Source organism: Somniosus microcephalus, unplaced genomic scaffold (assembly GCF_052327205.1).
Source record: "Somniosus microcephalus isolate GS21.2 unplaced genomic scaffold, FLI_Smic_1.0 unresolved_chr1, whole genome shotgun sequence".
Taxonomy (NCBI): Eukaryota; Metazoa; Chordata; class Chondrichthyes; order Squaliformes; family Somniosidae; genus Somniosus; species Somniosus microcephalus.
The window spans coordinates 81,679,342-81,823,520 of NW_028225179.1; the positions used below are offsets into that span (position 1 = coordinate 81,679,342).

Sequence of the window (144,179 nt, forward strand, 5' to 3'; positions counted from 1 at the left end):
GCTGAGGGTTAGACTGACTGTCCAACACGTGTAACTGAGGGTCAGACTGTCCAACACGTGTCGCTAAGGATCAGAATGTCCAACACGTGTAGCTGAGGGTCAGACTGTCCAACATGTGTAGCTGAGGGTCAGACTGTCCAACACGTGTCACTGAGGGTCAGACTGTCCAACACGTGTAGCTGAGGGTCAGACTGTCCAACACGTGTAGCCGAGGGTCAGACTGTCCAACACATGTAGCTGAGGGTCAGACTGTCCAACACGTGTAGCTGAGGGTCAGACTGTCCAACACGTGTAGCTGAAGGTCAGACTGTCCAACACATGTAGCTGAGGGTCAGACTGTCCAACACATGTAGCTGAGGGTCAGACTGTCCAACCCGTGTAGCTGAAGGTCAGACTGTCTGTCCAGCACGTGTAGCTGAGGGTCAGACTGTCCAACGCGTGTAGCCGAAGGTGAGACTGTCCAACACGTGTAGCTGATGGTCAGACTGTCGAACACGTGTAGCTGAGGGTCAGACTGTCGAACACGTGTAGCTGAGGGTCAGACTGTCCAACGCGTGTAGCCGAGGGTGAGGCTGTCCAACACATGTAGCTGAGGGTCAGACTGTCGAACACGTGTAGCTGAGGGTCAGACTGTCCAACACGTGTAGCTGAAGGTCAGACTGTCTGTCCAGCATGTGTAGCTGAGGATCAGACTGTCCAACATGTGTAGCTGAAGGTCAGACTGTCCAACACGTGTAGCTGAGGGTCAGACTGTCCAACACGTGTAGCCGAGGGTCAGACTGTCCAACACGTGTAGCTGAGGGTCAGATTGTCCAACACGTGTAGCTGAAGGTCAGACCGTCCAACGCGTGTAGCCGAGGGTGAGACTGTCCAACACGTGTAGCTGAGGGTCAGACTGTCGAACACGTGTAGCTGAGGGTCAGACTGTCCAACAGGTGTAGCTGAAGGTCAGACTGTCTGTCCAGCACGTGTAGCTGAGGATCAGACTGTCCAACACGTGTAGCTGAGGGTCAGACTGTCCAACACGTGTAGCCGAGGGTGAGACTGTCCAACGCGTGTAGCCGAGGGTGAGACTGTCCAGCACGTGTAGCTGAGGATCAGACTGTCCAACACGTGTAGCTAAGGGTCAGACTGTCCAACACGTGTAGCCGAGGGTGAGACTGTCCAACACGTGTAGCTGAGGGTCGGATTGTCCAACACGTGTAGCTGAGGGTCAGAGTGTCCAACACGTGTAGCTGAGGGTCAGACTGTCCAACACGTGTAGCCGAGGGTCAAACTGTCCAACACGTGTAGCTGAAGGTCAGACAGTCTGTCCAGCACGTGTAGCTGAGGGTCAGACTGTCCAACACGTGTAGCTGAGAGTCAGACTGTCCAACACGTGTAGCCGAGGGTGAAACTGTCCAACACGTGTAGCTGAGGGTCAGATTGTCCAACACGTGTAGCTGAGGGGAAGTGGGACTAATTGGACAGCTTTCTGTGCTGCAGCATTCTATGATTCTAGTGCAGGATCCATCCGCTTGCACTGCTTGTAGCCGAGGGTCAGAGTGTCCAACACGTGTCGCTGAGGGTCAGACTGTCCAACACGTGTAGCTGAGGGTCAGACTGTCCAACACGTGTAGCTGAAGGTCAGACTGTCCAACACATGTAGCTGAGGGTCAGACTGTCCAACACATGTAGCTGAGGGTCAGACTGTCCAACACGTGTAGCTGAAGGTCAGACTGTCCAACACATGTAGCTGAGGGTCAGACTGTCCAACACATGTAGCTGAGGGTCAGACTGTCCAACACGTGTAGCTGAAGGTCAGACTTTCTCTCCAGCACGTGTAGCTGAGGATCAGACTGTCCAACATGTGTAGCTGAGGGTCAGACTGTCCAACATGTGTAGCTGAGGGTCAGACTGTCCAACACGTGTAGCTGAAGGTCAGACTGTCCAACACATGTAGCTGAGGGTCAGACTGTCCAACACATGTAGCTGAGGGTCAGACTGTCCAACACGTGTAGCTGAGGGTCAGACTGTCGAACACGTGTAGCTGAGGGTCAGACTGTCCAACACGTGTAGCTGAAGGTCAGACAGTCTGTCCAGCACGTGTAGCCGAGTGTCAGACTGTCCAACACGTGTAGCTGAGGGTCAGACTGTCCAACACGTGTAGCCGAGGGTGAAGCTGTCCAACACGTGTAGCTGAGGGTCAGATTGTCCAACACGTGTAGCTGAGGGGAAGTGGGACTAATTGGACAGCTTTCTGTGCTGCAGCGTTCTATGATTCTAGTGCAGGATCCACCCGCTTGCACTGCTTGCAGCCGAGGGTCAGAGTGTCCAACACGTGTCGCTGAGGGTCAGACTGTCCAACACGTGTAGCTGAGGGTCAGACTGTCCAACACGTGTAGCTGAAGGTCAGACTGTCCAACACATGTAGCTGAGGGTCAGACTGTCCAACACATGTAGCTGAGGGTCAGACTGTCCAACACGTGTAGCTGAAGGTCAGACTGTCCAACCCACGTAGCTGAGGATCAGACTGTCCAACACATGTAGCTGAGGGTCAGACTGTCTGTCCAACACATGTAGCTGAGGTCAGACTGTCCAACACGTGTAGCTGAAGGTCAGACTGTCTGTCCAACACGTGTAGCTGAAGGTCAGACTATCCAACACGTGTAGCTGAAGGTCAGACTGTCTGTCCAACACATGTAGCTGAGGTCAGACTGTCCAACACATGTAGCTGAAGGTCAGACTGTCTGTCCAACACGTGTAGCTGAAGGTCAGACTTTCTGTCCAGCACGTGTAGCTGAGGATCAGACTGTCCAACACGTGTAGCTGAGTGTCAGACTGTCCAACACGTGTAGCCGAGGGTGAAACTGTCAAACACGGGTAGCTGAGGGTCAGATTGTCCAACACGTGTAGCTGAGGGTCAGACTGTCCAACATGTGTAGCTGAGGGTCAGACTGTCCAACACGTGTAGCCGAGGGTCAAACTGTCCAACACGTGTAGCTGAAGGTCAGACTGTCTGTCCAGCACGTGTAGCTGAGGGTCAGACTGTCCAACACGTGTAGCTGAGGGTTAGACTGACTGTCCAACACGTGTAACTGAGGGTCAGACTGTCCAACACGTGTCGCTAAGGATCAGAATGTCCAACACGTGTAGCTGAGGGTCAGACTGTCCAACATGTGTAGCTGAGGGTCAGACTGTCCAACACGTGTCACTGAGGGTCAGACTGTCCAACACGTGTAGCTGAGGGTCAGACTGTCCAACACGTGTAGCCGAGGGTCAGACTGTCCAACACATGTAGCTGAGGGTCAGACTGTCCAACACGTGTAGCTGAGGGTCAGACTGTCCAACACGTGTAGCTGAAGGTCAGACTGTCCAACAGATGTAGCTGAGGGTCAGACTGTCCAACACATGTAGCTGAGGGTCAGACTGTCCAACCCGTGTAGCTGAAGGTCAGACTGTCTGTCCAGCACGTGTAGCTGAGGGTCAGACTGTCCAACACGTGTAGCTGAGGGTCAGACTGTCCAACGCGTGTAGCCGAGGGTGAGACAGTCCAACACGTGTAGCTGAGGGTCAGACTGTCGAACACGTGTAGCTGAGGGTCAGACTGTCGAACACGTGTAGCTGAGGGTCAGACTGTCCAACGCGTGTAGCCGAGGATGAGGCTGTCCAACACATGTAGCTGAGGGTCAGACTGTCGAACACGTGTAGCTGAGGGTCAGACTGTCCAACACGTGTAGCTGAAGGTCAGACTGTCTGTCCAGCATGTGTAGCTGAGGATCAGACTGTCCAACATGTGTAGCTGAAGGTCAGACTGTCCAACACGTGTAGCTGAGGGTCAGACTGTCCAACACGTGTAGCCGAGGGTCAGACTCTCCAACACGTGTAGCTGAGGGTCAGATTGTCCAACACGTGTAGCTGAAGGTCAGACCGTCCAACGCGTGTAGCCGAGGGTGAGACTGTCCAACACGTGTAGCTGAGGGTCAGACTGTCGAACACGTGTAGCTGAGGGTCAGACTGTCCAACAGGTGTAGCTGAAGGTCAGACTGTCTGTCCAGCACGTGTAGCTGAGGATCAGACTGTCCAACACGTGTAGCTGAGGGTCAGACTGTCCAACACGTGTAGCCGAGGGTGAGACTGTCCAACGCGTGTAGCCGAGGGTGAGACTGTCCAGCACGTGTAGCTGAGGATCAGACTGTCCAACACGTGTAGCTGAGGGTCAGACTGTCCAACACGTGTAGCCGAGGGTGAGACTGTCCAACACGTGTAGCTGAGGGTCAGATTGTCCAACACGTGTAGCTGAGGGTCAGAGTGTCCAACACGTGTAGCTGAGGGTCAGACTGTCCAACACGTGTAGCCGAGGGTCAAACTGTCCAACACGTGTAGCTGAAGGTCAGACTGTCTGACCAGCACGTGTAACTGAGGGTCAGACTGTCCAACACATGTCGCTGAGGGTCAGACTGTCCAACACGTGTCGCTGAGTGTCAGACTGTCCAACATGTGTAGCTGAGGGTCAGACTGTCCAACACGTGTCACTGAGGGTCAGACTGTCCAACACGTGTAGCTGAGGGTCAGACTGTGCAACACGTGTAGCTGAAGGTCAGACTGTCCAACACGTGTAGCTGAGGGTCAGACTGTCCAACACGTGTAGCTGAGGGTCAGACTGTCCAACACGTGTAGCCGAGAGTCAGACTGTCCAGCACGTGTAGCCGAGGGTCAGACTGTCCAACACATGTTGCTAAGGGTCAGACTGTCTAACACGTGTCGCTGAGGGTCAGACTGTCCAACACGTGTAGCTGAGAGTCAGAATATCCATCACATGTCGCTAAGAGTCAGACTGTCCAACACATGTAGCTGAGGGTCAGACTGTCCAACACGTGTAGCTGAAGGTCAGACTGTCTGTCCAACATGTGTAGCTGAGGGTCAGACTGTCCAACACGTGTAGCTGAGGGTCAGACTGTCCAACACGTGTAGCTGAACGTCAGACTGTCCAACACGTGTAGCCGAGGGTGAGACTGTCCAACACGTGTAGCAGAGGGTCAGACTGTCGAACACGTGTAGCTGAGGGTCAGACTGTCCAACACGTGTAGCTGAAGGTCAGACTGTCTGTCCAACATGTGTAGCTGAGGGTCAGACTGTCCAACACGTGTAGCTGAGGGTGAGGCTGTCCAACACGTGTAACTGAGGGTCAGACTGTCCAACACGTGTCGCTGAGGGTCAGACTGTCCAACACGTGTCGCTGAGGGTCAGACTGCCCAACACGTGTTGCTGAGGGTCAGACTGTCCAACACGTGTCGCTGAGGGTCAGACTGTCCAACACGTGTAGCTGAGGGTCAGACTGTCCAACACATGTAGCCGAGAGTCAGACTGTCCGTCCAACACGTGTCACCGAGGGTCAGACTGTCCGTCCAACACTTGAAGCAATTCAACAGCTCCGTGCCCAGAGTTGGAGTACGTGAATCGCTTGCTGCAGGTCCGCGGAGTGCGTGTGTACGTCCTAGTGGAGGCTGTTGGGTCTTGAATAGCTCCCTCCTCGTGTGGATTGCTGGTGTTTGGTGAGATGTTTAGACCGGTTAGAAACATAGAAAAATAGCAGCAGTAGGCGGCCATTCGGCCCTTCGAGCCTGCTGTGTCATTCAATATGATCATGGCTGATCTTCTATCTCAATGCCATATTCCCGCTCTCTCCCCATACCCCTTGATGACTTTTGTGTCTAGAAATCTATCTATCTCCTCCTTAAATATATTCAGTGACTTGGCCTCCACAGCCTCTGTGGTAGAGAATTCCACAGGTTCACCACCCTCTGAGTGAAGAAATTTCTCCTCATCCCAGTCCTAAATGTCCTACCCTGTATCCTGAGATTGTGACCCCTCGATCTAGACCCCCCGCCATCAGGAAACATCTTCCCTGCATCCAATCTGTCTAGCCCTGTCAGAATTTTATATGTTTCAATGAGATCCCCTCTCATTCTTCTAAACTCTAGTGAAAACAGGCCTCGTCAACCCAACCTCTCCTCATAAGACAGTCCTGCCATCCCAGGAATCAGTCTGGTGAACCTTCACTGCACTCTCATGGCAAGTATATCCTTTCTTAGGTAAGGAGACCAAAACTGCACACAGTACTCCAGGTGTTGTCTCACCAAGGCCCTGTATAACTGTAGTAAGACTTCCTTGCTCCTGTACTCAAATCCTCCTGCAATGAAGGCCAACATACCATTTGCCTTCCTAACTGCTTGCTGCACCTGCATGTTTGCTTTCAGTGACTGGTGTACAAGGACACCCAGGTCCCTTTGTACATCAACATTTCCCAATCTAGCACCATTTAAATAATACTCTGTTGAGATACCGCGGCAAACGTGGGAGTCGAGACCAGAGCTAGTAAACACAACTTCTTTTATTGCAACCTCATGGCAAACAGGAACTGGAAAAGCCCGCGCCACACTTAAATACTTCCCAGACAGGAAGTGCTCCCGGCAGCCTGTCCCTGCGGGAAACGAGTTGCTGGAGGAAAGGGCCCCTGGCTGGGGACGTCTGTTTAAACTGTCCGTGCCGCCGTGAGCGGATTATGTCCAGTGGTGGCGTGTCGCCACAGAGCTCCCCCCAGAATCCGCTTAGGAGGAGTGGACGAGTCGTGACGGTGGTCTGATGGTTCTGCCGCAGCGGCTCTGAGTGGTCGCCGGTCTAGTTGGCGGGGCCGGGCGGTTCGCCGCCGGCTGTGCTGGCTTGCTGGCGGGACGGCCTCTAGTTGGAGGCTGGGCCATGGGGACCTGTTCCCCTGGTTCTGTGTGTGCTGGTTTGAGCCGGTCGATGGAGACTGTGTCGACCCTGTCGCCGAGTCGCAGCTTGAAGACCTTGTCCCCGGTTTGTAGTACCTCGTACGGTCCGTCGTACGGGGGTCGCAGGGGCCCGCGGTGCGCGTCGTGTCGCACAAAGACGAATCGCGCCTGCTGTAAATTTGGCGGGACGTGAGGTGCGAGTTCGCCGTGTCGGTTGACCGGAAGTGGGGCGAACTGCTGAGCGGAAGAGAAAGAGTTGAGCCGCTGCTGTTCGGCCGACCAAGGCGTGGTAGCCTCCGGAAGGAATTCGCCTGGGACGCGCAGCGGTTGTCCGTAGACTAACTCCGCTGCCGAGGACTGGAGGTCTTCCTTGACCGCGGTGCGTAGGCCTAGTAGCACCCAAGGTAGGCGGTCAGTCCAGGTACTGTCCTGCAGGCCGGCGCGGAGTGAGGCCTTGAGTGACCTGTGGAAGCGTTCACAAAGCCCGTTGGCCTGCGGGTGGTACGCCGTGGTTTGGTGGAGCGTCACCCCGAGGTTGCGTGCTGTGGCCGTCCAGAGTTCGGAGGTGAACTGGGTGCCTCTGTCGGAGGTTATGTCGGCCGGTACGCCGAACCTCGCCACCAAGGTGTTAACGAACGCCCTGGCGATGTCGGCTGTGGTGGTGGAGGTCAGTGGCACTGCCTCAGGCCAGCGTGTGTAGCGGTCGACCATCGTGAGGAGATAAGTTTGGCCTTGCGATGGTGGCAGGGGACCGACGATGTCGACGTGTACGTGGTTGAAGCGGCGGCTGGGTACCTCGAAGTCTCCCAGGGGTGCTTTTGTGTGCAGTTGTACCTTAGCCCGTTGGCAGGCGAGGCAGGAGGTGGCCCAAGTCCGAACATCTCTGCTGAGGCCGCGCCAGACGAAGCGCTGGGAGAGGAGTTTGATGGACGCGCAGGAACCCGGGTGGGAGAGCCCGTGGAGCGCGTCGAAGACGCAGCGGCGCCAGGTTTCAGGGACGACCGTCCTGGGTTGGCCGAGTGAGACGTCGCAAGTGACTGCCGTGGCTTTGGGCCCGTGCGCGACCTTGGCTAGGCGTAGCCCTGGCAGGCTGGTAGCCGCCGAGAGGAGTTCTGGGTCCGTGAGCTGGGCCGCTGCTAGTTGCGCGTAGTCGACCGCGAGGTGATTCGCGCAGATGGCGGGACGGGAAAGGCAGTCGGCGACAACGTTGTCTCTACCGGAGACGTGCTGGATGTCCGTAGTAAACTCGGACACGGCCGCGAGCTGGCGTTGCTGCCTAGCGGACCAGGGTTCGGTGTGCTTGGCCATCGCGTATGTAAGTGGCTTGTGGTCCACGTACGCGGTGAAGGGGTGGCCTTCCAGGAGGAACCTGAAATGGCGGACCGACAGGTGGAGCGCGAGAAGCTCGCGGTCGAAAGTGGAGTATTTGACCTCCGGGGGGCGCAGTTGGCGGCTGTAGAAGGCAAGTGGCTGCCACGCGCCATTGACCCACTGCTCGAACACGGCCCCGACCGCGTGGTCAGAGGCGTCGGTGGTGAGCGCGACCTGGGCATCGGCCCTCGGGTGCGCGAGCAGTGTGGCGTCGGCGAGCGCGTTTTTGGTGGCGTCGAAGGCGGCTGACGTGTCAGTGGTCCAGGCTACGTCCATCTTGCCGGATTTACCTCGGAGGGAGTCGTATAGCGGCTTCATGAGGGCTGCAGCTCTGGGGATGAACCTGTTGTAGAAGTTCACCATCCCGAGGAACTCCTGGAGGCCCTTGATGGTTGTGGGGCGGGGGAATTGCTGGACGGCCTGCACCTTGTTGGGCAGGGGGACGGCCCCAGCAGGGGTGATGTGGTGACCGAGAAAATTGATCTCGGTTAGGCCGAATTGGCACTTCGCCGGGCTGAGGATGAGCCCGTGTTGGGCGAGGCACCCGAACAGGATGCGAAGGTGTTCGAGGTGTTCCTGTTTGGAGGAGCTGGCCACGAGAATGTCGCCTAGATAGACGAATAGGAAGTTCAGGTCCCGGAGGACTGAGTCCATAAGGCGCTGGAAAGCCTGGGCTGCATTCTTGAGGCCGAAGGGCATCCTCAGGAACTCGAACAGGCCGAATGGGGTGATGACGGCCGTTTTGGGGATGTCCGCGGCGTGTACGGGGACTTGGTGGTAACCGCGCACCAGGTCGACTTTGGAAAAGACGGTTCGTCCGGCCAGTCGGGCCAAGAAGTCCTGGATGTGTGGCACCGGGTATCGGTCGGGGGTGGTGGCGTCGTTGAGGCGGCGGTAGTCCCCGCAAGGGCGCCAGCCTCCGCCGGGCTTGGGGGCGATGTGGAGGGGCGAGGCCCAAGGGCTGCTGGAGCGGCGGATGATGCCGAGTTGTTCCATGGTGGTGAACTCGGCCCGCGCGATTTCCAGCTTGGCCGGGTTGAGTCTGCGGGCGTGGGCAGAAACTGGGGGGCCGGTGGTGGGGATATAGTGCTCCACACCGTGTTTGGCGGCTTTGGCCGAAAAAGTCGGGTTAGTGAGGGCGGGAAACTCGGCTAGGAGTGCCGAGTAGTCGTCCGTGGCTCTGGCGAGGCAGTAGGTCGTCAGGCCGGCCGAACGGGCCGGGGTAAAGGCGCCGGGGATGTGGGCCATGGTGTTGACGTCGACGAGGCGGTGCCTCGGAATGTCGACAAGGAGGCCGTGGGCGTGTAGGAAGTCAGCGCCGATGAGTGGGCAGAGGACCTTGGCTGTGAGGAACTCCCAGCGGTAGCGGCGGCCCGCGAGGTCGAGCGTGACCATGCGGGTGCCATATGTGCGGATGTCAGAGCCATTGGCTGCGGCCAGCGTGATACCTCGTGTGCCGCGTTGGATTTCGAGGGCGGAGGCGGGGGTGATGCTGTGCTGGGCCCCTGTGTCGCACAGAAATCGGCGGTTGGTTCTGTCGTCAGTGACGTACAGTAGAGGCCCCTTTTGCCCCATGGCCATCGCGGGGGCCGGTGCGGGGGGGGTTTTGAAGGTACACGGTGGTGTGCAGCGTTGGGCCCTAGTGCCAAAACGGGTGTGGTAGTAGCAGTGACCCGGAGTGGTGGGCCGGGAAGACCGCGTGGTCGTTGCCGTGAGGTCGGGCGCGACATCGCGAGCGGACTGTGCAGAGAGCAGCCGGTCGGCCTTTTCGGCTATGTCATTCAGGTCCGTGGAGCCAGACTCCACAATGAGCGGGCGAATGCTGGCGGGGAGCTGCCGAATGAAAAGCGTGCGAAAGAGGGCACCGGGGTTTTTGTCGTCCGAGAGGGACAGTATGTGGGAAAGCAGGTCTGATGGTGAAGCGTCACCAAGGCCGGGGAGGTCCAGGAGTTTGCAGTGGCGCTGGTAAGAGGACGTTTGAAATTTTTTAAGGAGCGCAGCCTTCAGATGTTCGTACTTGCCATCCTGTGATGGATCCTGCACTGCTGCCCAAACCTTGGGGACTGTAGCGTAAGTGAGCGAGGAGACGAGGTAGTCGTACTTTGTGGCGTCGACTGTAATGTGTTTCAGCCGGAATCTGGACTCAGCTTGAACGAACCAGGCTTCGGCCAGGTTTTCCCAAAAGTCCGGTAATTTAACCGTGGCTGCGTTTGTATCCGCCATGCTAGCTTAGGATTCGTCCTGAGCGTCGGGGTCACCAGTGTTGAGATACCGCGGCAAACGTGGGAGTCGAGACCAGAGCTAGTAAAACACAACTGCTTTATTCAACCTCATGGCAAAGAGGAACTGGAAAAGCCCGCGCATCCACTTAAATACTTCCCAGACAGGAAGTGCTCCCGGCAGCCTGTCCCTGCGGGAAACGAGTTGCTGGAGGAAAGGGCCCCCGGCTGGGGGCGTCTGTTTAAACTGTCCGTGCCGCCGTGAGCGGATTATGTCCAGTGGTGGCGTGTCGCCACAACTCTACCTCATCAGAAAAGTTACCGTTTCTCACTGTGTGGATGCACTTACAATGGGAGCGATTCCTGAAATCTGAAACAGATCCATAGCTGGTTTACACAGGGCTGCACTGGTGTATCAGAAGTGTTGGTGATGTACTGCCCACAGATGGACAACTTCTCTGTACGTCGGGAATGAGGTGGAATCTACAAAGTGTTTCTAGCTGGAGAGCTTGCTGATATTTGACATACAGATGGTTCACCGGAACATCTGCTGAATCTTAGACACCTGTCTGGAGCTCTGCGTGTAGATGGAGCACTTGACTTAGCTCCAAGCCCGTCCAGACATGCCAGTGTACAAGAGAGGGGAGGAGCCAGTGCATCAGTTCCGTTAGACGTCACTCTGGGAGGGTTTCTATCTGGTGTGGAGACGTTGGTGTATGGCCAGAGAGGAGGAGTAGGTGAAACAGTCCTGGCACAGGTCACTCTGGGAGGGTTTCTATCCGGTGTGGAGACGTTGGTGTATGGCCAGAGAGGAGGAGTAGGTGAAACAGTCCTGGCACAGGTCACTCTGGGAGGGTTTCTATCCGGTGTGGAGACGTTGGTGTATGGCCAGAGAGGAGGAGTAGGTGAAACAGTCCTGGCACAGGTCACTCTGGGAGGGTTTCTATCCGGTGTGGAGACGTTGGTGTATGGCCAGAGAGGAGGAGTAGGTGAAACAGTCCTGGCACAGGTCACACTGGAAGGGTTTGTCTCCTGTGTGGGTTCGTTGGTGTTCCAGGAGGTCGAACGGATGTGCAAAGGCTTCGTTACAAAACTCACACCGGAAGGGTTTCTCGGCCCTGTGAGTGCGCTGGTGGACCAGGAGGTTCGATGATTGTGTGAAGGATTTGCCGCACACCTCACACCTGAAGGGTCTCTCCCCTGTGTGTGTGCGCTGGTGTTGCAGGAGGCTCGATGACCGGAGGAAAGCTCTGTCGCAAAGCTCGCACCTGAAGGGTTTCTCACCCGTGTGGATCCTCTGGTGTTCCAGGAGGTGTGACGACTTCATGAAGGCTTTGTGGCACACCTCACACCTGAAGGGTTTCTCCCCTGTGTGGATCCGCTGGTGGACCAGGAGGTTTGACGATTTTGTGAAAGCTTTGTCGCAAACCTCACACTTGAACGGTTTCTCACTTCTGTGCATGTGCCAGTGTTGCAAGAGGTTGGACGACTGTGCGAAGGCCTTGTGACACACCTCACACTTGAAAGGCCTCTCACCCGTGTGTGTGCGCTGATGGTTCACAAGGCTCGATGGCCGAATGAAGACCTTGTCACACACCTCACACTTGAATGGTTTCTCTCCCATTGTCGGTGCCCCCCCGTGTCGTAGGAAGTACAACGACTCTCAAAGACTCTGTTACACTCTGTGCATCTGAGCTGCTTCTTGCCTGAGTATCAGGAGGCCCAATGACCATTTGAAAGGCTTCTGGTTCACCTCATCTTCAGCAACCCCTCACATGAGGGTTGACGAAAGATTCAAGCTCCTCTCGCACACCTCACTTTGAATGTCCTCTCACCTCAGTAGACATGCTGCTGTTTCAGGAACCTGAGGGACTTCTCCCCAGGCTGAACAATCTCCCACAGACAAAGGCAATGATGACTTTGAGGGAACGCTCAACACTGATGATCAGTTTCACTTCTGACGATGTATCAGAGATCTCTGGACCGGTCGGATTACTGGAGACAGTTTTGCTGTGGAGTTGTCCCTTGGCTGAAGATCTGTGGTGTCTATCCTCCGGCTTAATACACTGCGATCCGCCTGTAAAACAATAAAGTAATTTGTGATTTACCTCCAGTTCTCTCCCGTCTCTGAAGGTGCTGCTCCCTCACTGGGAGACTGGTCCACAGGGAGGGTCAGCAGGCTATTGAACTGTGGGAGCCTCAGAGACCAGCGCAGTGTTTTCTTCACCAGACACCCACATGGCTGCTCTTTCCAGCACAATCAATCGATAGTGATCAGGAGGTGACAGTGAGCAACAACAACTTCTTGCATTTATATAGCGCCTCCATATTAAACGGTCCCAAGGCGCTTCATGGCGTAATCAGACAAAAATTGACACCGAGCCACATCAGGAGATATTAGGACAGATGACCAAACGCTTGGTCAAAGTGGTTGGTTTTAAGGAGAGCGAGGTAGAGAGGCGGAGAGGTTTAGGGGGGCCCAGGCAGCTGAAGGCACAGTTGCCAATGATGGAGCGATTAAAACTGAGGATGCGCAAGAGGCCAGAATTAGAGGAGTGCAGAGATTTCGGAGGGTTGTATGTAGGGCCGGATGGGGTTACAGAGATAGGGAGTGGCGAGGCCATGGAGGGATTTGAAAACAAGGAGGAGAATTTTAAATCTAGCTGTTGGTAGACCAGGAGCCAGTGTAGGTCAGCGGGCACAGGGGTGATGGGTGAACGGGTTTTGGTGCGAGTTAGGACACGGGCAGCTGAGTTTCGGATGACCTCAAGTTTACGGTGCAAAATAGGAGGCCGGCCAGGAGAGCATTGGAATAGTCGAGTTGGGAGGTTACAGGGACATGGAGGAGGATTTCAGCAGCAGATGAGCTGAGGCAGGGGCGGAGACGGGAATGTCACGGAGGTGGACGTATGCGGTCTTAGTGATGGAGAGGGTATGAGATTGGAAGCTCAGCTCAGGGTCAAATAGTACACCAAGGTTACGAATGGTCTGTTTCAGTAGCCAGGGAGAGGGATGGAGCCAGTGACAGCTGAACGGAGTTTGTGGCAGGGACCAAAGACAATTACTTTGAACAGCTAGACCCCTCCCTTCGATAAACCTACAACATATCGCGTTAAACTGGAACATCCTTCTGGGACTGTAGCTTCTTTTTTTCAACCCTTAACTATTTGCCAGAATGAAAAAAAAACAAGCTAATTCTATGACAAAAATTCATTTTCCCAGGTCAGTCTTTTAAAAAAAAAACATAGTTATTAACAAAAAACTAGGCATCATTTGACTTCCTTGTACAACAGAACCGCTCAGGTAATGTCGTTCTCATTAGAAATGCAAGTTCATCACAGGCAGGAAATCTGTAAGAATCCTCAGACACTCTGCACCTCCCAGATAATCACACCTCACCTTCTCATTTTCAGCAATAATCCCTCAACAAAAACTCAGCCTGTAAATCAGGAGGGAAATGCTGTGTCCAAATCCCAGCTTCCAATAAACACATTCAATATCCAACACTCAGTCCCAGCCAAACAGTTCAGCACAAAGCACGGAGTAAACAGGCCTCTCAGCTGGAAACTCTCACACAACAACTTGCATTTATATAGCGCCATTAATGTAGTAAAACATCCAAAGGCGCTTCACAGGAACGTTATCAAACAGAATTTGACACCGAGCCACTTAAGGAGATATTAGGACAGGTGCTTGGTCAAAGAGGTAGGTTTTAAGGAGCGTCTTAAAGGAGGAGAGAGAGGAAGAGATGTGGAGAGGTTTAGGGAGGGAATTCCAGAGCCGAGGGCCTAGGCAACAGAAGGCCACAACCGCCAATGGTGGAGCGATGAAAATTGAGAATTCTCAGGAGGCCAGAATTGGGAGAGCACAGATATCTCGAAGGGTTGTGGGCAGTGTTCCCCCACGGCCAGGCACCAATCGGGAGGTCCCGCGCAGGCCAATCACCAGCTGCTGCCGCTGGAAGATACCGCCCACGCAACTGCGCAGCAAATTTAAAGGGACCGCACACTTAGACCGATAATTAGAGGGAACATTAGTTGTGGGGCTGAAGGAGTTTACAGAGATAGGAAGGGGTGAGGACATGGAGGGATTTAAAAACAAGGATCAGAATTTTGAAATCGAGGTGCTGCTTAACCGGGAGCCAATGTAGGTCAGCGAGCACAGGAGTGATGGGCGAACAGGACTTGGTGCGAGTTAGGACAGCTGAGTTTTGGATGCCCTCAAGTTTACGGATGAATGTCTCTCTACCTCTCTTTCCTCCTATAAGATGCTCCTTAAAACCTACCTCTTTGACCAAGCTTTTGGTCATCTGCCCTAATTTCTCCTATGTGGCTCGGTGTCAAATTGTGTTTTATAATACTCCTGTGAAGCGCCTTTGGACGTTTTACTATGTTAAAGGCGCTATATAAATACAAGTTGTTGTTTGTTGTTGTTGGTAGACCGTGGGAGGCCGGCCAGGAGTGTGTTGGAGTAGTCAAGTCTAGAGGTAACAAAGGTGTGGATGAGGGTTTCAGCAGCGGATGAGCTGAGGAAGGGGCGGAGTCAGGCGATGTTACGGAGGTGGAAGTAGGCGGTCTTATATGTGGTCGTCAGAACTCAGGTCATCGACCTGAAACATAAACTCTGTTTCTCTCTACACAGATGATGCCTGACCTGATGAGTATTTTCTGTTTTTATTTCAGATTTCCAGCATCCGCAGTATTTTGATTTTGTATTAGGGATCTGAGCCAGGTGGATTGGAATCACAGATTGGCAGGTAAAACAGTAAATGAGCAATGGGAGGCTCTTCAATGAGGAGATAAGTTTGGGTACAGTCTAGACACATTCCCACGAGGGGGAAAGGAAGGTTATCCAAAGCTAGAACTCCCTGGACTAAAGATGTAGGGGGAAAAATTCGGTTGCTTTGCGCCTCCCGTTAGCGCCCTAAGAGGGCGCGGCGATGTTTGCGCCGCTCGCGAAATTGACCATTTTGCAGCGGCACTAAACACTAGCACCACGATCTCCTGCGCCCGCAGATCGTGACGTCAGTCGAGCGTGCAACGCCCCGGACCAGATATTGAGTGGCGCCCCCTGCCTTTCCGCCTGCCGCTAGCAATGACAGGTTGAGGGGAGCATTTTGCAGTCAGGAAGGGACTGGGGGAGCACTATTTAAAGCCGACCGCTTCCTGCCTTTTTTTGTCGGTGACATTTTTGCACCACACATTCTGAGAGAGAGAGAGAGAGACTTCTGGAGAGATTCAACGCTGTGTGAAGGAGTTTTGGGTGACTGAGCAGCACTTTGCAGGTTCATTTTGATTTGACCTTGCATCGATTTAGAAGAGACTGTGGGGTCTGCACTCTGAGCTCTTTCCCTGGGCCTCTCCACTGTTCTTTCCAGCAGATTTGATGTACAGGTCTCTCCAGGCCGAGATTCAAGGCTGCAATGAGCAGGGTGTGGATGGAGAGGAAGATCGACCCTCCCATTTAAGAACAGGCCGGCGCCAGTGTGTCTGTGTTCCATTGCTGACTGACATCACATGAGCTTCGCCAGCGCTCTGAGGTAGCGCCTTGCTCCTCAGCGTTAGCGCCTTAAGAGAGGTGTGTAGCGCCTGATTTAGCACTCCTCCAGCGGCAATAGAAGCCAAATTTGCAGTCGGAGTGATAATTGTCGCCAGGCGCTAAACTTTGTGCCCGGCCGATAATTGCGCCCCAAATGGGGCGATACTGAATTTCTCCCCTGTAGAGAATAACATGAAACAGAAAAAGGAGGCTTATGTCAGATACATAATACAGTAGAGAACCAAGCAGAATACAGAAAGTGCAGAGGAGAACTGAAAAAGGGAATAAGAGGTAGTGAGAGAGTATGAGAATAGATTAGTCGGTAACATAAAAGGGAACACTAATCTTATAAACAAGTAAATAGTAAAAGGGTAGTCAAAGGACAGATGGGGCTGATTAGGGACCAAAAAGGAGATCTTCCTGTATAGACAGAGGGCATGGCTGAGGTACTAAGTGAGTACTTTGCATTTGTTTTTACTAGAGCGCTTAAGAGGAGCTACTTAAAAGGTTGGCAGTGCTCAAAGTAGAAAAGTCAGGCGGTCCAGATGGGATGCATCCTAGGTGTAAGGGTGGCAATAGAGGCGGCTCTGGCCACAATCTTCCAATCCTCCTTGGATATGGGAGTGGTGCCAGAGGACTGGAGGATTGCAAATGTTACATCCCGGTTCGAAAAAGGGGAGAGGGATAAACCCGCCAACTACAGCCTAATCAGTCTAATGTCGGTGGTGGGGAAACTTTGGGAGAAAATAATTGGAACAAAATTAATTATCACTTGGAAAGACATGGGCTAATAAGTGACAGCCAGCTTGGATTTGTTAAAGGCAAATCGTGTTTGAGTAACTTGATCGAGTTCTTTGATGAAGTAACAGAGAGGGCTGATGAGAGCAGTGCAGTTGCTGTTGTGTATCTTGACTTTCAAAAGGCGTTTGATAAAGTACCACATAATAGACTTGTTAGCAAAATTGAAGCCATGTGATTAAAGGGGTAATGGCTGCGTGGATGCAAAATTGGCTAAGAGACAGAAAGCAGAGAGTAGTGGTGAACGGTTGTTTGTCACACTGGAGGGAAGTATCGAGTGGTGTCCCCCAGGGGTCGGTATTAGGATCACTGCTATTTTTGATATATATTAATGACCTGAAGGTGGGTATGCAGGTCATAATTTCAAAGTTTGCAAAAGTAGTAAACCGTGAGGAGAATTGTAACAGACTTCAGGAGGACATAGACAGACTGGTGAAATGGGCAGACACATGGCAGTTGAATATTAATGCAGAGAATTGTGAAGTGATGCATTTTGGTAGGGAGAATGAGAGCCAGTATGAACTAAATGGGACAATTTTAAAGGGGGTGCAGGAACAGAGAGACCTGGGGGTTTATTTACATAAATATTTGCAGGTGGCAGGACAAGTTGATCAGGCTGTTTAAAAAAGCATACAAGATCCTTGGTTTTATAAACAGAGGCATCGGGTACAAAAGCATCAAAGTTATGCCAAACCTTTATAAAACACTGGTTAGGTCCCAGCTGGAGCATTGCGGCCAATTCTGGGCACCAGACTTTAGGAAGATGTCAAAGTCTTGAAGAGGGTGCAGAGAGTTACTAGAATGGTACGAGGGATGAGGGACTTCGGTCATGTGGAGAGACTGGGGAAACTGGGGTTGTTCTCTTTAGAGCAGAGAAGGTTAAGGGCAGATTTAATAGAGGTGTTCAAAATCATGAGGGTTTTTTTTTTATAGAGTAGATAGGGAGAAACTGTTTCCACTGGCAGGATGGTCGGTAACCAGAGGACACAGAAAGGTCATTGGCAACATAACCAGAAGGGAGAAATTATTTTTATGCAGCGAGTTGTTGTGATCTGGAATGCACTGCCTGAAAAGGGCAGTGGAAGCAGATTCAATAGAAACTTTCAAAAGGAATTGGATAAATACTTGAAAAGAAGAAATTTGCAGCTCTATGGGGAACAAAGGGAGTGGGACTAATTGGATAGCTCGTTCAAAGAGACGGCACAGGAACAATCGGCTGAATGGCCTCCGTCTGTGCTGTATGATTCTATGCTCCTTGATATTGCTGTAACGGTCATATATCCCCACAACAACAACTTGCATTGATCGAGCACCTTTAACATCATAAAATGTCCCAAGGTGTTTCACAGGAGCATTATCAAGCAAAATTTGACACCGAGCCACAAGGAGATATTAGGACAGATAAACAAAAGATTGGTTGTGGAGAGGTTTTAAGGGGCACCTTAAAGGAGAGTGAGGTAGAGAGGCGGACAGGTTTAGGGAGGGAATTCCAGCGCTTAGGACCCAGGCAGCTGAAGGCTCGGCTGCCAATGGTGGAGCGATTAAAATCGGGGATTTGGAATTGGAAAAGCGCAGAGATCTCGGATGGTTGCACAGATTGGGACGTGCGAGGCCGTGGAGGGATTTGAAAACAAGGATGAGAATTTTAAAATTGAGGCGTTGGCAGATCTGGAGCCAGTGGGACTTGGTGCGAGTCAAGATACGGACAGCAGAGTTTAGGATGAGCTCAAGTCTGTGTAGGGCGGAAGGATATTTAGACTCTCCTGAACATCAGTGTGGATATTATGGGATGCACTCTACACAAATACCTGCTCCCTCACTGACTGGATATTCAGAGCTGAACATCAGTGCGGATATTATGGGATGCACTCTGCACAAACCCTGCTCCCTCACTGACTGGATATTCAGAGCTGAACATCAGTGTGGGTATTATGGGATGCACTCTGAACAAACCCTGCTCCCTCACTGACTGGATATTCAGAGCTGAACATCAGTGTGGATATTATGGGATACACTCTGCACAAACCCTGCTCCCTCACTGACTGGATATTCAGAGCTGAACATCAGTGTGGATATTATGGGATGCACTCTGCACAAACCCTGCTCCTTCTCACTCACCGTCTCCTCACTTGGTTTTCAGACACTAGCAGGAAATGAACCAGCTGCGGAAGAGGAGGAGAGAATGGGCAGAGAGGGTGGGCTCCCTGACTGACGTCTCTCTCAGCCAATCAGGGGCTGCAATATATTGAAAGACCACCCACACTGAACATGTCATTGACTGCTCAGCCAATCCCAGAGGTGGGAGCAGGGCTTCCTCTTCCCACAGTGAACACTTTTAATGATCAGAACCAGCCACTGCGAAACCCTTAAAGCTGCAGCAGGGTAAATGCTGGCCAGGTGGGGCCCGATTCACTCTCCCATTGACTGTCTCCTGGCCCAGCCACACATTGAGGGGCATTTTAACCCCGCAAGAACGGGTGGGTTGGTAGCGGGTGGGGCTTAAGAATGATTTTCTTAAGAGTGAGAGGCAACCCGGCTCCAATTCCGAGTTTAATGGAGGCGCGCTGGGATGCCGGCGAGAAACTACTCGCCGAATTCAGGGATTTCCAAATTGGATGCAGGCAGGTGCTTATTGGTGCACTTAACGCCTTAGAATATGTTAATGAGGTATTTTTTAATTGCTTTTAACTTGGCTCCAGATTTTAATGAGCAGCAGGGGTTTCCCGGGGCTCGGGAAACTGTCCAGGGAATCAGAGCTGACTTTGACCCAGTTCAGGTGGGTATTTAAACTTGTCACTGTCCCACCTGAATAAAAGCTCACTACTTGCAGCTGGTGTCTCAGTTCCCACGGCAGAAACGATGTGCTGTGGTGGGTCAGCACGTGCACAGCAGCGAGAGGCACCTGCCCGGCCCGTCTCCCAGATCCATTCACCTCGCCCGGCCTCTCTCCCGGACTGTCCCGGGTCCATTCACCTGGCCCAGCTCCTCTCCCGGACTGTCCCGGGTCCATTCACCTCGCCCGGCCTCTCTCCCGGACTGTCCTGGCTCCATTCATCTGGCCCGGCCTCTCTCCCGGACTGTCCCGGCTCCATTCATCTCGCCTGGCCCCTCTCCCGGACTGTCCCGGTCCATTTACCTGGCCTGGCCCCTCTCCCGGACTGTCCCGGGTCCATTCACCTGGTCGGCCCCTCTCCCGGACTGTCCCGGTCCATTCACCTGGCCCGGCCCCTCTCCCGGACTGTCCCGGGTCCATTCACCTCGCCCGGCCTCTCTCCCGGACTGTCCCGGGTCCATTCACCTGGTCGGCCCCTCTCCCGGACTGTCCCGGTCCATTCACCTGGCCCGGCCCCTCTCCCGGACTGTCCCGGGTCCATTCACCTCGCCCGGCCCCTCTCCCGGACTGTCCCGGTCCATTCACCTGGCCCGGCCCCTCTCCCGGACTGTCCCGGGTCCATTCACCTCGCCCGGCCTCTCTCCCGGTCTGTCCCGGGTGCATTCACCTCGCCCGGCCTCTCTCCCGGGGTGTCCCGGTCCATTCACCTCGCCCGGACTCTCTCCCGGGGTGTCCCGGTCCATTCACCTCGCCCGGCCCCTCTCCTGGGATATCCCAGTACAAACCTTGCTGGAGAGGGCTATGGTGCAGGGTGCAGCACACTAGGATGATCCTGATCACTCTCTCTCTGGGGAATCCTGCGGTTCGCCCCCAGGTGTGACCAGCACCTGAAGTGGGTCTTCAACTCCTCAATGGCTTCTCTCCAGGAGCTGCCTGGTGGAGACATGGGCCTAATTAAATTTCACCTCCACCCCAGTGTGTGGTGCTCGAAATGGTGCCATGAGCCACGACAGCTGGGGGTAGGCCTTGCTCCCAACCAGCCAACCATGAGGCTGCTCACCTTTCTTGAATATGTGGGCTTTGTCTGAGGTTCTCACTATAAACACATCATGTGTGGTATTCACATGTAGTATTCTCAGACAGGCATTGCCCACTACCTGAACATTAGGGAGTGGAATCGCTTCCTGTTCAGGTAGCTACATTTGAGTCTTCATGGGTGACCTTCAATGCCACGTGAGTGCCATTGATCGCTCCCAGCACCGCTGGGAAGGAGCTATTCCATAAAACTCAAGTGACCATGGCCACTGCTCCTCGAGTGTTACATCAAATTTAATAAAGTCATTTACCCTGTGGAACAGGGTGTCTTGTCACCTGCCAGAATTGATCACGGGTTGATCCAGGATCAGGTCCCCCGTCATGCCTGGAACGAGTCACTCCATGGAAATTTCAAGCTGTTCTGACCTTCGCCTCTACAGTGATGGCTGTCGATCGAAGGCTCAGACCCTCCCTCAGTAAATTGCAGAGCCAGCCGATTGCTGCCTTGGTGAAACACAGAACCAGCTCCTGCGACATCTCCTCGTAACTCAAGCAAGGCCTGTACACTCGGGTGGAGTAACTGCGAGTAGGGTGAACTCTCCGCCTGTGCACTCATTGTGCCTCGAGTCTATGGGCTTCGTGCCTCCACAGCCATCTCTCCTCCTCCTCTCTCTCCTCCTCCTCCTCTCTCTCTCTCTCCTCCTCCTCCTCCTCTCTCCTGCTCCTCTCCTACTTCTCTCCACCTCCTCTCTGCCTCCTCTCCTCCTCTCTCTCCTGCTCCTCTCCACCTCCTCTCCTACTTCTCTCCTCCTCTCTCTGCCTCCTCTCCTCCTCCTCCTATCTCCTCTCCTCTTCTCTCTCTCTCCTGCTCCTCTCCTCCTCTCTCTCCTCCTCCTCTCTCTCCTGCTCCTCTCCACTTCTTCTCCTACTTCTCTCCACCGCCTCTCCTCCTCTCTCCTGCTCCTCTCTGCCTCTTCTCCTCCTCTCTCTCCTGCTCCTCAACCTCTGCTACTTCTCTCCTCCTCCTATCTCTCCTGCTCCTCCTCTCTCCTGTTCTCCACCTCCTCCCCTCCTCTCTCCTGCTCTCCACCTCCTCTCCTACTTCTCTCCTCCTCCTCGTCCTCGCTCTCTCCTGCTCCTCTCCACCTTCTCTCCTCTCTCTCCTCCTCTCTCTCCTCCTCCTCTCTCCTCCTCCTCTCTCTCTCTCCTCCTCCTCTCTCTCTCCTCCTCTCTCTCCTGCTCCTCTCCTGCTTCTCGCTCCTCCTCCTGCAGCATTAAAAAGGTGAGAGGGATAGCGAGAAAGTGTGCCATTTTAAACTCTTGATTATAAATTTAAAAAATAAACAAAGTGGGAACTCCTAGCAATAGAATGAGGTACTAATGTAAATATGTCTATATTAAACTAGTTTTCACTATTTCTCTGATTTATTTGACTCAATTTAAATAAACTATTATCTGTAGGCTTGCAGCTTTCTGAAATGATTGCTGCTCACTGCAGGTAGGCTGGAGTCACAACTATGAGTGCCTCTTGGTGCCTGTACGCTCCAAAAACCAAGCGTAATTTGTAGACCCTCCTCGAACAGGCACAATCGGCGGAAACGTGCCATGCTCATTACTTCCATCTGGGGGCATGGCCAGTTTTGTGGGCGGGGCCAGCTTCCAGCGCCATGGATTTTAAACCAGCGTTAAAGATCGCGGAAACTCGATTTACGCTCGATGTAACTTCCGTTTAAAATTTCCCTGATCCTTTGCGCTGGTTCGGCCGATTTCAGCCAGATTGCGCTGATTATACCAGCGCAAACTCTGGGCCACAGCCTGTGCGTTTTTGATTGTTGCATGTTTGGTAACCAGTTTTACTAAAGCCAACACAGCTTTAAAAAAAAATTGTGTGTGACAAAATATAGCAGTTTTATTTAAGCATGATTGGCTTTATGATCAATGCAGTGTGTAAACATTCTACAGGACAATTTCTTCATGCATTTTACTGCACAGGTTTGTGTTTCAATGGCTAGCGGGTGAGTTGTCCGGGGAGCCCAGAGCCTCAATAATTCTTAGTGCAGTCCTGCCAACAACCTGAATTCATGTGCGTGGAATAATACAGCTTCAAAGAGGAGCGTCATACTTCCTGTGAATTGGAATTTATAAACCTATTGATGGAGAAAGTAGACCAGCTCGCAGTGTCATTGACCATTTTATTGTGTACAGCACTCTTGCGGAGTGTTTCAGTGGTCCTGAAATTAGGATCGGGAGCCTGCCGCGCGTGCAAGCCCCCGATGTGCACTCATCTGAAGCCCGGGCCTGCTTGCATTTCCTGTCACTGGCCCGGTTCAGAGGTCGGCGCGATGTGCTTACCTGATCCAGCGACGTAGTTAGTGCGATGTGCCGGCTGGGATCAGGTGAGCACTGTGCAGACAATCAGGGGAGGGGAAACTCATTCATGAGTTTGAGAGTAAGAACTGTCAAACTCATGAAAAGTATGGGCTGCCAAAACACTACTTAAACTTTAAATAAAATTTTAAAAAACATCCCACTGATTATATTTAACTATAAATAAGTTTAAAAAAATGTTTTTAACAATCAATCAATTTTTTGAAAAAAATAATTTTTTTAAAAATAGGGTCTAAAACTAAACTTACCTTACTGTAAATTCTTTAAAAATAATAAACCTGTGGGAAAAAAATTCTACATTGTGCTAAAAGCCCACTTACCTGTAAAACTAAGTACTTACGTCCGGTTTTTCCACGCGTAAAAACCGGAGGCCTTTACACTCGGGCAACTCTGGAAAAAAAAAGGAATTTCACTGCGCACGCACTGCCTGTGCAGTCGCACGCGTTCTGCCTCTTAACCCCTTGGGTCAGAGGACAGGAAATGCCGGTTTTCAGCGCATGCGTTGTGCATGCTGAAAACCGGCAATTCCTCCGGTCACATGCGTGAGTACCCCGTCCGTACTCATGCGTTGTGACAGGAATTACTGAGCCATTGTGTACCGCACTCTTGCGGAGTGTTTCAGTGGCTGGGAACACACCATGATGACAGACCAGGTAGTTTGGGTTAAACAAAAAAACTAAATTTATTGCGAGGTGTAAATTTATACAGAAGATTGATAAATCAGCAGACAAACAGCAACACAATATTCTGCTTACACCAAAACTTTCAATAACAAAGCATTTGAAAATGACTGGAGACTTTTCCCAGCACACTAACTGGATGGAAGAGCGTATGGCGAACATCCCTCACTATTATTACATCGATGGACGACGGGTTGAGGGAACTCGGATCTGTAGGCCCACCCGCGCCCCCCCCACTCAAATTCAGGAGAGTAGTGCTTACTCACCCCCCAGACTCAGGAGTGTCGGGCTTCCCACGCACCGCACCCCCCGCCCCACCCCCAGATATAAACTACACTGTCATGGAGGTTACAGGCATTTTCTTTGGGGGACATTGTCCCTCTGACCCAGGCACCTATTGCAGGTCAGGGTGTTGATGCTGATAATGGTTAAACGGACAAACATTGCCCATGGTATTAGTCACACACCTGATGGGGACCTGTCTATAATCCACACCACCAACTAAAGCAGGGTCTGATTCTACCCCGTGCCCACCCCTGAGAGCTGGCTCAGTTTATTGACGCACAAACCCTCACATCAGGGGAAGCTCTCTCAGAATAAAGCTCTATTTAAAATCCCAGTGCTTTGGTCTGGCTCCAAATTCCAATGTTCAAAAACGACACAACTTTAATGGCACAGGATGGAGTTTGTATCCGTCATAAAAACCCACCAATGGTTACAATGGTCACATGGGTCCCATGGACCAATCAGTTTCCATTCCTGGAAGACACACTTCCCCACCGCCCCCCCCCAGGTGACTTCTATGGAACTTCCTAAATCCCAACTCTCCGGCCTTTGACCCTCCGTTCACCACAATACCTCTGCAACTGTCAATCTGATTTAACCACTCCCTCATGTTCACCTTCTATACCCTTGTCTCCTTGTTTACTATTTCCTTCCTGGTCAATCCCCCCTGGCATGCTCCCATCTTCAAGTCCAAGGGGCAAAGACTTGAGCATATCTGACGCAAAATTGGTTGAACCATCCATCGCCAGATCTGTCTGGGCCACATCAAGCACTATCGGACCCTGCTCTCCTCTGCCAAAGCTGCTCACTACTCCAGGACCATCCTAGAGAGCAAATATAACCCCTGGCTTCTCTTCTCCACAACCAACTGTCTCCTTATGGAAGTTATGTTACAACTGTACAAAGCTCTGGTTAGTCCACATCTGGAGCACTGTGTTCAGTACTGGGCACCGCACCTCAGGAAGGATATATTGGACTTGGGGGTGCAGCTCAGATTGACCAAAATGATACCGGGGCTAAAAGGGTTAAATGATAAAGACCGTCTACTTCCACCTCCGTAACATCGCCCATCCCTGCCACTGCCTCAGCCCATCTGCTGTTGAAATCCTCTTCCATGTTGTTGTTATCTTTAGACTCGACTTGACTATTCCACTACCCTCCTGGCCAGCTTCCCATTTCCCACCCTCCATAAACTTCAGGTCAGCTGAAACTCTGTGGCCCCTATCCTAACTCGCACACCTATCACTCCTGTAGCTCGCTGACCTACACTAGTTTCCGGTTCCCCAATGCCTCCAATTTAAAATTCTCATCGTGTTCAAATCGCTTCATGGCCTCGCCCCCTCCCTATTTCTGTAACCTCTAACCCTATCACCCTCCAAGATCTCTGCGCACCTCCAATTCTGGCCTTTTGTACATTCCCTCCCTCCCTTCACCCTTCCTAATCTCTCCGCCTCTCTACCTCTCCATCCTCAATTAAGATCCTTCTTAAATCCCACTTCTTTGACCAAGCTTTTGGTAACCCCTCCTAATATCTCCTTCTTTGTCTCAGTGTCCATTTTTGTCTGCTTACATCTGTGTGATGAGTCTTGGGATGTTTTATTATGTTAAAGGCGCGTATAAATGTGAGTTGTTGTTGAAGGGCAGGCACCCTCTTTCCCCTCTAACGTTCCCTCCGCTCCTGAAGGTGCTGACGTGGAGTACAGACTATGGGCACTGTTGGCCTCTACTGCTCTGCTGAAGTGACCATTCCGCGTGTGTAGACCCAGACAGCGAGTGTTGCGAGATTATGGAGACTGTCACTGGGCAGTGATGCGGAGCGGGATCCCTGGCTGATTCTCCCGCTCCATAGACCAGAGGTGCTAAGGCTAACTGAAGTACCTCCACTACTGCCCCAGGAATGGCCTCTCCCCGGTGTCCTGGTGGCTCAGAAGCTGAAGCCGTTCTAACTAGCGAGCATCTGATTGTCTTCTTGCCCAGAGGGAGAGTCAGTGAGTGTCTTGTACCTGACATTGCACTGAAAGAATGCCGAGCTTCTACAGGAGCATCTTTGCATATCGATGGCTTCTTGAGCTGCTGTTTGGCGATCTGGTCAAATCAGTCTTCTTGAAACTGTTGGACTGATGGTGGGAGAGGATGGAGACATTCCTGGGACAGAAACTGTTGAATTGGAACGGCAGCTCCCCTGTGCGAGCACTGGAGGGTAAGCAACATGGACAGCTCTTACGGCAACTGAAGCAGGTGACCTGGCTCCAAGCCGATGTGGAGACGTTGGTGTATGGCCAGAGAGGAGGAGTAGGTGAAACAGTCCTGGCACAGGTCACTCTGGGAGGGTTTCTATCCGGTGTGGAGACGTTGGTGTATGGCCAGAGAGGAGGAGTAGGTGAAACAGTCCTGGCACAGGTCACTCTGGGAGGGTTTCTATCCGGTGTGGAGACGTTGGTGTATGGCCAGAGAGGAGGAGTAGGTGAAACAGTCCTGGCACAGGTCACACTGGAAGGGTTTGTCTCCTGTGTGGGTTCGTTGGTGTTCCAGGAGGTCAGACAACTGCGGGAAGGCTTTGTTACAAAACTCACACCGGAAGGGTTTCTCGTCAGTGTGAGTGCGCTGGTGCACCAGGACGTACGCTGATTGTGTGAAGCCTTTGTCGCACACCTCACACCTGAAGGGTTTCTCACCAGTGGATGGTCTGGTGTTTCAGGAGATACGATGACTGGATGAAGGCTTTGTTACAAACATTGCACCGGAACGGTTTCTCCCCTGTGTGGATCCTCTGGTGGATCAGCAGATACGACGACTGGGTGAAAGCTTTGTTACACACCTCGCACTTGAACGGTTTTTCACCTGTGTGAATGCGCTGGTGTACTCGGAGGTACGATGACTGCGAGAATGATTTGTCGCACACCTCACACTTGAATGGTTTCTCGCCGGTGTGAATGCGCCGGTGATTCACCAGGCCCGATAATTGTGCAAAGCCCTTGTCACACACCTCACACTTGAACGGCTTCTCTCCCGTGTGGATGCGCCGGTGATTCACGAGTGTGGATGACTGTGCGAAGGTCCTGTCACACACCTCACACTTGAATGGTTTCTCTCCCATCTGGCTGCCCGTGTATTACAGGTGGTAGAACAAGTGCACCTTGTGTATTAAGAGGTCTTATGACCCTGTGAAACCCTCCTCACACACCTCACTTGAACAGCCTCTCACCTGTAAGAATGTGTCACACTCAAAGCCCTCCTCGCACTCAAAGCCCTCCTCGCACTCAAAGCCCTCCTCGCACTCAAAGCCCTCCTCGCACTCAAAGCTCTCTCACATCCGAAGCTCTCTCACACCCGAAGCTCTCTCACACCCGAAGCTCTCCTCACACCCGAAGCTCTCCTCAAACCCGAAGCTCTCTCACACCCGAAGTTCTCCTCACACTTCTTCCCAGTCTCACCCGTTACAGCTCCCTCCACCCGCTGGGCTGACCGATCTCCCACAGCCGAACCTCCGGAAAAGTTGTATCTGATGGAAGTCGCCACACCACTGACCAGTTTCAGTTCTGGTGATATGTCAAAGCTCCCCTGACCAGGTCGATTTCCAGAAGATGGTTTTACTGTCCAACCCTCTCTGTGTCGAGCAATGCTGCGAAGGGACTGAATGTCTTCCCACGGGTGACACCGTGGAGTTGTTCTTTGGGTGATGCTCAGGACCTATCTGTGGAGTCTATCCTCTGTATTCTCTGGTGTAGTATGATGCAATCCTTCTGTAAAACAGTAAAATAAATCATGATTTCCTCCAACTCCCTCTCCTCCTTTGCTGAAGGTGCTGACTCCTCAGTTAGAGGCTGTTCCACAGTGAGTGTCTGTCTGCTATTCCACTGTGGCGGCATCAGATCCAAGCCCCATGTTGTCCTCACTTGACTGCCCCACACTCTCTCTTTCCAGCAGGGGCACTGGATAGTGAGCAGGAGCAGGCACTGTGGCTACTTTCTTTACTCCACCCCCTCTCCATCTTCCCTGGCATACCTGGACAATTTTCCTTTTTGTCGGGTAGATGCCAGTGTTGTAGAAGAAAACCCACTGAGCAGAAAGTGCTAGAAGCTAAGGAAAATATTCCCTCAGTGTAGCCGACTGAAGGGTACTGATTTCTCCTGGGAAATTAGATACACTGCACTTGCTTGGACTGCACAACCCAAATTCAGCTTTCAGTCCCAGCACTGGGCAAAACTATCAAATCCAAGCCCAGGCCTCTGGGACAGGCTGAGGCCTTCAAGTAAAAACTTTAATTAAGGCATTAAAAGACATTTCAATAGATAAGTTTACAGGTATGGCAGCCTATAGAGCTGGAGTAACAACCCAGAGGATCGTGAGTTCAAATCCAACCACGAAAACTTGTGAAACTGATTTTAAAAAATCTGGTAATAATGAAAACTTTCAGATTGTTGTAAAAACAGAATAGTGTCCTTCATGGAAGGGAACTGTTGTATGAACGCATTAAAGCATAGAACCAGGCAGACAGGCTTCCAACTACAATGTTCTCTTTATTGGTAAAATGGCTGACTGCTGCTTTCCCGGGTAACTCCCATAATGCACTGCACATTACATTACCGTATTGACTGGTGTCAAACTCGCAATCAATACACGACAGGAACCTGCCATCCTTACCTGGTCTGGCCTACATGTGACTCCAGTCCTACACAATATGGTTGACTCTTATCTGCCCTCTGATGTGGCCTAGCAAACATTGATAAACAATCGCTACACAGTTCAATAATAATAATAAGAAAATCGGACAGATCTAGACAACCCAAGCATTGTGTCAGAATAAGACTAAGGTGATCTCAGCCCAATGACCTCATTAAAGTCCTTCTTACCAAGGTCTGAGGGCTAGTACCTGTGATGAAATAACTGTGTTCTGATATTTGTACTTGTACTGTAATGTCTGGAATGTTCCACCGGGGGGAACCACTAATGCTCCTCCCTGGCCCCACCCCTCTTCTGGTATGTTCTACCAAGGGCTCGGTCGATGATGTACTCTGTTAACTCTGCCATGATTCTTATTTAATAAAAGGCTTCTGCCTTAAGCTTTAACTTCACGGATTCGGGCAGTTATTTGGCACATCAATTTTATTAAATAACAACTTTTGGAAGATGGATCGATTTTTGAAACCAGAGCGTCTGGATATCGATCCCCATTTGGCAGATGCGTCGAAGAAATTTACGCATTGACTCCGATGTTTTGAACACTTCATCGCATCATCGACCGATCTGACGGTTAACAAGTTGGGTCTTCTAACCAACTTGGTAAGTCATCAAACTTACTCTATAATATATGAAGAGGCCCTCGCAGCTCTTAAAGCCCAGTACCTTAAGTCGGTTAACGAAGTATACACCAGGTATCTCCTGTCTGCTCGCAGGCAATTACCCAAGGAATCTCTGGACGATTTCCTGCAGGACCTTAAGGCTTTGGCTAAGGGTTGCAACTACAAGGCTGTCTCTGCCATAGTGTATCAGGAAGAAGCCATCCGCGATTCTTTCATATCTGGCCTCCGATCTAATTATATTAGACAGAGACTCCTCGAGAACGACTCGTTAGTTTTAAAAACGGTTGTCGCTGCTGCTCGATCGTTAGATGTAGCCCAGAAGAATTCAGAAGTGTATGCATCAGCCCATGCATCTCTCTCAGCCTCGTGTGTTCCGAGTATGGAGGCATCCATAACACCAATGGAGCCCCCACTTAATCCTATTGTTGCGGCTGTGCCCCATGGGTCTAAGTGTTATTTTTGTGGCCAATCTAAACACCCCAGGCAAAGTTGCCCAGCCAGAGAGGCTACCTGTTTTAAATGTAAGAAACGGGGACATTTTAGTAAAGTGTGTAAGGGTAATCCTGTACCCGATGTCTTCTCTGCTGCCGCCTATCGTTTTACTCTAGCCTCGGCTACAGTTGACCACACCATACCGTGTTCCTTGTCAAAATCTATGATGGACATTAAGATTAATGGTTGTCCTACTGGGTGTTTGATAGACTGTGGCAGTACTGAAAGTTTTATACACCACAACCTTGTTAACTCCTGTTCATTGAAGGTGTATCCTACTCGAAGTGAAATTGTGATGGCGTCCAAATCCCTTACTTTGGAGGTAACTGGATATTGTAAAGTCACATTGACCGTTAAGGATACGGAGTATAAGGACTTTATACTCCTCATATTACCTCAGTTGTGTGTGAACTTAATATTAGGCTTGGACTTCCAGTGTCAGCATGAGAGCGTTACCCTTAAGTATGGTGGATCTCAGCCTCCGCTCACAGTCTGCGGCCTTTCTACTTTAAACGTAAGTCTGCCTTCTTTGTTTGCGAACCTTGCTCCTAATTGTAGTCCTATAGCGACTAAGAGTCGACGGTATAGTTCAGAAGATAAAACATTTATAAAAGAGGAAGTGGAAAGGCTTCAACGGGAGGGAATCATCGAACACAGTGGTAGCCCGTGGCGTGCCCAGGTGGTGGTGGTTAAAACTAATGAGAAGAAAAGACTTGTGGTCGATTATAGCCAGACTATAAACTTGTATACCCAATTAGACGCCTATCCTTTGCCTCGTATTTCTGAGATGGTGAACCAGATAGCTCAGTATCGCGTGTTCTCCACCATTGATTTAAAGTCTGCCTACCATCAAAATAGAAGACCGACCTTATACGGCCTTCGAAGCTAATGGGCGCCTGTTCCAATTCCTTCGGGTGCCCTTTGGAGTGACGAATGGGGTATCCGTCTTCCAATGGGAGATGGATTGTATGGTGGATGAATACGCATTGGAAGCAACATTCCCGTACCTGGACAATGTTACCATCTGTGGGCGTGACCAATGGGAGCATGATCAAAATCTCGCGAAGTTCCTAGAGACTGCAAAGAGGTTAAACCTGACCGACAACGAAAACAAGTGTACCTTCAATACTACACGTTTGTGTATTCTTGGTTGCGTTGTGGAGAATGGGGTAATCGGGCCAGACCCTGAAAGATTACGCCCACTTAAGGAATTACCTTTACCTCACACTGTAAAAGCTTTAAGAAGGTGTCTGGGATTCTTCTCGTACTATGCCCAGTGGGTGGCTAGCTACTCAGATAAAGTCCGACCTCTTATTAAGTCGACGTCTTTTCCACTATCGGCGGAAGCTCAGGAGGCTTTCCTTAATATCAAACGGGACATTGAGAAGGCAGTGGTATGTGCCATGGATGAGAAGATCCCATTTCAAGTGGAAAGTGATGCATCTGATTTTGCATTGGCAGCAACTCTTAACCAAGCTGGTAGACCAGTAGCTTTCTTCTCTCGTACATTGCAAGGACCAGAAGTTCGACATTCTTCAGTGGAAAATGTGGTGTATGTAACCTGTTCCACCTTAAGAGAACTACTTTAAGAGATGTACTACTTTCTCTTGGCTGCTGTATACTGTAATACCGGTGGTGACCACACCGGTATATAAGTGTTGTGTAAGGATTTGCTGGGCAGTTCAGCCCTGACCTCCGAATAGTAAAGACCTGTTAAAAGTTATTCTTGTTGTCTGTGTCCAGTGATTGATCCTAAACATAATTGGGACACACAGACTCAACAGTGGCGACGAGTCCGATCTTACCCTGCGGCAGTTTTACATCCAAGGCAGCTTCGTCCTCAGAACGGGCGTCGAGAAGAGGCATCCGCCCTCATCATCCTGCTGAGCACCATCGCACGGGAGGCATCGAGAACCCGGGTTAAAAAGAAAAAGAATTCTGACCACGAAGCCCTCCATCAGTGACAGGCAGTGATCATCCCTTCTACCACGGTGGTGGGTAAGCCGATCAGCGACACGAGCAGAAAGTCGGCCGCGTTGGCTGTGGAGTAGGGGAGGGAAAACGGAGGAATAAGGGTGGAGAGCTCGACCACGGCCGGTAGAAAGGGCCGGGCTGCAAGCGGGGCTGCGAGGCAAAGCAGCGTCGGGGAGTTGAGAAGCTTAAGGCACGAGAGCCGCAGAGAATTCAAACGCAGCCGGTGTAAAGGACCGGGCTGCAAGGCAAAGCAGCGTCGGGGAGTGAGAACTGCTGGGGAGGCGAGAACAGCAGCAGCAAGGCAATCGCCATTGCAGCCAGCGGGGGAAGAAGGCAAACGCGGGAATCCGCCATTGTAGTCGGCGGGGGAAGAAGACGAGCGCGGGAAAGACCGCCAAGCACGGGAAGCCGCCATTTTAGTAGGCGGGGGAAGAAGACAAGCGCGGGAAGCCGCCATTTTGAGAAAAAGAAAAATTAAAAAAAAAAAATTTTTTTTAATTGCAGGGATGCCTAAACATGGGAGCATTAATACCTTTGATAGCGATATCGAAGATTGGACCACGTATGTAGAACGCATGGAAGTGTATTGTAAAGCAAATAAGGTACCAAATGATGAGAAAGCACTAACCTTATTAAGCTCAATGGGTGCGAAAACATACGGGCTATTGAAGCACCTTCAATCACCAAATAAACCGGTGGATCAGACTTTCACGAATATTGTTAATGTCCTGAAAGATCATTTAAACCCCACGCCGCTGATGATAGCGGAATGATTTAAATTTTACAGAAGAACGCAGCTGAAAGACGAAAGCAACGCTGAATTTTTAATTGAACTGCGTAAGCTAGCAAAGTACTGTCAGTTTGGAACAGGACTAGCAGATGCGCTGAGAGATAAATTTGTGTGTGGATTGTTAAAAGAAGGAACACAAAAGCGACTGCTTGAGGAGAATGAGCTTACGCTTGATAAAGCTGTCACTATTGCAGCATCGCACGAAGCCGCAGCGAGAGGCACTGTGGAAATGCAGCTACGGTCACCGGAACTCAGCACCAATCAAATGGTCTTGAGTACAGTAAAATGTTATCGTTGTGGAAAGACAACGCACGATCAGAACCAGTGCTGGTTCAAAAATCAGGAATGCAGAAAATGTGGCAGGCTTGGTGACATAGCTAAAGTATGCCGGTCAGGAAAGAAGACCAGCAACAAAAAGTCACCGCAGGAAAAGTACAGAAAGGTACACAAGGTGACAGAGAACAGTTCGAATGAACAGAAGTCAGATTCAGACTCCAGCAGTAATGAACTAGGTAGTCTAAGAGTACACAATGTTGGTAAGGAAGCAGACCTCCAAACAATTTGGGTCACACTTCAGATAGCAGGAGTCCAAGTGAAGATGGAATTGGACACTGGATCGGCATTGACGGTCATGAATAAGAAAGATTACAAAAGGTTATTCCCACATATTCCCCTACGGGATACGGACATTGTATTGAAAACATACACGGGGCAAAGAGTATACCCCATCGGGAAGATAGAGGTAAAGGTGGTCCACAAGGGCAAAGAAAGCCGAGGAATGGACTTATATGTGCTACCTGAGGGAGGTCCACCACTACTGGGATGGGAGTGGATTAGGAAAATAAATATGGACTGGCATTCCTTAAAAGCACTAACGGTAGATTCCGGTACAAAAGATGTCAAACCTAAACGATTGTCCAGAATATTGGACGATGCTAAAGAGGTGTTCCAACAGGGACTGGGAACACTGAGAGGAATTATGGCAAACATCAAGGTTGAAGAACATGCAAACCCGAAATTTTTCAAAGCCAGACCGGTACCTTATGCGATACGACCTGCTGTGGAAGCTGAGCTGGAAGGGCTAGAACGTTCAGGAGTACTGTCTAAGGTAGACTGGAGTGAGTGGGCCACGCCCATTGTCCCCGTCATGAAGCGTTCATCGAGCAATAAGCCGGGGGAACCGGGGAAGGTTCGCATCTGTGGAGATTTCAAGATCACTGTTAATCCGGTGCTTCACACGGTGCAGTATCCGCTTCCGCGGATTGAGGATTTCTTCGCTTCGTTGTCTGGCGGGAAACACTTCACCAAGATAGACCTGGCACAGGCATACTTACAGATGGAAGTTGAGGAAGAGTCACGCCAGTATCTCACGATCAACACGCATAGAGGCTTGTACCGGTATAATAGACTGGTTTTTGGAGTGGCATCGGCTCCAGCAATTTGGCAGAGGGCCATGGAGCAGGTGTTACAGGGAATTCCAGGCACACAATGTTACCTGGACAATATTCTGATTACAGAAGATGATGACGAGGAACACCTTGCAAACTTGGAACTGGTGCTCACCAGATTGAAAGAATATGGTCTTCGAGTTAATCGCCAGAAATGTGAATTCTTTCAGAAGCGGATCTCGTAGTGTGGTCATGTCATTGACCAGGAGGGGCTTCATAAGTCTCCTGACAAGATCGAAGCTGTTGTGAAGGCTCCCGCTCCGGATAATGTATCCCAATTGAGGTCGTTTCTAGGGTTGATTAACTATTACCATAAGTTTCTGCCAAATTTATCCACGGTGCTGCACCCGCTGAACGCTCTTTTGCAGAAGGGAGTACCATGGAAGTGGAGCGAGGACTGTAAGAGGGCCTTTCGCGAAAGCAAGGCATTGATCACCTCAGAGGAAGTGTTGGCTCACTTCAACCCAACGCTGCCTATTCGTTTGGCTTGTGATGCTTCTCCATATGGTATTGGGGCAGTACTCTCACACAAGTTGCCAAATGGCCAGGAGAGGCCAGTTGCATTCGCATCCAGATCATTGACCTCCGCTGAGCGCAACTATGCTCAGATAGATAGGGAGGCTCTCAGCCTTGTGTGGGGAGTAAAGAAGTTTAATCATTACCTGCAGGGCCAAAAGTTTACGCTTCTGACAGACCACCAGCCGTTGGTATCCATTTTTAACCCTAAGAAGGGTGTTTCGGTGATGACAGCACAGAGACTCCAGAGATGGTCCCTTTTCCTAGGGGCACATCAATATCAGATAGAATTCAAAGGTACAAAGCAGCATGGTAATGCTGATGGGCTGTCGCGCCTGCCACTACCTACAGAGGAGGAGGCACCGACGGTTGACCCTGTTGAGTTATTTCACTCGACCATCATCGAATGTTTACCAGTCACCAATGCAAGTATTGAAAGAGAAACCAGGAACGACCCGACACTGTCCAGGGTCTACGAAGTGACAGTGAAGGGATGGCCAGCACATGGTGATCCACTGTTACCGGCATTCTCAGCAAGACGAGAACAGCTGTCCGTCTGTCAAGGAACATTGATGTATGGAACAAGGGTGATTATTCCTCCTAAGTTAAGAGAGAGAGTTCTAAAGGAACTGCATGAAGGTCATCTGGGGGGAGTCAAGATGAAAAGCCTTGCTAGGGCTTATGTGTGGTGGCCGGGTATCGACCAACAGATAGAGGAGCTGACGAAAAGCTGCTCAGGGTGCCAAAAAGTGCAAAATGCACCTCCGATTGCACTGCTGCATCCATGGGAATGGCCTTCAACCCCATGGCAACGTGTACATATTGACTTTGCTGGTCCTTTCATGGACTCCATGTTTTTAATTGCGGTGGATGCACATTCTAAATGGCCAGAAGTGATTAAGATGACTACCACTACCTCGGAAAAGACGATCGCGGTGTTAAGAACGATATTTGCAAGAAATGGATTGCCAGAACAAATATGTTCAGACAACGGACCGCAGTTCATGTCAGAAGAATTCCAGAGATTCATGAAGAAGAATGGGGTGAAACATTATACCTCTGCCCCATATCATCCGGCTACAAACGGGTTGGCCGAGAGATTTGTACAAACGTTCAAAAAAGCAATAAAGGCCATGAGCGAAGATCAGATTCCACTACAACACAAGGTGAACAAATTCCTACTGGCATATCGAAACGCCACCCATGCAGTGACAAACCAAAGTCCTGCCATGATGTTCTATAACAGGAGGTTGCGGTCCAGGTTGGACTTGTTAAAACCAAATGTGCGGAGGGAAGTTGAAAACAAACAGTTCCAGCATATAAATAACAAGACCACTCGGAGTTTCGAAATAGGACAACCAGTGTTAGCCCGGGATTATAAAAACGAGAAATGGCAATCTGGAACAATTCGGGCCAGACAAGGACCCCTGATGTACACGGTAGATGTTGGTGAAAATGTAATACGGCGTCATGCTGACCAACTGGTAGAATCGAGAACAAGGGTCGAACCCATGGTTACGGCAGAGACAACCGTGGAAGAAGTTAGTGAACCTGAAGCATCTACCTCAGAAGTGAATGTACCTGATGATGATGTCCAATCCATAAGAGACCAACTAGATGAGTCACCCCAACAACGAGAATCAGAGACCCCTGAAAGGCGTTATCCAACTCGAATCAGGAGGCCTCCTCAGAGACTGAATCTTTGAACTGTTTTGCATGAAGTTGTATATATGTTATTATGTTATGTTAAATGGGGATATAACTGTTAAGCTAAAAAGGGAGGATTGTGGTGTATGTAACCTGTTCCACCTTAAGAGAACTACTTTAAGAGATGTACTACTTTCTCTTGGCTGCTGTATACTGTAATACCGGTGGTGACCACACCGGTATATAAGTGTTGTGCAAGGATTTGCTGGGCAGTTCAGCCCTGACCTCCGAATAGTAAAGACCTGTTAAAAGTTATTCTTGTTGTCTGTGTCCAGTGATTGATCCTAAACATAACTGGGACACACAGACTCTACAGAAAAGGAGGCACAGGCAATTATTGAAGCAGTCAGGTATTGGAGACATTATCTCGCTGGCCAACGTTTTACGCTCATTACTGACCAGCGATCTGTGGCCTTTATGTTCAACACTAAGCAGAGAGGCAAGATCAAAAATGATAAGATTTTAAGATGGCGAATAGAACTGTCAACATATGACTATGATATTCAGTACAGGCCTGGAGTATTTAATGAGCCATCGGATGCTTTGTCACTAGGAGTGTGCTAGTCTAGGTACAGATAAGCTTCAAAGTCTCCACGACGCACTTTGCCACCCTGGTGTTACCAGAATGAACCACTTCATTAAGTCCCACAATCTACCCTACTCTATTGAGGAGGTCCGGACAATGACCAGAACCTGTCGTGTTTGTGCTGAATGCAAACCCCGCTTCTATAAGCCGTCCGAGCCAGCTCATCTTATTAAAGCAACTCGACCATTTGAGCGTTTGAGTTTCGATTTTAAAGGTCCCCTTCCATCGAGCGACCGTAATGTCTATTTTCTTAATATTATAGACGAGTACTCTCGGTTCCCTTTTGTTATCCCCTGTCCGGATGTGACTAGTGATGTTGTAATTAAATGCCTCTGCCCACTGTTTTCCTTGTTCGGCATGCCTAACTATATACATAGTGATAGGGGTTCTTCCTTTATGAGCGAAGAATTACGACAGTTTTTGCTATCGAAGGGGATTGCAACGAGTAGAACTACCAGCTATAACCCTCGTGGTAATGGGCAGGTCGAGAAAGAAAATGCGACAGTGTGGAAGGCTATCGTACTGTCTCTGAAGTCGCGAGGCCTGCCGACCTCTCGCTGGCAGGATGTCCTGCATTCCATAAAGTCTCTTTTGTGTACAGCGACGAATGCCACTCCTCATGAAAGGATGTTTAGTTTTCCAAGAAAAGCTACTAATGGAGTATCGTTACCCACATGGTTGACGACCACGGGCCCTGTGTTGTTGCGCAGACATGTGAGAGGCCACAAGACTGATCCACTGGTGGAGGACGTACAACTCCTCCATGCTAATCCCCAGTATGCGTATATTCAATATCCGGATGGGCGAGAGGATACGGTCTCTATTAAAGATCTTGCACCTGCTGGAGCTCGAAAAGAGTTTGACTCTGAGAGTAGAGTTTTCAATCGTGGTATTGGACCTTCAGAGACACAAACCCTCAGTGTGGAAAATACTGATGATTCTGGGAATTCGAATGAACCGGAGTTAGTACTCCGGGAGGAGCCTCAGCAAGAGTTACGTCATTCCCAGAGGATTATCAGACCTCCTCACAGACTGAATCTATAGCAGGGGGTGAATGTGATGAAATAACTGTGTTCTGATATTTGTACTTGTACTGTAATGTCTGGAATGTTCCACCAGGGGGAACCACTAATGCTCCTCCCTGGCCCCGCCCCTCTTCTGGTATGTTCTACCAAGGGCTCGGTCGATGATGTACTCTGTTAACTCTGCCATGATTCTTATTTAATAAAAGGCTTCTGTCTTAAGCTTTAACTTCACGGATTCGGGCAGTTATTTGGCACATTAGTACCCAAGTGGGGAGAGCTGTCCCACAGACTGCTCAACTAGCAGTAATACTCACTGAATCATATCACAGAATCACAGAAACCCCACAGTGCAGATAGAGGCCATTTCGGCCCATCGAGCCTGCACCGACACATATCCCAACCGATCCCCGTAACCCCTACACCAACACATATCCCACCCTATCCCCATAACCCCACGTATTTAATCCCCCCCTAACACTAAGGGTCAATTTTTATCATATCCAATCATCCTAACCCGCACATCTTTGGCCTATCTATCAGCCAACATCCCAGACTCCTCCATCACCATCCCTGGGTATGTCCCATCCCACCGGCATATGGGGTAGTCCTCAACATTGATACTGGACCCCATGGAACCTCATGGCTTCAGGTCAAACAAGTTCAAGGAAACCTCTCGCTGATCCCCACCTCCCACCCCCTCCCAACTGATGAATCAGTACCCCTCTATGTTGGTCATCACTTGGGAATTAGATTAAGGACAGATCCCAAAACTGGGCAGCCATGAGGTGCAGTGGGCCATCAGCAGTAGGAATGTATTCCACCACAATCTCACAGCCCTCACCCCTTGATTACCATCAAACCAGGAGACAGGCATGCCAGGAACAGCACCAGGTATACCTTAGAGTCCAGGTATGAACCCACTGAAGATACTACACAAGGCTACCTGCAGGCTAAACATCAAGAGCAGCAGGTTATAGACAGAGCTAAACAGCCCCACAGCCAACAGATCAGAGCAAAGTCCTACCACATGCAGTCGAGAATGATGTACAACCAGGAAAGTAATAGGGGAAGGAGAGAGGAATAAACCCAGCAACTACAGACCAGTCAGCATAATGTCGATGATGGGGAAACCGTTAGAGAAAATAATCCGGGACAAAATTAATTGGCATTTGGAACAGTACGGGCTAATAAACGATAGTCAGCACAGATTTGTTAAAGGCGAATCATGTTTGACTAACGATCAATTTCTTTGCTGAAGTAATGGAGAGGGTTGATGAGAGTAGGGCAGTTGATGTGTATATGGACTTTCGAAAGGCAAATGACAAAGTACCACATAATAGACTTGTTGGCAAAATTAAAGCCCATCAGATTAAAGAGGCAGTGGCAGGGTATTAGGACCACTGCTCTTTTTGATATAGATTAATGATCTGGACTTGGGTATACAGGGCACAATTTCAAAGTTTGCAGATGACACGGAACTCGGAAATGTAGTAAACAATGAGGAGGATACCAACAGACATCAGGAGGACATAGACAGGCGGACACATGGCGGATGAAATTTAATGCAGAGAAGTGTGAAGTGATACATTTTGGTAGGAAGAGTGACGAGCGGCAATATAAACTAAATGGTACAATGTTAAAGCGGGTGCATGAACAGAGAGACCTCGGGGTATATTAGCACAAATCTTTGAAGGTGGCAGGGCAGATTGAGAAGGTTGTGAAAAAAACAAATAGGATCCTTGGCTTTATTAATAGAGGCATTGAGTACAAAAGTAAGGAGGTTATGCTAAACATTTATAAAATACTGGTTAGGCCTCAGCTGGAGTAATGTGTTCAATTCTGGGCACCACACTTTAGGAAGGATGTCAAGGCCTTTGAGGGTGCAGAAGAGATTTACTAGAATGGTTCCAGGGATGAGGGACTTCAGTTACGTGGAGAGACTGGAGAAGCTGGGGTTATTCTCCTTAGAGCAGAGAAGGTTCAGAGAAGATTTGATAGAGGTGTTCAAAATTATGAATTGTTTTGTTAGAGTAAATAAGGAGAAACTTTCCAGTGGCAGAAGGGTCTGTGATCAGAGGACACAGATTTAAGGTGATTGGCAAAAGAACAAGAGGCAACATGAGGGGTTGTTGTGATCTGGAATGCACTGCCTGAAAGGGAGGTGGAAGCAGATTCAAGAGTAACTTTCAAACGGAAATTGGATAAATACTTGAGGGGAAAAAATGTACAGGGCTATGGTGAACGAGCAGGGGAATGAGATTACTTGGATAGCTGTACCAAAGAGCCAGTACAGGCACGATGGGTCGAATGGAAACCTTCTGTGCTGTATCATTCTATGATTCTATAACCTGCTCACTGATGCTCAGTTTGGATTCCGCCAGAACCACTCGGCTCCGGACCTCATTACAGCCTTGGTCCAAACATGGACAAAAGAACTGAATTCCAGAGGTGAGGTGAGAGTGACTGCCCTTGACATCAAGACAGCATTTGACTGAGTGTGGCACCAAGGAGCACTAGTAAAACTGAAGTCAATGGGGATCAGGAGGAAAACTCTCCACTGGCTGGAGTGATACATAGCAAAAAGGAAGATGGCTGTTGGAGGCCAATTATCTCAGCCCCAGGACATCACTGTAGGAGTTCCTCAGGGCAGTGTCCTCGGCCCAACTATGTTCAGCTGCTTCATCAATGACCTTCCCTCATCATAAGGTCAGGAGTGGGGATGTTCGCTGCTGATTGCAGTGTTCAGTTCCATTCCCAATTCATCAGCTAATGAAGCAGTACACGCCTGCATGCAGCAAGACCTGGACAACATCCAAACCTGGGCTGATAAGCTGCAAGTAACATTTGTGCTGCATTCATGCCAGGTAATGACCATCACGAACAAAGAAAACCCAGACACCTCACCTTAGCCTTCAATGGCTCCATCATCACCAAGACATCTCCATCAACTTCTTATGGATCATCAGTGACCAGAAGCTGAACTGGACCAGGCATATCAATACCATAGCTACAAGAGCAGGAAGAGGCTGAGAGCATTCCCCTCCAGACCACTCAAATCCTCTCCACCATCGAGAAGGCACAAATTAGAAGTGTGATGGAACACTCTCAACTCGCCTGGATGGGTACACCTGAAACAACATTGAAGAAGCTCGACAGTACCCAGAACACACAGCAGCTCGCCTGATCAGAGCCACTACCATTAGACTCAATATCCACTCCCTCCACCAGCAGTGCACTGTGCCAGTGATACCCACATCACGAGAACAAACACTGCTCCCTCACTGACTGGATATTCAGAGCTGAACATCAGTGTGGATATTATGGGATGCACTCTGTACAAACCCTGCTCCCTCACTGACTGGATATTCAGAGCTGAACATCAGTGTGGGTATTATGGGATGCACTCTGTACAAACCCTGCTCCCTCACTGACTGGATATTCAGAGCTTAACATCAGTGTGGATATTATGGGATGCAATCTGCGCAAACCCTGCTCCCTCACTGACGGGATATTCAGAGCTGAACATCAGTGTGGATATTATGGGATGCAATCTGCACAAACCCTGCTCCCTCACTCACTGGCTATTAATGCTGAACATCAGTGTGGATAATATGGGATACACTCTGCACAAACCCTGCTCCCTCACTGACTGGATATTCAGAGCTGAACATCAGTGTGGATATTATGGGATGCACTCTGCACAAACCCTGCTCCCTCACTGACTGGATATTCAAAGCTGAACATCAGTGTGGGTATTATGGGATGCAATCTGCACAAACCCTGCTCCCTCACTGACTGGATATTCAGAGCTGAACATCAGTGTGGATATTATGGGGTGCACTCTGCACAAACCCTGCTCCCTCACTGACTGGATATTCAGAGCTGAACATCAGTGTGGGTATTATGGGATGCACTCTGTACAAACCCTGCTCCCTCACTCACTGGATATTCAGAGCTGAACATCAGTGTGGATATTATGGGATGCACTCTGCAAAAACCCTGCTCCCTCAGTGACTGGATATTCAGAGCTGAACATCAATGTGGATATTATGGGATGCACTCTGCACAAACCCTGCTCCTTCTCACTCACCGTCTCCTCACTTGGTTTTCAGACACTGGCAGGAAATGAACCAGCTGCGGAAGAGGAGGAGAGAATGGGCAGAGAGGGTGGGCTCCCTGACTGGCGTCTCTCACAGCCAAACAGAGAAGCAAACCATACACAGGCTGAGCACATTCTAAGCCAATGAGCCGAAGCGAAGAGCCAGCTCACTCCCCCCTCCCCCACTCCAGGGTGAAATACTGAGCAGACTTCTGCTGGTTAACCCTTGATGGGTCACTACACCACACAAACAAACAGACCCCGATATACACAGCAGGAGATGTGTGAGGAAAGCAGTTTGGTTATATTGAGAGAAAAATAGACTTGAGAAACGGAGTGGGCCCACTGATACTGGGATCGGGTAAGGGCATGACAACTGATAGCACACAGGCTGCAAACATGCTAAATATGTTATTATCCTCAATTTTTACCAGGGAGGGGGATTATTTGATGTGGAAAGTGAACTCGAGGGTGTTGCAAAGGTGACTTGAGAGAGTGCACACATTACAACCAGCATGGTTACCAAACAGCGGTGCAAATTTAAGGTCAATAATTCATAGAAACATAGAAGATAGGAGCAGGAGTAGGCCATTTGGCCCCTCGAGCCTGCTCCGCCAGTCAATGAGATCATGGCAGATCATCCAAATTCAGTACCCTGTTCCTGCCTTCTCTCTTGATCCCTGTAGCCTGAAGAAATATATCCAACTCCTTCTTGAATATATTTAATGAATTGGCCTCTACTGCCTTCTGTGGTAGAGAATTCCACAGGTTCACCACTCTCTGGGTGAAGAAATTCCTCCTCATCTCTGTCCTAAATGGCTTACCCCTTATCCTTAGATGGTGACCGCTGGTTCTGGACTCCCTGACCATCGGGAACATCCTTCCTGCATCCAGTCTGTCAAGTCCTGATCGAATTTTATTTTTCAATGAGATCCCCTCTCATTCTTCTAAACTCCAGTGAGTATAAGCCCAATTGACCCAATCTCTCCTCATACCTCATTCCTGCCATCCCAGGTATCAGCCTGGTGAATCTTCGCTGCATTCCCTCCATGGCAAGAACATCCTTCCTCAGATAAGGTGACCAAAACTGCACACAATACTCAAGATGTGGTCTCACCAAGGCCCTGTACAACTGCAGCAAGACATCCTTCTTCCTGTACTCAAACCCTCTTGCTACGCAACAGATCAGAGCAAAGTCCTACCACATGCAGTCGAGAATGATGGACAACCAGGAAAGTAATAGGGGAAGGGGAGAGGAATAAACCCAGCAACTACAGACCAGTCAGCATAATGTCGATGATGGGGAAACCTTTAGAGAAAATAATCCGGGACAAAATTAATTGGCATTTGGAACAGTACGGGCTAATAAACGAAAGTCAGCACAGATTTGTTAAAGGCGAATCATGTTTGACTAACGATCAATTTCTTTGCTGAAGTAATGGAGAGGGTTGATGAGAGTAGGACAGTTGATGTGTATATGGACTTTCAAAAGGCAAATGACAAAGTACCACATAATAGACTTGTTGGCAAAATTAAAGCCCATCAGATTAAAGAGGCAGTGGCAGGGTATTAGGACCACTGCTCTTTTTGATATAGATTAATGATCTGGACTTGGGTATACAGGGCACAATTTCAAAGTTTGCAGATGACACGAAACTCGGAAATGTAGTAAACGACGAGGAGGATACTAACAGACATCAGGAGGACATAGACAGGCGGACACATGGCGGATGAAATTCAATGCAGAGAAGTGTGAAGTGATACATTTTGGTAGGAAGAGTGACGAGCGGCAATATAAACTAAATGGTACAATGTTAAAGCGGGTGCGTGAACAGAGAGACCTCGGGGTATATTAGCACAAGTCTTTGAAGGTGGCAGGGCAGATTGAGAAGGTTGTGAAAAAACAAATAGGATCCTTGGCTTTATTAACAGAGGCATTGAGTACAAAAGTAAGGAGGTTATGCTAAACATTTATAAAATACTGGTTAGGCCTCAGCTGGAGTAATGTGTTCAATTCTGGGCACCACACTTTAGGAAGGATGTCAAGGCCTTTGAGGGTGCAGAGGAGATTTACTAGAATGGTTCCAGAGATGAGGGACTTCAGTTACGTGGGGAGACTGGAGAAGCTGGGGTTATTCTCCTTAGAGCAGAGAAGGTTCAGAGAAGATTTGATAGAGGTGTTCAAAATTATGAATTGTTTTGTTAGAGTATATAAGGAGAAACTTTCCAGTGGCAGAAGGGTCTGTGACCAGAGGACACAGATTTAAGGTGATTGGCAAAAGAACAAGAGGCAACATGAGGGGTTGTTGTGATCTGGAATGCACTGCCTGAAAGGGAGGTGGAAGCAGATTCAAGAGTAACTTTCAAACGGGAATTGGATAAATACTTGAGGGGAAAAAATGTACAGGGCTATGGTGAACGAGCAGGGGAATGAGATTACTTGGATAGCTGTACCAAAGAGCCAGTACAGGCACGATGGGTCGAATGGAAACCTTCTGTGCTGTATCATTCTATGATTCTATAACCTGCTCACTGATGCTCAGCTTGGATTCCGCCAGAACCACTCGGCTCAAGACCTCATTACAGCCTTGGTCCAAACATGGACAAAAGAACTGAATTCCAGAGGTGAGGTGCGAGTGACTGCCCTTGACATCAAGGCAGCATTTGACTGAGTGTGGCACCAAGGAGCACTAGTAAAACTGAAGTCAATGGGGATCAGGGGGAAAACTCTCCACTGGCTGGAGTCATACATAGCAAAAAGGAAGATGGCTGTTGGAGGCCAATCATCTCAGCCCCAGGACATCACTGTAGGAGTTCCTCAGGGCAGTGTCCTAGGCCCAACTATGTTCAGCTGCTTCATCAATGAGGTCAGGAGTGGGGATGTTCGCTGCTGATTGCAGTGTTCAGTTCCATTCCCAATTCATCAGCTAATGAAGCAGTACACGCCTGCATGCAGCAAGACCTGGACAACATCCAAACCTGGGCTGATAAGCTGCAAGTAACATTTGTGCTGCATTCATGCCAGTTAATGACCATCACGAACAAAGAAAACCCCGACACCTCCCCTTAACTTTCAATGGCTCCATCATCACCAAGACATCTCCATCAACTTCTTATGGATCATCAGTGACCAGAAGCTGAACTGGACCAGGCATATCAACACCATAGCTACAAGAGCAGGAAGAGACTGGGAGCATTCGCCTCCAGACCACTCAAATCCTCTCCACCATCGAGAAGGCACAAGTCAGAAGTGTGATGGAACACTCTCAACTCGCCTGGATGGGTACACCTGAAACAACATTGAAGAAACTCGACAGTACCCAGAACACGGCAGCTCCCCTGATCAGAGCCACTACCATTAGACACAATATCCACTCCCTCCACCAGCAGTGCACTGTGCGAGTGATACCCACATGACGAGAACAAACCCTGCTCCCTCAATCACTGGATATTCAGAGCTGAACATCAGTGTGGATATTATGGGATGCACTCTGCACAAACCCTGCTCCTTCTCACTGGATATTCAGAGCTGAACATCAGTGTGGATATTATGGGATGCACTCTGCACAAACCCGTTCCCTCACTGACTGGATATTCAGAGCTGAACATCAGTGTGGGTATTATGGGATGCCCTCTGCACAAACCCTGCTCCCTCACTGACTGGATATTCAGAGCTGAACATCAGTGTGGATATTATGGGATACACTCTGCACAAACACTGCTCCCTCACTGACTGGATATTCAGAGCTGAACATCAGTGTGGGTATTATGGGATGCACTCTGCACAAACCCTGCTCCCTCACTGACTGGATATTCAGAGCTGAACATCAGTGTGGATATTATGGGATGCACTCTGCACAAACCCTGCTCCTTCTCACTGGATATTCAGAGCTGAACATCAGTGTGGATATTATGGGATACACTCTGCACAAACCTTGCTCCCTCACTGACTGGATATTCAGAGCTGAACATTAGTGTGGATATTATGGGATGCACTCTGTACAAACCCTGCTCCCTCACTCACTGGATATTCAGAGCTGAACATCAGTGTGGATATTATGGGATACACTCTGCACAAACCCTGCTCCTTCTCACTGGATATTCAGAGCTGAACATCAGTGTGGATATTATGGGATGCACTCTGTACAAACCCTGCTCCCTCACTCACTGGATATTCAGAGCTGAACATCAGTGTGGATATTATGGGATGCACTCTGCACAAACCCTGCTCCTTCTCACTGGATATTCAGAGCTGAAGATCAGTGTGGATATTATGGGATACACTCTGCACAAACCCTGCTCCATCACTGACTGGATATTCAGAGCTGAACATCAGTGTGGATATTATGGGATGCACTCTGCACAAACTCTGCTCCCTCACTGACTGGATATTCAGAGCTGAACATCAGTGTGGATATTATGGGATGCACTCTGCACAAACCCTGCTCCCTCACTGACTGGATATTCAGAGCTGAACATCAGTGTGGATATTATGGGATGCACTCTGCACAAACCCTGCTACTTCTCACTCACCGTCTCCTCACTTGGTTTTCAGACACTAGCAGGAAATGAACCAGCTGCGGAAGAGGAGGAGAGAATGGGCAGAGAGGGTGGGCTCCCTGACTGACGTCTCTCACAGCCAAACAGAGAAGCAAACCATACACAGGCTGAGCACATTCTAAGCCAATGAGCCGAAGCAAAGAGCCAGCTCACTCCCCCCTCCCCCACTCCAGGGTGAAATACTGAGCAGACTTCTGCTGGTTAACCCTTGATGGGTCACTACACCACACAAACAAACAGACCCCGATATACACAGCAGGAGATGTGCGAGGAAAGCAGTTTGGTTATATTGAGAGAAAAATAGACTTGAGAAACGGAGTTGTCCCACTGAAACTGGGATCGGGTAAGGGCATGACAACTGATAGTACACAGGCTGCAAACATGCTAAATATGTTATTAGCCTCAGTTTTTACCAGGGAGGGGGCTTATTTGATGTGGAAAGTGAACTCGAGGGTGTTGCAAAGGTGACTTGAGAGAGTGCACAAATTACAAGCAGCATGGTTACCAAACAGCGATGCAAATTTAAAGTCAATAATTCATAGAAACATAGAAGATAGGAGCAGGAGTAGGCCATTCGGCCCCTCGAGCCTGCTCCGCCATTCAATGAGATCATGGCTGATCATCCAAATTCAGTACCCCGTTCCTGCCTTCTCTCTTGATCACTTTAGCCTGAAGAAATATACCCAACTCCTTCTTGAATATATTTAATGAATTGGCCTCTACTGCCTTCTGTGGTAGAGAATTCCACAGGTTCACCACTCACAGCCTCACAGCGCCAGGGACCCGGGTTCAAATCCGGCCTCGGGTGACTGTCTGTGTGGAGTTTGCACATTCTCCCCGTGTTTGCGTGGGTTTTCTCCGGGTGCTCCGGTTTCCTCCCACAGTCCAAAGATGTGCGGGCTATGTTGATTGGCCATGATAAAAAAATTGGCCCTTAGTGTTAGGGGGATTAAATACATGGGGTTACGGGGTTACTGGGATAGGGCTTGGGTGGGATGGCTGTCGGTGTAGGGACCGGGTGCCAGGGTTTGGATGATCAGCCATTATCTCGTTGAATGGCGGAGCAGGCTCGAAGGGCCGAATGGCCTACTCCTGCTCCTATCTTCTATGTTTCTATGTTTCTCTGGGTGAAGAAATTCCTCCTCATCTCTGTCCTAAATGGCTTACCCCTTATCCTTAGACTGTGACCCCTGGTTCTGGACTCCCTGACCATCGGGAACATCCTTCCTGCATCTAGTCTGTCTAGTCCTGATAGAATTTTATTTTTCAATGAGATCCCCTCTCATTCTTCTAAACTCCAGCGAGTATAAGCCCAATCGACACAATCTCTCCTCATACGTCATTCCTGCCATCCCAGGTATCAGCCTGGTGAATCTTCGCTGCATTCCCTCCATGGCAAGAACATCCTTCCTCAGATAAGGCGACCAAAACTGCACACAATACTCAAGATGTGGTCTCACCAAGGCCCTGTTCAACTGCAGCAAGACATCCTTGTTCCTGTACTCAAACCCTCTCGCTACAAAGGCCAACATACCATTTGCCTTCTTAACCGCCTGCTGCACCTGCATGCTTACCTTCAGCGACTGGTGCACAAGGACATCCAGGTCTCGTTGCACTTCCCCTTCTCCCAATCTATTGCCATTCAGATAATAATCTGCCTCCCTGTTTTTGACACCAAAGTGGATAACCTCGCATTTATCCACGTTATATTGCATCTGCCATGCTTCTGCCCAAACACCCAACCTGTCCAAATCATACTGGAGTTTCTCGGCATCCTCCTCACAACACACACGCCCACCCAGATTTGTGTCATCTGCAAACTTGGAGATATTACATCTATTTCCCTCGTCTAGATCATTAATATATATTGTGAATAGCTGGGGTCCAAGGACCGATCCCTGTGGTATCCCACTAGTCACTGCCTGCCACTCGGAAAAAGACCCGTTTATTCCAACACTTTGCTTCCTGTCTGCCAACCAGTTCTCTATCCAAGTCAATACCTTGCCCCCAATCCCATGTGCCTTAACTTTACACGCTAATCTCTTATGCGGGACCTTACCGAAAGCCTTTTGAAAGTCCAAATACACTGGTTCTCCCTTATATATTTTACCAGTTACATCCTCAAAAAGTTCCACAAATTCTGGCACAAATCTTCCAGAACGCACGGATTACTGGAGAACTGCTGGAGGAAAGGAGAAAGGCAGATGTTGCAAGTCCTTTAAAGCAGTAAAATTCACCCAGGAAACTCCGGACTAATCATCGCTGAGGGTACCAGGAACAGCTGTACACACCTGGTGACCTGTATCACTGAGGGTACCAGGAACATCTGTACACACCTGGTGACCAGTATCACTGAGGGTACCAGGAACACGTGTACACACCTGGTGACCATTATCACTGAGGGTACCAGGGACACCTGTACACACCTGGTGACCTGTATTACTGAGGGTACCAGGAACATCTATACACACCTGGTGACCAGTATCACTGAGGGTACCAGGAACATCTGTACACACCTGGTGACCATTATCTCCGTGGGTACCAGGGACACCAGTACACACCTGGTGACCAGTATCACTGAGGATACCAGACACACCTGTACACACCTGGTGACCAGTATCACTGAGGGTACCAGACTCCCCTGTACACACTTGGTGACCAGTATCACTGAGGGTACCAGGGACACCTGTACACACCTGGTGACCAGCTTCACTGAGGGGTACCAGGAACACCTGTACACATCTGGTGACCAGCAACACTGAGGGTACCAGGGACACCTGTACGCAGCTGGTGACCAGTATCACTGAGGGTACCAGGAACACCTGTACACACCTGGTAACCAGTATCACTGAGGGTACCAGACTCCCCTGTGCACACCTGGTGACCAGTATCACTGAGTGTACCAGACTCCCCTGTACACACCTGGTGACCAGTATCGCTGAGGGCACCAGGAACACCTGTACACACCTGGTGACCAGTGTCACTGAGGAGTACAAGGGACATTTGTACACACCTGGTGACCAGTATCACTGAGGTGTACTAGGGACACCTGTACACACCTGGTGACCAGTATCACTGAGGTGTACTAGGGACACCTGTACACACCTGGTGACTAGTATCACTGAGGGTGGCAGTCTCCATTGTACACAGCTGGTGACCAGTATCACTGAGAAGTACCAGGGACACATGTACACACCTGGTGACCAGTATCACCAAGGGTACCAGGGAAACTTGTACACACCTGGTGACCAGTACCACTGAGGGCACCAGGATTCCTTAGAGCAGAGAAGGCTGAGGGGCGAACTGATTGAGGTGTACAAAATTATGAGGGGTATAGATAGGGCAGATGGAAAGGAACTTTTCCCCTTCGTAGAGGGGTCAATAACCCGGGGGCATAGTTTCAAGGTAAGGGGCAGGAGGTTTAGAGGGGATTTGAGGAAAAACTTTTTCACCCAGAGGGTGGTTGGAATCTGGAACTCGCTTCCTGAAAGGGTGGTGGAGTCAGGAACCCTCATAACATTCAAGAAGTATTTAGATGAGCACTTAAAAGGCCATAGCATACAAGGCTACGGAGTAAGTGCTGTAAAATGGGATTAGTATAGACAGGGCTTGATGGCTGTCTTGGACACGATGGGCAGAAGGGCCTCTTTCTGAGCTGTACAATTCTATGACTCTATGACTCTATATCAATTGTACACACGTGGTGACCAGTATCACTGAGGTGTACCAGGGACACCTGTACACACCTGGTGACCAGTATCACTGAGGGGTACCAGGGACATCTGTACACACCTGGTGACCAGTATCACTGAGGTGTACCAGGGACACCTGTACACACCTGGTGACCAATATCACTGAGGTGTACCAGGGACACCTGTACACACCTGGTGACCAGTATCACTGAGGGGTACCAGGGACATCTGTACACACCTGGTGAACAGTATCACTCATGGTACCTGGAACACCGGTACACACCGGGTGACCATTATCACTGAGGGTACCAGGGACACCTGTACACACCTGGTGACCTGTATTACTGAGGGTACCAGGAACATCTATACACACCTGGTGACCAGTATCACTGAGGGTACCAGGAACATCTGTACACACCTGGTGACCATTATCTCCGTGGGTACCAGGGACACCAGTACACACCTGGTGACCAGTATCACTGAGGATACCAGACACACCTGTACACACCTGGTGACCAGTATCACTGAGGGTACCAGACTCCCCTGTACACACTTGGTGACCAGTATCACTGAGGGTACCAGGGACACCTGTACACACCTGGTGACCAGCTTCACTGAGGGGTACCAGGAACACCTGTACACATCTGGTGACCAGCAACACTGAGGGTACCAGGGACACCTGTACGCAGCTGGTGACCAGTATCACTGAGGGTACCAGGAACACCTGTACACACCTGGTAACCAGTATCACTGAGGGTACCAGACTCCCCTGTGCACACCTGGTGACCAGTATCACTGAGTGTACCAGACTCCCCTGTACACACCTGGTGACCAGTATCGCTGAGGGCACCAGGAACACCTGTACACACCTGGTGACCAGTGTCACTGAGGAGTACAAGGGACATTTGTACACACCTGGTGACCAGTATCACTGAGGTGTACTAGGGACACCTGTACACACCTGGTGACCAGTATCACTGAGGTGTACTAGGGACACCTGTACACACCTGGTGACTAGTATCACTGAGGGTGGCAGTCTCCATTGTACACAGCTGGTGACCAGTATCACTGAGAAGTACCAGGGACACATGTACACACCTGGTGACCAGTATCACCGAGGGTACCAGGGACACTTGTACACACCTGGTGACCAGTACCACTGAGGGCACCAGGATTCCTTAGAGCAGAGAAGGCTGAGGGGCGAACTGATTGAGGTGTACAAAATTATGAGGGGTATAGATAGGGCAGATGGAAAGGAACTTTTCCCCTTCGTAGAGGGGTCAATAACCCGGGGGCATAGTTTCAAGGTAAGGGGCAGGAGGTTTAGAGGGGATTTGAGGAAAAACTTTTTCACCCAGAGGGTGGTTGGAATCTGGAACTCGCTTCCTGAAAGGGTGGTGGAGTCAGGAACCCTCATAACATTCAAGAAGTATTTAGATGAGCACTTAAAAGGCCATAGCATACAAGGCTACGGAGTAAGTGCTGTAAAATGGGATTAGTATAGACAGGGCTTGATGGCTGTCTTGGACACGATGGGCAGAAGGGCCTCTTTCTGAGCTGTACAATTCTATGACTCTATGACTCTATATCAATTGTACACACGTGGTGACCAGTATCACTGAGGTGTACCAGGGACACCTGTACACACCTGGTGACCAGTATCACTGAGGGGTACCAGGGACATCTGTACACACCTGGTGACCAGTATCACTGAGGTGTACCAGGGACACCTGTACACACCTGGTGACCAATATCACTGAGGTGTACCAGGGACACCTGTACACACCTGGTGACCAGTATCACTGAGGGGTACCAGGGACATCTGTACACACCTGGTGAACAGTATCACTCATGGTACCTGGAACACCTGTACACAGCTGCTGACCAGAATCACTGAGGGTACCAGGAACACCTGTACACACCTGGTGACCAGTATCACTGAGGTGTGCCAGGAACACCGGTACACACCTGGTGACCATTATCACTGAGGGTACCAGGGACACCTGTACACACCTGGTGACCTGTATTACTGAGGGTACCAGGAACATCTATACACACCTGGTGACCAGTATCACTGAGGGTACCAGGAACATCTGTACACACCTGGTGACCATTATCTCCGTGGGTACCAGGGACACCAGTACACACCTGGTGACCAGTATCACTGAGGATACCAGACACACCTGTACACACCTGGTGACCAGTATCACTGAGGGTACCAGACTCCCCTGTACACACTTGGTGACCAGTATCACTGAGGGTACCAGGGACACCTGTACACACCTGGTGACCAGCTTCACTGAGGGGTACCAGGAACACCTGTACACATCTGGTGACCAGCAACACTGAGGGTACCAGGGACACCTGTACGCAGCTGGTGACCAGTATCACTGAGGGTACCAGGAACACCTGTACACACCTGGTAACCAGTATCACTGAGGGTACCAGACTCCCCTGTGCACACCTGGTGACCAGTATCACTGAGTGTACCAGACTCCCCTGTACACACCTGGTGACCAGTATCGCTGAGGGCACCAGGAACACCTGTACACACCTGGTGACCAGTGTCACTGAGGAGTACAAGGGACATTTGTACACACCTGGTGACCAGTATCACTGAGGTGTACTAGGGACACCTGTACACACCTGGTGACCAGTATCACTGAGGTGTACTAGGGACACCTGTACACACCTGGTGACTAGTATCACTGAGGGTGGCAGTCTCCATTGTACACAGCTGGTGACCAGTATCACTGAGAAGTACCAGGGACACATGTACACACCTGGTGACCAGTATCACCGAGGGTACCAGGGACACTTGTACACACCTGGTGACCAGTACCACTGAGGGCACCAGGATTCCTTAGAGCAGAGAAGGCTGAGGGGCGAACTGATTGAGGTGTACAAAATTATGAGGGGTATAGATAGGGCAGATGGAAAGGAACTTTTCCCCTTCGTAGAGGGGTCAATAACCCGGGGGCATAGTTTCAAGGTAAGGGGCAGGAGGTTTAGAGGGGATTTGAGGAAAAACTTTTTCACCCAGAGGGTGGTTGGAATCTGGAACTCGCTTCCTGAAAGGGTGGTGGAGTCAGGAACCCTCATAACATTCAAGAAGTATTTAGATGAGCACTTAAAAGGCCATAGCATACAAGGCTACGGAGTAAGTGCTGTAAAATGGGATTAGTATAGACAGGGCTTGATGGCTGTCTTGGACACGATGGGCAGAAGGGCCTCTTTCTGAGCTGTACAATTCTATGACTCTATGACTCTATATCAATTGTACACACGTGGTGACCAGTATCACTGAGGTGTACCAGGGACACCTGTACACACCTGGTGACCAGTATCACTGAGGGGTACCAGGGACATCTGTACACACCTGGTGACCAGTATCACTGAGGTGTACCAGGGACACCTGTACACACCTGGTGACCAATATCACTGAGGTGTACCAGGGACACCTGTACACACCTGGTGACCAGTATCACTGAGGGGTACCAGGGACATCTGTACACACCTGGTGAACAGTATCACTCATGGTACCTGGAACACCTGTACACAGCTGCTGACCAGAATCACTGAGGGTACCAGGAACACCTGTACACACCTGGTGACCAGTATCACTGAGGTGTGCCAGGAACACCGGTACACACCTGGTGACCAGTATCACTGAGGGTACCAGGAACACCGGTACACACCTGGTGACCAGTGTCACTGAGGGTACCAGGAACATCGGTACACACCTGCTGACCAGTATCACTGAGGGTACCAGGAACACCAGTACACACCTGGTGACCAGTATCACTGAGTGTACCAGGAACACCTGTACACACCTGGTGACCAGTATCACTGAGGGTACCAGGAGCACCTGAACATACCTGGTGACCAGTATCGCTGTGGTGTACCAGGGACATCTGTACACACCTGGTGACCAGTATCACTGAGGGTACCAGGAACACCTGTATACACTTGGTGACCAGTATCACTGAAGTGTTCCAGGAACACATGTACACACCTGGTGACCCGTATCACTGAGGGTACCAGGAACATCTGTGCACACCTGGTGACCAGTATCACTGAAGTGAACCAAGCACACCTGTACACACCTGGTGACCAGTATCACTGAGGGTACCAGCAACACTTGTACACACCTGAAGACCAGTATCACTGAGGTGTACTAGGGACACCTGTACACACCTGGTGACCAGTATCACTGAGGGTACCAGGAGCACTTGTATACACCTGGTGACCAGAATCACTGAGGGTACCAGGAACACTTGTACACACCTGGTGACCAGTATCACTGAGGGTACCAGGAACACTTGTACACACCTGGTGACCAGTATCACTGAGGGCACCAGGATTCCTTAGAGCAGAGAAGGCTGAGGGGGGACCTGATTGAGGTGTACAAAATTATGAGGGGTATAGATAGGGCGGATGGAAAGGAACTTTTCCCCTTAGTAGAGGGGTCAATAACCCGGGGTCATAGTTTCAAGGTAAGGGGCAGGAGGTTTAGAGGGGATTTGAGGAAAACTTTTTCACCCAGAGGGTGGTTGGAATCTGGAACTCACTGCCTGAAAAGGTGGTAGAGGCAGGAACCCTCAACATTCAAGAAGTATTTATATGAGCACTTGAAAGGCCATAGCATACAAGGGTACAGAGCAATTGCTGTAAAATGGGATTAGTATAGACAGGGCTTGATGGCTGGCTTGGACACGATGGGCCGAAGGGCCTCTTTCTGGGCTGTACAATTCTATGACTCTATAACAATTGTACACACCTGGTGACCAGTATCACTGAGGGGTACCAGGGACAGCTGTACACACCTGGTGAACGGTGTCACTGAGGGTACCAGGGACACCTGTATACACTTGGTGACCAATATCACTGAGGGTACCAGGAACACATGTACACATCTGGTGACCAGTATCACTGAGGGTACCAGGAACACCTGTACACACCTGGTGATCAGTATCACTGAGGGTACCAGGAACACATGTACACACCTGGTGACCCGTATCACTGAGGGTACCAGGAACATCTGTGCACACCCGGTGACCAGTATCACTGAGGGTACCAGGAACACCTGTATACACTTGGTGACCAGTATCACTGAGGGGTACCAGGGACATCTGTACACACCTGGTGAACGGTATCACGCAGGGTACCAGGAACACCTGTACACACCTGCTGACCAGTATCACTGAGGGTACCAGGAGCACCTGTACACGCCTGGTGACCAGTATCGCTGAGGGTACCAGGGACACCTGTACACACCCGGTGACCAGTATCACTGAGGGTACCAGGAACACCTGTATACACTTGGTGACCAGTATCACTGAGGTGTACCAGGAGCACCTGTACACACCTGGTGACCCGTATCACTGAGGGTACCAGGAACATCTGTGCACACCAGGTGACCAGTATCACTGACGTGAACCAAGCACACCAGTACACAGCTGGTGACCAGTATCACTGAGGGGTACCAGGGACACCTGTACACACCTGGTGACCAGTATCACTGAGCGTACCAGGAACAGCTGTACACACCTGGTGACCGGTATCACTGAAGGTACCAGACACACCTGTACACACCTGGAGACCAGTATCACTGAGGGAACCAGGAACACCGGTATACACCTGCTGACCAGTATCACTGAGGGTACCAGGAACACCTGTACACACCTGGTGACCAGTATCACTGAGAAGTACCAGGGACACTGTGTAAGATTCGAAATTTTCAGCAATAATCACGCCAGAAAATAGGGTTAATAAGCCAGTTTTATTGACCAAAAGAAGCTTGTACAGCAAAACCTTGATAAAAGGGGCATACAAAATGGCCGCCGGACCTCGTGATCAGTTTCTGGGACCATTTGATTTCTGTTACTGCAAGCCAGACAGGCTTGTGGATTGAGGACAGTAAGCCCGCGAAAGCCAGTATCGGGAAAACGAAACTCAGGGAACTGAGCATACATATTAATTGGATTCTAAGTACAGGACAGTCTTGGGTTACAGGATGAGGCCCATCAAGAAATGGGCGGACATTTGAATGAACACTTAAACCCATTTACTGTACAAAGGAAAACCGTTTGACAGCCATCAAGGGCAATCTCCAGACCGATCAATATATGAACCGAGTTACGGTGACAAAGTAAAAGACATTATCGGCCCAGGAAGGCCAGTTAAGCTATCACCGGCTCCCGTTACAAGACAAAGCGCCCCTGCAGAGATTTCTGCCCGCCAAAAATATTACAAAGACAGGACTATGATTTGGTGGGAGATAAGACTGTTCCAAAAGGGTATAACTATGGATTTGAAAAGTCCATCAGGGCGAATTACGACTACGATTACGCTTCGCTTCACCTCGACCGCTACGATTCATAATTCATTTCTTCAGTACGATTCGTAACTTCGGTGCGGAACGGAAGACGACAAGAAGACTTCGGCTCGGAAGCCAGCTCGGCCAGGCAAGGCCCGGCCACGACGGGAAGACGACGAGGGTGGCTCGGGTACTTTTGTCGGGAGATCATCGACGACCCAGGCCGAAGGAGAAGACACCCTCGGGAAAACGACGATCCAGGCCGGAGAAAAGGACACTCCGGGCCTAGCACTCCAGTGCCTCAACATCCCATTCGACCAGGAACCTCCCATGTGCAATTCTACAACATCATATCGGTAGCAGTCTCCAAGGTGCATCCAATTCCCCATCAGCCTTTCAGTAAAGGTAACACAGGTTTAACGGATTCATCCATGACGAGCGCTCATCAAGACTGTATCTGCTGCTCCATCGCATGAGAGAAAAACAAACTGCGCCAGAAGTTTCCAAATCCACGTGACGACGGAAAGCTGTGCCAAAAGGCTGCGAACCTTTTTTTTTGCGAATCTGAAAGTGGTGAGCATGATCCCGAGTTCCTCAAGTCGAAACTTAGTTTAGGTCTAGGGGAGGGGGTTAAGGGTAATCGTAATGTGTTTTCCCCTTTTACGATGTGCCATGTGTTCCCCATTTCCATAGAGTTAAGTTTATAGATATGTGCATGCTTGTAGTTATTTTAATCTGTGCTTATGACATGTATTTTACAATGCTGCAAACTGTTTTATAATAAAAGCCTCCATTTCGTGTTATTCAACCTGGTACAGTTCCCTGCACCTAAGTCCAAGGTCTAGAACCGTAGGGAAGAGTGGGTCGAACCACTCAAGGGTAATTATTGCATGAAGCCTGGTAGGAGACCAGAACGAGCAAGAGAAACCCCCTACAGAGATGGCGACCGCGGCAGGACCTTGGCAGCAGGAATGTAGTGTGTTAGATCAAGGTCTGAATAAACGAAATGTGATGGATGAGAGAATAGCGGATTATGTTTTTGGGAAGGTAAACCTTACAAAACAGTGGATATCTGACCTATTAAGAGATAGGCGCCCGCTAGACGCAGCCATCAAGTGGACAGAAAGTAAAGAGCATAAGAAGTCGGTAGAAAAGGCGGTCTGGCTGATGTGTTACAAGAAGCAAGTCCAGCTTTTGGACCAGGTCGTTGTAGCACAGACAGCCCAGATCAAAGGACTGCTTACAGAAGTAGAGGAAAAGGTTGCGGGAGGTCAGAAACTGATTCAATCGCTTAACGCGCTGAATCAGGAACGCCAATCCGCAACTCACTGCCATGAGACCCGGATAGAGTACTTGGAATGTCAGGTCATTGAGGCCAAGGCCAGTGAAGGTAGAATGAGAGACAGGGGTTTCCGCCTAGCTAAGCAGATAGCGGCACAGGAGGAAAGTATTCTGGGAGCTAGGGCAGCTTATAAGATGGCCATGGAGGATAGGTCTGAGAACACCGACCATAGCGCTTGCCACAGGCAGCTAGAGGACCTGAGAACGGCCCTAGCAAAGGCAAACGGATTGGTGTGTCTCATAAACCCACCAGCGAGCCAGCTACTGTTAGCCAAGGAATCCAAAAGACCGATTCCGCAAGAGGCAGTTGGGGTACCAACCCCCGAGCCCTCAGCACCTCCCGCCTATACTGAGTCTTGGACTCCGGGGAAGGAAACGGAGAAGTCAGACACAGAGGTTCTGGAGGTAGAGCAACACCAGGTAGTAGAGTCGGGACCGGCGCCGATGTGTCCCACGCGACACCAGAGGCTCGGTCCGGACGAGGACAATGGCGACCCCGGACCCCTCATGAATCAGATCATAATGCCCCATAGCGCACGACAGCTAAGGGAAATGATCAGTCACATCCCAAAACTCTCCGAGTCAGGAGATCCCTCCGTGCATTTTAGGGACGTGGAGCAAACCGCAGCCGTTAATGACTGCGACGGGGCTGAAATGTCTAAAATGCTTCTGTTCTCCCTGGACAGCTCGCTCCTCCAGTGTCTCCCTGACGAGAGCAAGAGAGGGCGCAGGACGTATGAGCAGGTGCGGGACGAGATCCTGGAGATTATAGGGGAGGGTGACGGAACTCCGTTCCTCCGATTGGAGCTAGAGGGAGAACCCCCACGGGTTTTCGCCGGAAGGTTGTGGCCAGTGTATCGGTGCAGCTGCCCGGGAGGACCGGACCGGAACGGGCTAAATGTTGACCAAAGGGCTCATTGGCTCCGGTGTCTGGTCGCCAATTGCTTGCCACAGGTGAGGGAGCAGGCCAAAGCATGGTTTGACCCCACTAACCCCCGCTCCACGGAGGACGTAGTACTTGATCAGCTCATGATAAGTTACAGGAACAACAAGAGTAGGGATGTGCCTTCCTCAAAGGGAAAGGTGCATGAGGCGAGGCCTGCAGCTCCTGCTAAAAGGGAATGGCATCAGGAGGGGAATCGCCCTCCCCAAGCCAAGAGCAGTTGTTACGGGTGTGGGAAGGAGGGTCACTGGCGCCGGGACTGTAAAAATCCCTGGAAGGATTTAAAGGGGAAAACTTCCCCAGCCCCAGCCCCAGCCCAAACGCCCATCCGGGAGAAAGGGGCCGAGGGGTCGATACATCCCGATGCGATCGAGTCAGTTTTAGAGGCAATGCGGTCTCTAATGACCTCGCAGGGGAAGGTAGCAGTCGCCAACAGCCCTGTCGCTCCCGAAACTCCAACTGCAGCGCCCAAATGACTGACGCCCGCGCAGCCCGTCTACTTGTGTCCGCTCCGCTATGACGCTTGGAGAAGACCTGTTGTGGAAATGGAGGTGGAAAAGGAAAAGGGTAGTTACCTGTTGGATACGGGAGCGTCATGTACCGTGATCCACACAGCTAAACCTTTTGCCTCACCTCTGTCTACCCAGGCTCCATTCTCAGTAGCGGGTTTCACAGGCAGAGAACAGGCTGGCGCGTACTCCATCCCACTCTCCATTCATCTGGGAGCACTCCACACCACATGGACGTGTATCCTATTGAAGTGGAATGAGGGGGGTGGGAAAGGCATCCTCGGGGCTGATTTCTTGGTGGAACACGGGATCCTCGTGGACCTTAGAAATCACTGTCTCTGGGGAGCCGAGAATGGGTTAGGTAAGGTAGTTGTAATCCCAGGGAGGGGAGAAAAGGGGACCCTATGCACCATGAAGCCGTCAGGAGGTTACGATCTCGAGCTTATGGTCGCGGACGTCCCAACGGACTTGCAGGCGTGTGTGTCGGACAATCTGACCGCGTTTGCCACCCACAAGCACGACTGTGGGAGAGTCACCGGGTTTGAGGTCAGCGTAGACGGGGACCCCATGATCCGACCCCAAAAGCAGTATAACTTCCCCAAGGAAGCAGAACCCGACATGGAGACAGCAATATCTTCATTGGTGCAGCAGGGCGTGTTGAGACCAATAGCCACTCACGTGAACTCCCCATTATGGCCGGTAAAGAAGCCAGACAATTCGTGGAGGGCCACGGTGGACTACAGAGTCCTCAACAGTAACATCCCAGCCTGCGCGCCCACGGTAGCAGCAGTTGCCGACCTAATAGGGAGTATTCCAGCATCCGCGACCACGTTCACGGTGCTGGATATCTCGAACGTTTTTTGGTCCATTCCGCTGCGGCGGGAGGATCAGTACAAGTTTGCCTTTACTTTTAAAGGGCAACAGTACACTTGGAACTGCTTGTCACAGGGTTTTCACAACAGCCCCAGCATCTTCCATCAATGCATGGCAGGAAGTTTGAAGGAGTTTAGCCAGCCCAATCAGATAGTGCAGTATGTGGACGACTTACTCCTGTTCACGGACTCAAGGGAGGAGCACGGCCCACTATTAGCCGAATTATTGGAGCTGTTAGAAAGGAAGGGTTTTAAAGTAAACCCAAAGAAAGCACAGATCGGCCAGCAGGAGGTGAAATTCCTGGGTCTGGCCATCCGCGCTGGAGAAAGAGCCATAGATAAGGCTAGACGGGAATCGGTGCAAGATCTGCCGATCCCTAACACAGTAACGGGTGTAAGGTCCTTTTTGGGATTGACCGGGTACTGCAGAGATTTCATCGAGGACTATGCAGCCACAGCAGCCCCGCTGCTCCGACTCTTACACAAGGGAGTCGAGTGGTCTTGGGATGAGGGTTGTCAGGCAGCATTCGAGAAGTTGAAAAGGGATCTGCAGACCGCACCAGCCCTAGGGGCCATAGATGGGGGGGAGGAATTTTTCCTGGAGGTAGCCGCTAGTGGGGACAGCCTGAGCGCCGTGCTGCTCCAGGAGCGACACGGCAAGCTGAGACCAGTGGTCTATTCCTCCAGGGTGCTTACGGATGTGGAGAGGAGTTTTTCCAATTGCGAACGGCATCTCCTGGCCACGCATTGGGCTGTGAACAGATCAGTGATCTTCACAGGAACCTCTCCCATCACTCTCCTCACCCATCACACCCCCACAAAGATGCTTCTGGATGGAAGGATTAAGGATGGGACTGTAAGCAGCGCTCGGATTGCGCGCTGGACCCTCCTCCTTTCCCAGATGGATCTCAAAGTTAAAGGTCTCTGCGAGCCAAAGCTCGCAGCCAACATGGTATATCCCGGAACAGCCCATCGGTGTTCCGTAGAAGGGGTATGGGAGGTCGACATAGGTTTACGGGCCGGGATACACCCCACAGGCCGCGAGCTCTACGTAGACGGTTCCAGCACGGTATCTGCTGGCGAACGACTCACAGGGTGTGGAGTTTATGACCCTACGGCAGACATTGCCCTGGCAATTAAGCTCCCCAGCACTATGAGCGCACAGCAGGCTGAACTGTCCGCGGTGGTGTACGTGGTTACTCACCCCGAGACCCTCCCAACCCCATACACGATTTGCTCGGACAGCATGTTCATGTGCAATTCGTGTACGGAGTACCTTGCCATCTGGTCCCGCCGCGGATATACCTCTGCGGACGGGCGGCCTTTAACAGTTAAGCCCTTGCTAGAAAAGATCCTGGCAGCTGTGGGGGAGGAAGGGGAGGTGTTCATCCACAAGGTGAAGGCTCATTCCACCACAGAACCCCGCAGCCAGGGCAACCAGCAGGCGGATGCGCTAGCCAGGGAGGGTGCCCGCAACGGCATTTTCTGGGACCCCTATGGACCCGGACCCGTGGCGGCGATCCAAGGCAGGGAGGGGACTCCAGGGAACACAGGGGTGACACCGCCCCTAGACCTAAAAACCGTCCAAACCCTGGATCCCGCCCTGAAAACAGTCCTCAATGCCATCACTGAGGGCAAGCAGGTAGAGGGTCCGTACAGTACGGCAGCCCTCTCTGTCAAGGAAGGCATGCTGTTCCGAGAGGAACAGTGGGTTGTGCCGCAGCAGCACCGAAGGGAATTCCTTCAACTGGCCCACGAGGGTCCAGGGGCAGGACACCCCGGGCCTGAGGTTACCTGGCAACGGGTAGAGCAGGCGGGATGGTGGCCGGGACTTCGGGACGATGTCCGCGAGTTCTGTGCGAGCTGTCTTGTGTGCGCTGCGAACAACCCAGACCCCCAGAAAAGGAAGGTGCCCATGGGGGTAGAGGGACCATGGCAATCGATTCAGGTCGACTACATAGGGCCCCTGCCCGCCGCCCAGGGAGGCTATAAGTACTGCCTTGTCCTAGTGGATGTGTTCACCAAGTGGGTAGAAGCTTTCCCGTGCAGAACAGCTACGGCGCTGGGTACTGCCAAGATCTTGATCCGGGAAGTGTTCTCACGGTGGGGACTCCCCCGTTTTGTTGAGTCCGACCAAGGGAGTCAGTTCACCGGTCAAGTGATGCAGAACACCCTCATGCTCTTGGGCATTGAAGGGAAGTGGCACGTAGCGTACAATCCCCAGTCATCCGGGATTGTTGAACGCATGAACCGGACCCTCAAGGAAAAGCTGAGGAAAGAGACAATGGGCTCGCCCCAGAAATGGGCGGAGGTCCTGCCTTTAGTCCTCATGGGGATCCAGGCCAGCCAGTCCAAAAGTACGGGGTACTCCCCGCACGAATTAATGGCTGGAAGGATAATGCGAACACCTACCCATGTACTAGCCCCGGTGCTCACTGAGGGCCAGCTCCAAGAGGTGAAGCGAGACAAGTTCGTTCAAACCCTTTTGGAGCGCCTGAAACAGATTTATGGGCAAGCGGCTGGGAACATGGGGAGACAGCATCAGGGCAATCGACTGTTACTGGAACCTCGTAAGCAACAAGAGTGGGAAGTTGGAGACCAGGTCATGGTTAGGAACTATGCCCGGGTAGGGAGTTTTGAACCACTGTACATGGGGCCTTACAGCATTGTAGACAAGGCCAGCCCCATGGTTTATGCAGTGAAGGTGCCCCGACGTACTAAATGGTTTCACATCAACCAGTGTAAACTGTTTAAGTCGGGGGCACAAGGGCCAACAACAGGGGCCAGGTCTGAGGACAAAAATCCTCAGCCTGCGACAGAGTCACAGACCACACAGGCTGGAACTGTAGCCTGCGTGAAGGGAGGAGCCATCCCATTGGAGTGGGAGGTCTCCCCTCTGATTTGGGATTCGGACGAGGAAGAGCCCGAACAGCTCGACCCCGCCCTTGACCCGATCACGGAGGAGGAAGAGTCAGAGGACGAAGATCCCGCCCTCGACTCAAGCTTAGGGGAGGTAGGGATTGGGGGCGGAGACTCACTACCTGTAGGGACAGGTGAGGTGGAGTCGGATGCCACAAATCCCGGCCCCGGGGGGGCGGAGCCTGAGGGAGGGGAGCCGGAGCTGGCAGCTGTGGTGGAACCACAGGCTGTGACGGTGAAAGCCCCAACCCCCGGTCCGTCAGCCCTGGGAGCCTCACCCAAGGCAGCCCCTCGTAGGTCGACTCGAACGCCCCAGCCCAGAAAGCATTGGCCAAATTCTCCCTATCTTCCCCAACCTCGGTCCAGAGCAGCCCAGGAAAGACACGATTCCCGTTCAGCAGCGACAGGCTGCGGGGGATCAAAGCCGAAGGTCAGTGCAGCCCCGCCACAGGGAGCGGCACGCTGCAGCCCTCACAGGAATTAAGTAGGCCGCCCGGAGGAGGGCGGCGCTGTACATAGGTGTTAGGTAATGATAAGTTAAGTTAGGTAATTATAATGATAGTTTAAGGTATGTAAAGTTCAAGATGATGGGGATGTTTTGAAAGGTAGTTTTCGAAGTCTGCCCAGTATGTGTGTTTGTTTGGAAGCGGGGTCAAGGGACCCGCGCGTCCGTTTAATTAGGCCAGCACCTATTGGGAGCCTGGCTACATCATCTTATCGATTACAGAAACCAGGGATATGATGGAAAGGATCCTCATCGCGCTCACGGCGATCGGGTGCGGGATGGCCTACCGGGGCCGCACCAAGGACGTCATCGTGTTCGGATGTTCCGGGGACACAGCCCCCATCGCGACGGATGGGACGGGAAAGCGAGAGGTTGAGGAAACCGCCACCTACTTCCACCAAGGGAGATGGCCAGGATGGCTGGGGACGAATTCTACGGAATACTCCAGCAATTTCGGTTTTGCCTACCAAGGGACTTCGTTATCGTGCCCTCGGGTGAGGATCCTTGCACCCAGAGTCAGCGTTACCGTGGGAAAGAGGATCTGTTTGGTGTGCAATGGGAACGTACCGCTAAGTAGATGGCGGTGGCTGCAAAAGCTGGGAAAGGACATGAAGAACTCTACTGTCGAGTGGGAGCGACTGGGTAACAATACCCATCGGACTATTACGGGGACTCACGGACAATTATGTGTGTGTTGGGACAAATAGTGGGAACCAGATGAAGGAATATATGTCTGTATGTGGGGTTCAAAACGCGTTTGCCCCAAGGGCGTATCCATCTTTTTCCAGAGGCAGTGGCAGGATGAAGGAAAGGGGATGAGATGGGATGTCAGCACTCGGGCGTGCGGAGCCCCATACTCCCCGATTCCGGTAAACGCCACTGAACTCATCACCCGCCCACGCAAGCCCCTGCCCACGATTCCGGTAGCGCTAGCCCAGAAGGAAGGGTGCCCCACCGCCACAAAGGGACCCGGGAACGGTTAAGTATTGGTACCCACCGGTCAGGTGCTGTACCAAGGGGTACACTACGCAGTGGCCTCTGTGATTTTAAACCTCACTGAGGTACGGTTGCCGGAGTGGTGTCCCAAGGAAACGGAACAATTGTCCCAGGTCCTGTTAACCCGAATGTTCAGACAATTTTACGAGTTTGACTTTGCCGACATCGACGAGGCCAAATTATACACCACACCACAGGAAGTTTTGGATCGGGTAGGGAGGCAAAGAAGGGGTACTGTAAATGACATTTTCACTGCTTTTAATACCGGGACGTCTGTTGTCAACGCTCTAGACAACGTGGAGCTGCAGACACAGATCAACGGTTTAAAAGCCCAGTTAAGGAACATACTGACAGACGAAAATAAGGTAGTGGGTTCTGAGCTACATGAGGACCAGGCCATGACACTACACTTAAAAGAAATAATTGCTGAGCTGGAGAAACACGCTAGAACGGTAAATGCACTCATTAAGGAGGATCGGAATGCATCCGATCAGGCTGCGCAGAACGAGGCCTGTGTGCTATATGGGGCGTGGTTACTGGGCGAGGGCCGCAGTAATCTGGAGGATTTAAAACAAGGTTTGGTCCCGTCCTGGATCAGCAACAAGCACTTGCAAGCACTCCACCCTTTTGAGAACGCATTAAGCCCGTGCCAGCTCAGACTAGCCGCAGAAGCATACCCAGTCCCAGTGGACTGCGGACACTCAAATCACACTATTATGGGAATAGTGGTAAGGATGCCGGTGTTGGGTCCCACAGCAAAGCCCGCCCCGGTATACAGGGTGGAGAACATTGGAGTCATTCAGGGGGGTGCGCACATTCGTTACGCAGTGGTCCCGCCTTATGTCATCAGATGGGAGCGTACGATGACAGGCACCGACCTCTCGGGGTGTCGAATCCGGGGAGCACACATCATCCTGTGTCCCCAGCACTTGAATGCCTTTTTGAAACCACAGTGCGGGTTCAGAGCCGCTAGCGCGAAGCCGATGAATTGCACCATGGAGGCAATGGCAAAGGACCATGTGCCCCCGCAGGTGGCACATATCGGAGGTGGGACATACTGTGTCACCACTGCAGCGCCTCACTACCGCCACGGACAGCACGAGTGGTGTCCGGTCAGTGACAGCAGTTTCTGTTTTAAACCCAGGGCTGAAGTTCAAGTGGCACAACAACGGATTGTCCCCATTCCTGCACCCTCCACCGTTCACCTCACTGTATAAGAGATTTTCACAGACTTGCAGCGATTCGTCACGCATTTTGGTTATGTCATTCCCACTCTCCCCGAACACCTCACCAAGATTCTAAAAGCCGTTATAGTTTCACAGAAACATTTTTACACACTGGAGCAGAAGACTTGAGAGATAGGAAAAGACATATTGGACATAGTCATCCCACCATGGTGGGACCTGTTCACTAACATAGAGATCCCGGCCTGGATTAGAATAGCATCCCACATCCTAGTAGTGTGTCAGGTTTTAATTGTAATATTTTTACTGTTCGTGCATTGCAAGAGAGGCAAACGCCTCCAGAGGCACGAGAACACAGGAGAATGGAGAGAACGCTATGTACGAGTGGGGGAAGAGGACACCCCAGTTTAAGCTGCTAAGTATTAGAAGTTAAAGCGTCCCTCCACTCTTGGTTTTAGCCACTGCATGATTTAAGTGTGTGGATACTGTTGTGTTATAGCCGTTGATAAGATTTTCTGTTTTTTGATTAATAAAAGGTGTATGCAGGTGGTGCAAGGGGTACTGGCCCCTTCACATCTGACAGATGAATGTGTTATAGTTTAAGAAAGTACTGCCTATGATTGTCCAACTGTGCACAAGGTAATTTTTTTCTGAAATGGGAACTGCATGTGTCGTGAGGGTCATAGATAGTTAATTACCAGGAATGTTTGGATGTGAGGAATCAGGGAAAATTTTGCTCACCAAGGATTATTGATACTTTAAGCAAGCTATCAGTATCACAGGGCGGACTGTAAGACTCGAAATTTTCAGCAATAATCACGCCAGAAAATAGGGTTAATAAGACAGTTTTATTGACCAAAAGAAGCTTGTACAGCAAAACCTTGATAAAAGGGGCATACAAAATGGCCGCCGGACCGCGTGATCAGTTTCTGGGACCATTTGATTTCTGTTACTGCAAGCCAGACAGGCTTGTGGATTGAGGACAGTAAGCTCGCGAAAGCCAGTATCGGGAAAACGAAACTCAGGGAACTGAGCATACATATTAATTGGATTCTAAGTACAGGACAGTCTTGGGTTACAGGATGAGGCCCATCAAGAAATGGGCGGACATTTGAATGAACACTTAAACCCATTTACTGTACAAAGGAAAACCGTTTGACAGCCATCAAGGGCAATCTCCAGACCGATCAATATACGAACCGAGTTACGGTGACAAAGTAAAAGACATTATCGGCCCAGGAAGGCCAGTTAAGCTATCACCGGCTCCCGTTACAAGACAAAGCGCCCCTGCAGAGATTTCTGCCCACCAAAAATATTACAAAGACAGGACTATGATTTGGTGGGAGATAAGACTGTTCCAAAAGGGTATAACTATGGATTTGAAAAGTCCATCAGGGCGAATTACGACTACGATTACGCTTCGCTTCACCTCGACCGCTACAATTCACAATTCATTTCTTCAGTACGATTCGTAACTTCGGTGCGGAACGGAAGACGACAAGAAGACTTCGGCTCGGAAGCCAGCTCGGCCAGGCAAGGCCCGGCCACGACGGGAAGACGACGAGGGTGGCTCGGGTACTTTTGTCGGGAGATCATCGACGACCCAGGCCGAAGGAGAAGACACCCTCGGGAAAACGACGATCCAGGCCGGAGAAAAGGACACTCCGGGCCTAGCACTCCAGTGCCTCAACATCCCATTCGACCAGGAACCTCCCATGTGCAATTCTACAACATCACATCGGTAGCAGAGTCTCCAAGGTGCATCCAATTCCCCATCAGCCTTTCAGTAAAGGTAACACAGGTTTAACGGATTCATCCATGACGAGCGCTCATCAAGACTGTATCTGCTGCTCCATCGCATGAGAGAAAAACAAACTGCGCCAGAAGTTTCCAAATCCACGTGACGACGGAAAGCTGTGCCAAAAGGCTGCGAACCTTTTTTTTTGCGAATCTGAAAGTGGTGAGCATGATCCCGAGTTCCTCAAGTCGAAACTTAGTTTAGGTCTAGGGGAGGGGGTTAAGGGTAATCGTAATGTGTTTTCCCCTTTTACGATGTGCCGTGTGTTCCCCATTTCCAAAGAGTTAAGTTTATAGATATGTGCATGCTTGTAGTTATTTTAATCTGTGCTTATGACATGTATTTTACAATGCTGCAAACTGTTTTATAATAAAAGCCTCCATTTCATGCTATTCAACCTGGTCTATTGAGTTTTTCTCTGCACTACAGTTCCCTGCACCTAATTCCAAGGTCTAGAACCATAGGGAAGAGTGGGTCGAACCACTCAAGGGTAATTATTGCACGAAGCCTGGTAGGAGACCAGAACGAGCAAGAGAAACCCCCTACAACTGGTACACACCTGGTGACCAGTATCACTGAGGGTACCAGGAACACCTGTACACACCTGGTGACCTGTATCACTGAGGGTACCAGGAACACCTGTACACACCTGGTGACCTGTATCATTGAGGGTACCAGGAACACCTGTACACACCTGGTGATCATTATCATTGAGGGTACCAGGAACACCTGGTGAACTGTATCACTGAGGGTGCCAGGGACACCTGTACACACCTGGTGAACGCTATCACTGAGGGTACCAGGAACACCTGTACACACCTGGTGACCAGTATCACTGAGGGCACCAGGAACACCTGTACACACCTGGTGACCAGTATCACTGAGGGTACCAGGGACACCTGTACACACCTGGTGACTGGTATCACTGAGGGTGCCAGACACACCTATACACACCTGGTGACCTATATCACTGAGGGTACCAGGAATTCCTGCACTCACCTGGTGACTTGTATCAATGAGGGTACCAGGGAAACCTGTACACACCTGGTGACCAGTATCACTGAGGGCACCAGGAACACCTGTACACACCTGGTGACCAGTATCAATGAGGGTACCAGGAACCGCTGGTGACCAGTATCACTGAGGGTACCAGGAACATCTGTACACACCTGGTGACCAGTATCACTGAGGGTACCAGGAACACCTGTACACACCTGGTGACCAGTATCACTGAGGGTACCAGAAGCACCTGTACACACCTGGTGACCAGTATCACTGAGGGTACCAGGAACACCTGTACACACCTGGTGACCAGTATCACTGAGGGTACCAGGAAAACCTGTACACACCTGGTGACCAGTGTCACTGAGAAGTACCAGCAACACTTGGGCACACCTGCTGACCAGTATCACTGAGGGGTACCAGGGACACCTGTACACACCTGGTGACCAGTATCACCGAGGGTACCAGGAACACTTGTACACACCTGGTGACCAGTATCACTGAGGGGTACCAGGGACACCTGTACACACCTGGTGACCAGTACCACTGAGGGCACCAGGATTCCTTAGAGCAGAGAAGGCTGAGGGGGGACCTGATTGAGGTGTACAAATTTATGAGGGGCATAGATAGGGCAGATGGAAAGGAACTTTTCCCCTTAGTAGAGGGGTCAGTAACCAGAGGGCATAGTTTCAAGGTAAGGGGCAGGAGGTTTACAGGGGATTTGAGGAAAATCTTTTTCACCCAGAGGGTGGTTCGAATCTGGAACTCACTGCCTGAAAGGGTGGTAGAGGCAGCAACCCTCATAACATTCAAGAAGTATTTAGATGAGCACTTGAAAGGCCATAGCATACAAGGCTACGGAGCAAGTGCTGTAAAATGGGATCAGTATAGACAGGGCTTGATGGCTGGCTTGGACGCGATGGGCCGAAGGGCCTCTTCCTGTGCTGTACAACTCTATGACTCTATGGCTCTATAACAATTGTACACACCTGGTGACCAGTATCACTGAGGGGTACCAGGGACACCTGTACACACCTGGTGACCAGTATTGCTGAGTTGTACCAGGAACACCTGTACACACCTGGTGACCTGTATCACTGAGGGTACCAGGAACACCTGTACACACCTGGTGACCAGTATCACTGAGAGTACCAGGAACACCTATACACACCTGTTGACCAGTATCACTGAGGTGTACCAGGAACACCTGTACACACCTGGTGACCGGTATCACTGAGGGGTACCAGGGACATCTGTACACACCTGGTGAACAGTATCACTGAGGGTACCAGAGACACCTGTACACAACTGGTGATCAGTTTCACTGAGGGTACTAGGGACACCTGTACACACCTGGTGACCGGTATCACTGAGGGTACCAGACACACCTGTACACACCTGGAGACCAGTATCACTGAGGGTACCAGGAACACCGGTATACACCTGCTGACCAGTATCACTGAGGGTACAAGGACACCTGTACACACCTGGTGACCAGTATCACTGAGGGTACCAGGACCACCTGTACACACCTGCTGACCTGTATCACTGAGGGTACCAGGACCACCTGTACACACCTGCTGATCCGTATCATTGAGGGCACCAGGAACACCTGTACACACCTGGTGACCAGTATCACTGAGGGGTACCAGGGACACATGTACACACCTGGTGACCAGTATCACTAAGGGTACCAGGAACACTTGTACACACCTGGTGACCAGTACCACTGAGGGCACCAGGATTCCTTAGAGCAGAGAAGGCTGAGGGGGGACCTGATTGAGGTGTAAATAATTATGAGGCGCATAGATATGGCAGATTGAAAGGAACCTTTCCCCTTAGTAGAGGGGTCAGTAACCAGAGGGCATAGATTCAAGGTAAGGGGCAGGAGGTTTACAGGGGATTTGAGGAAAAACTTTTTTACCCAGAGGGTGGTTGAAATCTGGAACTCACTGCCTGAAAGGGTGGTAGAGGCAGGAACCCTCATAACAATCAAGAAGTATTTAGATGAGCACTTGAAAGGCCATAGCATACAAGGCTACGGAGTAAGTGCTGTAAAATGGGATTAGTATAGACAGGGCTTGATGGCTGGCTTGGACATGATGGGCCGAAGGGCCACTTTCTGTGCTGTACAACTCTATGACTCTATAACAATTGTACAAACCTGGTGACCAGTATCACTGAGGGTACCAGGAACACCTGTACACACCTGGGGACCAGTATCACTGAGGGTACCAGGAACACCGGTACACACCTGGTGACCAGTATCACTGAGGGTACCAGGAATACTTCTACACACCTGGTGACCAGTATCGCTGAGGTGTACCAGGGACAGCTGTACACACCTGGTGACCAGTATCACTGAGGGTACCAGGGATACCTGGACACAACTGGTGACCAGTGTCACTGAGGGTACCAGGAACACCTGTACACACCTGGTGACCAGTATCACTGAGGGTACCAGGAACACCTGTATACACTTGCTGACCAGTATTACTGAGGTGTACCAGGAACACCTGTACACACCTGGTGACCAGTATCACTGAGGGTACCAGGAACACCTGTATACACTTGCTGACCAGTATTACTGAGGTGTACCAGGAACACCTGTACACACCTGGTGACCCGTATCACTGAGGGTACCAGGAACATCTGTGCACATGTTGTGACCAGTATCACTGAAGTGTACCAAGCACACCTGTACACACCTGGTGACCAGTATCACTGAGGGTACCAGGAACACCTGTACACACCTGCTGACCAGTATCACTGAGGTGTACCAGGAACGCCTGTACACACCTGGTGACCTGTGTCACTGAGGTTACCAGGAACACCTGTACACACCTGGTGAAGAGTATCACTGAGGTGTACGAGGAACACCTGTACACACCTGGTGACCTCTATCACTAATGGTACCAGGGACACCTGTGCACTCCTGGTGACCAGTATCACTGAGGGTACCAGGAACACCTGTACACACCTGGTGACCAGTATCAATGAGGGTACCAGGAACACCTGGTGACCAGTGTCACTGAGGGTACCAGGGACACCTGTACACACCTGGTGACCATTATCACTGAGGTGTACTAGGGACACCTGCACACACCTGGTGATCAGTATCACTGAGGTGTACTAGGGACACCTTTACACACCTGGTGAACGCTATCACTGAGGGTACCAGGAACACCTGTACACAGCTGGTGACCCGTATCACTGAGGGTACCAGGAACACCTGAACATACCTGGTGACCAGTATCACTGAGGGTACCAGGGACACCTGTACACACCTGATGACCAGCATAACTGAGTTGTACTAGCCACACCTGTACACACCTGGTGACCAGTATCACTGAGGGTACCAGGAATACTTCTACACACCTGGTGACCAGTATCGCTGAGGTGTACTAGGGACACCTGTACACACCTGGTGACCAGTGTCACTGAGGGTACCAGGAACACCTGTACACACCTGGTGACCAGTATCACTGAGGGGTACCAGGGACATCTGTACACACCTGGTGACCAGTATCACTGAGGTGTACCAGGAACACCTGTACACACCTGGTGACCCATATCACTTAGGGTACCAGGAACATCTATGCACACCTTGTGACCAGTATCACTGAAGTGTACCAAGCACGCCTGTACACACCTGGTCACCAGTATCACTGAGGGTACCAGGAACACCTGCACACACCTGGTGAACAGTATCACTGAGGTGTACCAGGAACACCTGTACACACCTGGTGACCAGTATCACTGAGGGTACCAGGGACACCTGTACACTCCTGGTGACCAGTATCACTGAGGCTACCAGGAACACCTGTACACACCTGGTGACCAGTATCAATGAGGGTACCAGGAACATCAGTACCCACCTGGTGACCAATATCACTGAGGGTACCAGGAGCACCTGTACACACCTGGTGACCAGTATCACTGAGGGTACCAGGAACACCTATACACACCTGGTAACCAGTATCACTGAGGGTACGAGGAACACCTATACACACCTGGTGACCAGTATCACTGAGGGTACCAGGAACACCTATACACACGTGGTGACCAGTATCACCGAGGGGACCAGGAAAACCTGTACTCACCCGGTGACCAGTATCACTGAGGGTACCAGGAACACCTGTATACACTTGCTGAATAGTATCACTGAGGTGTACCAGGAACACCTGTACACACCTGGTGACCAGTATCACTGAGGTGTACTAGGGACACCTGTACACACCTGGTGACCAGTATCACTGAGGTGTACTAGGGACACCTGTACACACCTGGTGACCAGTATCACTGAGGGTACCAGCAAAACTTGTACACACCTGCTGACCAGTATCACTGAGGGGTACCAGGGACACATGTACACACCTGGTGACCAGTATCACTGAGGGCACCAGGATTACTTAGAGCAGAGAAGGCTGAGGGGGGACCTGATTGAGGTGTAAAAAATTATGAGGGGCATAGATAGGGCAGATTGAAAGGAACCTTTCCCCTTAGTAGAGGGGTCAGTAACCAGAGGGCATAGTTTCAAGGTAAGGGGCAGGAGGTTTACAGGGGATTTGAGGAAAAACTTTTTCACCCAGAGGGTGGGTGGAATATGCAATTCACTGCCTGAAAGGGTGGTAGAATCAGGAACCCTCATAACATTCAAGAAGTATTTAGATGAGCACTTGAAAGGCCATAGCATACAAGGCTACGGAGTAAGTGCTGTAAAATGGGATTAGTATAGACAGGGCTTGATGGCTGGCTTGGACATGATGGGCCAAAGGGCCTCTTCCTGTGCTGTACAACTCTATGACTCTATGACTCTAGCACAACTGTGCACACCTGGTGACCAGTATCACTGAGGGGTACCAGGGACATCTGTACACACCTGGTGACCAGTATCACTCAGGGTACCAGGGACCCCTGTACACACCTGGTGACCAGTATCACTGAACGTACCAGGGACACCTGTACACACCTGGTGACCAGTATCACTGAGGGGTACCAGGAACACCTGTACACACCTAGTGACCAGTATCACTGAGGGGTACCAGGGACACCTGTACACACCTGGTGACCAGTATCACTGAGGGGTACCAGGAACACCTGTACACACCTGGTGACCAGTATCACTGAGGGCACCAGGAACACCTGTACACACCTAGTGACCAGTATCACTGAGGGTACCAGGAACATCTGTACACACCTGGTGACCAGTATCACTGAGGGCACCAGGAACACATGTACACACCTGGTGGCCAGTATCACTGAGGGCACCAGGAACACATGTACACACCTGGTGACCAGTATCACTGAGGGTAGCAGGAACATCTGTACACACCTGGTGACCAGTATCACTGAGGGTACCAGGGACACCTGTACACACCTTTGACCAGTATCACTGAAGTTACCAGGGACATCTGTACACACCTGGTGACCAGTATCACTGAGGGTACCAGGAACATCTGTATACACCTGCTGACCAGTATCACTGAGGGTACCAGGAGCACCTGCACACACCTGGTGACCAGTATCAATGAGGGTACCAGGAACGCCTCTACACACCTGGTGACCAGTATCACTGAGGGTACCAGGAAAACGTGTATACACACCTGGTGACCAGTATCACTGAGGGTACCAGGAAAACGTGTACACACCTGGTGACCAGTATCACTGAGGGTACCAGGTAAACCTGTACACACCTGGTGACCAGTATCACTGAGGGTACCAGGTAAACCTGTACACACCTGGTGACCAGTATCACTGAGGTGTACTAGGGACACCTTTACACACCTGGTGAACACTATCACTGAGGGTACCAGGAACACCTGCACACACCTGGTGACCAGTATCGCTGTGGGTATGGGGGAACCCTGTAAACACCTTGTGACCAGTATCACTGAGGGTACCAGGGACACCTGTATACACCTGGTGACCAGTATCACTGAGGGCACCAGGAACACCTGTACACACCTGGTGATCAGTCACTGAGGGTAACAGGAACACCTGTACACACCTGGTGACCAGTGTCACTGAGGGTAACAGGAACAGCTGTACACACCTGGTGACAAGTATCACTGAGGGTACCAGGAAACCTGTATACACTTGGTGACCAGTATCACTGAGGTGTACCAGGAACACCTGTACACAGCTGGTGACCTGTATCACTGAGGGTACCAGGAACACCTGTACACACCTGGTGACCTGTATCACTTAGGGTACCAGGAACATCTATGCACACCTTGTGACCAGTATCACTGAAGTGTACCAAGCACACCTGTACACACCTGGTCACCAGTATCACTGAGGATACCAGGAACACCTGTACACACCTGGTGACCAGTATCACTGAGGGGTACCAGGGACATCTGTACACACCTGGTGACCAGTATCACTCAGGGTACCAGGGAATCCTGTACACACCTGGTGACCAGTATCAGTGACCGTACCAGGAACAACTGTAGACACCTGGTGACCGGTACCACTGAGGGTACCAGACACACCTGGTGACCTGTATCAGTGAGGGTACCAGGAATACCTCTACACACCTGGTGACCAGTATCACTGAGGGTACCATCAACACCTGTACACACCTGGTGACCAGTATCACTGCGGTTACCAGGAACACCTGTACACACCTGGTGAACAGAATCACTGAGGTGTACCAGGAACACCTGTACACACCTGGTAACCAGTATCACTGAGGGTACCAGTACACATGTACACACCTGGTGACCAGAATCACTGAGGGTACCAGGAACACCTGGTGACCAGTATCACTGAGGGCACCAGGAACATCTGTGCACACCTGGAGACCAGCATCAATGAGGGTACCAGTAACACCTGGTGAACAGTATCACTGAGGGTACCAGGAACACCTGCACACACCTGGTGACCAGTATCGCTGTGGGTATGGGGGAACCCTGTAAACACCTTGTGACCAGTATCACTGAGGGTACCAGGGACACCTGTATACACCTGGTGACCAGTATCACTGAGGGCACCAGGAACACCTGTACACACCTGGTGATCAGTCACTGAGGGTAACAGGAACACCTGTACACACCTGGTGACCAGTGTCACTGAGGGTAACAGGAACAGCTGTACACACCTGGTGACAAGTATCACTGAGGGTACCAGGAAACCTGTATACACTTGGTGACCAGTATCACTGAGGTGTACCAGGAACACCTGTACACAGCTGGTGACCTGTATCACTGAGGGTACCAGGAACACCTGTACACACCTGGTGACCTGTATCACTTAGGGTACCAGGAACATCTATGCACACCTTGTGACCAGTATCACTGAAGTGTACCAAGCACACCTGTACACACCTGGTCACCAGTATCACTGAGGATACCAGGAACACCTGTACACACCTGGTGACCAGTATCACTGAGGGGTACCAGGGACATCTGTACACACCTGGTGACCAGTATCACTCAGGGTACCAGGGAATCCTGTACACACCTGGTGACCAGTATCAGTGACCGTACCAGGAACAACTGTAGACACCTGGTGACCGGTACCACTGAGGGTACCAGACACACCTGGTGACCTGTATCAGTGAGGGTACCAGGAATACCTCTACACACCTGGTGACCAGTATCACTGAGGGTACCATCAACACCTGTACACACCTGGTGACCAGTATCACTGCGGTTACCAGGAACACCTGTACACACCTGGTGAACAGAATCACTGAGGTGTACCAGGAACACCTGTACACACCTGGTAACCAGTATCACTGAGGGTACCAGTACACATGTACACACCTGGTGACCAGAATCACTGAGGGTACCAGGAACACCTGGTGACCAGTATCACTGAGGGCACCAGGAACATCTGTGCACACCTGGAGACCAGCATCAATGAGGGTACCAGTAACACCTGGTGAACAGTATCACTGAGGGTACCAGGAACACCTGTACACACCTGGTGACCAGTATCAGTGAGGGTACCAGGAACACCTGTCCACACCTGGTGACCAGCATCACTGAGGGTACCAGGAGCACCTGTACACACCTGGTGACCAGTGTCACTGAGGGTACCAGGAACACCTGTACACACTTTGTGACCACTATCACTGAGGGCACCAGGAAAACCTGTACACACCTGGTGACCAGTGTCACTGAGGGTAGCAGGAACACCTCTACACACCTGGTGACCAGTATCACTGAGGTTGACTCGGGACACCTGCACACACTTGGTGACCAGTATCACTGAGGTGTACTAGCGACACCTGTACACACCTGGTGACCAGTATCACGGAGGGTACCAGGAACACCTGTACACACCTGGTGACCAGTATCGCTGTGGGTATGAGGGACACCTGTTAGCACCTTGTGACCAGTATCACTGAGGGTACCAGGGACACCTGTACACACCTGGTGACCAGTATCACTGAGGTGTACTTGGGACAGTTGTACACACCTGGTGACCAATATCACTGAGGGCACCAGGAACACCTGCACATACCTGGTGACCAGTATCACTGAGGGTACCAGGGACACATGTACACACCTGGTGACCAGTATCACTGAGTGTACCCGGAACATCTGTAAACACCTGGTGACCAGTATCACTGAGGGTACCAGGAACAACTGCACATACCTGGTGACCACTATCACTGAGGGCACCAGGGACACCTGTACACACCTGGTGACCAGTATCACTGAGGGTACCAGGGACACCTGTACACACCTGGTGACCAGTATCACTGAGGGCACCAGGGACACCTGTACACACCTGGTGACCAGTATCACTGAGGGCACCAGGGACACCTGTACACACCTGGTGACCAGTATCACTGAGGGTACCAGGGACACCTGTACACACCTGGTGACCAGTATCACTGAGGGTACCAGGGACACCTGTACACACCTGGTGACCAGTATCACTGAGGGTACCAGGGACACCAGTACACAGGAACAATGGGCTGAATGGCCTCCGTCTGTGCTGTATGATTCTATGCTCCTTGATATTGCTGTAACGGTCATATACCCCCACAACAACTTGCATTGATCTAGCGCCTTTAACATCATAAAATGCCCCAAGGTGCTTCACAGGAGCATTGTCAAACAAAATTTGACACCGAGCCACAAGGAGATATTAGGACAGATAAACAAAAGACTGGTTGTGGAGAGGTTTTAAGGGGCACCTTAAAGGAGAGTGAGGTAGAGAGGCGGACAGGTTTAGGGAGGGAATTCCAGCGCTTAGGACCCAGGCAGCTGAAGGCTCGGCTGCCAATGGTGGAGCGATTAAAATCAGGGATTTGGAATTGGAAAAGCGCAGAGATCTCGGAGGGTTGCACAGATTGGGACGTGCGAGGCCGTGGAGGGATTTGAAAACAAGGATGAGAATTTTAAAATTGAGTCGTTGGCAGATCTGGAGCCAGTGGGACTTGGTGCGAGTTAGGATACGGACAGCAGAGTTTAGGATGAGCTCAAGTCTGTGTAGGGCGGAAGGATATTTAGACTCTCCTGAACATCAGTGTGGATAACATAGAAACATAGAAACATAGAAGATAGGAGCAGGAGTAGGCCATTCGGCCCTTCGAGCCTGCTCCGCCATTCAATGTGATCATGGCTGATCATCCAAATTCAGTACCCTGTCCCTGCCTTCTCCCCATATCCCTTGATCCCTTTAGCCTCAAGAAATATATCCAACTCTTTCTTGAGTATATTTAATGAACTGGCCTCCGCCGCCCTCTGTGGCAGAGAATTCCACAGGTTCACCACTCTCTGGGTGAAGAAATTCCTCCTCATTTCAGTCCTAAATGGTTTACCCCTTATCCTTAGACTATGACCCCTGGTTCTGGACTCCCCGGCCATCAGAAACATCCTTCCTGCATCTAGTCTGTCCAGACCTGACAGAATTTTATGGGATGCACTCTGCACAAATACCTGCTCCCTCACTCACTGGATATTCAGAGCTGAACATCAGTGTGGATATTATGGGATGCACTCAGTACAAACCCTGCTCCCTCACTCACTGGATATTCAGAGCTGAACATCAGTGTGGATATTATGGGATACACTCTGCACAAATACCTGCTCCCTCACTCACTGGATATTCATGGAGTTTTACAGCATAGAAAGAGGCCCTTCGGCCCATCGTGTCCACGCCAGCCATCAAGCCCTGTCTAATCTAATCCCATTTTCCAGCATTTGGTCCATAGCCTTGTATGCTATGGCATTTCAAGTGCTCATCCAAATGCTTCTTGAATGTTGTGAGGGTTCCTGCCTCTACCACCCTTTCAGGCAGTGAGTTCCAGATTCCAACCACCCTCTGGGTGAAAAAGTTCTTCCTCAAATCCCCTCTAAACCTCCTGCCCCTTACCTTGAATCTATGCCCCCTTGTTATTGACCCCTCTACTAAGGGGAAAAGTTCCCTTCTATCTACCCTACCTATGCCCCTCATAATTTTGTACACCTCAATCAGGTCCCCCCTCAGCCTTCTCTGCTCCTAGGAAAACAACCCCAGCCTGTCCAGTCTTTCTTCATAGCTGAAGCACTCCAGCCCAGGTAACATCCTGGTAAATCTCCTCTGCACCCTCTCCAAAACAATCACATCCTTCCTATAGTGTGGCGACCAGAATTGCACACAATACTCCAGCTGTGGCCTTACCAGCGTTTTGTACAGCTCCATCATAACCTCCCTGCTCTTATATTCTATGCCTCGGCTAATGAAGGCAAGTATCCCATATGCCTTTTTAACCACCTTATCCACCTGTTCTGCTGCCTTCAGGGATCTATGTACATGCACACCAAGGTCCCTCTGATCCTCTGTCTTTCCTAGGGTCTTACCATTCATTGTGTGTTCCCTTGCCTTGTTAGTCCGTCCAAAATGCATCACCTCACACTTTTCAGGGTTAAATTCCATTTGCCACTGCTCCGCCCATCTGACCAACCCATCTATATCGTCCTGTAGCCTGAAGCTTCCCTCCTCGCTATTTGCCACCCCACCAATTTTCATGTCATCTGCGAACTTACTGATCATACCTTTTACATTCACATCCAAATCATTAATGTAGACCACAAACAGCAAGGGACCCAGCACCAATCCCTGCGGTACCCCACTGGACACAGGCTTCCAGTCACAAAAACAACCTTCCACCACCACCCTCTGCCTTCTGCCACTAAGCCAGTTTTGGATCCAATGTGCCAAGGCACCCTGGATCCCATGGGCTCTTACCTTCCTGACCAGTCTCCTATGCGAGACTTTATCAAAAGCCTTACTGAAATCCATGTAAACCACATCCACACACGTAGTCACCCCTATTATGTCCATGTATAATTGAGACACGGACTGCAGGAGTTGGTTATAACAGGTCTTTACTGAATGGAGGCAACCTGGAACTACTATGCAAATGTTACTACACAGGCTTATATACAGGGGTGGTCACTACTGGTACTGCAGTATACGGGGGCTGCAGAATATAGTTCCTTCTGCAAAGTACATACACTACAACCCCCTCGAAAAATTCAATCAAATTGGTCAGACATGATCTTCCCTTGACAAAGCCATGCTGGCTATCCCTAATTAATCCTTGCCTCTCCAAGTGGAGACTAATTCTGTCCCTCAGAATTTTTTCCAATAATTTCCCTACCACTGATGTTAGGCTCACTGGCCTGTAATTCCCTGGTTTATCCCTGCTTCCCTTCTTGAATAATGGTACTACGTTAGCTGTTCTGTAGTCCTCTGGCACTACCCCTGTGGCCAGAGACGTTCTGAAAATTTGTGTCAGAGCTCCTGCAATCTCCTCCTTTGCCTCACATAGCAGCCTGGGATACATCTCGTCCGGTCCTGGGGATTTATCCACTTTTAAGCCTGCTAAAACCGCTAGTACTTCCTCCCTCTCGATGCTAATATGTTCAAGTATATCACAGTCCCCCTGCCCAATTTCTATGTCCACATCGTCCTTCTCCACAGTGAACACAGATGCAAAAAATTCATTTAAAACCCCACCCACATCATCTGGCTCTACACACAGCTTGCCACTCTGGTCCCTAATGGGCCCTACTCTTTCCCTAGTTATCCTCTTATCCTTAATATACTTATAAAACACCTTAGGATTTTCCTTTATTTTGCTCACCGGTGTTATTTCATGGCCCCTCCTCGCTCTCCTAATTTCTTTCTTAAGTATCTCCCGGCACTTTTTATACTCCTTTAGGGCTTCCTCTGTCTTTAGTCCTTTGTATCTGCCAAAAGCCCCCCTTATTTTCCGAATCCATTCTCGTATATCCCTTGACATCCAAGGTTCCCTGGGCTTGTTGGTCCCACCCTTGACCTTTACAGGAACATGTTGCCATTGTACTCTCTCAATTTCCTTTCTGAAAGACTCCCATTGCTCTGATGTGGATTTTCCTTCAAGTAGTTGATCCCAGTCCACATTGGCCAGATCCTGCCTTATCATATTAAAAGCGGCCTTCCCCCAATTTAGAACCTTTATTTCCGGTCCATCCTTGTCCTTTTCCATGGCTACCTTAAATCTCATTGAGTTATGGTCACTATCACCAAAGTGCTCACCTACTAACACTTCTACCACTTGCCCGGCCACATTCCCTAGAATTAGGTCCAGTACCGCCCCCTCTCTTGTAGGACTTTCTACATGCTGGCTCAAAAAGCTCTCCTGGATGCACTTTAAGAATTCTGCACCCTCTAAGCCTTTCACACTCTGACTGTCCCAGTTAATATTGGGGTAGTTGAAATCCCCCACTATTATTACCCTATTATTTGCACACTTCTCTGAGATTTGCCGACATATCTGTTCCTCTATCTCCCCCTGACTGTTTGGGGGCCTATAGTACACTCCCAGCAAAGTGCTAGCCCCCTTTTTGTTTTTAAGTTCAACCCATATGGCCTCATTAGAGGAACCTGTTATATATATCATCCCTCCTTACAGCAGTAATTGACTCCTTAATTAATATTGCGACACCCCCTCCTCTTTTATCCCCCCCGCCCCCCCCCGCTCTGTCTCGTCTGAAGATTCTATACCCGGAATATTGAGATGCCAGTCTTGCCCCTCCCTCAACCATGTCTCCGTGATAGCAACAATATCATACTCCCATGTGTTCATCAACAACTTCAGTTCATCCACCTTATTCGTAAGACTCTTTGCATTAAAATAAATGCCATTCAGCCTTGCCCTACTCCCTTGTGCCGTTACATATTTGCTCTGCCTTCCAGTCTGACTTGTTTTTTCCTCTATATTTGGCTGTACATCACCCCCTATTACAGCTCCACTCTGTATCCCATCCCCCTGCCAAGTTAGTTTAAACCCCCCCGAACAGTGCTAGCAAACCTCCCCACAAGGATATTTGTCCTGTTCTGGTTCAGGTGCAACCCGTCCGACTTGTACAAGTCCCACATTCCCCAGAAGCAGGCCCAGTGATCCAGGAAACTAAAGCCCTCCCTCCTGCACCAACTCTTTAGCCACGCATTCAGCTGCTCTATCTTCCTATTCCTATACTCACGAGCACGTGGCACCGGGAGTAATCCAGAGATTACAACCTTTGAGCTCCTGCTCTTAAATCTGTTACCTAGCTCCTTAAATTCTTGCTGCAGGACCTCATCCCTCTTCCTACCCATGTCATTGGTCCCAACGTGAACCACGACCTCTGACTGTTCACCCTCCCCTTTCAGAATGCCCTGCAGCCGCTCAGTGACATCCTTGACCCTGGCACCAGGGAGGCAACAAACCATCCTGCAGGAGCTACATCATTACATAAATTTAAAACAGAAATAGACAGTTTCCTAGAAGTAAAGGGAATTAAGGGTTACGGGGAGCGGGCAGGAATTTGGACATGAGTCTAGGTTCGGATCGGTCATGGCCCTGTGGGTAGCGGAGCGGGCCCAGGGGCAGTGTAGCCTGATCCTGCTCCTATTTCGTGTGTCTAATTCTGTTAGATTCAGGAGATGGTTCTGTGATAGTGGTTTGGCGGTTAGGATCAGATCAGCCATGATCTTATGGAATGGCGGAGCAGGCTCGAGGGGCCGATTGGCTTACTCCTGCTCCTATTTCTTATGTTCTTATGTTCTTATGTCACGTCTACAGCCACAGAAATGCCTATCTGTTCCCCTTACGATAGAATCCCCTACCACTATTGCTCTCCCACTCTTTTTCCTCCCTTCCTGAGCAGCAGAAGTACCCCTGGTGCCAGGAACTTGGCTGCTGCTGCCTTCCTCTGGTAAGTCATCCCCCTCAACAGTATTCAAATCGGTTTACCTGTTTGAGAGGGGGATGGCCACAGGGGTCCCCTGCACTACCTGCCTGCCTCTACTGCTCTGCATGATGGTCACCCATTTCCCTTCTGCCTGTGCAGCCCTTACCTGCGGTGTGACCAACTCAGTAAACGTGTTTTCCACGACCCTCTCAGCATCGTGAATGCTCCGAAACCCATTCATCCACAGCTCCAGCACCTCAATGCGGTCTGCTAGTAGCTGCAGCTGGATACATTTCTGGCACACATGGTCGTCAGGGACACAGGCAGCGTCCCTGAATTCCCACATTCAGAGCTGAACATTAGTCTGGATATTATGGGATGCACTCTGCACAAACCCTGCTCCTTCTCACTGGATATTCAGAGCTGAACATCAGTGTGGATATTATGGGATGCACTCTGCACAAACCCTGCTCCTTCTCACTCACTGGATATTCAGAGCTGAACATCAGTGTGGATATTATGGGATGCACTCTGCATAAACCCTGCTCCCTCACTGACTGGATATTCAGAGGTGAACATCAGGGTGGCTATTATGGGATGCACTCTGCACAAACCCTGCTCCCTCACTCACTGGATATTCAGAGCTGAACATCAATGTGGATATTATGGGATACACTCTGCACAAACCCTGCTCCCTCACTCACTGGATATTCAGAGCTGAACATCAGTGTGGATATTATGGGATACACTCTGCACAAACACTGCTCCCTCACTCATTGGATATTCAGAGCTGAACATCAGTGTGGATATTATGGGATACACTCGACACAAACCCTGCTCCCTCACTGGATATTCAGAGCTGAACATCAGTGTGGATATTATGGGATACACTCTGCACAAACCCTGCTCCCTCACTGACTGGATATTCAGAGCTGAACATCAGTGTGGGTATTATGGGATACACTCTGCACAAACCCTGCTCCCTCACTCACTGGATATTCAGAGCTGAACATCAGTGTGGATATTATGGGATACACTATGCAGAAACCCTGCTCCCTCACTCACTGGATATTCAGATCTGAACATCAGTGTGGATATTATGGGATACACTCGACACAAACCCTGCTCCCTCACTGGATATTCAGAGCTGAACATCAGTGTGGATATTATGGGATGCACTCTGCACAAACCCTGCTCCTTCTCACTCACTGGATATTCAGAGCTGAACATCAGTGTGGATATTATGGGATACACTCTGTACAAACCCTGCTCCCTCACTGACTGGATATTCAGAGCTGAACATCAGTGTGGATATTATGGGATACACTCTGTACAAACCCTGCTCCCTCACTGACTGGATATTCAGAGCTGAACATCAGTGTGGATATTATGGGATGCACTCTGCACAAACCCTGCTCCCTCACTCACTGGATATTCAGAGCTGAACATCAGTGTGGGTATTATGGGATACACTCTGCACAAACCCTGCTCCCTCACTGACTGGATATTCAGAGCTGAACTTCAGTGTGGATATTATGGGATACACTCTGTACAAACCCTGCTCCCTCACTGACTGGATATTCAGAGCTGAACATCAGTGTGGATATTATGGGATACACTCTGTACAAACCCTGCTCCCTCACTGACTGGATATTCAGAGCTGAACATCAGTGTGGATATTATGGGATACATTCTGCAGAAACCCTGCTCCCTCACTGACTTGATATTCAGAGCTGAACATCAGTGTGGATATTATGGGATGCACTCTGTACAAACCCTGCTCGCTCACTGACTGGATATTCAGAGCTGAACATCAGTGTGGATATTATGGGATGCTTTCTGCACAAACCCTGCTCCCTCACTGACTTGATATTCAGAGCTGAACATCAGTCTGGATATTATGGGATGCACTCTGCACAAACACTGCTCCCTCGCTCACTGGATATTCAGAGCTGAACATCAGTGTGGATATTATGGGATACACTCTACACAAACCCTGCTCCCTCACTGGATATTCAGAGCTGAACATCAGTGTGGATATTATGGGATACACTATGCAGAAACCCTGCTCCCTCACTCACTGGATATTCAGATCTGAACATCAGTGTGGATATTATGGGATACACTCTGTACAAACCCTGCTCCCTCACTGACTGGATATTCAGAGCTGAACATCAGTGTGGATATTATGGGATACATTCTGCAGAAACCCTGCTCCCTCACTGACTTGATATTCAGAGCTGAACATCAGTGTGGATATTATGGGATGCACTCTGTACAAACCCTGCTCCCTCACTGACTGGATATTCAGAGCTGAACATCAGTGTGGATATTATGGGATGCTTTCTGCACAAACCCTGCTCCCTCACTGACTTGATATTCAGAGCTGAACATCAGTCTGGATATTATGGGATGCACTCTGCACAAACACTGCTCCCTCGCTCACTGGATATTCAGAGCTGAACATCAGTGTGGATATTATGGGATACACTCTACACAAACCCTGCTCCCTCACTGGATATTCAGAGCTGAACATCAGTGTGGATATTATGGGATACACTCTGCACAAACCCTGCTCCCTCACTGGATATTCAGAGCTGAACATCAGTGTGGATATTATGGGATGCACTCTGCACAAACCCTGCTCCTTCTCACTCACTGGATATTCAGAGCTGAACATCAGTGTGGATATTATGGGATACACTCTGTACAAACCCTGCTCCCTCACTGACTGGATATTCAGAGCTGAACATCAGTGTGGATATTATGGGATACACTCTGTACAAACCCTGCTCCCTCACTGACTGGATATTCAGAGCTGAACATCAGTGTGGATATTATGGGATGCACTCTGCACAAACCCTGCTCCCTCACTCACTGGATATTCAGAGCTGAACATCAGTGTGGGTATTATGGGATACACTCTGCACAAACCCTGCTCCCTCACTGACTGGATATTCAGAGCTGAACTTCAGTGTGGATATTATGGGATACACTCTGGACAAACCCTGCTCCCTCACTGACTGGATATTCAGAGCTGAACATCAGTGTGGATATTATGGGATACACTCTGTACAAACCCTGCTCCCTCACTGACTGGATATTCAGAGCTGAACATCAGTGTGGATATTATGGGATACATTCTGCAGAAACCCTGCTCCCTCACTGACTTGATATTCAGAGCTGAACATCAGTGTGGATATTATGGGATGCACTCTGTACAAACCCTGCTCCCTCACTGACTGGATATTCAGAGCTGAACATCAGTGTGGATATTATGGGATGCTTTCTGCACAAACCCTGCTCCCTCACTGACTTGATATTCAGAGCTGAACATCAGTGTGGATATTATGGGATGCACTCTGCACAAACACTGCTCCCTCACTCACTGGATATTCAGAGCTGAACATCAGTGTGGATCTTATGGGATACACTATGCAGAAACCCTGCTCCCTCACTCACTGGATATTCAGATCTGAACATCAGTGTGGATATTATGGGATACACTCTACACAAACCCTGCTCCCTCACTGGATATTCAGAGCTGAACATCAGTGTGGATATTATGGGATGCACTCTGCACAAACCCTGCTCCTTCTCACTCACTGGATATTCAGAGCTGAACATCAATGTGGATATTATGGGATGCACTCTGCACAAACCCTGCTCCCTCACTGACTGGATATTCAGAGCTGAACATCAGTGTGGATATTATGGGATGCACTCTGCACAAACCCTGCTCCCTCACTGACTGGATATTCAGAGCTGAACATCAGTGTGGGTATTATGGGATGCAGTCTGCACAAACCCTGCTCCCTCACTCACTGGATATTCAGAGCTGAACATCAGTGTGGATATTATGGGATGCACTCTGCACAAACCCTGCTCCCTCACTGACTGGATATTCAGAGCTGAACATCAGTGTGGATATTATGGGATGCAGTCTGCACAAACCCTGCTCCCTCACTCACTGGATATTCAGAGCTGAACATCAGTGTGGATATTATGGGATGCACTCTGTACAAACCCTGCTCCCTCACTGACTGGATATTCAGAGCTGAACATCAGTGTGGATATTATGGGAAACAATTCACAATTCACAATTCAAATCGCTTTATTGGCATGATAAGTTACATCTTATGCTGCCAAAGCATCAAAATACATTTATGGTTTACCACATAAACGCAGTTCTATTCATACAGTGTATAAACAGGTATATCCCTGAGTGTATAAATATACATTCGCATTGTTTATATATATTCTTTTCTTAGTTTACTGCACTCTGTACAAACCCTGCTCCCTCACTGACTGGATATTCAGAGCTGAACATCAGTGTGGATATTATGGGATGCACTCTGCACAAACCCTGCTCCCTCACTGGCTGGATATTCAGTGCTGAACATCAGTGTGGATATTATGGGATGCATTCTGCACAAACCCTGCTCCCTCACTGACTGGATATTCAGAGCTGAACATCAGTGTGGATATTATGGGATGCACTCTGCACAAACTCTGCTCCCTCACTCACTGGATATTCAGAGCTGAACATCAGTGTGGATATTATGGGATACATTCTGCACAAACCCTGCTCCCTCACTGACTGGATATTCAGAGCTGAACATCAGTGTGGATATTATGGGATGCACTCTGCACAAACCCTGCTCCATCACTGACTGGATATTCAGAGCTGAACATCAGTGTGGATATTATGGGATGCACTCTGCACAAACCCTGCTCCCTCACTGGATATTCAGAGCTGAACATCAGTGTGGATATTATGGGGTGCACTCTGCACAAACCCTGCTCCTTCTCACTCACCGTCTCCTCACTTGGTTTTCAGACACTAGCAGGAAATGAACCAGCTGCGGAAGAGGAGGAGAGAATGGGCAGAGAGGGTGGGCTCCCTGACTGACGTCTCTCTCAGCCAATCAGGGGCTGCAATACATTGAATCCCCACCCACACTGAGCGTGTCATTGGCTGCTCAGCCAATCCCAGAGGTGGGAGCAGGGCTTCCTCTTCCCACAGTGAACACTTTTTTTGATCAGAACCAGCCACGGCGAAACCCTTAAAGCTGCAGCAGGGTAAATGCTGGCCAGGTGGGGCCCGATTCACTCTCCCATTGACTGTCTCCTGGCCCAGCCACACATTGAGGGGCATTTTAACCCCGCAAGAACGGGTGGGTTGGTAGCGGGTGGGGCTTAAGAATGATTTTTTTAAGAGCGAGAGGCAACCCGGCTCCAATTCCAAGTTTAATGGAGGCGCGCTGGGATGCCGGCGAGAAACTACTCGCCGAAGTCAGGGATTTCCGAATTGGATGCAGGCAGGTGCTTATTGGCGCACTTAACGCCTTAGGATACGTTAATGAGGTATTTTTAATTGCTTTTAAATTGGCTCCAGCTTTTAATGAGCAGCAGGGGTTTCCCGGGGCTCGGGAAACTGCCCAGGGAATCAGAGCTGACTTTGACCCAGTTCAGGTGGGTATTTAAACTTGTCACTGTCCCACCTGAATAAAAGCTCACTACTTGCAGCTGGTGTCTCAGTTCCCACGGCAGAAACGATGTGCTGTGGTGGGTCAGCAAGTGCACAGCAGCGAGAGGCACCTGGCCCGGCCCGTCTCCTAGATCCTTTCACCTGGCCCGGCCCCTCTCCCGGACTGTCCCGGGTCCATTCACCTGGCCCGGCCCCTCTCCCGGACTGTCCCGGGTCCATTCACCTGGCCCAGCCCCTCTCCCAGACTGTCCCGGGTCCATTCACCTCGCCCGGCCTCTCTCCCGGACTGTCCCGGTCCATTCACCTCGCCCGGCCTCTCTCCCGGACTGTCCCGGCCCATTCACCTGGCCCGGCCTCTCTCCCGGACTGTCCCAGTCCATTCACCTCGCCCGGCTCCTCTCCCGGACTGTCCCGGTCCATTCACCTCGCCCGGCCTCTCTCCCGGACTGTCCCGGGTCCATTCACCTCGCCCGGCCTCTCTCCCGGGGTGTCCCGGTCCATTCACCTCGCCCGGCCTCTCTCCCAGGGTGTTCCGGCCCATTCACCTCGCCCAGCCTCTCTCCCGGGGTGTCCCGGGTCCATTCACCTCGCCCGGCCTCTCTCCCGGACTGTCCCGGGTCCATTCACCTGGCCCGGCCTCTCTCCCGGGGTCATTCACCTCGCCCGGCCTCTCTCCCGGACTGTCCTGGGTCCATTCACCTGGCCCGGCCTCTCTCCCGGACTGTCCCGGGTCCATTCACCTGGTCGGCCCCTCTCCCGGGTTGTCCCAGTCCATTCACCTCGCCCGGCCCCTCTCCTGGGATATCCCAGTACAAACCTTGCTGGAGAGAGCTATTGTGCAGGGTGCAGCACACTAGGATGATCCTGATCACTCTCTCTCTGGGGAATCCTGCGGTTCGCCCCCAGGTGTGACCAGCACCTGAAGTGGGTCTTCAACACCTCAATGGCTTCTCTCCAGGAGCTGCCTGGTGGAGACATGGGCCTAATTAAATTTCACCTCCACCCCAGTGTGTGGTGCTCGAAATGGTGTCATGAGCCACGACAGCTGGGGGTAGGCCTTGTTCCCAATCAGCCAACCATGAGGCTGCTCACCTTTCTTGAATATGTCGGCTTTGTCTGAGGTTCTCACTATAAACACATCATGTGTGGTATTCACATGTAGTATTCTCAGACAGGCATTGCCCACTACCTGAACATTAGGGAGTGGAATCGCTTCCTGTTCAGGTAGCTACATTTGAGTCTTCATGGGTGACCTTCAATGCCACGTGAGTGCCATTGATCGCTCCCAGCACCGCTGGGAAGGAGCTATTCCATAAAACTCAAGTGACCATGGCCACTGCTCCTCGAGTGTTACATCAAATTTAATAAAGTCATTTACCCTGTGGAACAGGGTGTCTTGTCACCTGCCAGAATTGATCACGGGTTGATCCAGGATCAGGTCCCCCGTCATGCCTGGAACGAGTCACTCCATGGAAATTTCAAGCTGTTCTGACCTTCGCCTCTACAGTGATGGCTGTCGATCGAAGGCTCAGACCCTCCCTCAGTAAATTGCAGAGCCAGCCGATTGCTACCTTGGTGAAACACAGAACCAGCTCCTGCGACATCTCCTCGTAACTCAAGCAAGGTCTGTACACTCGGGTGGAGTAACTGCGAGTAGGGTGAACTCTCCGCCTGTGCACTCATTGTGCCTCGAGTCTATGGGCTTCGTGCCTCCACAGCCGTCTCTCCTCCACCTCTCTCTCTCCTCCTCCTCTCTCTCTCTCTCCTCCTCTCTCTCTCCTCCTCTCTCTCTCCCCTCCTCCTCCTCTCTCTCCTCTCTCCCTCTCCTCCTCCTCTCTCTCCTCCTCTCTCTGCCTCCTCTCTCTCTCCTCCTCCACTCTCTCTCTCTCCTCCTCCTGCTCCTCTTATCTCTCTCCTCCTCCTATCTCTCCTGCTCCTATCTCTCCTCCTCCTCTCTCTCTCCTCCACCTCTCTCTCTCCTCCTCCTGCTCCTCCTCCTCTCTACCTCCTCTCCTCCTCCTCTCTCCTGCTCCTCTCATCTCTTTCCTCCTCCTATCTCTCCTGCTCCTATCTCTCCTCCTCCTCTCTCTCTCCTCCACCTCTCTCTCTCCTCCTCCTGCTCCTCCTCCTCTCTACCTCCTCTCCTCCTCCTCTCTCCTGCTCCTCTTATCTCTCTCCTCCTCCTATCTCTCCTGCTCCTCCTCTCTCCTGCTCTCCACCTCTCCAGCTTCTCTCCTCCTCCTCCTGCTCCTCGCCTCCTCCTCTCTCTCCTGCTCCTCTCCACCTTCTCTCCTCCTCTCTCTCCTCCTCTCCTCCTCTCTCTTCTGCTCCTCTCCACCTTCTCTCCTCTCTCTCCTCCTCCTCTCTCCTCCTCCTCTCTCTCCTGCTCCTCTCTCTCCTGCTCCTCTCCACCTTCTCTCCTCTCTCCTCCTCTCTCTCTCTCCTCCTCCTCTCTCCTCCTCCTCTCTCTCCTGCTCCTCTCCACCTTCTCTCCTACTTCTCGCTCCTCCTCCTCCAGCATTAAAAAGACGAGAGGGATAGCGAGAAAGTGTGCCATTTTAAACTCTTGATTATAAATTTTAAAAATAAACAAAGTGGAAACTCCTAGCAATAGAATGAGGTACTAATGTAAATATGTCTATATTAAACTAGTTTTCACTATTTCTCTGATTTATTTGACTCAATTTAAATATAAACTATTATCTGTAGGCTTGCAGCTTTCTGAAATGATTGCTGCTCACTGCAGGTAGGCTGGAGTCACGACTATGAGTGCCTCTTGGTGCCTGTACGCTCCAAAAACCGAGCGTAATTTGTAGACCCTCCTCGAACGGGCACAATCGGCGGAAACGTGCCATGCTCATTACTTCCATCTGGGGGCATGGCCAGTTTTGTGGGCGGGGCCAGCTTCCAGCGCCATGGATTTTAAACCAGCGTTAAAGATTGCGGAAACTCGATTTACACTCGATGTAACTTCCGTTTAAAATTTCCCCGATCCTTTGCGCTGGTTCGGCCGATTTCAGCCAGATTGCACTGATTATACCAGCGCAAACTCTGGGCCACAGCTTGTGCGTTTGTGATTGTTGCATGTTTGGTAACCAGTTTTACTAAAGCCAACATAGCTTTAAAAAAAAATTGTGTGTGACAAAATATAGCAGTTTTATTTAAGTATGATTGGCTTTATGATCAATGCAGTGTGTAAACATTCTACAGGACAATTTCTTCATGCATTTTACTGCACAGGTTTGTGTTTCAATGGCTAGCGGGCGAGTTGTCCGGGGAGCCCCAGAGCCTCAATAATTCTTAGTGCAGTCCTGCCAACAACCTGAATTCATGTGCGTGGAATAATACAGCTTCAAAGAGGAGCGTCATACTTCCTGTGAACTGGAATTTATAAACCTATTGATGGAGAAAGTAGACCAGCTAGCAGTGTCATTGACCATTTTATTGTGTACAGCACTCTTGCGGAGTGTTTCAGTGGCTGGGAACACACCATGATGACAGACCAGGTAGTTTGGGTTAAACAAAAAAAACTAAATTTATTGCGAGGTGTAAATTTATACAGAAGATTGATAAATCAGCAAACAAACAGCAACAAAATATTCTGCTTACGCCAAAACTTTCAATAACAAAGCATTTGAAAATGACAAGAGACTTTTCCCAGCACACTAACTGGATGGAAGAGCTTACGGCGAACATCCCTCACCATTATTACATCGAGGGACGACGGGTTGAGGGAACTCGGATCTGTAGGCCCACCACCACCCCTCCACTCAAATTCAGGAGAGTAATGCTTACTCACCCCCCAGACTCAGGAGTGTCGGGCTTCCCACGCACCGCACCCACCGCCCCACCCCCAGATATAAACTACACTGTCATGGAGGTTACAGGCATTTTCTTTGGGGGACATTGTCCCTCTGACCCAGGCACCTATTGCAGGTCAGGGTGTTGATGCTGATAATGGTTAAACGGACAAACATTGCCCATGGTATTAGTCACACACCTGATGGGGACCTGTCTATAATCCACACCACCAACTAAAGCAGGGTCTGATTCTACCCCGTGCCCACCCCTGAGAGCTGGCTCAGTTTATTGACGCACAAATCCTCACATCAGGGGAAGCTCTCTCAGAATAAAGCTCTATTTAAAATCCCAGTGCTTTGGTCTGGCTCCAAATTCCAATGTTCAAAAACGACACAGAACTTTAATGGGACAGGATGGAGTTCGTATCCGTCATAAAAACCCACCAATGGTTAAAAAGGTCCCATGGGTCCCATGGACCAATCAGTTTCCATTCCTGGAAGACACTCTTCCCCACCCCCCCCCCCCAGGTGACTTCTATGAAACTTCCTAAATCCCAACTCTCCGGCCTTTGACCCTCCGTTCACCACAATACTTCTGCAACTGTCAATCTGATTTAACCACTTGCTCATGTTCACCTTCTATACCCTTGTCTCCTTGTTTACTATTTTCCTTCCTGGTCAATCCCCCCTGGCATGCTCCCATCTTCAAGTCCAAGGGGCAAAGACTTGAGCATATCTGGCACAAAATTGGTTGAACCATCCATCGCCAGATCTGTCTGGGCCACATCAAGCACAATCGGACCCTGCTCTCCTCTGCCAAAGCTGCTCACTACTCCAGGACCATCCTAGAGAGCAAATATAACCCCTGGCTTCTCTTCTCCACAACCAACTGTCTCCTTATGGAAGTTATGTTACAACTGTACAAAGCTCTGGTTAGTCCACATCTGGAGCACTGTGTTCAGTACTGGGCACCGCACCTCAGGAAGGATATATTGGACTTGGGGGTGCAGCTCAGATTGACCAGAATGATACCGGGGCTAAAAGGGTAAAATGATAAAGACCGTCTACTTCCACCTCCGTAACATCACCCATCTCTGCCCCTGCCTCAGCCCATCTGCTGTTGAAATCCTCTTCCATGTTGTTGTTATCTTTAGACTCGACTTGACTATTCCACTACCCTCCTGGCCAGCTTCCCATTTCCCACCCTCCATAAACTTCAGGTCAGCTGAAACTCTGTGGCCCCTATCCTAACTCACACACCTATCACTCCTGTAGCTCGCTGACCTACACTAGTTTCCGGTTCCCCAATGCCTCCAATTTAAAATTCTCATCCTCGTGTTCAAATCGCTTCATGGCCTCGCCCCCTCCCTATTTCTGTAACCTCTAACCCTATCACCCTCCAAGATCTCTGCGCACCTCCAATTCTGGCCTTTTGTACATTCCCTCCCTCCCTTCACCCTTCCTAATCTCTCCGCCTCTCTACCTCTCCATCCTCCAGTAAGATCCTTCTTAAATCCCACTTCTTTGACCAAGTTTTTGGTAACCCCTCCTAATATCTCCTTCTTTGTCTCAGTGTCCACTTTTGTCTGATTACATCTGTGTGATGAGCCTTGGGATGTTTTATTATGTTAAAGGCGCTGTATAAATGCGAGTTGTTGTTGAAGGGCAGGCACCCTCTTTCCCCTCTAACGTTCCCTCCGCTCCTGAAGGTGCTGACGTGGAGTACAGACTATGGGCACTGTTGGCCTCTACTGCTCTGCTGAAGTGACCATTCCGCGTGTGTAGACCCAGACAGCGAGTGTTGCGAGATTATGGAGACTGTCACTGGGCAGTGATGCGGAGCGGGATCCCTGGCTGATACTCCCGCTCCATAGACCAGAGGTGCTAAGGCTAACTGAAGTAACTCCACTACTGCCCCAGGAATGGCCTCTCCCCGGTGTCCTGGTGGCTCAGAAGCTGAAGCTGTTCTAACTAGCGAGCATCTGATTGTCTTCTTGCCCAGAGGGAGATTCAGTGAGTGTCTTGTACCTGACATTGCACTGAAAGAATGCCGAGCTTCTACAGGAGCCTCTTTGCATATTGATGGCTTCTTGAGCTGCTGTTTGGCGATCTGGTCAAATCGGTCTTCTTGAAACTGTTGGACTGATGGTGCGAGAGGATGGAGACATTCCTGAGACAGAAATTGTTGAATTGGAACGGCAGCTCCCCTGTGCGAGCACTGGAGGGTAAGCAACATGGACAGCTCTTACTGCAACTGAAGCAGGTGACCTGGCTCCAAGACGGTGTGGAGACGTTGGTGTATGGCCAGAGAGGAGGAGTAGGTGAAACAGTCCTGGCACAGGTCACTCTGGGAGGGTTTCTATCCAGTGTGGAGACGTTGGTTTATGGCCAGAGAGGAGGAGTAGGTGAAACAGTCCTGGCACAGGTCACTCTGGGAGGGTTTCTATCCGGTGTGGAGACGTTGGTGTATGGCCAGAGAGGAGGAGTAGGTGAAACAGTCCTGGCACAGGTCACACTGGAAGGGTTTGTCTCCTGTGTGGGTTCGTTGGTGTTCCAGGAGGGCGGACAACTGCGTGAAGGCTTTGTTACAAAACTCACACCGGTAGGGTTTTTCGTCAGTGTGAATGCGCCGGTGATTCACCAGGCCCGATAATTGTGCAAAGCCCTTGTTACACACCTCACATCTGAAGGGTCTCTCCCCTGTGTGTGTGCGCTGGTGTTGCAGGAGGCTCGATGCCCGGAAAAAAGCTCTGTCGCAAAGCTCGCACCTGAAAGGTTTGTCACCCGTGTGGATGCTCTGGTGTTTCAGGAGATACGATGACTGGATGAAGGCCTTGTTACAAACATCGCACCGGAACGGTTTCTCCCCTGTGTGGATCCTCTGGTGTTCCAGGAGGTTTGAAGGCTTCACGAAAGCTTTATCACACACCTCACACTTGAAGGGTTTCTCCCCTGTGTGGATCCTCTGGTGGACCAGCAGGTACGACGACTGGGTGAAGGCTTTGTCACACACCTCACACTTGAACGGCTTCTCTCCCGTGTGGATGCGCCGGTGATTCACGAGTGTGGATGACTGTGCGAAGGTCTTGTCACACACCTCACACTTGAATGGTTTCTCTCCCATCTGGCTGCCCGTGTATTACAGGTGGTAGAACAAGTGCACCTTGTGTATTAAGAGGTCTTATGACCCTGTGAAACCCTCCTCACACACCTCACACTTGAACAGCCTCTCACCTGTAAGAGTGTGTCACACTCAAAGCCCTCCTCGCACTCAAAGCCCTCCTCGCACTCAAAGCCCTCCTCGCACTCAAAGCCCTCCTCGCACTCAAAGCCCTCCTCGCACTCTAATCCCTCCTCGCACTCTAATCCCTCCTCACATTCAAAGCCCTCCTCGCACTCAAAGCTCTCCTCACACTCAAAGCCCTCTCACACCCGAATCCCACCTCACACCCAAGGCGCTCATGCCCGAAGCGCTCACGCCCGAAGCGCTCTCACACCCGAATCCCTCCTCACACCCGAAGCTCTCTCACACCCGAATCCCTCCTCACCCCCGAAGCTCTCTCACGCCCGAAGCGCTCTCACGCTTGAAGCTCTCTTACACCCGAAACCCTCCTCACCCCCGAAGCTCTCTCACGCCCAAAGCGCTCTCACGCTTGAAGCTCTCCTCACACCCGAAGCTCTCCTCACACCCGAAGCTCTCTCACACCCGAAGCTCTCTCACACCCGAAGCTCTCACACCCGAAGGACTCTCACGCCCGAAGCTCTCTCACGCCCGAAGCTCTCTCACACCCGAAGCTCTCACACCCGAAGTTCTCCTCACACCCGAAGCTCTCCTCACACCCGAAGTTCTCCTCACACTTCTTCCCAGTCTCACCCGTTACAGCTCCCTCCACCCGCTGGGCTGACCGATCTCCCACAGCCGAACCTCCGGAAAAGTTGTATCTGATGGAAGTCGCCACACCACTGACCAGTTTCAGTTCTGGTGATATGTCAAAGCTCCCCTGACCAGGTCGATTTCCAGAAGATGGTTTTACTGCCCAACCCTCTCTGTGTCGAGCAATGCTGCGAAGGGACTGAATGTCTTCCCACGGGTGACACCGTGGAGTTGTTCTTTGGGTGATGCTCAGGACCTATCTGTGGCGTCTATCCTCTCTGCATTCTCTGGTGTAGTATGATGCAATCCTTCTGTAAAACAGTAAAATAAATCATGATTTCCTCCAACTCCCTCTCCTCCTTTGCTGAAGGTGTTGACTCCTCAGTTAGAGGCTGTTCCACAGTGAGTGTCTGTCTGCTATTCCACTGTGGCGGCATCAGATCCAAGCCCCATGTTGTCCTCACTTGACTGCCCCACACTCTCTCTTTCTAGCAGGGGCACTGGATAGTGAGCAGGAGCAGGCACTGTGGCTACTTTCTTTACTCCACCCCCTCTCCATCTTCCCTGGCATACCTGGACAATTTTCCTTTTTGTCGGGTAGATGCCAGTGTTGTAGAAGAAAACCCACTGAGCAGAAAGTGCTAGAAGCTAAGGAAAATATTCCCTCAGTGTAGCCGACTGAAGGGTACTGATTTCTCCTGGGAAATGAGATACACTGCACTTGCTTGGACTGCACAACCCAAATTCAGCTATCAGTCCCAGCACTGGGCAAAACTATCAAATCCAAGCCCAGGCCTCTGGGAGAGGCTGAGGCCTTCAAGTAAAAACTTTAATTAAGGCATTAAAAGACATTTCAATAGATAAGTTTACAGGTATGGCAGCCTATAGAGCTGGAGTAACAACCCAGAGGATCGTGAGTTCAAATCCAATCACGAAAACTTGTGAAACTGATTTTTAAAAATCTGGTAATAATGGAAACTTTCAGATTGTCGTAAAAACAAAATAGTGTCCTTCATGGAAGGGAACTGCTGTATGAATGCATTAAAGCATAGAACCAGGCAGACAGGCTTCCAACTACGATGTTCTCTTTATTGGTAAAATGGCTGACTGCTGCTTTCCCGGGTAATTCCCATAATGCACTGCACATTACATTACCGTATTGACTGGTGTCAAACTCGCACATTACATTACCGTATTGACTGGTGTCAAACTCGCAATCAATACACGACAGGAACCTGCCATCCTTACCTGGTCTGGCCTACATGTGACTCCAGTCCTACACTATATGGTTGACTCTTATCTGCCCTCTGAAGTGGCCTAGCAAACATTGATAAACAATCGCTACACAGTTCAATAATAATAATAAGAAAATCGGACAGATCTAGACAACCCAAGCATTGTGTCAGAATAAGACTAAGGTGATCTCAGCCCAATGACCTCATTAAAGTGCTTCTTACCAAGGTCTGAGGGCTAGTACCCAAGTGGGGAGAGCTGTCCCACAGACTGCTCAACTAGCAGTCATACTCACTGAATCATATCTATCAGCCAACATCCCAGACTCCTCCATCACCATCCCTGGGTATGTCCCATCCCACCGGCATGTGGGGTAGTCCTCAACATTGATACTGGACCCCATGGAACCTCATGGCTTCAGGTCAAACAAGTTCAAGGAAACCTCTCGCTGATCACCACCTCCCACCCCCTCCCAACTGATGAATCAGTACCCCTGTATGTTGGTCATCACTTGGGAATTAGATTAAGGACAGATCCCAAAACTGGGCAGCCATGAGGTGCAGTGGGCCATCAGCAGTAGGAATGTATTCCACCACAATCTCACAGCCCTCACCCCTTGATTACCATCAAACCAGGAGACAGGCATGCCAGGAACAGCACCAGGTATACCTTAGAGTCCAGGTATGAACCCACTGAAGATACTACACAAGGCTACCTGCAGGCTAAACATCAAGAGCAGCAGGTTATAGACAGAGCTAAACGGCCCCACAGCCAACAGATCAGAGCAAAGTCCTACCACATGCAGTCGAGAATGATGGACAACCAGGAAAGTAATAGGGGAAGGGGAGAGGAATAAACCCAGCAACTACAGACCAGTCAGCATAATGTCAATGATGGGGAAACCTTTCGAGAAAATAATCCGGGACAAAATTAATTGGCATTTGGAACAGTATGGGCTAATAAACGAAAGTCAGCACAGATTTGTTAAAGGCGAATCATGTTTGACTAACGATCAATTTCTTTGCTGAAGTAATGGAGAGGGTTGATGAGAGTAGGGCAGTTGATGCGTATATGGACATTCGAAAGGCAAATGACAAAGTACCACATAATAGACTTGTTGGCAAAATTAAAGCCCATCAGATTAAAGAGGCAGTGGCAGGGTATTAGGACCACTGCTCTTTTTGATATAGATTAATGATCTGGACTTGGGTATACAGGGCACAATTTCAAAGTTTGCAGATGACACGAAACTCGGAAATGTAGTAAACAATGAGGAGGATACTAACAGACATCAGGAGGACATAGACAGGTGGACACATGGCGGATGAAATTTAATGCAGAGAAGTGTGAAGTGATACATTTTGGTAGGAAGAGTGATGAGCGGCAATATACACTAAATGGTACAATGTTAAAGCGGGTGCATGAACAGAGAGACCTCGGGGTATATTAGCACAAATCTTTGAAGGTGGCAGGGCAGATTGAGAAGGTTGTGAAAAAAACAAATAGGATCCTTGGCTTTATTAATAGAGGCATTGAGTACAAAAGTAAGGAGGTTATGCTAAACGTTTATAAAATACTGGGTAGGCGTCAGCTGGAGTAATGTGTTCAATTCTGGGCACCACACTTTAGGAAGGACGTCAAGGCCTTTGAGGGTGCAAAAGAGATTTACTAGAATGGTTCCAGGGATGAGGGACTTCAGTTACATGGGGAGACTGGAGAAGCTGGGGTTGTTCTCCTTAGAGCAGAGAAGGTTCAGAGAAGATTTGATAGAGGTGTTCAAAATTATGAATTGTTTTGTTAGAGTAAATAAGGAGAAACTTTCCAGTGGCAGAAGGGTCTGTGATCAGAGGACACAGATTTAAGGTGATTGGCAAAAGAACAAGAGGCAACATGAGGGGTTGCTGTGATCTGGAATGCACTGCCTGAAAGGGAGGTGGAAGCAGATTCAAGAGTAACTTTCAAACGGAAATTGGATAAATACTTGAGGGGAAAAAATGTACAGGGCTATGGTGAACGAGCAGGGGAATGAGATTACTTGGATAGCTGTACCAAAGAGCCAGTACAGGCACGATGGGTCGAATGGAAACCTTCTGTGCTGTATCATTGTATGATTCTATAACCTGCTCACTGATGCTCAGTTTGGATCCCGCAGAACCACTTGTCTCCAGACCTCATTACAGCCTTGGTCCAAACATGGACAAAAGAACTGAATTCCAGAGGTGAGGTGAGAGTGACTGCCCTTGACATCAAGGCAGCATTTGACCAACTGTGGCACCAAGGAGCACTAGTAAAACTGAAGTCAATGGGGATCAGGGGGAAAACTCTCCACTGGCTGGAGTCATACATAGCAAAAAGGAAGATGGCTGTTGGAGGCCAATCATCTCAGCCCTAGGACATCACTGTAGGAGTTCCTCAGGGCAGTGTCCTAGGCCCAACTATGTTCAGCTGCTTCATCAATGACCTACCCTCATCAATAAGGTCAGGAGTGGGGATGTTCGCTGCTGATTGCAGTGTTCAGTTCCATTCCCAATTCATCAGCTAATGAAGCAGTACACGCCTGCATGCAGCAAGACCTGCACAACATCCAAACCTGGGCTGATAAGCTGCAAGTAACATTTGTGCTGCATTCATGCCAGTTAATGACCTTCACGAACAAAGAAAACCCAGACACCTCCCCTTAGCCTTCAATGGCTCCATCATCACCAAGACATCTCCATCAACTTCTTCTGGATCATCAGTGACCAGAAGCTGAACTGGACCAGGCATATCAATACCATAGCTACAAGAGCAGGAAGAGGCTGGGAGCATTCCCCTCCAGACCACTCAAATCCTCTCCACCATCGAGAAGGCACAAGTCAGAAGTGTGATGGAACACTCTCAACTCGCCTGGATGGGTACACCTGAAACAACATTGAAGAAGCTCGACAGTACCCAGAACACACAGCAGCTCCCCTGATCAGAGCCACTACCATTAGACTCAATATCCACTCCCTCCACCAGCAGTGCACTGTGCCAGTGATACCCACATCACGAGACCAAACACTGCTCCCTCACTGACTGGATATTCAGAGCTGAACATCAGTGTGGATATTATGGGATACACTCTGTACAAACCCTGCTCCTTCTCACTGGATATTCAGAGCTGAACATCAGTGTGGATATTATGGGATACACTCTGCACAAACACTGCTCCCTCACTGACTGGATATTCAGAGCTGAACATCAGTGTGGATATTATGGGATGCACTCTGCACAAACCCTGCTCCCTCACTCACTGGATATTCAGAGCTGAAGATCAGTGTGGATATTATGGGATGCACTCTGCACAAACCCTGCTCCCTCACTGACTGGATATTCAGAGCTGAACATCAGTGTGGGTATTATGGGATGCAGTCTGCACAAACCCTGCTCCCTCACTGACTGGATATTCAGAGCTGAACATCAGTGTGGATATTATGGGATGCACTCTGCACAAACCCTGCTCCCTCACTGACTGGATATTCAGAGCTGAACATCAGTGTGGATATTATGGGATGCACTCTGCACAAACCCTGCTCCTTCTCACTCACCGTCTCCTCGCTTGGTTTTCAGACACTGGCAGGAAATGAACCAGCTGCGGAAGAGGAGGAGAGAATGGGCAGAGAGGGTGGGCTCCCTGACTGACGTCTCTCACAGCCAAACAGAGAAGCAAACCATACACAGGCTGAGCACATTCTAAGCCAATGAGCCGAAGTGAAGAGCCAGCTCACTCCCCCCTCCCCCACTCCAGGGTGAAATACTGAGCAGACTTCTGCTGGTTAACCCTTGATGGGTCACTACACCACACAAAAAAACAGACCCCGATATGCACAGCAGGAGATGTGTGAGGAAAGCAGTTTGGTTATATTGAGAGAAAAATAGACTTGAGAAACGGAGTGGGCCCACTGAAACTGGGATCGGGTAAGGGCATGACAACTGATAGCACACAGGCTGCAAACATGCTAAATATGTTATTATCCTCAGTTTTTACCAGGGAGGGGGCTTATTTGATGTGGAAAGTGAACTCGAGGGTGTTGCAAAGGTGACTTGAGAGAGTGCATACATTACAACCAGCATGGTTACCAAACAGCGATGCAAATTTAAGGTCAATAATTCATAGAAACATAGAAGATAGGAGCAGGAGTAGGCCATTCGGCCCCTCGAGCCTGCTCCGCCATTCAATGAGATCATGGCTGATCATCCAAATTCAGTACCCCGTTCCTGCCTTCTCTCTTGATCCCTTTAGCCTTTAGAAATATATCCAACTCCTTCTTGAATATATTTAATGAATTGGCCTCTAGGTGAAGAAATTCCTCCTCATCTCTGTCCTAAATGTCTTACCCCTTATCCTTAGATTGTGACCCCTGGTTCTGGACTCCCCGACCATCGGGAACATCCTTCCTGCGTCTGGTCTGTCTAGTCCTGATAGAATTTTATTTTTCAATGAGATCCCCTCTCATTCTTCTAAACTCCAGCGAGTATAAGCCCAATCGACCCAATCTCACCTCATACGTCATTCCTGCCATCCCAGGTATCAGCTTGGTGAATCTTCGCTGCATTCCCTCCATGGCAAGAACATCCTTCCTCAGATAAGGCGACCAAAACTGCACACAATACTCAAGATGTGGTCTCACCAAGGCCCTGTACAACTGCCGCAAGACATCCTTGCTCCTGTACTCAAACCCTCTCGCTACGAAGGCCAACATACCATTTGCCTTTTTAACCGCCTGCTGCACCTGCATGCTTACCTTCAGCGACTGGTGCACAAGGACACCCAGGTCTCGTTGCACTTCCCCTTCTCCCAATCTATTGCCATTCAGATAATAATCTGCCTTCCTGTTTTTGACACCAAAGTGGATAACCTCGCATTTATCCACGTTATATTGCATCTGCCATGCTTCTGCCCAATCACCCAACCTGTCCAAATCATACTGGAGATTCTCGGCATCCTCCTCACAACACACATGCCCACCCAGCTTTGTGTCATCTAGAAACTTGGAGATATTACATCGAGTTCCCTCATCTAGATCATTAATATATATTGTGAATAGCTGGGGTCCAAGGACTGATCCCTGCGGTACCCCACCAGTCACTGCCTGCCACTCGGAAAAAGACCTGTTTATTCCAACTCTTTGCTTCCTGTCTGCGAACCAGTTCTCTATCCAAGTCAATACCTTGCCCCCAATCCCATGTGCCTTAACCTTACACGCTAATATCTTATGCGGGACCTTATCGAAAGCGTTTTAGAAAGTCCAAATACACTGGTTCTCCCTTATCTAATTTACCAGTTACATCCTCAAAAAATTCCACAAATTCTGGCACAAATCATCCAGAACGCACGGATTACTGGAGAACTGCTGGAGGAAAGGAGAAAGGCAGATGTTGCAAGACCTTTAAAGCAGCAAAATTCACCCAGGAAACTCCGGACTAATCAACACTGAGGGTACCAGGAACAGCTGTACACACCTGGTGACCTGTATCACAGGGTACCAGGGACACCTGTACACACCTGGTGACCAGTATCACTGAGGGTACCAGGAACATCTGTACACACCTGGTGACAAGTATCTCCGAGGGTACCAGGGACACCTGTACACACCTGGTGACCAGTATCACTGAGGGTACCAGGGACACCTGTACACACCTGGTGACCAGTATCACTGAGGGGTACCAGGAACAGCTGTACACACCTGGTGACCCTTATCACTGAGGGTACCAGGAACATCTATACACTCCTGGTGACCAGTATCACTGAGGGTACCAGGAACACCTGTACACATCTGGTGACCAGTATCACTGAGGGTAGCAGTATCACTGAGTGGTACCAGGGACACCTGTACACACCTGGTGACCAGTATCACTGAGGGGTACCAGGGACACCTGAACACACCTGGTGACCAGTATCACTGAGGGGTACCAGGGACACCTGAACACACCTGGTGACCAGTATCACTGAGGGTGCCAGAAACACCTGCACACAGCTACTGACCAGTATCACTGAGGGCACCAGGAACACCTGTACACAGCTGGTGACCAGTATCACTGAGGTGTACCAGGAACACCTGTACACAACTGGTGACCATTATCACTGAGTTGTACTAGGGAAACATGTACACAGCAGGTGACCAGTATCACTAAGGTGTACCAGGAACACCTGTACACACCTGGTGACCATTATCACTGAGTTGTACGAGGGAAACCTGTACACACCTTCGACCAATATCACTGAGGGTACCAGGAGCATCTGTACACACCTGGTGACCAGTATCGCTGAGGGTACCAGGAACACCTGGACACACCTGGTGACCAGTATCGCTGTGGGTATGAGGGACACCTGTACACACCTTGTGACCAGTATCACTGGGGGTACCAGGGACAGCTGTACACACCTGGTGAGCAGTACCACTGAGGGTACCAGGAACACCTGTACGCACCTGGTGACCAGTATCACTGAGTACCAGTGACAACTGTACACACCTGGTGACCAGTATCACTGATGTGTACTAGGGACAGCTGTACACATCTGGTGACCTGTATCACTGAGGGCACCAGGAACACCTGTACACACATGATGACCCTTATCACTGAGGGAACCAAGGACACCTGTAAACATCTGCTGACCTGTATCACTGAGTGGTACCAGGAACACCTGTACACACCTGGTGACCAGTATCACTGAATGGTACCAGGGACACCTGTACACACCTGGTGACCAGTATCACTGAGGGTACCAGGAACACCTCTACACACCTGTTGACCAGTATCACTGAAGGGTACCAGGGACACCTGTACACACCTGGTGACCAGTATCACTGAGGGCACCAGGAACCCTTGTACAAAGCTGGTGACAAGTAACACTGAGTGCACGAGGAACACTTGTACATACCTGGTGACAAGTATCACTGAGGGGTACCAGGGACACCTGAACACACCTGGTGACCAGTATCACTGAGGGTACCAGGGACACCTGTACACAGCTGGTGACCAGTATCACTGAGGTGTACCAGGAACACCTGTACACACATGGTGACCATTGTCACTGTGTTGTACTAGGGACACCTGTACACAGCTGGTGACCAGTATCACTGAGGTGTACCAGGAACACCTGTACACACCTGGTGACCATTATCACTGAGTTGTACTAGGGACACCTGTACACACCTGGTGACCAATATCACTGACGGTACCAGGAACATCTGTACACACCTGGTGACCAGTATCACTGAGGGTACCATGAACATCTGTACACACCTGGTGACCAGTATCACTGAGGGTACCAGGAACACCTGTACACACCTGGTGACCAGTATCACAGAGGTACCAGGGACACCTGTACACACCTGGTGACCCGTAACACTGATGGTACCAGGAACATCTGTAAACACCTGGTAACCAGTATCACTGAGGTGTACCAAGCACAGCTGTACACACCTGGTGACCAGTATCACTGAGGGTACAAGGAACACCTGTACACACCTGGTGACCAGTACCACTGAGGGTACAAGGAACACCTGTACACACCTGGTGACCAGTATCACTGAGGGTACAAGGAACACCTGTACACACCTGGTGACCAGTATCACTGAGGTTACCAGGAACACCTGTACACACCTGGTGACCAGTATCACTGAGTTGTACCAGGAACATCTGTACACGCCCGGTGACCAGTATCACTGAGGGTACCAGGAACATCTGTACACACCTGGTGACCAGTATCACTGAGGGTACCAGAAACATCTACACATCTGGTGACCAGTATCACTGAGGGTACAAGTATCACTGAGGGGTACCAGGGACACCTGTAAACACCTGGTGACCAGTATAACTGAGGGGTACCAGGGACACATGTACACACCTGGTGACCAGTATCTCTGAGGGTATCAGGAACACTTGTACACACCTGGTGACCAGTATCACTGAAGGGTACCAGGGACACCTGTACACACCTGGTGACCAGTACCACTGAATGGTACCAGGGACACCTGTACACACCTGGTGACCAGTATCACTGAGGGTACCAGGAACACCTCTACACACCTGTTGACCAGTATCACTGAAGGGTACCAGGGACACCTGTACACACCTGGTGACCAGTATCACTGAGGGCACCAGGAACCCTTGTACAAAGCTGGTGACAAGTAACACTGAGTGCACGAGGAACACTTGTACATACCTGGTGACAAGTATCACTGAGGGGTACCAGGGACACCTGAACACACCTGGTGACCAGTATCACTGAGGGTACCAGGGACACCTGTACACAGCTGGTGACCAGTATCACTGAGGTGTACCAGGAACACCTGTACACACATGGTGACCATTGTCACTGTGTTGTACTAGGGACACCTGTACACAGCTGGTGACCAGTATCACTGAGGTGTACCAGGAACACCTGTACACACCTGGTGACCATTATCACTGAGTTGTACTAGGGACACCTGTACACACCTGGTGACCAATATCACTGACGGTACCAGGAACATCTGTACACACCTGGTGACCAGTATCACTGAGGGTACCATGAACATCTGTACACACCTGGTGACCAGTATCACTGAGGGTACCAGGAACACCTGTACACACCTGGTGACCAGTATCACAGAGGTACCAGGGACACCTGTACACACCTGGTGACCCGTAACACTGATGGTACCAGGAACATCTGTAAACACCTGGTAACCAGTATCACTGAGGTGTACCAAGCACAGCTGTACACACCTGGTGACCAGTATCACTGAGGGTACAAGGAACACCTGTACACACCTGGTGACCAGTACCACTGAGGGTACAAGGAACACCTGTACACACCTGGTGACCAGTATCACTGAGGGTACAAGGAACACCTGTACACACCTGGTGACCAGTATCACTGAGGTTACCAGGAACACCTGTACACACCTGGTGACCAGTATCACTGAGTTGTACCAGGAACATCTGTACACGCCCGGTGACCAGTATCACTGAGGGTACCAGGAACATCTGTACACACCTGGTGACCAGTATCACTGAGGGTACCAGAAACATCTACACATCTGGTGACCAGTATCACTGAGGGTACAAGTATCACTGAGGGGTACCAGGGACACCTGTAAACACCTGGTGACCAGTATAACTGAGGGGTACCAGGGACACATGTACACACCTGGTGACCAGTATCTCTGAGGGTATCAGGAACACTTGTACACACCTGGTGACCAGTATCACTGAAGGGTACCAGGGACACCTGTACACACCTGGTGACCAGTATCACTGAGGGCACCAGGTACCCTTGTACACAGCTGGTGACAAGTACCACTGAGGACAGGAAGAACACTTGTACATACCTGGTGACCAGTATCACTGAGGGGTACCAGGGACACCTGAACACACCTGGTGACCAGTATCACTGAGGGTGCCAGAAACACCTGTGCACAGCTGCTGACCAGTATCACTGAGGGCACCAGGAACACCTGTACACACCTGGTGACCAGTATCACTGAGGGTACCAGGGACACCTGTACACACCTGGTGACCAGTATCACTGAGGGTACCAGGAACACCTGTACACACCTGGTGACCAGTATCACTGAGGTACCAGGGACACCTGTACACACCTGGTGACCCGTAACACTGATGGTACCAGGAACATCTGTAAACACCTGGTAACCAGTATCACTGAGGTGTACCAAGCACAGCTGTACACACCTGGTGACCAGTATCACTGAGGGTACAAGGAACACCTGTACACACCTGGTGACCAGTACCACTGAGGGTACAAGGAACACCTGTACACACCTGGTGACCAGTATCACTGAGGGTACAAGGAACACCTGTACACACCTGGTGACCAGTATCACTGAGGTTACCAGGAACACCTGTACACACCTGGTGACCAGTATCACTGAGTTGTACCAGGAACATCTGTACACGCCCGGTGACCAGTATCACTGAGGGTACCAGGAACACCTGTACACACCTGGTGACCAGTATCACTGAGGGTACCAGAAACATCTACACATCTGGTGACCAGTATCACTGAGGGTACCAGTATCACTGAGGGGTACCAGGGACACCTGTAAACACCTGGTGACTAGTATAACTGAGGGGTACCAGGGACACATGTACACACCTGGTGACCAGTATCTCTGAGGGTATCAGGAACACTTGTACACACCTGGTGACCAGTATCACTGAAGGGTACCAGGGACACCTGTACACACCTGGTGACCAGTATCACTGAGGGCACCAGGTACCCTTGTACACAGCTGGTGACAAGTACCACTGAGGACACGAAGAACACTTGTACATACCTGGTGACCAGTATCACTGAGGGGTACCAGGGACACCTGAACACACCTGGTGACCAGTATCACTGAGGGTGCCAGAAACACCTGTGCACAGCTGCTGACCAGTATCACTGAGGGCACCAGGAACACCTGTACACACCTGGTGACCAGTATCACTGAGGGTACCAGGGACACCTGTACACAGCTGGTGACCAGTATCACAGAGGTGTACCAGGAACACCTGTACACAACTGGTGACCATTATCACTGAGTTGTACTAGGGACAACTGTACACAGCAGGTGACCAGTATCACTGAGGTGTACCAGGAACACCTGTACACACCTGGTGACCATTATCACTGAGTTGTACTAGGGACACCTGCACACACCTTCGACCAATATCACTGAGGTTACCAGGAGCATCTGTACACACCTGGTAACCAGTATCGCTGAGGGTACCAGGAACACCTGTACACACCTGGTGACCAGTATCACTGTGGGTATGAGGAACGCCTGTACGCACCTGGTGACCAGTATCACTGAGTACCAGGGACACCTGTACACACCCGGTGACCAGTATCACTGAGGTGTACTAGGGACAGCTGTACACATCTGGTGACCAGTATCACTGAGGGCACAAGGAACACCTGTACACACCTGCTGAGCAGTATCACTGAGGGTACCAGGAACACATCTACACACCTGGTGACCAGTATCACTGAGGGTACCAGGAACACCTGCACACACTGTGACCAGTATCACTGAGGGTACCAGGAACACCTGCACACACCTTGTGACCAGTATCACTGAGGGTACCAGGAACACCTGTACACAGCTGATGACCAGTATCACTGAGGTGTACCAGGAAAACCTGCACACATCTGGTGACCCATATCACTGAGGTGTACCAGGGACACCTGTACTCACCTGGTGACCAGTATCACTGAGGGTACCAGGTAACCTGTACACACTTGGTGACCAGTATCATTGAGGGTACCAGGAATACCTGTACACACCTGGTGACCTGTATCACTGAGGGTACCAGGGACACCTGTACACACCTGGTGAGCAGTATCACTGAGGGTACCAGGGGCACCTGTACACACCTGGTGACCAGTATCACTGAGGGTACCAGGGACACCTGTACACACCTGGTGACCCGTATCACTGATGGTACCAGGAACATCTGTAAACACCAGGTGAACAGTATCACTGAGGTGTAACAAGCACACCTGTACACACCTGGTGACCAGTATCACTGAGGGTACAAGGAACACCTGTACACACCTGGTGACCAGTATCACTGAGGGTACCAGGGACACCTGTAAACACCTGGTGACCAGTATCACTGAGGTTACCAGGAACATCTGTACACACCTGGTGACCAGTATCACTGAGGGTACCAGGAACACCTGTACACATCTGGTGACCAGTATCACTGAGGGTACCAGTATCACTGAGGGTTACCAGGGACACCTGTACACACCTGGTGACCAGTATCACTGAGGGCACCAGGAACCCTTGTACACAGCTGGTGACAAGTACCACTGAGGGCACGAGGATCACTTGTACATACCTGGTGACCAGTATCACTGAGTGGTACCAGGGACACCTGAACACACCTGGTGACCAGTAACACCTGTACACAGCTGCTGACCAGTAACACTGAGGGCACCAGGAACACCTGTATACACCTGGTGACCAGTATCACTGAGGGTACCAGGGACACCTGTACACAGCTGGTGACCAGTATCATTGAGGGTACCAGGGACACCTGTATACACCTGGTGACCAGTATCATTGAGGGTACCAGGGACAGCTGTACACACCTGGTGACCAGTATCACTGAGGGTACCAGGAACACCTGTATACACCTGGTGACCAGTATCACTGAGGGTACCAGGAACACCTGTATACACCTGGTGACCAGTATCATTGAGGGTACCAGGGACAGCTGTACACACCTGGTGAGCAGTACCACTGAGGGTACCAGGAACACCTGTATGCACCTGGTGACCAGTATCACTGAGCACCAGGGACACCTGTACACACCTGGTGACCAGTATCACTGAGATGTACTAGGGACAGCTGTACACATCTGGTGACCATTATCACTGAGGGTACCATGAACACCTGTACACATCTGGTGACCAGTATCACTGAGGTGTACTAGGGACACATGTACACACCAGGTGATCAGTATCACTGAGGGTACCAGGAAAACATGTACACACCTAGTGACCAGTATCACTGAGGTGTACCAGGAACACCTGCACACACCTTGTGACCAGTATCACTGAGGGTACCAAGAACACCTGTACACAGCTGATGACCAGTATCACTGAGGTGTACCAGGAAAACCTTTACACATCTGGTGACCCATATCACTGAGGTGTACCAGGGACACCTGTACACACCTGGTGACCAGTATCACTGAGGGTACCAGGAGCAACTGTACACACCTGGTGACCAGTATCACTGAGGGTACCAGGGACACCTGTACACACCTGGTGACCATTATCACTGAGGGTACCAGGAACATCTGTACACACCTGGTGACCAGTATCACTGAGGGTACCAGGAACACCTGTACACACCTGGTGACCAGTATCACTGAGGGTACCAGGAACACCTGTACACATCTGGTGACCAGTATCACTGAGGGTACCAGTATCACTGCGGGGTACCAGGGACACCTGTAAACACCTGGTGACCAGTATAACTGAGGGGTACCAGGGACACATGTACACACCTGGTGACCAGTATCTCTGAGGGTATCAGGAACACTTGTACACACCTGGTGACCAGTATCACTGAAGGGTACCAGGGACACCTGTACACACCTGGTGACCAGTATCACTGAGGGCACCAGGTACCCTTGTACACAGCTGGTGACAAGTACCACTGAGGACACGAAGAACACTTGTACATACCTGGTGACCAGTATCACTGAGGTGTACTAGGGACACATGTACACACCAGGTGATCAGTATCACTGAGGGTACCAGGAAAACATGTACACACCTAGTGACCAGTATCACTGAGGTGTACCAGGAACACCTGCACACACCTTGTGACCAGTATCACTGAGGGTACCAAGAACACCTGTACACAGCTGATGACCAGTATCACTGAGGTGTACCAGGAAAACCTTTACACATCTGGTGACCCATATCACTGAGGTGTACCAGGGACACCTGTACACACCTGGTGACCAGTATCACTGAGGGTACCAGGAGCAACTGTACACACCTGGTGACCAGTATCACTGAGGGTACCAGGGACACCTGTACACACCTGGTGACCATTATCACTGAGGGTACCAGGAACATCTGTACACACCTGGTGACCAGTATCACTGAGGGTACCAGGAACACCTGTACACACCTGGTGACCAGTATCACTGAGGGTACCAGGAACACCTGTACACATCTGGTGACCAGTATCACTGAGGGTACCAGTATCACTGCGGAGTACCAGGGACACCTGTAATCACCTGGTGACCAGTATAACTGAGGAGTACCAGGGACACATGTACACACCTGGTGACCAGTATCTCTGAGGGTATCAGGAACACTTGTACACACCTGGTGACCATTATCACTGAAGGGTACCAGGGACACCTGTACACACCTGGTGACCAGTATCACTGAGTGCGCCAGGTACCCTTGTACACAGCTGGTGACAAGTACCACTGAGGACACGAAGAACACTTGTACATACCTGGTGACCAGTATCACTGAGGGGTACCAGGGACACCTGAACACACCTGGTGACCAGTATCACTGAGGGTGCCAGAAACACCTGTGCACAGCTGCTGACCAGTATCACTGAGGGCACCAGGAACACCTGTACACACCTGGTGACCAGTATCACTGAGGGTACCAGGGACACCTGTACACAGCTGGTGACCAGTATCACTGAGGTGTACCAGGAACACCTGTACACAACTGGTGACCATTATCACTGAGTTGTACTAGGGACACCTGTACACAGCAGGTGACCAGTATCACTGAGGTGTACCAGGAACACCTGTACACACCTGGTGACCATTATCACTGCGTTGTACTAGGGACACCTGCACACACCTTCGACCAATATCACTGAGGGTACCAGGAGCATCTGTACACACCTGGTAACCAGTATCGCTGAGGGTACCAGGAACACCTGTACACACCTGGTGCCCAGTATCACTGTGGATATGAGGAACACCTGTACGCACCTGGTGACCAGTATCACTGAGTACCAGGGACACCTGTACACACCCGGTGACCAGTATCACTGAGGTGTACTAGGGACAGCTGTGCACATCTGGTGACCAGTATCACTGAGGGCACAAGGAACACCTGTACACACCTGCTGAGCAGTATCACTGAGGGTACCAGGAACACATCTACACACCTGGTGACCAGTATCACTGAGGGTACCAGGAACACCTGCACACACTGTGACCAGTATCACTGAGGGTACCAGGAACACCTGCACACACCTTGTGACCAGTATCACTGAGGGTACCAGGAACACCTGTACACAGCTGATGACCAGTATCACTGAGGTGTACCAGGAAAACCTGCACACATCTGGTGACCCATATCACTGAGGTGTACCAGGGACACCTGTACTCACCTGGTGACCAGTATCCCTGAGGGTACCAGGAACACCTGTACACAGCTGATGACCAGTATCACTGAGGTGTACCAGGAAAACCTGCACACATCTGGTGACCAGTATCACTGAGGGTACCAGGGACACCTGTACACAGCTGGTGACCAGTCTCATTGAGGGTACCAGGGACAGCTGTACACACCTGGTGAGCAGTACCACTGAGGGTACCAGGAACACCTGTATGCACCTGGTGACCAGTATCACTGAGCACCAGGGACACCTGTACACACCTGGTGACCAGTATCACTGAGATGTACTAGGGACAGCTGTACACATCTGGTGACCATTATCACTGAGGGTACCATGAACACCTGTACACATCTGGTGACCAGTATCACTGAGGTGTACTAGGGACACATGTACACACCAGGTGATCAGTATCACTGAGGGTACCAGGAAAACATGTACACACCTAGTGACCAGTATCACTGAGGTGTACCAGGAACACCTGCACACACCTTGTGACCAGTATCACTGAGGGTACCAAGAACACCTGTACACAGCTGATGACCAGTATCACTGAGGTGTACCAGGAAAACCTTTACACATCTGGTGACCCATATCACTGAGGTGTACCAGGGACACCTGTACACACCTGGTGACCAGTATCACTGAGGGTACCAGGAGCAACTGTACACACCTGGTGACCAGTATCACTGAGGGTACCAGGGACACCTGTACACACCTGGTGACCATTATCACTGAGGGTACCAGGAACATCTGTACACACCTGGTGACCAGTATCACTGAGGGTACCAGGAACACCTGTACACACCTGGTGACCAGTATCACTGAGGGTACCAGGAACACCTGTACACATCTGGTGACCAGTATCACTGAGGGTACCAGTATCACTGCGGGGTACCAGGGACACCTGTAAACACCTGGTGACCAGTATAACTGAGGGGTACCAGGGACACATGTACACACCTGGTGACCAGTATCTCTGAGGGTATCAGGAACACTTGTACACACCTGGTGACCAGTATCACTGAAGGGTACCAGGGACACCTGTACACACCTGGTGACCAGTATCACTGAGGGCACCAGGTACCCTTGTACACAGCTGGTGACAAGTACCACTGAGGACACGAAGAACACTTGTACATACCTGGTGACCAGTATCACTGAGGTGTACTAGGGACACATGTACACACCAGGTGATCAGTATCACTGAGGGTACCAGGAAAACATGTACACACCTAGTGACCAGTATCACTGAGGTGTACCAGGAACACCTGCACACACCTTGTGACCAGTATCACTGAGGGTACCAAGAACACCTGTACACAGCTGATGACCAGTATCACTGAGGTGTACCAGGAAAACCTTTACACATCTGGTGACCCATATCACTGAGGTGTACCAGGGACACCTGTACACACCTGGTGACCAGTATCACTGAGGGTACCAGGAGCAACTGTACACACCTGGTGACCAGTATCACTGAGGGTACCAGGGACACCTGTACACACCTGGTGACCATTATCACTGAGGGTACCAGGAACATCTGTACACACCTGGTGACCAGTATCACTGAGGGTACCAGGAACACCTGTACACACCTGGTGACCAGTATCACTGAGGGTACCAGGAACACCTGTACACATCTGGTGACCAGTATCACTGAGGGTACCAGTATCACTGCGGGGTACCAGGGACACCTGTAATCACCTGGTGACCAGTATAACTGAGGAGTACCAGGGACACATGTACACACCTGGTGACCAGTATCTCTGAGGGTATCAGGAACACTTGTACACACCTGGTGACCATTATCACTGAAGGGTACCAGGGACAGCTGTACACACCTGGTGACCAGTATCACTGAGGGCACCAGGTACCCTTGTACACAGCTGGTGACAAGTACCACTGAGGACACGAAGAACACTTGTACATACCTGGTGACCAGTATCACTGAGGGGTACCAGGGACACCTGAACACACCTGGTGACCAGTATCACTGAGGGTGCCAGAAACACCTGTGCACAGCTGCTGACCAGTATCACTGAGGGCACCAGGAACACCTGTACACACCTGGTGACCAGTATCACTGAGGGTACCAGGGACACCTGTAAACAGCTGGTGACCAGTATCACTGAGGTGTACCAGGAACACCTGTACACAACTGGTGACCATTATCACTGAGTTGTACTAGGGACACCTGTACACAGCAGGTGACCAGTATCACTGAGGTGTACCAGGAACACCTGTACACACCTGGTGACCATTATCACTGAGTTGTACTAGGGACACCTGCACACACCTTCGACCAATATCACTGAGGGTACCAGGAGCATCTGTACACACCTGGTAACCAGTATCGCTGAGGGTACCAGGAACACCTGTACACACCTGGTGACCAGTATCACTGTGGGTATGAGGAACACCTGTACGCACCTGGTGACCAGTATCACTGAGTACCAGGGACACCTGTACACACCCGGTGACCAGTATCACTGAGGTGTACTAGGGACAGCTGTGCACATCTGGTGACCAGTATCACTGAGGGCACAAGGAACACCTGTACACACCTGCTGAGCAGTACCACTGAGGGTACCAGGAACACATCTACACACCTGGTGACCAGTATCACTGAGGGTACCAGGAACACCTGCACACACTGTGACCAGTATCACTGAGGGTACCAGGAACACCTGCACAAACCTTGTGACCAGTATCACTGAGGGTACCAGGAACACCTGTACACAGCTGATGACCAGTATCACTGAGGTGTACCAGGAAAACCTGCACACATCTGGTGACCCATATCACTGAGGTGTACCAGGGACACCTGTACTCACCTGGTGACCAGTATCACTGAGGGTACCAGGAACACCTGTACACAGCTGATGACCAGTATCACTGAGGTGTACCAGGAAAACCTGCACACATCTGGTGAGCAGTATCACTGAGGGTACCAGGGGCACCTGTACACACCTGGTGACCAGTATCACTGAGGGTACCAGGGACACCTGTACACACCTGGTGACCCGTATCACTGATGGTACCAGGAACATCTGTAAACACCTGGTGAACAGTATCACTGAGGTGTAACAAGCACACCTGTACACACCTGGTGACCAGTATCACTGAGGGTACAAGGAACACCTGTACACACCTGGTGACCAGTATCACTGAGAGTACCAGGGACACCTGTAAACACCTGGTGACCAGTATCACTGAGGTTACCAGGAACATCTGTACACACCTGGTGACCAGTATCACTGAGGGTACCAGGAACACCTGTACACATCTGGTGACCAGTATCACTGAGGGTACCAGTATCACTGAGGGGTACCAGGGACACCTGTACACACCTGGTGACCAGTATCACTGAGGGCACCAGGAACCCTTGTACACAGCTGGTGACAAGTACCACTGAGGGCACGAGGATCACTTGTACATACCTGGTGACCAGTATCACTGAGTGGTACCAGGGACACCTGAACACACCTAGTGACCAGTAACACCTGTACACAGCTGCTGACCAGTAACACTGAGGGCACCAGGAACACCTGTATACACCTGGTGACCAGTATCACTGAGGGTACCAGGGACACCTGTACACAGCTGGTGACCAGTATCATTGAGGGTACCAGGGACAGCTGTACACACCTGGTGAGCAGTACCACTGAGGGTACCAGGAACACCTGTATGCACCTGGTGACCAGTATCACTGAGCACCAGGGACACCTGTACACACCTGGTGACCAGTATCACTGAGATGTACTAGGGACAGCTGTACACATCTGGTGACCATTATCACTGAGGGTACCATGAACACCTGTACACATCTGGTGACCAGTATCACTGAGGTGTACTAGGGACACATGTACACACCAGGTGATCAGTATCACTGAGGGTACCAGGAAAACATGTACACACCTAGTGACCAGTATCACTGAGGTGTACCAGGAACACCTGCACACACCTTGTGACCAGTATCACTGAGGGTACCAAGAACACCTGTACACAGCTGATGACCAGTATCACTGAGGTGTACCAGGAAAACCTTTACACATCTGGTGACCCATATCACTGAGGTGTACCAGGGACACCTGTACACACCTGGTGACCAGTATCACTGAGGGTACCAGGAGCAACTGTACACACCTGGTGACCAGTATCACTGAGGGTACCAGGGACACCTGTACACACCTGGTGACCATTATCACTGAGGGTACCAGGAACATCTGTACGCACCTGGTGACCAGTATCACTGAGGGTACCAGGAACACCTGTACACACCTGGTGACCAGTATCACTGAGGGTACCAGGAACACCTGTACACATCTGGTGACCAGTATCACTGAGGGTACCAGTATCACTGCGGGGTACCAGGGACACCTGTAAACACCTGGTGACCAGTATAACTGAGGGGTACCAGGGACACATGTACACACCTGGTGACCAGTATCTCTGAGGGTATCAGGAACACTTGTACACACCTGGTGACCAGTATCACTGAAGGGTACCAGGGACACCTGTACACACCTGGTGACCAGTATCACTGAGGGCACCAGGTACCCTTGTACACAGCTGGTGACAAGTACCACTGAGGACACGAAGAACACTTGTACATACCTGGTGACCAGTATCACTGAGGGGTACCAGGGACACCTGAAAACACCTGGTGACCAGTATCACTGAGGGTGCCAGAAACACCTGTGCACAGCTGCTGACCAGTATCACTGAGGGCACCAGGAACACCTGTACACACCTGGTGACCAGTATCACTGAGGGTACCAGGGACACATGTACACAGCTGGTGACCAGTATCACTGAGGTGTACCAGGAACACCTGTACACAACTGGTGACCATTATCACTGAGTTGTACTAGGGACACCTGTACACAGCAGGTGACCAGTATCACTGAGGTGTACCAGGAACACCTGTACACAACTGGTGACCATTATCACTGAGTTGTACTAGGGACACCTGTACACAGCAGGTGACCAGTATCACTGAGGTGTACCAGGAGCATCTGTACACACCTGGTAACCAGTATCGCTGAGGGTACCAGGAACACCTGTACACACCTGGTGACCAGTATCACTGTGGGTATGAGGAACACCTGTACGCACCTGGTGACCAGTATCACTGAGTACCAGGGACACCTGTACACACCCGGTGACCAGTATCACTGAGGTGTACTAGGGACAGCTGTACACATCTGGTGACCAGTATCACTGAGGGCACAAGGAACACCTGTACACACCTGCTGAGCAGTATCACTGAGGGTACCAGGAACACATCTACACACCTGGTGACCAGTATCACTGAGGGTACCAGGAACACCTGCACACACTGTGACCAGTATCACTGAGGGTACCAGGAACACCTGCACACACCTTGTGACCAGTATCACTGAGGGTACCAGGAACACCTGTACACAGCTGATGACCAGTATCACTGAGGTGTACCAGGAAAACCTGCACACATCTGGGGACCCATATCACTGAGGTGTACCAGGGACACCTGTACTCACCTGGTGACCAGTATCACTGAGGGTACCAGAAACAGCTACACATCTGGTGACCAGTAACACTGAGGGTACAAGTATCACTGAGGGGTACCAGGGACACCTGTAAACACCTGGTGACCAGTATCACTGAGTGTACCAGGGACACCTGTACACACCTGGTGACCCGTATCACTGATGGTACCAGGAACATCTGTAAACACCTGGTGACCAGTATCACTGAGGTTACCAGGAACACCTGTACACACCTGGTGACCAGTATCACTGAGTTGTACCAGGAACATCTGTACACGCCCGGTGACCAGTATCACTGAGGGTACCAGGAACATCTGTACACACCTGGTGACCAGTACCACTGAGGGTACCAGAAACAGCTACACATCTGGTGACCAGTATCACTGAGGTTACAAGTATCACTGAGGGGTACCAGGGACACCTGTAAACACCTGGTGACCAGTATAACTGAGGGGTACCAGGGACACATGTACACACCTGGTCACCAGTATCTCTGAGGGTATCAGGAACACTTGTACACACCTGGTGACCAGTATCACTGAAGGGTACCAGGGACACCTGTACACACCTGGTGACCAGTATCACTGAGGGCACCAGGTACCCTTGTACACAGCTGGTGACAAGTACCACTGAGGACACGAAGAACACTTGTACATACCTGGTGACCAGTATCACTGAGGGGTACCAGGGACACCTGAACACACCTGGTGACCAGTATCACTGAGGGTGCCAGAAACACCTGTGCACAGCTGCTGACCAGTATCACTGAGGGCACCAGGAACACCTGTACACACCTGGTGACCAGTATCACTGAGGGTACCAGGGACACCTGTACACACCTGGTGACCAGTATCACTGAGGGTACCAGGAACACCTGTACACACCTGGTGACCAGTATCACAGAGGTACCAAGAGCACCTGCACACACCTGGTGACCAGTATCACTGAGGTACTAGGGACACCTGTACACACCTGGTGACCCATAACACTGATGGTACCAGGAACATCTGTAAACACCTGGTAACCAGTATCACTGAGGTGTACCAAGCACAGCTGTACACACCTGGTGACCAGTATCACTGAGGGTACAAGGAACACCTGTACACACCTGGTGACCAGTACCACTGAGGGTACAAGGAACACCTGTACACACCTGGTGACCAGTATCACTGAGGGTACAAGGAACACCTGTACATACCTGGTGACCAGTATCACTGAGGTTACCAGGAACACCTGTACACACCTGGTGACCAGTATCACTGAGTTGTACCAGGAACATCTGTACACGCCCGGTGACCAGTATCACTGAGGGTACCAGGAACATCTGTACACACCTGGTGACCAGTATCACTGAGGGTACCAGAAACATCTACACATCTGGTGACCAGTATCACTGAGGGTACCAGTATCACTGAGGGGTACCAGGGACACCTGTAAACACCTGGTGACCAGTATAACTGAGGGGTACCAGGGACACATGTACACACCTGGTGACCAGTATCTCTGAGGGTATCAGGAACACTTGTACACACCTGGTGACCAGTATCACTGAAGGGTACCAGGGACACCTGTACAAACCTGGTGACCAGTATCACTGAGGGTGCCAGAAACACCTGTACACAGCTGGTGACAAGTACCACTGAGGACACGAAGAACACTTGTACATACCCGGTGACCAGTATCACTGAGGGGTACCAGGGACACCTGAACACACCTGGTGACCAGTATCACTGAGGGTGCCAGAAACACCTGTGCACAGCTGCTGACCAGTATCACTGAGGGCACCAGGAACACCTGTACACACCTGGTGACCAGTATCACTGAGGGTACAAGTATCACTGAGGGGTACCAGGGACACCTGTAAACACCTGGTGACCAGTATAACTGAGGGGTACCAGGGACACATGTACACACCTGGTGACCAGTATCTCTGAGGGTATCAGGAACACTTGTACACACCTGGTGACCAGTATCACTGAAGGGTACCAGGGACACCTGTACACACCTGGTGACCAGTATCACTGAGGGCACCAGGTACCCTTGTACACAGCTGGTGACAAGTACCACTGAGGACACGAAGAACATTTGTACTTACCTGGTGACCAGTATCACTGAGGGGTACCAGGGACACCTGAACACACCTGGTGACCAGTATCACTGAGGGTGCCAGAAACACCTGTGCACAGCTGCTGACCAGTATCACTGAGGGCACCAGGAACACCTGTACACACCTGGTGACCAGTATCACTGAGGGTACCAGGGACACCTGTACACACCTGGTGACCAGTATCACTGAGGGTACCAGGAACACCTGTACACACCTGGTGACCAGTATCACAGAGGTACCAAGAGCACCTGCACACACCTGGTGACCAGTATCACTGAGGTACCAGGGACACCTGTACACACCTGGTGACCCATAACACTGATGGTACCAGGAACATCTGTAAACACCTGGTAACCAGTATCACTGAGGTGTACCAAGCACAGCTGTACACACCTGGTGACCAGTATCACTGAGGGTACAAGGAACACCTGTACACACCTGGTGACCAGTACCACTGAGGGTACAAGGAACACCTGTACACACCTGGTGACCAGTATCACTGAGGGTACAAGGAACACCTGTACATACCTGGTGACCAGTATCACTGAGGTTACCAGGAACACCTGTACACACCTGGTGACCAGTATCACTGAGTTGTACCAGGAACATCTGTACACACCTGGTGACCAGTATCACTGAGGGTACCAGAAACATCTACACATCTGGTGACCAGTATCACTGAGGGTACCAGTATCACTGAGGGGTACCAGGGACACCTGTAAACACCTGGTGACCAGTATAACTGAGGGGTACCAGGGACACATGTACACACCTGGTGACCAGTATCTCTGAGGGTATCAGGAACACTTGTACACACCTGGTGACCAGTATCACTGAAGGGTACCAGGGACACCTGTACAAACCTGGTGACCAGTATCACTGAGGGTGCCAGAAACACCTGTACACAGCTGGTGACAAGTACCACTGAGGACGCGAAGAACACTTGTACATACCTGTGACCAGTATCACTGAGGGGTACCAGGGACACCTGAACACACCTGGTGACCAGTATCACTGAGGGTGCCAGAAACACCTGTGCACAGCTGCTGACCAGTATCACTGAGGGCACCAGGAACACCTGTACACACCTGGTGACCAGTATCACTGAGGGTACCAGGGACACCTGTACACAGCTGGTGACCAGTATCACTGAGGTGTACCAGGAACACCTGTACACAACTGGTGACCATTATCACTGAGTTGTACTGGGGACACCTGTACACAGCAGGTGGCCAGTATCACTGAGGTGTACCAGGAACACCTCTACACACCTGGTGACCATTATCACTGAGTTGTACTAGGGACACCTGCACACACCTTCGACCAATATCACTGAGGGTACCAGGAGCATCTGTACACACCTGGTAACCAGTATCGCTGAGGGTACCAGGAACACCTGTACACACCTGGTGACCAGTATCACTGTGGGTATGAGGAACACCTGTACGCACCTGGTGACCAGTATCACTGAGTACCAGGGACACCTGTACACACCCGGTGACCAGTATCACTGAGGTGTACTAGGGACAGCTGTACACATCTGGTGACCAGTATCACTGAGGGCACAAGGAACACCTGTACACACCTGCTGAGCAGTATCACTGAGGGTACCAGGAACACATCTACACACCTGGTGACCAGTATCACTGAGGGTACCAGGAACACCTGCACACACTGTGACCAGTATCACTGAGGGTACCAGGAACACCTGCACACACCTTGTGACCAGTATCACTGAGGGTACCAGGAACACCTGTACACAGCTGATGACCAGTATCACTGAGGTGTACCAGGAAAACCTGTACACATCTGGTGACCCATATCACTGAGGTGTACCAGGGACACCTGTACTCACCTGGTGACCAGTATCACTGAGGGTACCAGGTAACCTGTACACACCTGGTGACCAGTATCATTGAGGGTACCAGGAATACCTGTACACACCTGGTGACCTGTATCACTGAGGGTACCAGGGACACCTGTACACACCTGGTGATCAGTATCACTGAGGGTACCAGGGGCACCTGTACACACCTGGTGACCAGTATCACTGAGGGTACCAGGGACACCTGTACACACCTGGTGACCCGTATCACTGATGGTACCAGGAACATCTGTAAACACCTGGTGAACAGTATGACTGAGGTGTAACAAGCACACCTGTACACACCTGGTGACCAGTATCACTGAGGGTACAAGGAACACCTGTACACACCTGGTGACCAGTATCACTGAGGGTACCAGGGACACCTGTAAACACCTGGTGACCAGTATCACTGAGGTTACCAGGAACATCTGTACACACCTGGTGACCAGTATCACTGAGGGTACCAGGAACACCTGTACACATCTGGTGACCAGTATCACTGAGGGTACCAGTATCACTGAGGGGTACCAGGGACACCTGTACACACCTGGTGACCAGTATCACTGAGGGCACCAGGAACCCTTGTACACAGCTGGTGACAAGTACCACTGAGGACACGAGGATCACTTGTACATACCTGGTGACCAGAATCACTGAGTGGTACCAGGGACACCTGAACACACCTGGTGACCAGTAACACCTGTACACAGCTGCTGACCAGTAACACTGAGGGCACCAGGAACACCTGTATACACCTGGTGACCAGTATCACTGAGGGTACCAGGGACACCTGTACACAGCTGGTGACCAGTATCATTGAGGGTACCAGGGACAGCTGTACACACCTGGTGAGCAGTACCACTGAGGGTACCAGGAACACCTGTATGCACCTGGTGACCAGTATCACTGAGCACCAGGGACACCTGTACACACCTGGTGACCAGTATCACTGAGGTGTACTAGGGACAGCTGTACACGTCTGGTGACCATTATCACTGAGGGTACCATGAACACCTGTACACATCTGGTGACCAGTATCACTGAGGTGTACGAGGGACACATGTACACACCAGGTGATCAGTATCACTGAGGGTACCAGGAAAACCTGTACACACCTAGTGGCCAGTATCACTGAGGTGTACCAGGAACACCTGCACACACATTGTGACCAGTATCACTGAGGGTATCAAGAACACCTGTACACAGCTGATGACCAGTATCACTGAGGTGTACCAGGAAAACCTTTACACATCTGGTGACCCATATCACTGAGGTGTACCAGGGACACCTGTACACACCTGGTGACCAGTATCACTGAGGGTACCAGGAGCAACTGTACACACCTGGTGACCAGTATCACTGAGGGTACCAGGGACACCTGTACACACCTGGTGACCATTATCACTGAGGGTACCAGGAACATCTGTACACACCTGGTGACCAGTATCACTGAGGGTACCAGGAACACCTGTACACACCTGGTGACCAGTATCACTGAGGGTACCAGGAACACCTGTACACATCTGGTGACCAGTATCACTGAGGGTACCAGTATCACTGCGGGGTACCAGGGACACCTGTACACACCTGGTGATCAGTATCACTGAGGGTACCAGGAACACTTGTACACACCTGGTGACCAGCATCACTGAAGGGTACCAGGGAAACCTGTACACACCTGGTGACCAGTATCACTGCGGGCACCAGGAACCCTTATACACAGCTGGTGACAAGTACCAGTGAGGGCACGAGGAACACTTGTACATACCTGGTGACCAGGATCACTGAGGGCTACCAGGGACACCTGTACACACCTGGTGACCATTATCACTGAGTTGTACTAGGGACGCCTGTACACACCTGGTGACCAATATCACTGAGGGTACCAGGAACATCTGTACACACCTGGTGACCAGTATCACTGAGGGTACCAGGAACACCTGTACACACCTGGTGACCAGCATCGTTGAGGGTATGATGGACACCTGTACACACCTTGTGACCAGTATCACTGAGAGTACCAGGGACAGCTGTACACACCTGGTGAGCAGTACCACTGAGGGTACCAGGAACACCTGTACGCACCTGGTGACCAGTATCACTGAGTACCAGGGACACCTGTACACACCTGCTGACCAGTATCACTGAGGGCACCAGAAACCCTTGTACACAGCTGGTGACAAGTGCCACTGAGGGCACCAGGAACACCTGTACACACCTGCTGACCAGTATCACTGAAGGTACCAGTAACACATCTACACAGCTGGTGACCAGTATCACTGAGGTGTACCAGGAACACCTGTACACACCTGGTGACCATTATCACTGAGTTGTACTAGGGACACCTGTACACACCTGGTGACCAGTATCACTGAGGGTACCAGGAGCACCTGTACACACCTGGTGACCAGTATCACTGAGGGTACAAGGGACACCTGTACACATCTGGTGACCAGTACCACTGAGGGTACCAGGAACATCTGTACACACCTGGTGACCAGCATCACTGAGGGTACCAGGAGCACCTGTACACACCTGGTGACCAGTATCACTGAGGGAACCAGGGACTCCTGTACACACCTGGTGACCCGTATCACTGATGGTACCAGGAACATCTGTAAAGACCTGGTGAACAGTATCACTGAGGTGTACCAAGCACACCTGTACACACCTGGTGACCAGTGTCACTGAGGGTACAAGGAACACCTGTACACACCTGGTGGCCAGTATCACTGAGGGTGCCAGGAACATCTGTACACACCTGGTGACCAGTATCACTGAGGGTACCAGGAACACCTGTACACATCTGGTGACCAGTATCACTGAGGGTACCAGTATCACTGAGGGGTACCAGGAACACCTGTACACAACTGGTGACCATTCGCACTGAGTTGTACTAGGGACACCTGTACACAGCAGGTGACCAGTATCACTGAGGTGTACCAGGAACACCTGTACACAGCTGGTGACCATTATCACTGAGTTGTACTAGGGAAACCTGTACACACCTTCGACCTATATCACTGAGGGTACCAGGAGCATCTGTACACACCTGGTGACCAGTATCGCTGAGGGTACCAGGAACACCTGGACACACCTGGTGACCAGTATCGCTGTGGGTATGAGGGACACCTGTACACACCATGTGACCAGTATCACTGAGGGTACCAGGGACAGCTGTACACACCTGGTGAGCAGTACCACTGAGGGTGCCAGGAACATCTGTACGCACCTGGTGACCAGTATCACTGAGTACCAGGGACACCTGTACACACCTGGTGACCAGTATCACTGATGTGTACAAGGGACAGCTGTACACATCTGGTGACCAGTATCACTGAGGGCACCAGGAACACCTGTACACACCTGATGACCCTTATCACTGAGGGTACCAGGAACACCTGTACACATCTGGTGACCAGTATCACTGAGGGCACCAGGAACACCTGTAAACACCTGATGACCAGTATCACTGAGGGTACCAGGAACACCTGTACACATCTGGTGACCAGTATCACTGAGGGTACCAGTATCACTGAGTGGTACCAGGGACACGTGTACATACCTGGTGACCAGTATCACTGAGGGTACCAGGGACACCTGTACACACCTGGTGACCAGTATCACTGAGGGCACCAGGAACCCTTGTACAAAGCTGGTGACAAGTACCACTGAGTGCACGAGGAACACTTGTACATACCTGGTGACCAGTATCACTGAGGGGTACCAGGGACACCTGAAGACACCTGGTGACCAGCATCACTGAGGGTACCAGAAACACCTGTACACAGCTGATGACCAGTATCACTGAGGGCACCAGGAAAACCTGTACACACCTGGTAACCAGTATCACTGAGGGTACCAGGGACACCTGTACACAGCTGATGACCAGTATCACTGAGGTGTACCAGGAACACCTGTACACACATGGTGACCATTGTCACTGAGTTGTACTAGGGACACCTGTACACAGCTGGTGACCAGTATCACTGAGGTGGACCAGGAACACCTGTACACACCTGGTGACCATTATCACTGAGTTGTACTAGGGACACCTGTACACACCTGGTGACCAATATCACTGAGTTGTACTAGGGACACCTGTACACACCTGGTGACCAATATCACTGACGATACCAGGAACTTCTGTACACACCTGGTGACCAGTATCACTGAGGGTACCAGGAACATCTGTACACACCTGGTGACCAATATCACTGAGGGTACCAGGAATACCTGTACACACCTGGTGACCAGTATCACAGAGGTACCAGGAGCACCTGCACACACCTGGTGACCAGTATCACTGAGGTACCAGGGACACCTGTACACACCTGGTGACCCGTAACACTGATGGTACCAGGAACATCTGTAAACACCTGGTGACCAGTATCACTGAGGTGTACCAAGCACAGCTGTACACACCTGGTGACCAGTATCACTGAGGGTACAAGGAACACCTGTACACACCTGGTGACCAGTATCACTGAGTGTACAAGGAACACCTGTACACACCTGGTGACCAGTATCACTGAGGGTACCAGGAACACCTGTACACACCTGGTGACCAGTATCACTGAGTTGTACCAGGAACATCTTTACACACCTGGTGACCAGTATCACTGAGGGTACCAGGAACATCTGTACACACCTGGTGACCAGTATCACTGAGGGTACCAGAAACATCTACACATCTGGTGACCAGTATCACTGAGGCTACCAGTATCACTGAGGGGTACCAGGGACACCTGTAAACACCTGGTGACCAGTATAACTGAGGGGTAGCAGGGACACCTGTACACACTTGGTGACCAGTATCTCTGAGGGTATCAGGAAAACTTGTACACACCTGGTGACCAGTATCACTGAAGGGTACCAGGGACACCTGTACACACCTGGTCACCAGTATCACTGAGGGCACCAGGTACCCTTGTACACAGCTGGTGACAAGTACCACTGAGGACACGAGGAACACTTGTACATACCTGGTGACCAGTATCACTGAGGGGTACCAGGGACACCTGAACACACCTGGTGACCAGTATCACTGAGGGTGCCAGAAACACCTGTGCACAGCTGCTGACCAGTATCACTGAGGGCACCAGGAACACCTGTACACACCTGGTGACCAGTATCACTGAGGGTACCAGGGACACCTGTACACAGCTGGTGACCAGTATCACAGAGGTGTACCAGGAACACCTGTACACAACTGGTGACCATTATCACTGAGTTGTACTAGGGACACCTGTACACAGCAGGTGACCAGTATCACTGAGGTGTACCAGGAACACCTGTGCACACCTGGTAACCAATATCGCTGAGGGTACCAGGAACACCTGTACACATCTGGTGACCAGTATCACTGTGGGTATGAGGGACACCTGTACACACCTTGTGACCAGTATCACTGAGGGTACCAGGAACACTTGTACACACCTGGTGAGCAGTACCACTGAGGGTACCAGGAACACCTGTACGCACCTGGTGACCAGTATCACTGAATACCAGGGACACCTGTACACGCCTGGTGACCAGTATCACTGAGGTGTACTCGAGACAGCTGTACACATCTGGTGACCAGTATCACTGAGGGCACAAGGAACACCTGCACACACCTGCTGAGCAGTATCACTGAGGGTACCAGGAACACATCTACACACCTGGTGACCAGTATCACTGAGGGTACCAGGAACACCTGCACACACTGTGACCAGTATCACTGAGGGTACCGGGAACACCTGCACACACCTTGTGACCAGTATCACTGAGGGTACCAGGAACACCTGTACACAGCTGATGACCAGTATCACTGAGGTGTACCAGGAAAACCTGTACACATCTGGTGACCCATATCACTGAGGTGTACCAGGGACACTTGTACTCACCTGGTGACCAGTATCATTGAGGGTACCAGGAATACCTGTACACACCTGGTGACCAGTATCACTGAGGGTAAAAGGAGCACCTGTACACACCTGGTGACCAGTATCACTGAGGGTACCAGGGACACCTGTACACACCTGGTGACCCGTATCACTGATGGTACCAGGAACATCTGTAAACACCTGGTGAACAGTATCACTGAGGTGTAACAAGCACACCTGTACACACCTGGTGACCAGTATCACTGAGGGTACAAGGAACACCTGTACACACCTGGTGACCAGTATTACTGAGGGTACCAAGGACACCTGTAAACACCTGGTGACCATTATCACTGAGGGTAGCAGGAACATCTGTACACACCTGGTGACCAGTATCACTGAGGGTACCAGGAACATCTGTACACGCCCGGTGACCAGTATCACTGAGGGTACCAGGAACATCTGTACACACCTGGTGACCAGTATCACTGAGGGTACCAGAAACATCTACACATCTGGTGACCAGTATCACTGAGGGTACCAGTATCACTGAGGGGTACCAGGGACACCTGTAAACACCTGGTGACCAGTATAACTGAGGGGTACCAGGGACACATGTACACACCTGGTGACCAGTATCTCTGAGGGTATCAGGAACACTTGTACACACCTGGTGACCAGTATCACTGAAGGGTACCAGGGACACCTGTACACACCTGGTGACCAGTATCACTGAGGGCACCAGGTACCCTTGTACACAGCTGGTGACAAGTACCACTGAGTACACGAGGAACACTAGTACATACCTGGTGACCAGTATCACTGAGGGGTACCAGGGACACCTGAACACACCTGGTGACCAGTATCACTGAGGGTGCCAGAAACACCTGTGCACAGCTGCTGACCAGTATCACTGAGGGCACCAGGAACACCTGTACACACCTGGTGACCAGTATCACTGAGGGTACCAGGAACACCTGTACACAGCTGGTGACCAGTATCACTGAGGTGTACCAGGAACACCTGTACACAACTGGTGACCATTATCACTGAGTTGTACTCGGGACACCTGTACACAGCAGGTGACCAGTATCACTGAGGTGTACCAGGAACACCTGTACACACCTGGTGACCATTATCACTGAGTTGTACAAGGGACACCTGCACACACCTTCGACCAAGATCACTGAGGTTACCAGGAGCATCTGTACACACCTGGTAACCAGTATCGCTGAGGGTACCAGGAACACCTGTACACACCTGGTGACCAGTATCACTGTGGGTATGAGGAACACCTGTACGCACCTGGTGACCAGTATCACTGAGTACCAGGGGCATCTGTACACACCCGGTGACCAGTATCACTGAGGTGTACTAGGGACAGCTGTACATATCTGGTGACCAGTATCACTGAGGGCACAAGGAACACCTGTACACACCTGCTGAGCAGTATCACTGAGGGTACCAGGAACACATCTACACACCTGGTGACCAGTATCACTGAGGGTACCAGGAACACCTGCACACACTGTGACCAGTATCACTGAGGGTACCAGGAACACCTGCACACACCTTGTGACCAGTATCACTGAGGGTACCAGGAACACCTGTACACAGCTGATGACCAGTATCACTGAGGTGTACCAGGAAAACCTGTACACATCTGGTGACCCATATCACTGAGGTGTACCAGGGACACCTGTACTCACCTGGTGACCAGTATCACTGAGGGCACCAGGGACACCTGTAAACACCTGGTGACCAGTATCACTGAGGTTACCAGGAACATCTGCACACACCTGGTGACCAGTATCACTGAGGGTACCAGGAACACCTGTACACATCTGGTGACCGGTATCACTGAGGGTACCAGGAATACCTGTACACACCTGGTGACCAGTATCACTGAGGGTACCAGGGGCACCTGTACACACCTGGTGACCAGTATCACTGAGGCTACCAGGGCACCTGTACACACCTGGTGACCCGTATCACTGATGGTACCAGGAACATCTGTAAACACCTGGTGAACAGTATCACTGAGGTGTAACAAGCACACCTGTACACACCTGGTGACCAGTATCACTGAGGGTACAAGGAACACCTGCACACACCTGGTGACCAGTATCACTGAGGGCACCAGGGACACCTGTAAACACCTGGTGACCAGTATCACTGAGGGTACAGGGAACACCTGTACACATCTGGTGACCAGTATCACTGAGGGTACCAGTATCACTGAGGGGTACCAGGGACACCTGTACACACCTGGTGACCAGTATCACTGAGGGCACCAGGAACCCTTGTACACAGCTGGTGACAAGTACCACTGAGGGCACGAGGATCACTTGTACATACCTGGTGACCAGGATCACTGAGTGGTACCAGGGACACCTGAACACACCTGGTGACCAGTAACACCTGTACACAGCTGCTGACCAGTATCACTGAGGGCACCAGGAACACCTGTATACACCTGGTGACCAGTATCACTGAGGGTACCAGGGACACCTGTACACAGCTGGTGACCAGTATCACTGAGGGTACCAGGGACAGCTGTACACACCTGGTGAGCAGTACCACTGAGGGTACCAGGAACACCTGTATGCACCTGGTGACCAGTATCACTGAGCACCAGGGACACCTCTACACACCTGGTGACCAGTATCACTGAGGTGTACTAGGGACAGCTGTACACATCTGGTGACCATTATCACTGAGGGTACCATGAACACCTGTACACATCTGGTGACCAGTATCACTGAGGTGTACTAGGGACACATGTACACACCAGGTGATCAGTATCACTGAGGGTACCAGGAAAACCTGTACACACCTAGTGACCAGTATCACTGAGGTGTACCAGGAACACCTGCACACACCTTGTGACCAGTATCACTGAGGGTACCAAGAACACCTGTACACAGCTGATGACCAGTATCACTGAGGTGTACCAGGAAAACCTTTACACATCTGGTGACCCATATCACTGAGGTGTACCAGGGACACCTGTACACACCTGGTGACCAGTATCACTGAGGGTACCAGGAGCAACTGTACACACCTGGTGACCAGTATCACTGAGGGTACCAGGGACACCTGTACACACCTGGTGACCATTATCACTGAGGGTACCAGGAACATCTGTAAACACCTGGTGACCAGTATCACTGAGGGTACCAGGAACACCTGTACACACCTGGTGACCAGTATCACTGAGGGTACCAGGAACACCTGTACACATCTGGTGACCAGTATCACTGAGGGTACCAGTATCACTGCGGGGTACCAGGGACACCTGTACACACCTGGTGATCAGTATCACTGAGGGTACCAGGAACACTTGTACACACCTGGTGACCAGCATCACTGAAGGGTACCAGGGACACCTGTACACACCTGGTGACCAGTATCACTGAGGGCACCAGGAACCCTTATACACAGCTGGTGACAAGTACCACTGAAGGCACGAGGAACACTTGTACATACCTGGTGACCAGGATCACTGAGGGCTACCAGGGACACCTGTACACACCTGGTGACCATTATCACTGAGTTGTACTAGGGCACCTGTACACACCTGGTGACCAATATCACTGAGGGTACCAGGAACATCTGTACACCCCTGGTGACCAGTATCACTGAGGGTACCAGGAACACCTGTACACGCCTGGTGACCAGTATCGCTGTGGGTATGATGGACACCTGCACACACCTTGTGACCAGTATCACTGAGAGTACCAGGGACAGCTGTACACACCTGGTGAGCAGTACCACTGAGGGTACCAGGAACACCTGTACGCACCTGGTGACCAGTATCACTGAGTACCAGGGACACCTGTACACACCTGGTGACCAGTATCACTGAGGTGTACTAGGGACAGCTGTACACATCTGGTGACCAGTATTACTGAGGGCACCAGGAACACCTGTACACACCTGCTGACCAGTATCACTGAAGGTACCAGTAACACATCTACACACCTGGTGACCAGTATCACTGAGGGTACCAGGGACACCTGTACACACCTGGTGACCAGTATCACTGAGGGTACCAGGGACACCTGTACTCACCTGGTGACCAGTATCACTGAGGGCTCCAGGAACCCTTGTACACAGCTGGTGACAAGTACCACTGAGGGCACCAGGAACACCTGTACACACCTGCTGACCAGTATCACTGAGGGTACCAGGGACACCTGTACACATCTGGTGACCAGTATTACTGAGGGCACCAGAACACCTGTACACACCTGCTGACCAGTATCACTGAAGGTACCAGTAACACATCTACACACCTGGTGACCAGTATCACTGAGGGGTACCAGGGACACCTGTACACACCTGGTGACAAAGTATTACTGAGGGTACCAGGGACACCTGTACACAGCTGGTGACCAGTATCACTGAGGTGTACCAGGAACACCTGTACACAGCTGGTGACCAGTATCACTGAGGTGTACCAGGAACACCTGTACACACCTGGTGACCATTATCACTGAGTTGTACTAGGGACACCTGTACACACCTGGTGACCAGTATCACTGAGGGTACCAGGTAACCTGTACACACCTGGTGACCAGTATCATTGAGGGTACTAGGAATACCTGTACACACCTGGTGACCAGTATCACTGAGGGTACCAGGGACACCTGTACACAGCTGGTGACCAGTATCACTGAGGGCACCAGGAACACCTGTATACACCTGGTGACCAGTATCACTGAGGGTACCAGGGACACCTGTAAACAGCTGGTGACCAGTATCACTGAGGGTACCAGGGACAGCTGTACACACCTGGTGAGCAGTACCACTGAGGGTACCAGGAACACCTGTATGCACCTGGTGACCAGTATCACTGAGCACCAGGGACACCTGTACACACCTGGTGACCAGTATCACTGAGGTGTACTCGGGACAGCTGTACACATCTGGTGACCATTATCACTGAGGGTACCATGAACACCTGTACACATCTGGTGACCAGTATCACTGAGGTGTACTAGGGACACATGTACACACCAGGTGATCAGTATCACTGAGGGTACCAGGAAAACCTGTACACACCTGGTGACCAGTATCACTGAGGTGTACTCGGGACAGCTGTACACATCTAGTGACCAGTATCACTGAGGTGTACCAGGAACACCTGCACACACCTTGTGACCAGTATCACTGAGGTGTACCAGGAAAACCTTTACACATCTGGTGACCCATATCACTGAGGTGTACCAGGGACACCTGTACACACCTGGTGACCAGTATCACTGAGGGTACCAGGAGCAACTGTACACACCTGGCGACCAGTATCACTGAGGGTACCAGGGACACCTGTACACACCTGGTGACCATTAACACTGAGGGTACCAGGAACATCTGTAAACACCTGGTGACCAGTATCACTGAGGGTACCAGGAACACCTGTACGCACCTGGTGACCAGTATCACTGATGGTACCAGGAACACCTGTACACATCTGGTGACCAGTATCACTGAGGGTACCAGTATCACTGCGGGGTACCAGGGACACCTGTACACACCTGGTGATCAGTATCACCGAGGGTACCAGGAACACTTGTACACACCTGGTGACCAGCATCACTGAAGGGTACCAGGGACACTTGTACACACCTGGTGACCAGTATCACTGAGGGCACCAGGAACCCTTATACACAGCTGGTGACAAGTACCACTGAGGGCACGAGGAACACTTGTACATACCTGGTGACCAGGATCACTGAGGGCTACCAGGGACACCTGTACACACCTGGTGACCATTATCACTGAGTTGTACTAGGGCACCTGTACACACCTGGTGACCAATATCACTGAGGGTACCAGGAACATATGTACACACCTGGTGACCAGTATCACTGAGGGTACCAGGAACACCTGTACACACCTGGTGACCAGTATCGCTGTGGGTATGATGGACACCTGCACACACCTTGTGACCAGTATCACTGAGAGTACCAGGGACAGCTGTACACACCTGGTGAGCAGTACCACTGAGGGTACCAGGAACACCTGTACGCCCCTGGTGACCAGTATCACTGAGTACCAGGGACACCTGTACACACCTGGTGACCAGTATCACTGAGGTGTACTAGGGACAGCTGTACACATCTGGTGACCAGTATTACTGAGGGCACCAGGAACACCTGTACACACCTGCTGACCAGTATCACTGAAGGTACCAGTAACACATCTACACACCTGGTGACCAGTATCACTGAGGGTACCAGGGACACCTGTACACACCTGGTGACCAGTATCACTGAGGGCTCCAAGAACCCTTGTACATAGCTGGTGACAAGTACCACTGAGGGCACCAGGAACACCTGTACACACCTGCTGACCAGTATCACTGAAGGTACCAGTAACACATCTACACACCCGGTGACCAGTATCACTGAGGGTACCAGAAACACCTGTACACAGCTGATGACCAGTATCACTGAGGGCACCAGGAACACCTGTACACACCTGGTGACAAAGTATTACTGAGGGTACCAGGGACACCTGTACACAGCTGGTGACCAGTATCACTGAGGTGTACCAGGAACACCTGTACACACCTGGTGACCATTATCACTGAGTTGTACTAGGGACACCTGTACACACCTGGTGACCAGTATCACTGAGGGTACCAGGTAAACTGTACACACCTGGTGACCAGTATCATTGAGGGTACTAGGAATACCTGTACACACCTGGTGACCAGTATCACTGAGGGTACCAGGGACACCTGTACACAGCTGGTGACCAGTATCACTGAGGGTACCAGGGACAGCTGTACACACCTGGTGAGCAGTACCACTGAGGGTACCAGGAACACCTGTATGCACCTGGTGACCAGTATCACTGAGGGTACCAGGTAACCTGTACACACCTGGTGACCAGTATCATTGAGGGTACTAGGAATACCTGTACACACCTGGTGACCAGTATCACTGAGGGTACCAGGGACACCTGTACACAGCTGGTGACCAGTATCACTGAGGGCACCAGGAACACCTGTATACACCTGGTGACCAGTATCACTGAAGGTACCAGGGACACCTGTAAACAGCTGGTGACCAGTATCACTGAGGGTACCAGGGACAGCTGTACACACCTGGTGAGCAGTACCACTGAGGGTACCAGGAACACCTGTATGCACCTGGTGACCAGTATCACTGAGCACCAGGGACACCTGTACACACCTGGTGACCAGTATCACTGAGGTGTACTCGGGACAGCTGTACACATCTGGTGACCATTATCACTGAGGGTACCATGAACACCTGTACACATCTGGTGACCAGTATCACTGAGGTGTACTAGGGACACATGTACACACCAGGTGATCAGTATCACTGAGGGTACCAGGAAAACCTGTACACACCTAGTGACCAGTATCACTGAGGTGTACCAGGAACACCTGCACACACCTTGTGACCAGTATCACTGAGGTGTACCAGGAAAACCTTTACACATCTGGTGACCCATATCACTGAGGTGTACCAGGGACACCTGTACACACCTGGTGACCAGTATCACTGAGGGTACCAGGAGCAACTGTACACACCTGGCGACCAGTATCACTGAGGGTACCAGGGACACCTGTACACACCTGGTGACCATTAACACTGAGGGTACCAGGAACATCTGTAAACACCTGGTGACCAGTATCACTGAGGGTACCAGGAACACCTGTACGCACCTGGTGACCAGTATCACTGATGGTACCAGGAACACCTGTACACATCTGGTGACCAGTATCACTGAGGGTACCAGTATCACTGCGGGGTACCAGGGACACCTGTACACACCTGGTGATCAGTATCACCGAGGGTACCAGGAACACTTGTACACACCTGGTGACCAGCATCACTGAAGGGTACCAGGGACACTTGTACACACCTGGTGACCAGTATCACTGAGGGCACCAGGAACCCTTATACACAGCTGGTGACAAGTACCACTGAGGGCACGAGGAACACTTGTACATACCTGGTGACCAGGATCACTGAGGGCTACCAGGGACACCTGTACACACCTGGTGACCATTATCACTGAGTTGTACTAGGGCACCTGTACACACCTGGTGACCAATATCACTGAGGGTACCAGGAACATATGTACACACCTGGTGACCAGTATCACTGAGGGTACCAGGAACACCTGTACACACCTGGTGACCAGTATCGCTGTGGGTATGATGGACACCTGCACACACCTTGTGACCAGTATCACTGAGAGTACCAGGGACAGCTGTACACACCTGGTGAGCAGTACCACTGAGGGTACCAGGAACACCTGTACGCCCCTGGTGACCAGTATCACTGAGTACAAGGGACACCTGTACACACCTGGTGACCAGTATCACTGAGGTGTACTAGGGACAGCTGTACACATCTGGTGACCAGTATTACTGAGGGCACCAGGAACACCTGTACACACCTGCTGACCAGTATCACTGAAGGTACCAGTAACACATCTACACACCTGGTGACCAGTATCACTGAGGGTACCAGGGACACCTGTACACACCTGGTGACCAGTATCACTGCGGGCTCCAAGAACCCTTGTACATAGCTGGTGACAAGTACCACTGAGGGCACCAGGAACACCTGTACACACCTGCTGACCAGTATCACTGAAGGTACCAGTAACACATCTACACACCCGGTGACCAGTATCACTGAGGGTACCAGAAACACCTGTACACAGCTGATGACCAGTATCACTGAGGGCACCAGGAACACCTGTACACACCTGGTGACAAAGTATTACTGAGGGTACCAGGGACACCTGTACACAGCTGGTGACCAGTATCACTGAGGTGTACCAGGAACACCTGTACACACCTGGTGACCATTATCACTGAGTTGTACTAGGGACACCTGTACACACCTGGTGACCAGTATCACTGAGGGTACCAGGTAAACTGTACACACCTGGTGACCAGTATCATTGAGGGTACTAGGAATACCTGTACACACCTGGTGACCAGTATCACTGAGGGTACCAGGGACACCTGTACACAGCTGGTGACCAGTATCACTGAGGGTACCAGGGACAGCTGTACACACCTGGTGAGCAGTACCACTGAGGGTACCAGGAACACCTGTATGCACCTGGTGACCAGTATCACTGAGCACCAGGGACACCTGTACACACCTGGTGACCAGTATCACTGAGGTGTACTAGGGACAGCTGTACACATCTGGTGACCATTATCACTGAGGGTACCATGAACACCTGTACACATCTGGTGACCAGTATCACTGAGGTGTACTAGGGACACATGTACACACCAGGTGATCAGTATCACTGAGGGTACCAGGAAAACCTATACACACCTAGTGACCAGTATCACTGAGGTGTACCAGGAACACCTGCACACACCTTGTGACCAGTATCACTGAGGGTACCAAGAACACCTGTACACAGCTGATGACCAGTATCACTGAGGTGTACCAGGAAAACCTTTACACATCTGGTGACCCATATCACTGAGGTGTACCAGGGACACCTGTACACACCTGGTGACCAGTATCACTGAGGGTACCAGGAGCAACTGTACACACCTGGTGACCAGTATCACTGAGGGTACCAGGGACACCTGTACACACCTGGTGACCATTATCACTGAGGGTACCAGGAACATCTGTAAACACCTGGTGACCAGTATCACTGAGGGTACCAGGAACACCTGTACACACCTGGTGACCAGTATCACTGAGGGTACCAGGAACACCTGTACACATCTGGTGACCAGTATCACTGAGGGTACCAGTATCACTGCGGGGTACCAGGGACACCTGTACACACCTGGTGATCAGTATCACTGAGGGTACCAGGAACACTTGTACACACCTGGTGACCAGCATCACTGAAGGGTACCAGGGACACCTGTACACACCTGGTGACCAGTATCACTGAGGGCACCAGGAACCCTTATACACAGCTGGTGACAAGTACCACTGAGGGCACGAGGAACACTTGTACATACCTGGTGACCAGGATCACTGAGGGCTACCAGGGACACCTGTACACACCTGGTGACCATTATCACTGAGTTGTACTAGGACACCTGTACACACCTGGTGACCAATATCACTGAGGGTACCAGGAACATCTGTACACACCTGGTGACCAGTATCACTGAGGGTACCAGGAACACCTGTACACACCTGGTGACCAGTATCGCTGTGGGTATGATGGACACCTGCACACACCTTGTGACCAGTATCACTGAGAGTACCAGGGACAGCTGTACACACCTAATGAGCAGTACCACTGAGGGTACCAGGAACACCTGTACGCACCTGGTGACCAGTATCACTGAGTACCAGGGACACCTGTACACACCTGGTGACCAGTATCACTGAGGTGTGCTAGGGACAGTTGTACACATCTGGTGACCAGTATTACTGAGGGCACCAGGAACACCTGTACACACCTGCTGACCAGTATCACTGAAGGTACCAGTAACACATCTGCACACCTGGTGACCAGTATCACTGAGGGTACCAGGGACACCTGTACACATCTGGTGACCAGTATTACTGAGGGCACCAGGAACACCCGTACACACCTGCTGACCAGTATCACTGAAGGTACCAGTAACACATCTACACACCTGGTGACCAGTATCACTGAGCGTACCAGAAACACCTGTACACAGCTGATGACCAGTATCACTGAGGTGTACCAGGAACACCTGTACACACCTGGTGACCATTATCACTGAGTTGTACTAGGGACACCTGTACACACCTGGTGACCAGTATCACTGAGGGTACCAGGTAACCTGTACACACCTGGTGACCAGTATCATGGAGGGTACTAGGAATACCTGTACACACCTGGTGACCAGTATCACTGAGGGTACCAGGGACACCTGTACACATCTGGAGACCAGTATCACTGAGGGAACCAGGAGCACCTGTACACACCTGGTGACCAGTATCACTGAGGGTACAAGGGACACCTGTACACACCTGGTGACCAGTATCACTGAGGGTACCAGGAACATCTGTACACACCTGGTGACCAGTATCACTGAGGGTACCAGGAGCACCTGTACACACCTGGTGACCAGTATCACTGAGGGAACCAGTGACTCCTGTACACACCTTGTGGCCAGTATCACTGAGGGTACCAGGAACATCTGTACACACCTGGTGACCAGTATCACTGAGGGTACCAGGAACACCTGTACACATCTGGTGACCAGTATCACTGAGGGTACCAGTATCACTGAGGTGTACCAGGAACACCTGTACACAACTGGTGACCATTATCACTGAGTTGTACTAGGGACACCTGTACACAGCAGGCGACCAGTATCACTGAGGTGTACCAGGAACACCTGTACACAGCTGGTGACCATTATCACGGAGTTGTACTAGGGAAACCTGTACACAACTTCGACCTATATCACTGAGGGTACCAGGAGCATCTGTACACACCTGGTGACCAGTATCGCTGAGGGTACCGGGAACACCTGGACACACCTGGTGACCAGTATCGCTATGGGTATGAGGGACACCTGTACACACCTGGCGAGCAGTACCACTGAGGGTACCAGGAACATCTGTACGCACCTGGTGACCAGTATCACTGTGTACCAGGGACACCTGTACACACCTGGTGACCAGTATCACTGATGTGTACCAGGGACAGCTGTACACATCTGGTGACCAGTATTACTGAGGGCACCAGGAACACCTGTACACACCTGATGACCCTTATCACTGAGGGTACCAAGGACACCTGTAAACATCTGCTGACCATTATCACTGAGGGTACCAGGAATATCTATACACACCTGATGACCAGTATCACTAAGGGTACCAGGAACACCTGTACACATCTGGTGACCAGTATCACTGAGGTTACCAGTATCTCTGAGTGGTACCAGGGACACGTGTACATACCTGGTGACCAGTATCACTGAGGGTACCAGGAACACATGTACACACCTGTTGACCAGTATCACTGAAGGGTACCAGAGACACCTGTACACACCTGGTGACCAGTATCACTGAGGGCACCAGGAACCCTTGTACAAAGCTGGTGACAAGTACCACTGAGTGCACGAGGAACACTTGCACATACCTGGTGACCAGTATCACTGAGGGGTACCAGGGACACCTGAAGACGCCTGGTGACCAGTATCACTGAGGGTACCAGAAACACCTGTACACAGCTGATGACCAGTATCACTGAGGTGTACCAGGAAAACCTGTACACACCTGGTAACCAGTATCACTGAGGGTACCAGGGACACCTGTACACAGCTGATGACCAGTATCACTGAGGTGTACCAGGAACACCTGTACACACATGGTGACCATTGTCACTGAGTTGTACTAGGGACACCTGTACACAGCTGGTGACCAGTATCACTGAGGTGTACCAGGAACACCTGTACACACCTGGTGACCATTATCACTGAGTTGTACTAGGGACACCTGTACACACCTGGTGACCAATATCACTGACGGTACCAGGAACATCTGTACACACCTGGTGACCAGTATCACTGAGGGTACCAGGAACATCTGTACACACCTGGTGACCAGTATCACTGAGGGTGCCAGGAATACCTGTACACACCTGGTGACCCGTAACACTGATGGTACCAGGAACATCTGTAAACACCTGGTGACCAGTATCACTGAGGTGTACCAAGCACAGCTGTACACACCTGGTGACCAGTATCACTGAGTGTACAAGGAACACCTGTACACACCTGGTGACCAGTATCACTGAGTTGTACCAGGAACATCTGTACACAGCTGGTGACCAGTATCACTGAGGGTACCAGGAACATCTGTACACACCTGGTGACCAGTATCACTGAGGGTACCAGAAACATCGACACATCTGGTGACCAGTATCACTGAGGGTACCAGTATCACTGAGGGGTACCAGGGACACCTGTAAACACCTGGTGACCAGTATAACTGAGGGTTACCAGGGACACCTGTACACACTTGGTGACCAGTATCACTGAGGGCACCAGGAACCCTTGTACACAGCTGGTGACAAGTACCACTGAGGACACGAGGAACACTTGTACATACTTGGTGACCAGTATCACTGAGGGGTACCAGGGACACCTGAACACACCTGGTGACCAGTATCACTGAGGGTGCCAGAAACACCTGCGCACAGCTGCTGACCAGTATCACTGAGCGCACCAGGAACACCTGTACACACCTGGTGACCAGTATCACTGAGGGTACCAGGGACACCTGTACACAGCTGGTGACCAGTATCACAGAGGTGTACCAGGAACACCTGTACACAACTGGTGACCATTATCACTGAGTTGTACTAGGGAAACCTGTACACAGCAGGTGACCAGTATCACTGAGGTGTACCAGGAACACCTGTACACACCTGGTAACCAGTATCGCTGAGGGTACCAGGAACACCTGTACACACCTGGTGACCAGTATCACTGTGGGTATGAGGGACACCTGTACACACCTTGTGACCAGTATCACTGAGGGTGCCAGGGACAGCTGTACACACCTGGTGAGCAGTTCCACTGAGGGTACCAGGAACACCTGTACGCAGCTGGTGACCAGTATCACTGAGTACCAGGGACACCTGTACACGCCTGGTGACCAGTATCACTGAGGTGTACTAGGGACAGCTGTACACATCTGGTGACCAGTATCACTGAGGGCACAAGGAACACCTGTACACACCTGCTGAGCATTATCACTGAGGGTACCAGGAACACATCTACACACCTGGTGACCAGTATCACTGAGGGTACCAGGAACACCTGCACACACTGTGACCAGTATCACTGAGGGTACCAGGAACACCTGCACACACCTGGTGACCAGTATCACTGAGGGTACCAGGAGCACCTGTACACACCTGGTGACCAGTATCACTGAGGGAACCAGGGACTCCTGTACACACCTGGTGACCCGTATCACTGATGGTACCAGGAACATCTGTAAAGACCTGGTGAACAGTATCACTGAGGTGTACCAAGCACACCTGCACACACCTGGTGACCAGTATCACTGAGGGTACAAGGAACACCTGTACACACCTTGTGGCCAGTATCACTGAGGGTACCAGGAACATCTGTACACACCTGGTGACCAGTATCACTGAGGGTACCAGGAACACCTGTACACATCTGGTGACCAGTATCACTGAGGGTACCAGTATCACTGAGGTGTACCAGGAACACCTGTACACAACTGGTGACCATTATCACTGAGTTGTACTAGGGACACCTGTACACAGCAGGCGACCAGTATCACTGAGGTGTACCAGGAACACCTGTACACAGCTGGTGACCATTATCACGGAGTTGTACTAGGGAAACCTGTACACAACTTCGACCTATATCACTGAGGGTACCAGGAGCATCTGTACACACCTGGTGACCAGTATCGCTGAGGGTACCGGGAACACCTGGACACACCTGGTGACCAGTATCGCTGTGGGTATGAGGGACACCTGTACACACCTGGTGAGCAGTACCACTGAGGGTACCAGGAACATCTGTACGCACCTGGTGACCAGTATCACTGAGTACCAGGGACACCTGTACACACCTGGTGACCAGTATCACTGATGTGTACCAGGGACAGCTGTACACATCTGGTGACCAGTATTACTGAGGGCACCAGGAACACCTGTACACACCTGATGACCCTTATCACTGAGGGTACCAAGGACACCTGTAAACATCTGCTGACCATTATCACTGAGGGTACCAGGAATATCTATACACACCTGATGACCAGTATCACTAAGGGTACCAGGAACACCTGTACACATCTGGTGACCAGTATCACTGAGGTTACCAGTATCTCTGAGTGGTACCAGGGACACGTGTACATACCTGGTGACCAGTATCACTGAGGGTACCAGGAACACATGTACACACCTGTTGACCAGTATCACTGAAGGGTACCAGGGACACCTGTACACACCTGGTGACCAGTATCACTGAGGGCACCAGGAACCCTTGTACAAAGCTGGTGACAAGTACCACTGAGTGCACGAGGAACACTTGCACATACCTGGTGACCAGTATCACTGAGGGGTACCAGGGACACCTGAAGACGCCTGGTGACCAGTATCACTGAGGGTACCAGAAACACCTGTACACAGCTGATGACCAGTATCACTGAGGTGTACCAGGAAAACCTGTACACACCTGGTAACCAGTATCACTGAGGGTACCAGGGACACCTGTACACAGCTGATGACCAGTATCACTGAGGTGTACCAGGAACACCTGTACACACATGGTGACCATTGTCACTGAGTTGTACTAGGGACACCTGTACACAGCTGGTGACCAGTATCACTGAGGTGTACCAGGAACACCTGTACACACCTGGTGACCATTATCACTGAGTTGTACTAGGGACACCTGTACACACCTGGTGACCAATATCACTGACGGTACCAGGAACATCTGTACACACCTGGTGACCAGTATCACTGAGGGTACCAGGAACATCTGTACACACCTGGTGACCAGTATCACTGAGGGTGCCAGGAATACCTGTACACACCTGGTGACCCGTAACACTGATGGTACCAGGAACATCTGTAAACACCTGGTGACCAGTATCACTGAGGTGTACCAAGCACAGCTGTACACACCTGGTGACCAGTATCACTGAGTGTACAAGGAACACCTGTACACACCTGGTGACCAGTATCACTGAGTTGTACCAGGAACATCTGTACACACCTGGTGACCAGTATCACTGAGGGTACCAGGAACATCTGTACACACCTGGTGACCAGTATCACTGAGGGTACCAGAAACATCTACACATCTGGTGACCAGTATCACTGAGGGTACCAGTATCACTGAGGGGTACCAGGGACACCTGTAAACACCTGGTGACCAGTATAACTGAGGGTTACCAGGGACACCTGTACACACTTGGTGACCAGTATCACTGAGGGCACCAGGAACCCTTGTACACAGCTGGTGACAAGTACCACTGAGGACACGAGGAACACTTGTACATACTTGGTGACCAGTATCACTGAGGGGTACCAGGGACACCTGAACACACCTGGTGACCAGTATCACTGAGGGTGCCAGAAACACCTGTGCACAGCTGCTGACCAGTATCACTGAGCGCACCAGGAACACCTGTACACACCTGGTGACCAGTATCACTGAGGGTACCAGGGACACCTGTACACAGCTGGTGACCAGTATCACAGAGGTGTACCAGGAACACCTGTACACAACTGGTGACCATTATCACTGAGTTGTACTAGGGAAACCTGTACACAGCAGGTGACCAGTATCACTGAGGTGTACCAGGAACACCTGTACACACCTGGTAACCAGTATCGCTGAGGGTACCAGGAACACCTGTACACACCTGGTGACCAGTATCACTGTGGGTATGAGGGACACCTGTACACACCTTGTGACCAGTATCACTGAGGGTGCCAGGGACAGCTGTACACACCTGGTGAGCAGTTCCACTGAGGGTACCAGGAACACCTGTACGCAGCTGGTGACCAGTATCACTGAGTACCAGGGACACCTGTACACGCCTGGTGACCAGTATCACTGAGGTGTACTAGGGACAGCTGTACACATCTGGTGACCAGTATCACTGAGGGCACAAGGAACACCTGTACACACCTGCTGAGCATTATCACTGAGGGTACCAGGAACACATCTACACACCTGGTGACCAGTATCACTGAGGGTACCAGGAACACCTGCACACACTGTGCCCAGTATCACTGAGGGTACCAGGAAAACCTGCACACACCTTGTGACCAGTATCACTGAGGGTACCAGGAACACCTGTACACAGCTG

The 144,179-nt window shown here is 50.8% G+C and overlaps 1 pseudogene; it reads right to left on the bottom strand.

Moving 5' to 3' along the window:
* Positions 1-11,036: 11,036 nt before the first annotated feature.
* LOC147095533 (uncharacterized) lies at positions 11,037-100,028 on the bottom strand (annotated as a pseudogene).
* Between the last annotated feature and the right edge of the window lie 44,151 nt (positions 100,029-144,179).